The 105,043-nt window shown below is 40.5% G+C and overlaps 1 protein-coding gene across 2 annotated transcripts; it reads right to left on the bottom strand.

The window, feature by feature from the left end:
- Positions 1-30,150: 30,150 nt before the first annotated feature.
- Positions 30,151-91,255, bottom strand: LOC136882015 (zinc finger protein OZF). 2 transcript variants are annotated; one of them, XM_067154508.2, is made up of 6 exons: positions 90,726-91,255; positions 62,919-63,028; positions 56,355-56,429; positions 51,631-51,726; positions 48,586-48,668; positions 30,151-32,517 (listed from the first exon to the last, which is right to left on the bottom strand). In XM_067154508.2, the coding sequence occupies exons 2-6, from the start codon at positions 62,994-62,996 to the stop codon at positions 31,803-31,805; spliced, it is 1,047 nt and encodes a 348-aa protein (XP_067010609.2). In that variant the 5' UTR covers positions 62,997-63,028; positions 90,726-91,255; the 3' UTR covers positions 30,151-31,802. The 2 variants fall into 2 exon arrangements, with proteins under 2 accessions (XP_067010609.2, XP_067010608.2); XM_067154507.2 differs by having other exon boundaries at positions 62,919-63,025.
- Between the last annotated feature and the right edge of the window lie 13,788 nt (positions 91,256-105,043).

Raw genomic sequence — 105,043 nt, 5'->3', positions numbered from 1 at the left:
TGACTCACAGTTTGTTGTCCCTGGAAGTGTGGAACCTGTTCACTACCAGACCACTGCTACTGTGACAGTCTTGCTCTGCGACTCACAGTTTGTTGTCCCTGGAAGTGTGGAACCACTTCGCTACCTGTCCACTGCTACTGTCACAGTCTTGCTCTGCGACTCACAGTTTGCTGTACCGGGAAGTGTGGAACCACTTCGCTATCTGTCCACTGCTACTGTGACAGTCTTGCTCTGCGAATCACAGTTTGTTGTCCCTGGAAGTGTGGAACCTCTTCGCTACCTGTCCACTGCTACTGTCACAGTCTTGCTCTGCGACTCACAGTTTGCTGTACCGGGAAGTGTGGAACCACTTCGCTATCTGTCCACTGCTACTGTGACAGTCTTGCTCTGCGAATCACAGTTTGTTGTCCCTGGAAGTGTGGAACCTCTTCGCTACCTGTCCACTGCTACTGTCACAGTCTTGCTCTGCGACTCACAGTTTGCTGCTACGAGAACTGTGGAGCCCCTTCGCTACCTGTCCACTGCTACTGTGACAGTCTTGCTCTGCGACTCACAGTTTGTTGTCCCTGGAAGTGTGGAACCTGTTCACTACCAGACCACTGCTACTGTGACAGTCTTGCTCTGCGACTCACAGTTTGTTGTCCCTGGAAGTGTGGAACCACTTCGCTACCTGTCCACTGCTACTGTGACAGTCTTGCTCTGCGACTCACAGTTTGTTGTCCCTGGAAGTGTGGAACCACTTCGCTACCGGTCCACTGCTACTGTCACAGTCTTGCTCTGCGACTCACAGTTTGCTGCTACGAGAACTGTGGAGCCCCTTCGCTACCTGTCCACTGCTACTGTCACAGTCTTGCTCTGCGACTCACAGTTTGTTGTCCCTGGAAGTGTGGAACCTGTTCACTACCAGACCACTGCTACTGTGACAGTCTTGCTCTGCGACTCACAGTTTGTTGTCCCTGGAAGTGTGGAACCACTTCGCTACCTGTCCACTGCTACTGTGACAGTCTTGCTCTGCGACTCACAGTTTGTTGTCCCTGGAAGTGTGGAACCACTTCGCTACCTGTCCACTGCTACTGTCACAGTCTTGCTCTGCGACTCACAGTTTGTTGTCCCTGGAAGTGTGGAACCACTTCGCTACCTGTCCACTGCTACTGTCACAGTCTTGCTCTGCGACTCACAGTTTGTTGTCCCTGGAAGTGTGGAACCACTTCGCTACCGGTCCACTGCTACTGTCACAGTCTTGCTCTGCGACTCACAGTTTGCTGCTACGAGAACTGTGGAGCCCCTTCGCTACCTGTCCACTGCTACTGTCACAGTCTTGCTCTGCGACTCACAGTTTGCTGCTACGAGAACTGTGGAGCCCCTTCGCTACCTGTCCACTGCTACTGTGACAGTCTTGCTCTGCGACTCACAGTTTGTTGTCCCTGGAAGTGTGGAACCACTTCGCTACCTGTCCACTGCTACTGTGACAGTCTTGCTCTGCGACTCACAGTTTGTTGTCCCTGGAAGTGTGGAACCTGTTCACTACCAGACCACTGCTACTGTGACAGTCTTGCTCTGCGACTCACAGTTTGCTCTACCGGGAATTGTGGAACCTGTTCACTGCTACTGTGACAGCCTTACTCTGCGACTCACAGTTTGCTGTCCCTAGAAGTGTGGAACCTCTTCACTGCTACTGTGACAGTCTTGCTCTGCAACTCACAGTTTGCTGTCCCTGGAAGTGTGGAACCTGTTCACTGCTACTGTGACAGTCTTGCTCTGCGACTCACAGTTTGCTCTACCGGGAATTGTGGAACCTGTTCACTGCTACTGTGACAGCCTTACTCTGCGACTCACAGTTTGCTGTCCCTAGAAGTGTGGAACCTCTTCACTGCTACTGTGACAGTCTTGCTCTGCAACTCACAGTTTGCTGTCCCTGGAAGTGTGGAACCTGTTCACTGCTACTGTGACAGTCTTGCTCTGCGACTCACAGTTTGCTCTACCGGGAATTGTGGAACCTCTTCACTGCTACTGTGACAGTCTTGCTCTGCAACTCACAGTTTGCTGTCCCTGGAAGTGTGGAACCACTTCGCTACCTGTCCACTGCTACTGTCACAGCCTTACTCTGCGACTCACAGTTTGCTGTCCCTGCAAGTGTGGAACCACTTCGCTACCTGTCCACTGCTACTGTCACAGCCTTACTCTGCGACTCACAGTTTGCTGTCCCTGGAAGTGTGGAACCTCTTCGCTGCCTGTCCACTGCTACTGTCACAGCCTTACTCTGCGACTCACAGTTTGCTGTACCGGGAAGTGTGGAACCACTTCGCTACCTGTCCACTGCTACTGTGACAGTCTTGCTCTGCAACTCACAGTTTGCTCTACCGGGAATTGTGGAACCTGTTCACTGCTACTGTGACAGCCTTGCTCTGCGACTCACAGTTTGCTCTACCGGGAATTGTGGAACCTGTTCACTGCTACTGTGACAGTCTTGCTCTGCGACTCACAGTTTGCTCTACCGGGAATTGTGGAACCTCTTCACTGCTACTGTGACAGTCTTGCTCTGCAACTCACAGTTTGCTGTCCCTGGAAGTGTGGAACCACTTCGCTACCTGTCCACTGCTACTGTCACAGCCTTACTCTGCGACTCACAGTTTGCTGTCCCTGGAAGTGTGGAACCACTTCGCTACCTGTCCACTGCTACTGTCACAGCCTTACTCTGCGACTCACAGTTTGCTGTCCCTGGAAGTGTGGAACCACTTCGCTACCTGTCCACTGCTACTGTCACAGCCTTACTCTGCGACTCACAGTTTGCTGTCCCTGGAAGTGTGGAACCACTTCGCTACCTGTCCACTGCTACTGTCACAGCCTTACTCTGCGACTCACAGTTTGCTGTACCGGGAAGTGTGGAACCACTTCGCTACCTGTCCACTGCTACTGTCACAGCCTTACTCTGCGACTCACAGTTTGCTGTCCCTGGAAGTGTGGAACCACTTCGCTACCTGTCCACTGCTACTGTCACAGCCTTACTCTGCGACTCACAGTTTGCTGTCCCTGGAAGTGTGGAACCACTTCGCTACCTGTCCACTGCTACTGTCACAGCCTTACTCTGCGACTCACAGTTTGCTGTCCCTGGAAGTGTGGAACCACTTCGCTACCTGTCCACTGCTACTGTCACAGCCTTACTCTGCGACTCACAGTTTGCTGTCCCTGGAAGTGTGGAACCACTTCGCTACCTGTCCACTGCTACTGTCACAGCCTTACTCTGCGACTCACAGTTTGCTGTCCCTGGAAGTGTGGAACCACTTCGCTACCTGTCCACTGCTACTGTCACAGTCTTGCTCTGCGACTCACAGTTTGCTGTCCCTAGAAGTGTGGAACCACTTCGCTACCTGTCCACTGCTACTGTCACAGCCTTACTCTGCGACTCACAGTTTGCTGTCCCTAGAAGTGTGGAACCACTTCGCTGCCTGTCCACTGCTACTGTGACAGTCTTGCTCTGCAACTCACAGTTTGCTCTACCGGGAATTGTGGAACCTGTTCACTGCTACTGTGACCGTCCGGCCACTTACTACTACCACCCAATGTTTTAATTCTTCCCCTGAATGTGGAGGCAAGCCTCTTAGACAATGACGCCGTCTCTCAGGTAGGAAGGAAATGTGCGGAGAAGGTGAGAGGGTTGGTGGGGGTGGCCTATCTCAGGAACTGTCCCGGCATTTGCCGTAGTGCCTCAGAATGGATAACCAAAGAAAAGCATTCTCAGGACAACCGACAGTGGGGATCAGCCCCTCTCCCTTTCTCGTGGTCACCCCTCCTCTGCTTGGTTGGTCGTTCGGTGTGCGGAGTCGTGCGCACTTTTCCTCTGCTCGCTAAGTCTGTCGGAGTGATGAGCCATTGCCACCCCTTCTCTGCTCGGTTGGTCGGTCGGAGTGCAGAGCCGTGGCCACATCTCCTCTGCTCGGTCGGTCGGAGTACAGAGCCGTGGCCACCTATCCTCTGCTCGGTTTGTCGGTCCGAGTGCAGAGCCGTGGCCACCCTTCCTCTGCTCGGTTGACGGGTCCGAGTACAAAGCCGTCGCCACCTATCCTCTGCTCGGTTGGCCGTTCGGAGTGCAGAGCCGTCGGATCAGCCGAAGCCCACTTTGCTACCGCCGACCACTTATTACATACATTTCTCAGATTATCATTGGATTTCAATAATCTAAAATTAATTGATAAAGATTTCGATCGAGGTTTATTTTATCTCCTATCTGATTTGCTTATGGATAATTTATTTGAAGCTTTGAAGAGTCCCCAAAGCTAATTTACGAGTACTTGCTTATTTTATTCGATATTGAATTGGCATTCAGCTATGATTGAATGATTCATAGCAGCGCCATCTCCGAATCTCTGAATCTTCTGGTCCTAGAATATTGAGCAATTCTTTCTTTCTTAATCTGCTTACCGTCCAGGGTTGGTTTTTCCCTTGGACTTGGCGAGAGATCTCACATCTACTGCCTCAAGGGCAGTGTCCTGGAGGGTGGGACTATTGGGTCAGGGATACAACTGGAAAGAATGACCAGTACCTCGCCCAGGCGGCCTCACGTGCTATGCTGAACAGGGGCCTTGTCGGGGGATGGGAAGATTGGAAGAGATAGACAAGGAAGATGGAAGGAAGCGGCCGTGGCCCTAAGTTAGTTACAATCCCGGCATTTGCCTGGAGGAGAACCACCTCGAGAATGGCTGATGAGGGAGTCGAACTCCCCTCTACTCAGCTGACCGCCCGAGACTGAGTGGACCCCGTTCCAGCCGTCGTACCACTTTTCAAATTTCGTGGCAGAGCCGGGAAGCGAAACCGGGCCTCCGGGGGTGGCAGCTAATCACACTAACCACTACATCACAGAGGCGGACTGAGTAATACTACTGTCAATAAATGGAAGTTCTTTCATGTTAATTTCATATCTGATTCTGACAGAACAAGATCTATACAGCGTGATTCAGTCATCCTTTCCAATGTAGTTTTATGCAACCCACAATATTCATTCCGTCCTGGAAACATCTGCCCTGCCGGTATGCTCAGACAACACAACCGGATATCTTGGTATTTACCGTGTCACCATGATAGGACTCTTATTTAACACTGGAAGACATGCGTGTGCCTCCTAGATCATATGAAACTGACACGTCGGCGAAACACTAAATTAATATTGTGAGCACAGTAAAGCTAATACTTGCTATAAGCTGGGCAGTGTGCCGTACGCAAACGTAGTGTAGTTGGTGGAGGAGCACGCTTGAATGTCAGGTGGGAGGTATGTTTATATGTTTTATATGCTTTTGGGCTTATGCCGTATCCAGAAAGTAAGGTGAAATTCTTTACGTTTCACAGATAACTGGCTCTGCGTCATCAGAAGGAAATCTCGACTATCCACGAGAAAGGTTTCTAAACATTGAGCATATGAATTTACAGTAGACGTTATAATAATAAATGGTACGTTCATTCGTGTCCGCCTCTGTGGTGTAGTGGTGACGTGATTAGCTGCAACCCCCGGAGGTCCGGGTTCGATTCCCGGCTCTGCCACGAAATTTGAAATGTGGTACGAGGGCTGGAACGGGGTGCACTCAGCCTCGGGAGGTCAAGTGAGTAGAGGTGGGTTCGATTCCCACCTCAGCCATCCTGGAAGTGGTTTTCCGTGGTTTCCCACTTCTCCTCCAGGCAAATGCCGGGATGGTATCTAACTTAAGGCCACGGCCGCTTCCTTCCCTCTTCCTTGCCTGCCCCATACAATCTTCCCATCCCTCCACGAGGCCCCTGTTCAGCATAGCAGGTGAGGTCGCCTGGGCGAACTACTGGTCATTCTTCCCAGTTGTATCCCCGACCCAAAGTCGGAATCTCCAGGACAATGCACTTGAGGCGGTAGAGGTGGGATGCCTCGCTGAGTCCGAGGGAAAAACCGACCCTGGAGGGTAAACAGATTACGAACGAACGAATGAACGTTCATTCGTCACCAGATGGCTCCCCGGACGCGGTACAGCGCTAGCGTTCGAAGCGAAAGCTGATGAAACCATCAGAATCAATTTAAGAGGGTCACATAACATGTGTACGTAACATGTGACGTAGACAGGTGTATGATATAGACACAAGCCTGGAAAGGAACATCTGGCGACGAGGAACGTACGAATTTGGAAAAAACCATGAAGAAATAACAATAGTGAAGGGACAGGGAATGGAACTACCTACGTAAATCCTTAATGGCTGGCAACCAGGTATTACATAATTGACAGCCAATGTCCCTGTTGAAATTGTTAGACTTTCTACGTATTTCCACAGCTTCCCGTATAATCCTGGACCTGTAGTGTCTAGTGTGGGTAAGAGCTCGAGCACCTTGGAGCATGACCTCATAACCCAACGATAAAGCGTGCTCCGCTATTGCCGATTTGTCTGGCTCGTTGAGAAGAATATTACGTTCATGTTCCTTGATACGAGTACCAATGACCGAATGATATGTCTATTTAATACGTACCGCACGCAATTTAATTTCATTACCCGCTTTCATGCAAATTGTGTGTGAATGAATATGTTTCTGGTTCTAAGAAAGGCCGATTAGTTAGCAGGTCGGACACATACCGACCGGAAATCATAGGAACACAACTTCCCTGACAATGTTTTATCATAGCAAATGCTCGATGTTAGCAGGTGAGGCCGCCTGGGCGATGAACTGGTCACCCCCGTCTCAAAGTCTCACGCTCCAGGGCACACTGCCCTTAAGAAGCGGTTCCCGAGCTGAGTCTGAGGGAAAAACCGGCCCTGGAGGGTAAACAGATTAAGAAAGGAAGAAATGCTCGATGCGATGCCGTTTCGGTTTATGCATAATCGGGCCCGGTGTCTAATAGATCGTCTTGCGCGTTGAAGCATTCCAGGTGTAATTGATCGGCAGGCATCCGTGAAGAGTTGCCGGAGCTGGTTGGGGTTTTCTGAAGTTCTTCAAATATCCCTGTACCGGGAGGTACACCTCAACGCCGCGCATTCAAAATTAGCGCCTAAATGAACTCCTCTATTGGTAAAACAGTGAAGCTGAAACTACACCAACTTGGAACTTTAATCAGAAGATGCCACCACTAAAATACTGAGTCATTTTGTTATTGTAAAGTTTACAAAACTGATTGAATTTCTCCTAGTTTTGTTTGCTATACATCAAGAAGTTTGGACATTTTTCCACAGATGACATTACCAAAAAACTATGATCACGCACCCTGGTGCAAGGTGCAAGAAGTTATAATTTAAAGAAGTTTTGTATTTCTAGGTTTTTGTAACTGAATGATGTTCATTTATTTTTGGGTTGGCAATATTTCCTTTTCCTTTCCGCCCGTTTTGAACCTGGCCAATGAAATGTTTCTGTAATTAATTTTCAACCTATCACAGGCTTCTTCTTCGATTCTGAGTGTAACTTTGAAATTGACCAATTAAATTGAGAGGGTGTGGCTGGTTTAGTCTTGAATGATCTCGAACCTTCCCTGAGGGTTTATAAACTGCGGCTTTTCACGTTTCTTGGCCAATCGATCGACGTCTATATGCTTGTGTGTGTGTGTGCTAAGCAGGAGGCGGGCGGTCTCTTTCATCGGCAGCTAGAACATCTACAATATATAACCATATAACCTTATTCTTTCTTACTACCTCCGCAGTTTAACCCGAGGGAAAGGTCCGAATCTTTAACTATGTAACCAACTTTTCTAAAATGTAAATCTTCTTTCGGCTAATGTAAAAACTTCGTAAACTCTTTAACTGTAAATCGGGGATAGAGAGTATATTACCCTCTCGAGCTCCCCTTCATCTTGGATTGAGGTAACTACGTTTTGTAACTTTTCTTCTGTAAGGTGTTAAAGTAATTTCTAACGAGTCACCTCAGTAGTTTGGGAATAGCCCGTGTTTCATCGGCCCAGAGCCCTGTAGTTTTCTAAGTTTTCATTATCTTGGAGCGCAGTACGCCTCCATTCATTTCGTGTTTCGGGCCATTTACTTAACCTGTTCTTTTCCGCAAAGGCCCTATAGGTTGGGTACGAGATAACCCTGTTTCAAATTGTAAGTTGGGCCATGGAAGGCCAGAGAGTAAAGTTTTTGAGGTTGCCTAGAGGAGGCTGAAAGAAACAGAGAGCCTGTTAGCTCTTTTTCAAGTTTTGTAATTGTAAAGAGTGCCTCTGGAAGGCTAGGTATTGTAATTTTAGGAGCAAGTGCTCTTGAATTACGTAGGTGCAGCCAATTGATTGTAAATCACAGAGTGAAGTTTCACGATGAAATAACGATCATGTACCTTCACTTGTGGTTTGGCAGCTTGTAGTCTTACCAAATCAGTAATCCTCCTGATATAGTTTATATTGCCGAAATAAGTAAATATGAAGGGGTTGGCTATATTTTGTTGTTTGTTGTTTTCGGTGGCAATATATTCAGCGCAACATCTTTGTTTGGAAAACTTGCATCCAAAAGGGTGCGATCTGTATGACCTGCCCAGGAATCACACAACAATAGACTCTTTTCATTTGTTACATGTTTGCCAAGGACTGAAGTTAGAAAACGTTTCATGTGTTCTTTAGTCATTTTTCCACTTTTGCTTGCCTTCACATGAATGTTTCCTGGACAGGTTGTTGCAAGTTTCTTTAAAATATTTGGACGGAAAGTGCCTTGTGTCTCTTGAAAACAGATAAAGCCACATCAATTGTTTAGCTGTGGGTAGATCTATGTATAGACTGCAACTCACTACCTGTAGTTTTCTCTCCTCTGTAGGATAGTGTTGATGCTGAAGACATTTCTGGTCACTGTTCCAAACATTACCTTTCTCCACACCCTCCTCTGTTATAAACATGTTCACTTCTTCCACAAACTGTTGTGCCTTCTGACGTATAATATTATCGTCTTCTATGTCCTTACGTGTGACAAATGTAGTAATATGCCTGGATGAAATGCCATATTCAGTCTTGAGATTGTCGATAAAGGATATGGAAGCTTTGAAATTGACCAAGCCAACCATTTTACCCCCTTCTAGTTCCCACACCTGCAGATGCCAATTGTGCACTGTAGATCCATATCTCCTTGCACCATCAAATTGCGATATTACATACTCTTTTATAGTTTGTAATTGCGAAGTCTGTTTCCTTTGAAACGAGCACCTGCTCCCCGTTTCCTAGACACATAATTTAGATTTAATGTGCAATTTGATTTACTTTTGATGCACTTACAGCGCTTCATTAGTTTGCTATAGGAACTGGAGCCACGATTGTAATAGTCCTCATGAATGTTCTCTGGTACGCTGTTATCAATATCTTTTAATACACTGAACCTCGTCTTTTTGTGTGGAGAAAGTTCGTTCTCACTTTGACTTGACTGTTCCTGTTGCTCTGCAGATGAATGTCTTGTACTGCTCGAGGAGCCACCTTCAGATTCAGGTTCCTCCTGTCCTTCAAAATCCGTATATCTATCCAGCGTAACGTCGTGTATTTCTGTGTCATCGCCATTATATTTCTGAATTATTATGTTATATAATATATCCACGAACTCCATATCCTCGGCCCCGATGTCATTTGCATATTCAGCACGTCTCAACGTGGTCCCTAATACTGTATTTGGACCACTTGCGTAGGATTAATTCTCTGCATGATATCACTGCACTGTACACATTTTGCAGAGTAACTCGCTTGTGGACACTGCAGCTGTACCACTCACGCAACTGGAGCACTGGTTAGTGCAGCAACAGTATGCCACCGTCTGGGGGCGTTAGCAGACAAGTGCGGAGTTTTACATTGAAACGAAGTACACCACTATTTTGTTTATGATTGCTTGTTATTCAAAGGTGTCCCTTGTCAGTGAGGATTGTCCGGACTCCAATAGTGCATGTTGTTGCGATTGACGTTCCCATTATTGTGGAAGTGCGATTCGTCCGAGAACAAGTATGCGATACGAATGCTGCATTATTGTCCAGCCTGACTAATTGCCACCGACATAACTCCATTCGAGGTTCGAAATCCCGCCCATGGAGCTCTTGGTGTAGTTGAAAATAGTATGGGTGAAATTTATGTTCATGCAGTATTTGCCAGACGGACGGCTGGCTGGTGTTCACCTTTCGTGCAATTGCCCTTGTACTGATGTGTGGATTATTACGAGCTTCCTCCAGAACATCCTCTTCTGTTTCACCCGATGTAATGAGCCTATCGTGGACTGGTGGCTGGTTGGAAATCTCGCCTGTTGTCCTTAGGCGTCTTTCAACACGGCAGAATGTCGTAGCAGCCGGGTGTCGCCTGTTGGGATACCATTCCCAGTACAGACGTGGTGCCCCGCACGCGTTTTGTCTTGCTTGCCCATAAATGAAGAGCATGTCAACGTATTCCTCGTGACAGCAGAGATTACAGTACATTCAGTATACGCAGGGCACAATATGAATAAGAGTGTCATTCTACTGTTTGAATGTGGCAAACGTGGGCCTGTGTTTATGTATTCAAACATCATCCGATGCAAAAATATTTAATCGATCCACGATTCGAACCGCCGCTGGCACATTCCGTCGATTGTTAGACAAACGCCCAACACATCCGCTAGCTACACTGCTGGTAGGAGGACGAGAGCGGAGTACACACGCCATCCGGTTCGATGTTTAAGACATTAATTACTGCACTGTTACCTAGTTTTATGCATTGATTTCCCCCCTTCGTCCGCCTCTGTGGTTTAGTAGTTAGTGTGATTAGCTGCCACCCCCGCAGGCCCGGGTTCGATTCCCGGTTCTGCCTCGAAATTTGAAAAGTGGTACGAGGGCTGGAACGGGGTTCACTCAGCCTCGGGAGGTCAACTGAGTAGAGGGAGGCTCTATTCCCTCCTCAGCCATACTGGAAGTGGTTTCTCGCGGTTTTTCACTTCTCCTCCTGGCAAATGCCGGGATGGTACCTAACTTAAGGCCACGGCCGCTTCCTTCCCTCTTCCTTGTCTATCCCTTAAAAACTTCCCAATCCCCCGCAAGGACTCTGTTCAGCATAGCAGCTGAGGCCCCTTGGGAGAGGTACTGGTCATCCTCCCCAGTTGTATCCCCCGACCCAGAGTGTAAAGCTCCAGGACACTGCCTCTGAGGCAGTTGAGGTGGGATCCCTCGCTGAGTCCGAGGGAAAAACCGACCCTGGAGGGTAAAGAAGATTCCCCTCTTTGTTACACCCGGTCACGGAACACGACGCATTAACATAGTTATTCTTCGTCTTCCTTAATTCATGGGGGTCTCTTTAAAACGTTCCGTTTAGCGTTGACCTCGAAGATCTTTTGCTACCATTTATTTTCTTTCATCCCCACCTAGTTATACCTGCTCCCTTAATAAAGTTGCAGGTCCTCCTTATTGGGTCTTTTCGGATGTTTCTTCTCTCTTCACCAGATAGTCCTAGTGTGGAGATTCTGATTCTTCCCAGTGCCTCACATTCAAAAAGTATGTATTCAGCTATTTCTTCCGCACCTTTACATTTCCTGTATGCATTGTCTGTTATTACTCCAATTGTATGTAGGTACTTTTTAAGATGGCAGTGTCCAGTCAACAATCCTACTATCCACCATAAGATATCACCACTGAAAAATTAAGTTATTGTTTTGTTGTGAAGTTTCCTAAACTGACTGAATTTCTCCTTGTTTTGTTTTGATATACATCAAGAAGTTTGAACATTTTTCTACAGATCACACCACTAAAAATTATGACCATGCACTCTGGTGCAAAGTGAGAACTTATAATTTAAAGAAGTTTTGTATTTCTAGGATTGGCAACACTTCCTGTTCTTTCCGCCAGTTTTGAATCTAGCCAAACACTAATTTTTGTAATTAATTTTCCACCGATCCCGCACTTCTTGTTCACTTTGTGTTAACCAATAAAAATTAAGCGGGTGTGTCCTAATTAGTCTCGAATGATCTCGAACATTCCCTGAGGGTTTATAAACTGCGGCTTTTCACCTTTCTTGGCCAATTGATCGTCATCTGTCTGAGTGTGTGTGTTTAAACAGGAGGCGGACGGCCTCTTTCATCGGCAGCAGAACATCTATATGGTAATGGCCACATAAATTACATCTTTCTTGTTGTAGCTAGCTCCGCAGCTTAATCCGAGGGAAAGGTCCGAATCCTTAGTTATGTAACCTACTTTTCTAAAATGTAACTTTCTTCCGGCTAATGTAAAAATTTCATAAAATCCTTAACCATAAACTGGGGATAGAGAATGATGTACCATCTCGAACTCCCCTTCATCTTGGTTTGAGGCGACTACGTTTTATAACTGTTTTTCTCCCTTTCCGTAATGCATTAATTGAACCTTTATTCGTGTCACCTCAGTAGCTTGGGATTAGCCCCTGTATCTCTGGGCCAAGAGCCCCGTTAGGATTTTATTCTTCATTATCTAGGAGTACAAGTGTACACCTCCATTCATTTTGTGTTCGGGCCGTTTATTTAACCTGTTCTTCTTCAAAAAGCCCTATAGGTTGGGTACTAGATACCCCTGTTTCAAATTATAGTTGGGCCATGGAAGGCCCGAGAGTGTAAAACTTTGATGATTGCCTTGAGTGGGCCGTAAGAAACTGAGAACCTGCTAACTCTTTTTCAAAGTTCTGTAATTGTGAAGGGTGCCTCTGGAAGGCTGGACATTGTAATTGAGGGAGCAAGTGCTCTTGAATTAGGGGATTTCTGCCCTTAACTAAAGGATTTCTTATTTTAATTGAAGTTCTGTGAACTGAATCCGGGATTTTTGACATCGTAAAATGGGGGCTTGAAGCCCAAAATTGTTAAAGTTCTGAATCTTGGAATTTCCTAGTCTTGTTTCAAGATTGCTTTGTACCTGATATATTGTTATGTTCACTCAGTGAAAAATATTGTTAAGTTTGTTTTTGGAAAAGAAATATAACCTTTTAAAAATTTTAACTCAACTTTAATATTGTAGATAGACCCATTCACCCTGGCACATTCTTTAACCTCTTTCTGCTCCACGGGTATCCCCGTAACAAATGGTAGCAGAGCGTGGTTGAATGGGTCTCAATTAAGCCCTTTTTGACTGCTAAACAAAGAATTCGCATCGAATTCTAAGAATTTTCTCAGTCGCTGGTATTGTTTTTTCTAAATTTTTTAATTTTCTATCATCATGTCTGGCCCTCGTGAAGTCCTCCATCCCGGGTACTTGCGCAAGGAGTAATTAATTTATGAATTACTTATTAGAAATGTTCAATCTGGAAGCACGGTTGCGGCAGATAGGCTAAACTTAAGGAATCCCTAGAATTACCAATTAGTATCCCAATTTTGGGAGAAAAGGAAATTGATGATGCTCTATCCACTATCACGGACAACACCACCGAGCTAGCGTCTGTAGTTAAGTAAGCGATCCATCTCCTAATCAGTTAAGAGAGTGCAGGCTAGACTGTTATATTTTTATAACAGGGTTAGCTATCTATTGTTTCTAAAATTAAAAGAAGAGGCTAGTAATTTAGTTGACCATCTATCAAAATGTCAAATAGGGTTAATCAATTGTTGACTGGGGCAGCTGCTCCCAAAACCGACCAAGCCCCTGTGATAAACATTGTGAGTGAGGAAGATTCTTCCAAGATGGTAGAAAGTAGAAAATCTGTAGGAACGCAACAAATATCTGCCCCATTGGAAACAGAGTCTGGTCATCCCAAAGAAATTCCACCTTTATTTTTGAATAAAGCGGTATCGGAAGCTTCTCAACCTCCTAGGCCGTCACCAATTATGTCACCCTGTTTTAGTAGTTTGCTCCGCCCACTGGCTATGTTACTTAGGGGAATTTCAAAATTTTCCGTAAAATCCACTAATGATGTTATTTCACTTCTCAGGTTCCTTGTAGAATTCCAAGATCATGCACTACCGTAGTATTTTCCCTTTCTCACTCTCGAATTCTTCAAATTGTGTACCCGTATTCTGTAGGTGTCCTCTCGGACAAAATAGGTAAAGCTATAGCTGATAGATCATCTATAGAAGATTTCCACGCCGACCTGTTGGCAAATTTCATTCCGACTAGGGCAATATCCTGTTTAATACAGGAGTACTATTTCAGAGTGCAGCGACTCGACGAAAATCTTGCAGACTTCATTCAAGATATCAAGTTTTATACCCGAGTGTTTGGTCTGCATTTTTCCGAGGACCAGATTGTGCAAAGTATTGTTGAAGGTATCTCTCCACCTTATAGATCCCATTTATGTTTTGAGTCTCGTCCCCAAACCTTGGCAGAATTAGAGGCTATGGCTGTCTCAGCCTAGGGAGTGCGGTATGCCGACACCTTAAGAAATGCGAAGGAACCCCTTCCGTCTTCTAATAATTTTCGGCCTTCACCTCGCCGAACTTTCACCATCCGTAAGTGCTACGCTTGTGGGTCTACGGAACATCTGCGTAACAAGTGCCCAGTGATAAAATTGAGTGGGAAAAAGAATGGAGAAGGGTCATCACAAGGATTTTCAAATGCGGCTCTTTTTCTCATCTAGCCAAAAATTGCCCTAATGCCAATAGCACCCCCTCCTGCTCAACTTCTGGTGCAACCTCCGGGAACTCTAATAATCGAAAATGACTCGGCTGAGTCGGCATGTTCATCTTCCCAAGGCTCAGCCCCTGTCAAACCCACCGAAAGCTTGGGTCAGTGTAAAAGCTCTTCTAATTTATGATTTGAAGATCCTAAGGAATGCCTCAGGATTGCGGCGGAGACCCCCACACTTGTACCATTTCTTAAATTTGAATTAAATAGTGAACCGGTCACTGCTCTATTAGACTCTGGGAGTGTTGGTTCTATTATTTCGGCTGAATGGTATTCCAAATTACAGACTGTTTGTAAAGTTCTGATTATTGTTCACCTTCGGTACAATACGTTTCGGCTAATTCCTCTCCATTAGAAATTTTAGGTTTCATCCTTGCCAAAATTCGTAAATTCACTTGGAAAATAAAGTTGTTTGTGGCTAAGCACTTGTCGTGCCCCGTAATATTGGGAACGGATTTCATGTCTTTTACTGGTCTGGTGCTCGACATTCAGAGCAAGTCGTGCACCTTCAAATTTTCTAATAATTTTAAAATTCCTTTGTTAAAATGTAACTCAGTGTCATGTTCATCTGTTTCGCCTACCCAGGATGAGATATTTTTTGACCTAAGACATCTACCTGAGGAGTAGGCTGAAAGTATTCGTAAGTTGTGTCAGTCGTTTCAGGATGTATTTTCCGATACCCTTGGTGTTACTGACCTTATTGAATACAAGATTGAGGTTACGGGCTCGATCCCGGTTAGATTTCCGCCTTATAGCCTGTCTCCACCTAAAATGAAGGCTCTTAAAGAGATCATCGATCAGATATTAAAGGATGGTATTATTCAACCCTCTTAGAAGGCGTATTTCGCCCATTTTTCTGCTACCGAAATCCTAAGGTGGCGTCAGGCCTGTGATTGACTATAGGGCTTTAAATAGGAAGGTGGTCTTACAATCTGTGCCTCTTCCCGACCTTCGTTCTTGTTTTTCGTGGTTTCGGAAAGCCAAGTTCTTCACCATCTTAGACCTTAATCAGGCGTACAACCAGATCCCTCTAGCTGAAGAATCGAAACATCCAACAGCTTTTGCCACGGATTGGAACTTGTATGAGTACAACCGCGTGTCTTTCGTGCTCCCCACGGGGGTAGCTGTGCTCACTAGACTGCTAGGTAGGGTCTTCTCCGACAACAAATTTGAATACTGGTATCACTATCCTGATTATGTCGTCGTATTTTCTGAGATCTTTGACGAACACCTAGATCATCTGAGGGAAGTACTCTATGGCCTTCGTAAAGCTGGGTTGACTATCAAATTATCCTAGGTATCGTTTGCTAAACCTTCTACGTCATTTGTAAGGCATATTTTGTCGCCCGATGGTGTTTCTATAGATCATTCCCGAACACAGGCCATCCGTGATTTCAAACCTCCTAAGGACATCAAAGGTATTGCCAGGTTCATCGGCATGGTGAATTTCTTCAGGAAATGTATTCCTAACTTCACTAACAGAGCGGCGCCCTTGAACTTACTTCGTAGGAAAGGCGTCAAGTTTGAGTGGGGACCGTCTCAACAAGCCGCCTTTCAAGACCTGAAATTAGCTATCTGCAACGCCCCTGTCCTTGCTATACCAGATTTATCGAAGAAATTCATCGTTCAAACTGACGCCTCATCATCGGCGGTGGCTGCTGTTCTTCTTCAGGAAACTGAACTCGGAAGGCGACCCATCGCCTATGCGTCTAGGACATTATCGGCCCAAGAGGCCAAATATTCTGTCTATGAACTTGAGGGTTTGGCTGTTTTATTTGCACTAGAGAAGTTCCGCCTCTATCTGGAACATGTCAAGTTCGACCTGGAAACAGATAATCAAGCTTTAAGTTGGGTCTTAGCTAGGCCGCGCCGTACAGGTCGTATAGCCCGCTGGGCCATCAGGATTTCTGCATTCCAGTTTGATGTAAGACATATCAGAGGATCTGAAAATGTTGTTGCGGATAGATTAAGCCGCATGTCTTCTCGTGATGTGGAGACCACCGAACAGGAAGATAGTTCTTCTATTCCTACGTCCTTTCCTTCGGGTTTTAATGCCGTTCTAACTGATGCCCCCATGTTGTTTAGGGACATTGGAAAATATCAACGCGAAGATCCTGTGCTGGCCTCTATTATTGAAACCTTTTCTTCTGGGGAACATGTCGTCCCTTATGTATTGAGGAAGGGGGTTTTGTGTTGCCCGTCGAGGCATGATCAAAAGATGAAAGTAGTGCTTCCATCTGTTCTTGTGCCTATGATCTTCAAGTACTATTATGGGACTCCATTAGGTGGATATTTAGGCATCTTCAAAACTCGGTAAAAGATCCAAGAGATGTTCATTTGGAAAGGTATGGACAGCGATATTCATGTATTGGTAAAAGCTTATAGATCTTGCTTGCTCAGTAAGCCCACCTTGTCCACTAAGCTTGGTCTATTATCTTCTCATCAAGCGTCGCGCCCCATGAAACATCTCTATATAGACTACGTCGGACTCTTCCCCAATCAAAGGGGAACGCCACCAAATTCATTCTAGTGTGTGTGGATGGTTTCACTAAATTTTCCTGGTTATTTCCGACTAAGCTGGCAACCACTCAGTCCACCATTTCTTGTTTAAATACCATATTGGCTTCTTTTGGTCCCTATCAGTATATAGTTTCTGATAATGCTAAAGCCTTTACATCCAACCACTTCCGTAAATTCTGTTTTGATCTGTCTATATCACATGTAACTACTTCGGCGTATTATCCTCAACCATCTCTGGCTGAGCGGGTCAATCGTAATCTTCGATCGGCTCTCATCGCATTTCATCATGAAGATCATTCCAGGTGGATACGTTTCTGCATTGGTTGGCCTTTGAATTAAATTAGGCGGTTCTTGAGTCCTATAAGTTTACTCCGGCTTCTTATGTTTAAATTTGTTCCTAATACGCCGCTCTCTAACCCTTGGTCAATCAATGTTATTTTACCAGAGACAATAGATCCCGATAATATTAGGGATTTATGGAAGAAGGCTAAGCACAACCTGAAGGTTTCTCATGAAAAGGTTAGGGAAAGATATGATCGTGGACGGAGGCCCACCAATTTACAAGTCGGAGATAATTCATGGTTAGGAATTTTGTTTCTGCGACCAAGCTTGCCCCCAGATTTCATGGGTCGTGCGTTTAGATTTTTTGGCTCCTGTTACATTGGTAAGCAATCCAGCAACAGAGAGGATCTTTAGAGCGCACCTCTCCCAGGTGAAACCTGTGTAATTTCATTGTTAACTTTGCCATAAACATTTAGCAGGAGTTTGAATTTTATACTTTTTTGAATTGAGCCCTTCTGCCCTATTGTTTTATTTACTTATGTATATGATGTATGTATGATCTTCCACTCTGGTTTTCCTGCTATCTATTCCTTGGTGGCCATTACCAACTCCCCGCCTCATGCATTTCTGCACTATTGGCACACACGCACCTTCCACGCCGCCACTCGTGTGGGGGTCTCCGCCGCAATCCTGAGGCATTCCGTAGGATCTTCAAATCATAAATTAGAAGAGCTTTTACACTGATCCAAGCTTTCGCTGGGTTTAACAGGGGCTGAGCCTTGGGAAGAGGAACATGCCGACTCAGCCGATGACACTAGTCACTTACAGTTCGTGGAGGATGCACCAGAAGTTGAGCAGAAGGGGGTGCTATTGGCATTAGGACAATTTTTGGCTAGATGAGAAAAAGAGCCACTCGTGTTACAGAGCTAAAGGCAGGCCCCAATTTCAAGTAGTTAGCGCCGTGGGCAAACAATATTTAGCAGCCCCCCCACCCCCGCCGCTCGTTGTTCTGTTCCTGTAAAAAAATAATTATTTACAAATTAAAGATTACAGTGCTCTCAAAACAGCACATTGTGCAAATAAAGTTAGTTCTCATAGTTAAATTGATCAAGCTAAATAAAGTCAAGAGCTGAATAAGAATCAGGCTGTTTTTATTTTTATTTAAAAATCCGTTGGTTCAGTTTGGTAGTTTGTGTGTACGTAAATAAGTAAAGTAAGACACATAAATTATCATTAATTTACTGTAATTTATTTAAAAATACAAGTTTTGTTTATAGGCTACTTGTATATAACACTGGCAAAGAAAGCAAAGCAAAGTTATCTCCGTCACAGGCCATGAAGGCCCTTGGAGGGGTGGAAGGTAAAGGCTTCCACTATCCGTAACCTTGGCACTTGATGAGGTAAAGTGGTTAGCTCTACGCCCGGCCGCCTTTTCCCCTAGGAATTAACCTGGTACTCGTTTCTGGTGTAGGCTGTGTGAACCTCAGGGCCATGTGCACCTCCAGAAGTGGAAACCTCGTTTCTTAAATTTTACGACTTCCTGACGGGGATTCGAACCCACGTCCTTCCGGGCGAACTAAGCACGCCCTTACCGCCTCGGCCAGGCAGCCCCTTGTATATAATACTACTTTAGATAAAAAAAATTTCCTTGATTTTTTCCTGGCAAACTCGTAGACAATTTCATCAAAGTTGGTTTTCAAAGTTAAATATTTTTCAGTGCACATAAGGAGTAATGAGTTTAACTTTTCATTAACAAGAGTTGCCCTCTTGGTATTTTTTACCCTCCTTAAAACTGAAAAACCTTTTTCTGCACTACAGTTGGTTATTGGTAAGGTCAAAAACATCCTAATTGCAATTTCAAGTTTGGGAAAAGTACTTGACAAATTGCCTTGTTTAATGTAAGAATACACTTTAGGCAAGTTTTGGAATCCCTCGATTTCAACATACATTTGAAAGTGTACACACTCATTTACAAAATCTTGACTGATGTCTTCAGGGTACAGCGAACTTTCAAAGCAGCGACCTTCACTTCTGATGATTCGGATGATCAAATCAGTAGTAGAGGCAACACCTGAAATCTGAAAGCTACGACTTCATATGCTTCTGTCCATTATTTTGAGGAAGATATTATTTCTGAAATTTGTTCTTGCATCTACATCTCCTTCAATCCCACTTGTTTCATCTGCAAATATGTCCCGTTTTCTTACTCTTTAGTAGCTTGGATCATCACATCCACCTATTTTCAAAGCACATTGCTCATATATGTCAAACTCGTCCCTTTTCGCGTTGTGGAATCCTTCCAGGGTTTTCATTCTTTTACTCCTCCCTCAAGATTAAGATTTTCATACTGCAAGTTTTTAGAACACTTGTCAACGCATTCTAAAATGTCATCCCACACAACTAACAGAAAAGTGGTCTCGAAATTCTGAAATTTAGTTTCAAGGTTTTGTGCCTCAAGTCTACAAGCAGGTTTTACACTGGAGTCTTCAGATAGCTGCCTCAACGATTGTCGTATTTCTTCATAACCTTTTAACAAAGCTGTGACAGCGTCTGCTCTTGCAGACCATCTGGTTTCTGACAAAGATTTTACCACTGGCATACCGTGTTTTGCCAAGAATTGCTTCAAAATATTCCAACTGTACGTTTACAAAGAAAAGTAATTATACAACTCCTGGACGAAGGCAAAGAAAACCACTATGGCAGTGCAACATTCTGCGGCAGCCGAACCAACAAGATTTAATGAATGTGCTGCACACGGTATGTATTCAGCAAGGGGACTTTGCTGCTTTATTCGGGCCTGAAGACCTGAGTAAGCTCCTGACATATTGGAAGCATTATGATAACATTCGCCCCTACAATTCTTGATGTTGATTTCGAAACTCTCAAAAACAGTCAACTACAGCTTTTTCTAGTCCATCAGATGTAGGCCCCTATGTGATATTTTAGGCAAGAGCTTAATGAATCGTTCTACAGGCTTTGGCTGTGAGGTACATATCGCAAAACAATAGCTAACTGGTCAGTGTGAGAGCAATTTGGCGTCGAATCTACGATGGAAGAGTAGTACCTAGCTCCTTTTACTTCATCAACTACAGTTTTAAGCACACAATACCCTATAACTTAAATAAATTCATTACATATTTGAGAAGACAGGTATGAGGTGTGCTCTTGACTTTTGTTACCATATTTTCCGATGTGCTGGGCAAGGAAAGGGTCATATTCACTGATCAACTCGGGGCATCCAAGATATAAACCATTTGAAGTTGATCCTAAATTCTCATTGTATCCTTGGAAAGGTAAACACCTAACTGCCAAAAATCGTACAACAGAAACTATACTTGAGATTGCACTTCGCCAGTAGTTTACCTCTTCTTCATACAGTGTAAACAGAATTTTTTTAACCTGCATTAACTGCTTTTGTCTAGTGATGTACGTAAGAACATTACGCCTGTGATCATGAGAATGTTCATGATGTTTCAGTAGTTCGTAGCTGTTCTTCCAGTCATTAAAACCGGTAGAAAAATGTGTTTTTTCATTGTCTGGTTGAAATAAACAGCTTTGAATAGAAAATACTTTCCCAGTTCACTGTGAATACAATAACCAAACTCTTAAAACAACGTCTCCCTTAGGAAAAGTACCCTTAAACATATTTTGAGGCAATGTTCTTTTACCGTCATTGTAAGTTCGCAGAGGTTTCAAAAAATCCACCATTACGTCTTGTTTTGGGCAATATTTAATAACACTACTGAATTTAACTCGGCATTCCAAGTAGCAGGATCGTCTATAGAAAATGAATTAGGTAAGGTTACCTCAGGTTGTGATTGTGAAATAGTTCCAAACGGCTGCTGGACAACTTCAGGCTCATCATTCAATTTAATATTAACACAGGGCTGATCAGTCTGTATATCTAGGCCTTCTAAGTCTTCTTGTGTAAAGTTAAATGGGACCGATGACGAAGCCGAAGGTTTTGTTAAATCAACTTGGCATGCCGATTCCGAGGTTGGAGTTAACGAGTCAAAATAAATAACTTTCCCATTTTAGGCACTTTCTTAAGTAGTTCAAGTTCATCACTCTGCCCTTTAGCAGCGCAATTTTTTTTTTGTATTCAGCACCACTTAACTTTTTACTCATGGTTAAATACTAAAAAACATGTAAGAATTACACGAGACAATAAGTTGGCTAGGTGAGATTATCAGGTTGGTGGTGAACGAATGTAAACAACAACACGCACACAAACTGTCACGAGCCAATGACAAACAGGGCAGTGGCTGTCTAGACTAACAGGGTTGTGTAGCCACCAACTACAATTGCCCACCCAGCACCCGCACGAGTTAAATAATGCCTTCTTATCGTTTGCAGTTATTTAATTTTTTCAGAAAATGTAAATATATAGATTAAATTCAGGTTTTAAAATTAGAATAGTTTAAAGTGTTTTATACAAGCTAATAAAATAATTGGAATAATTTGTGGTAAGTAAAAATAATTTGAGTGTAATGAATTTAAGACCTAATTCACGCAGGCCATAATTACTCGATCCGCCGGCCACCGCCCCTAAAAAACCTGGCGCCCTGGGCAAATGCCCTGTCCGCCCATTTGTAAATCGGGGCCTGGAAGGACACTAATTTCCACAGCTGAATAGCCTGTTCCAAAACGTTCCTTGGAAAAGGGGTTTTAAATCAGTAATACTGTCTCAGTTGTGTATGAATTTGTATACGATGATGCTGGATTAAGAAAACTAAAATAGTTGTATTTCTTGTAACATTTGCTTTCCATGTTGTAGTCTTAGTGTTGTTATAGTTGTTGTTGATGGGTAATTATGTTTTAACCTATGTTATTATAACTTGTAACGTTAAGCTAGTGGTAAGCTCAACCTATACTTTTGTATGCCATAGTATTGGAAATAATTAAGTTGTGTATGAAACTGAACATGATGCTGGATTTAGAATCTTAAACTAGTAGTATTATATGCAATATTTTTTTCCATGGAATTGCTTTTTGCACTTGAGTTGTTGTAGTTGCTGGGCGGTATGTTTTTAAATTGACTTTATTATCACCTTTAGTGTTAAGCTAGTAGTGAGTTCAATCTATAGTACTGAAATTCGTAGTGTTAACTACTGGAAATACTTAAGTTGTGTGCGAATTTTTATATGATGATGCTGGATTTAGAAGGGTAAACTAGTAGTAATTCTTGTAATATTTTCTTTCCATATATTTGCTTGTTGTACTCCTGTTGTTTGTTTGTTTTATGTTGTTGTTGTGTAATTATGCTAACTTTATATCTTATATTTTTTTTAGTTCCGTTTGGGCCTGCTATGGACCACGTGGTTCTTATATCTAGCAATTTTCTTCTTTGACCAGTACTCCTTCATTCTTGCACTGTGAATGTCTTTTCACTCCTGAGTCCATTTCACACCTCCTCCTGGACGTACTGTTTTTTCTGTTAGTGACTGGAGAGTTTGATGTTCTGATCAACGTTCTGTACCTATTCCTGTCATAAATTTCACTGGGAGCAATGTCCAATTCTTGAAGGTCTTTTCTGACGAGTCTTGCCCACTTGGCATTAGTCGCTTCCCCTCTAGGGATGGTGTGGAAGATTCTGGAGGTGAGCCTCTGATTGTCCATTCTCATGACATGACCGTAGAAGTAAAATCTCCTCTTCCTCATAGACGTTGTAATGCTCTTCAATTGTTGGTACAGTTCGTTGTTGTGCCTGATTCTGTACTTGCCTTCTTCTTTAATAGGGCCCATGATTTTTCTCATGATCTTCCTTTCCTTCAGCTCCAGTTTTCTAAGTTGCCCTTTTCTTACCATGTTTAGGCATTCTGAGGCGAATAGTACTGACAGTCTCACTACAGTAGTGTAATGCCTGATTTTGAGGTTAAGGGAGAGGGATTTGGATTTGTACATGCTCTTACATAGGTGGTAGGCATTTTCCAATTTGATGCATCTGTTGTTCATGGCCTGATCTTCATTCATGTTTGGGGTTATCCATTCTCCTAGGTATTTGAAGGAGTTAGTCCTTTGTACTGTTTTGTCCCCCAGTGGGATTGATTTGGGTGCATCTTTGATGTTGGTGATAAACTGTGTTTTGTTGATGGCGATCTTCAGCCCTACTTTAGCTGCTATGTGGTCGAGAGAGGATAGTTGATGGATAGCTTCCTTCACACTGGATGCCAGGAGTGTAAGGTCGTTTGCGAAGGCTAAACAGTTGACTGTTAACTTGTCTTTCTTGTAGCCTATTCTCAATCCAGAGCCATCCTTTAGCATTTTCGTCCACTCACGAATGACTTTTCGAGTAGGCAGTTAAAGAGGATTGGAGATAGGCCATCCCCTTGTCTAACACCTGTTTTGATCTCAAAGCTCTGGGACAGTTCCCCTCTGAATTTGATTCTGGCTGTAGTGTTGGTAAGAGTTGCTTTCACTAGATTCAAGGTTTTCTTATCTAGTCCCATTTCAGCAAGTGCCTGGAAGAGTGAGTGACTACTGAATCGTAGGCCTTCTGAAAGTCAACAAATGTTGCCACGTAGGGTGAGGCGCTTCGGTTTTTGTAAGTGATGATGGTTTCGAGGTTCAGGATTTGTTCGGCGCATGACCTTGACTTGCGAAACCCAGCCTGGTACTCTTCGATGCAGGAGTCTAGTTGAGCCTCTACTCTTGTGAGTAATACTTTGGAGAGTATCTTGTACATCACAGATACAAGGGAAATCCCTTTGTAGTTGTTGAGATCTGATTTGTCGCCTTTTTTGTGTAACGGGTGGTTGATAGCTGAACTCCAGTCGCTAGGTAACGTTTCTGTCACCCAGATATTAGATATGATTGGATTGACTCCTCATCAGAGCTCTGCTATGATTCCATCCTCGCCCGCTGCGTTGTTACATTTCAATTCTGAAATGGCTTTCTGGATCTCCCCCTTTGTTGGTGGGAGAGAGTCCGACTTAGTAACATTCTGAGGTTCGAAATGCAGTTTCTCCTTGGGTTCCCTTGAATTTAGAAGGTTGTTGAAATACTCTGCTAGAACTGTAGTGCACTCTTTATTTCTTAGAGATCACTGACTGACATAAATGTTAACCCACTTCGGCAAGAGCTAGAAACTTTAAATTAGGCATTGTCATAACTGTTAACGTGTAACCTACGGAAACATCCCAAAAAAATCAAATATTCAATTCCTACTACCCTCACCCAAACAAAACGGCGGACGCTGTGTTGTGGTGCCCAAAAATTCAAATTTGGCATAGTTCTAGCTCCTAGCCTGTAACCGATGGAGAAATTTCAAGAAGTTCAAATATTTAATATTTTACCGGATAAAAATATCGAAATATTAAGCCAAATGTAATGACGGTGCAGACTTTCGTTTTGAGCTGTTTTGAGGCTAAACGGTAGTTGTTATCAACAAACTGATTGTACCTTCGGCTCCTAAAATGACGAGATCCACAACTTTGTTCTTATAACATTTTTTTGCATCTCGTTCCCTTCTACCTTAGATTGAACTTCATTTTCCAGGTTTTTGTTCATTTTTCATATTTATTTTACTAATTCACACACTCATAAGACAAGAGGATTCACGAAATTCAGCAGCCTCCTTGGTACGATCAATGGCCATATGTAGACCGAATTTTTTCATTCTAGATGCCGTGAATGTATGGGAAAACGGAAGGAATATGTGGAAAAGCTATTCAAAATTCAGATTAATCCATGTTTCTTAAGCAATCTAAGGTGCAGCCAATATAGATACGACAAAACGTCAAAGAGCAAAACTTGTAGGTCACTTCATAGTCGATACGCCTGCCAAGTTTCAAGACTGTAGCTGTCTGATAAGTTGGCAAAATATTTTCAACTTGGGAAAAGCGTACGAAATTTGACACGGATCAAAAAGTTCACCTGTTTCCACTCCATTAATAGCCGAGATACGACAAAATGCCTAAAGACAAAAATGTAGGCGAATAAAAGGGTCGTCTGATGGCGCAATCCGTTCCTCGATACGACACACCGTTTGGCCGCAATAAATTTCCAAATGAAAGTCTGTACTGTTTAGCGTGCACATTGCTGTCTCTATTATATCAAACCGTACAGCTGACTCACTCACTGACTGACATTAAAGATTGACCACTTCCAAATGAGGTAGAAACTTGAAATTTGGCTTTAGAGAAGGAAGGTCCACCTTACAGGCCATATATAATCTTCTAAATGACATCGACCAAGCGCTGAGACATACAAAAGGCAAATTCAGAACCGTCTTCATCGACTACACAAAAGCCTTTGATTTGTTGAATGGGACAAAACTCGTAGCAAAAATGGAATCCATGATAAACGGAGGAAATGAAGTTATAACAGCCATAAGAAATATACTGACCTATAACAGAATACAAATAAAGGACGGAATAACAACTTCAAGAGAGATCCTGCAGACAAAAGGGGTACTATAGGGGGATCCCATCACACCTATCCTATTCAACATCGCCACCGCAGATATCGTGAAGATCTTAGAAAAATCGAATTCGTTATCTCTATATATGTGTGCAGACGACATGGTCATAGGTTCCTCAAACAGACTTGAATTGCAAGAAGCACTAAACGACTTACATAAGTGGGCAGCAGAAAATGACTTCAGTATAAATAGTAACAAAACAAAATACATGGTGTTCCGGAAAGGTGGAAGATTAGCAACAGAGGATAAAAATTACTTTAGGAGGGAAAGAACTGCAAACAGTAAACTACTATAAATATATAGGAATCACCCTACAAACAACACGCAATTCATTCAGGATACATCTAAAGGAAAAAGTAACAGCTGCTATAAGAGGAATATATGACATAAAGAACATAACCAGTATATCTCTCCAGACGGCTATGGTCTTATTTAATGCCAAAATATCGCCAATGCTGACCTACGGATTAGAATTGATATGGGAAAACCTGTCTTTTTCAGACCTAAACTCAATGGAGAAAGTAAAAGCCGGATATCTGAAAAGAGCACCCGGAGAGGCAAGAACAACACCTTCCAGGCTTGTTTACGAATTGGCAAGACAAACCTTCTACATCGAGGACTTACGTTACAAACTATTCCTGCCATCAATGGAGCAAGCGACAAAACTGATCCAGACAAGAGAGAAGAAGCGCGCAGAAATTCCTCTGGACTTCTATGGCACAGATGCAATGATCGACAGGAGCTGGGTAAAAAAAAAATCAAGAACTTAGGAATGTAATAACAAGATTGGCAATTCATGGTTTTCACCATTAAATTTGTAAGAACAAAAAGTTTCATGAACCAAAGAATGAATGTGTATGCGCACTGTGTAATAACCACTGCGACAAATACCAAATAACCATGTGTTCTAAACGAGAAAGATCGATAGTGGACTATAGCAAAGAGTAACTATACGCACAACTGTAAGCAATAGGTGCGAATTTTCCTTTTAAATTCATCTATGTACATTAGTATGCAATAATAATAATAATAATAATAATAATAATAATAATAATAATATCCACTAGCGTCTAACCTACGGAATATTTCCTAAAAGCTGAATTTTAAATTTTTGCTCCCTCCCCCAAAAGAACATGGTGAATGCCATGTTGAAGTGCCCCCGAATATTCAAATTGGGCAACATTCTAGCCTTTCGCTTGTAACTGACGGATAAATTACAAGATGTTAAAATATTTGATATTTCACCCTCTAAAAAAATTGAAATATTAAGCCAAATTTAATGAAGGTGTAGACTTTCGTTTCGATCAATTTCTTGGCTAGACGTTAATTGCTATCAACAAACGGACAGCAATACGTATGTATGTTAGGTATTAGGTATTCAGCCCGAAGGCTGGTTTGATCTTCCACAGCTATGCCAACAGCTGTCATAGATAAATTAGGCATCACTTTTGTCGTATTTGGACCCCTTCTACTTAGATTGAGCTGCATTTTCCCATTTTGGCTTTTTTTTTTCACTTTCCATACATTATTTTACTGATTCGAACACTCATAACAAAAATAGATGCACGAAATTCTGCAGCCTCCGTGGCATGATCATTGGTCATACGTAGACTGACTTTCATTATTCTAGCTGCATTGAAAATATGGTAAAACGGAAGGAATGTGTCGAAACACTACTGAAAATTCAGCCTAATCTATGATTGTTAAGCATTCTAAGGTGAAGCCGATGGAGATAAGAAAAAACGTGAAAGAAGCAAAATTGTAGGTCGTTTCATCGTCGATAGGCCTGCCAGGTTTCAAAACTGTAGCTGTCCGCTAAGTTGGCAAAATAATTTTTTAACTCGTCAAAAGCGTCTGAAATTTGACATCGATCGAAGCGTTCACCCCTTTCTATGGTATAAATAGCCGAGATACGACATAATGCCTTAAGATAGAAATGTAAACCACTAAATGGGTCGTCTGATGGCGCTATCCATTTCTCGATACGATGTACCGTTTGGCCGTGTTATTGTGTTTTCGTGGAGCAGAAAGAATTGAAAGAAGGTGCTGGGTGGAATGGTTCTATCTACTATATCAAAGATTAACTTAAAACTTTAAAAATTAAGGTATTGTTTCTTTGAAAAATCGCAAACTTAACAACAATGTATTATGTTAAATTACAGTTCTGATATAAAATTAGAAACCCAGAATAGGGAATTTAGGGAATTTAACACATCTGGTCTTCAAGTCCCTAATTTCCAACTTTACAATATCGCCAATTAGAATTTACATAAACAAGGAGAGAAATCTCCCAAAACAGTGCACCTTGCTCCAACCGGTAGAAATTTTACAGCCTTCCAGATGCACCCCTCAATGTTACAGTAAAATTAGCAATCTCAGAAAAGAGCTCACATGCTCTCCCACTTTAACTAAGGAGACTGCACGCCCAATTTCTTACAGCCCGCTCGAGGCAGCATTACACAAAATCTAACACTTTCCGGCCTCTCTCGGCCCTACCTAACATTTACAATTTGTACACAGGTGTATCTATTACCCAAACTACTGGGCCTTCGTGGAAGGAAGAACAGGTTAAATTGCTGGCCCAACCACAAAACGTATGGAGGCGTAAACTTGCGCTCCAAGAAAATTAAATATAAAACCCTAATTGGGCTCGTGGCCCGATGATACAGAGGCTAATCCCAAACTACTGAGGTGAGTAGAATGAACAAGTTACTTGGAAATTTACAGGAGAAAAACGGTTACAAAATCGTAGTCAACTCAAGATAAATTGAAGGGGAACTCGAGAGGGTAAAGCACTCTCTATCCCCGATATACAATTAAAGTCTTTATGAAATTTTTACATTAGCCAAGAGAAGGTTTACATTTTAGAAAACAGGAGGTTACATAGTTAGAAATTAGAACCTTCCCTTCGTGTAAGTCTGCGCAGGTAGCTACAGAGATATATGATTGGTGGCCATTACCTTCGCTGTTGCACTGACTGGCGAAGAATGAGGCACCCCGCCTCCTGTCTTAACACAGACACTCTTAGAAATATGGCGATCAAAAGAAAAAAAGCCGTCTTTTATATACCCGAGGGGACGGTTCGAGAGGGTTCTGGACAAAATCCGGACAAACCCTCTCATTTTTATTGGTAAATTCAAAAGGTACAAGAAACGTATTACTGGATGAAAAATAATTACAGAAAATTCATGATTGGCCAGATTCAAAAACTGGCGGAATGGGAAGGAAGTGTTGCAAACCTTGAAATAACAAAGTAAATGATCATTAATTTAGTTGAGAAAACATAAGAACACGAAACTTCTTTAAATCACTAATTCTTTTACCTTGCAGAGTGCATACACCTCGGTTTTTGTAATGACATCTATGGAGAAAAGTTCAAACTTCTTGACGTAAACCAAAATAAAACAAATCAATGCAGTCAGTTTAGGCAACTTCAACATAACACATTACTCAATAATCCAATGGTGACAATTTCTGGTCAATGTCCCAACTCCATGCCGTCGCTGTTTCACGTTTTGTTAGAGAGAGAGAACGTTCCTTAAGGCGCTTCTTTTAAAATTACGGGGTTGAGGTGTACCTCCCGGTACAGGCTGCAATACATTTCCAAATGAAAGTCTGCACTATTTAGTGTGCACATTGCCTAGCTCCATCTTATTTATATATATAAAACGCTATGGTTCACAGGCTGACATAAATGTTAACCCACTTCGGCATGAGCTACAAACTTGAAATTTGGCACTGGGATAGCTATTAGTGTGTTACCAATGGAAAAGTTCAAAAATTAAAATTTTCATGTATGCCCCTCCCCAAAACAAAATGGCGGATTCTGTTTTGCAATGCACTAAAAAATTCAAATTTGGCATAGTTCTAGCTCTCAGTCTGTAACCGATGAGAGAATTGCAAGAAGTTGAAATATTTAATATTTTACCACATAACAAAATCGGAAAATTAAGCCAAATGTTATGACGGTGCAGAAATTGATTTCGACTATTTTGTGGCTAAATGGTAGTTGCTATCAACAAACAAATTGCACTTTAGCAGCCTAGAATGAAGAGATTTACAACTTTGGTCCTATGACCTTTTGCCACACTGTAGACCTACCATATTTCCCGTGAACAAGCTTCCTGCATAATCAGCTCCAATTAAAATTTCAATAGTAGGATGACCAGTTCCAGTGTCAGAGACTACAATGCCTTTCTCTTTCAATTCTTGCAGGCAAGCACTTTGATTAACGCGAGGAATTGAACCACATATAGAAACTTGATGTAAGGCTTCAATCTCACATGAATAATTTCCTGTCATACTTATCACGTCGGGGTCACCAAATTAAATGTTGGGTTAGACACTCGCGCACTATCCGTGTCACAGATCCTTGCACCAACATTAATAACTACAGGACTTCATCTACATATGTGAACACAGTTCACAACACAGAATATACTCTCACACAAGGTTTAATTCTCCAGACATTTACAAACCACAATCACACCATTTTCCTCTTTACTCACTCCCAGAGTTCTCCATTTCCAAAGAGTACGTAACCAAGTTCAAGGAAGTAAACAACACAAAGAACGCATATTACTGGTTTCTCACACCTTTCGGCGTTCAGTCTACAGGCCTCTGTGAATTTACTAAATGTCATCATAATACTTTATTTGCAACTAGTGCTGTGGCCTGATTTAGTTCTATACCTCTTATCTTTAAATTGTTAGAAACTGAGTCTAACCATCGTCGACTTGGTCTCCCTCTACTTCCCTTACTCTCCATAACAGAGTCCATTATTATCCTAGGTAACCTATCCCCCTCCATTCGCCTCACATGACCCCACCACCGAAGTCAGTTTTTATGTACAGCTTCATCCATCGAGTTAATTCCTAATTTAGTGTTTATCTCCTCATTCTGATTACCCTCATGCCATTGTTCCCACCTGTTTGTACCAGCAATCATTCTCACTACTTCATGTCTGTTACCTCTAACTTATGAATAAGATATCCTGAGTCCACCCAGCTTTCGCTCCCGTAAAGCAAAGTTGGTCTGAAAACAGACCAATATATAGATTTTTTCTGGGAGCCGACTTCCTTCTTACAGAATACTGCTGATTGCAACTGCGAGCTCACTGCATTAGCTTTACTACACCTTGATTCAATCTCACTTAACATATTACCATCCTAGGAGAACACACAATCTATATACTTGAAATTATCTACCTGTTCTAGCTTTGTATCACCAATCTGACATTCAATTCTGTTGAATTTCTTACCTACTGACATCAGTTTAGTCTTTGAAAGGCTAATTTTCATACCATACTCATTACACCTATTTTCAAGTTTCAAGATATTAGACTGCAGGCTTTCGACACTATCTGCTATTAGGACCAAGTCGTCAGCAGAGGCCAGACTGCTTACTATATTTCCACCTAACTGAATCCCTCCCTGCCATTTTATACCTTTGAGCAGATGATCCATGTAAACTATGAATAGCAAAGGTGAAAGATTACAGCCTTGTCTAACTTCTGTTAAGTACCCTGAACCAGGAACTCATTCTACCATCAATTCTCACTGAAGCCCAATTGTCAACATAAATGCTTTTGATTGATTTTAATAATGTACCTTTAATTCCATAGTCCCACAGTATGGTGAACATCTTTTCACTCAGTATCCTACCATATGCTTTCTCTAGATCTAAGAAGCATAAACACAACTGCCTATTCCTCTCTTAAAATTTTTCAAAGCTTAATGAAATAATGTGATAGGGTAATACTTTTCAGTTCATTACAATTTGATATAATACTAGGCAAATTATAGAGGCAATGACTGGGTTGATTGCTTTAGGCAATACATTTAATAATATTTCAAACCTAAGAATTTACAACACCTAGTCAACAAAATGTAACTTACTATAAATAAAGTACACCAATATGAGACTGCGCAGTGCACACACGTGAGAAAGGAAAAGGTTACTGCTAACAGTGCATGCCTTTACTGCTGAAAGAAAACTGCACAACAGTAAGTTCATGTAGTAAAAAACATGTTTCTCCACAATATACAGTAGCAAAACCTCTCTTCTATCAACTCTGATACTCGAGGGAAGGGCCTCTTAATTCTTGTGAGATACTTGATGCCTCTCCAATTGAGACCTTTCGGGGAAATCCTTACCACAAACTGTACAACGATAAGACCTCGCATTCATGTGTCGTGATACATGCCTGGTTAAATTTCCCTTTTCCGCAAAGCCAGCACCGCACACATCACAATAATAAGGCTTTTCTTTACTGTGTATTAAACAATGTTTGATCAAATTTCCCCTTTCCCTAAAACCTGCACCGCAGATATCACACTTATAAGACTTTTCTTTACTATGTTGAGAATAATGTCTAAGAAGGCTACTCTTATGTCTTAACCCTTTACCACAAATATTGCAAGAAAATTTGCAGCCCTCTTTGTGTGTGATTTGATGATCCTGTAATATTGATAGCTTTAGGAATGTCTTTCCACATGTAGTACATTTGTGTGGTCTATTCCCTAAGTGACTTCGCAAGTGAACATTTAAACTGCCTTTGTGAGTAAATACTCCATTACATAAGCTACAACGAAATGTCTTCTTGCTTTTATGAGTAAACCCATGTTCTCTTAGCTCTTCCTTATCCTTGCAGGCATAACCACAAATTTGACATATATCAGGTTTGGCATCTTTGTGTGTAATCACGTGTGTTGAAAAATGAGCGATCAGACTGTTTTGCTCATGAAACATCCTAGGACAATCTTCAAATGGATACAGTGCCAGTTGGTCTGGTGAGATAGGATCCTCCACACTGAAACACAAGAGTAACTATTATAAGACATTTTAAAATCTATACTCAGAAATTGGCATTCAAAGGCAGTTAAAGCTGACAAGATTTAATTAGTACTCTTCACTTCTTTCCCTTCTTAGAAATGGCCATACGTTATCCACACCTCATAAGAGAAGAATTTATATCATTTACTGAATATTTATCACAACTGTAATAAGTTGTGATAATAATAATAATAATCGTATGGCCTCAGCTACCGTGTGCAGACATTTCAATTTCACGCCATCTGGCTGTCTGCTCGTCATTTTCAACGTTCCGTTTTACTCTAAGCCCACTAGATGGCAGACCGAGTAAACCGAAACTCATTTGGGCGTCTATGGCTGAGATTTAATGAATTTTGTCAGGTAAACACCAAATGTGTCACCCGAGATCTTTTACATGCCGACATCGTACGACATGGAGTGTCGAATGGACTTTTTTCTGCCCTTCAAAAATCCAACTACCTCTGCCGGGTTTGAACCCTCTATCTTGGGATCCGGAGGTCTACACTCTACCACTGATCCACAGAGGCAGCTTATAAGTTGTGATGATCTTGACTTGAATATTCACACAAATACCATTTGGTAAGAAGCCCATGGTCTTATGGACGAGAGAATAACAAATTTTCTTCAGAAATAAAGTGAGGCTCTTCCATTCAGGAAATGCAGTCACTGATCAGTTCACAGATTGGCACAGTTTGGTGAGCAATACTTAAGATAGAGTGGCTACAGATTAGCAGAATTTGGTGAGCATTACACACCATTAAATGATTCAAGATAGACTGGCTACAGACTGGCAAAGTTTGGTGAGCATTACTTAAGACAGAGTAGCTCAGATTGGCATTATTGAAAATAGAGTGGCTTCAGATTGGCACAGTTTGGTGAGCATTACTTAAGATAGACTGGCTACAGATTGGCAGAGATTGGTAAGCATTACTTAAGATAGAGTGGCTACAGTTCAACAGAGTTTGGTGAGCAGTGGCTAATATCTCGCAAACTTCGGTGAGCATTACTTAAGATAGAGTGGCTACAGATTGGCAGAGTTGATGAGTAGTACTCTCCACTAAATGTTTGAAGACAGAGTGGCTAGAGACTGGCAGAGTTTGGTGAGCATTTCTCACTTCCATATGGCTTAAAATAGAGTGGGTACAGATTGGAAGAGTTTATTGAGCATTTACTTATGACAGAGTGGGTACAGACTGGGAGAGTTTGGTGAGCATTACTCACTTCTAAATGGCTTAAGAAAGAGTGGCTACAGACTGGCAGAGTTTGGTGAACATTACTTAAGATAGAGTGGCTACAGATTGGTAGAGAGGGGTGAGCATTACTCACCCCTAAATTACTTAATAGATAGTGGCTAGAGACTGGCAGAGTTGGTGAGCATTACTTAAGATACAGTGGCTACAGACTGGCACAGTTTGGTGAGCATTACTTAAGATGGACTGGCTACAGACTGGCACAGTTTGGTGAGCATTACTCATCATTACATGGCTTAAGATATACTGGCTACATCTGGCATGGTTTTGGTGAGCTTTAAATCAGATAGAGTGGCTATGGACTGGCAGAGTTTGTTGAGTATTTCTTAAGAAAAAAGTGGCTACACACTTGCAGAGTTTGGTGAGCATTACTTAAGATACAGTGGCTACAGACTGGCACAGTTTGGTGAGCATTACTTAAGATAGAGTGGCTACAGACTGGCACAGTTTGGTGAGCATTACTTAAGATAGAGTGGCTACAGACTGGCACAGTTTGGTGAGCATTACTTAAGATACAGTGGCTACAGACTGGCACAGTTTGGTGAGCATTACTTAAGATACAGTGGCTACAGACTGGCACAGTTTGGTGAGCATTACTTAAGATACAGTGGCTACAGACTGGCACAGTTTGGTGAGCATTACTTAAGATAGAGTGGCTACAGACTGGCACAGTTTGGTGAGCATTACTTAAGATACAGTGGCTACAGACTGGCACAGTTTGGTGAGCATTACTTAAGATACAGTGGCTACAGACTGGCACAGTTTGGTGAGCATTTCTGAAGACAGACTGGCTACACACTTGCAGAGTTTGGTGAGCATTACTTAAGATACAGTGGCTAAAGACTGGCAGAGGTTGGTAAGCATTACTTAAGATAGACTGGGCTAAACTGTGCAAATTCTGGAAACAGCAATCTGAGTGAGAGGCAAAGAAATACTGCCCCCCCATCATCTAGTCTTCTCATTGTTAAAGAAGTCTGCGCATCCACCCAGCCATGCCAATTTGTCCTGATATAGATCATATAAAACAATGAAACTGATAGAAGGAGCAACAATGGGATCACCTCTGTCACTTGTGGCGGCAAACATTTTTATGGAACACTGAGTCTGCTGCATAAACTATAGAGCCACTGAAACCTAAATGCTTCCATCATTATGTAGATATGTTATTTTTGGTCTGGCCACATGGAAGAGGAACATTAAATGAATTTTTGGAGCACTTATATTCCATTAACAGAAAGATCAAGTTCACAGTGGAAATAGAAAATGATGGTATGTTGATGTGTTAGTGTACAAGAAAAAAGATGGTTTGCTAGGCCATGCAATATACACGAAACCTACACATTCTGACAGATATCTTCAAAAGTTCTCACACCACCATTCCTACCAAAAAGCAGCTCTCCTTCAAACGTTATTTACTAGGGTGAATAACACTGCAGACTCTGATAACCACTCGAGTGCATTAAGAGAACTGACAACATTCATGAAGAAAAACAGCTATACTTCAGGAGACATAGCATGAGCTGTGAAGAGCAAGGAACCTAACAGGGATAGTACAAGCCAGGGCTACATAAAAAGGTATTATAACTGACAGAATTGGGTGCATTTTTAGGAAGTACAATATAATTACAGTTTTCACTACAGACCAGAAGCTCAAATCCCTGTTTCAACCAGTCAAAGAAACACTTCACTTGAAACACTGGGCATCTATGATGTTCCATGCGGTTGTGGTTGCTCATATATTAGCATGACAAAAAGGCTTGTTAGCACCATGCTGACAGATCACATCAGATCCATCAAGAATGTTACTCCTTCATATGCCACAGAATGTGCTATAAGCCAATGTGCCATAGCAGAACACTTCTACAATACAGACCATCAAATTCTCTTTGACCAGGAGAGGGTCATCACACCTGTAAAAGACTTCTATGGTCGAGTTGTGAGAGAAGCCATACAGATAGAACTGGGCCCAAAGAACTTCAAGTTATCAAATACATGGAGACCTTCACTCCATAAATACATGCATACCACCACCACAGCACAGCACAGCACCATGATGCCTGAGTCAAGTTACTGTGGGGGGTCTGGGGGGGGGGGTAGTATGGCCGTGACCTCCATGTTCTCTTAAGATTTTCTATGATCACTGTCAGAAACAGACCTTCCATGCCCTGATGATGGCAATGTAATTTGGGAGAAAGCTCAGCTTTGTTTTAGTAATCAATAACTGGCTTTCATCTAGATAATCATATTTATTTATTTATTTTATTAATATGAGCCAAGAAAACCTACGTTCATTAAAGTGTCTTTTCATTTGTGAGTCTTAAATGACTGTAGAGTTCAATGCAAGAGGTGCATAATTTGTTACAAATTATCATAACTTCTTCCTCTGACTGAGCCAATGTAGAACTAATAACACACAAGATGTTCAAGTTCTTGCATTTAGTCTGCTCAAATTAAAACATTTCTCATTTATCCTTTAAGTTTTTTTTTTTAAATTCATGGGAGGGAGATAATTTTTGATGAGGTGAATGACTCTGCCCATGTACTGTACAGGGAAAACAATGTGGGAGTAATCGTGCAATCCTGGACAACATCAGTATTGTCTTGATTTATGAATTTCATTTTCCGTATTGACAAAGATTTGTAATTTTAATTTTTAATTTTAACACAACGCTTAGAAATTTGTAAGTTTTTAAGATAAGTTTTTACTGAAAATTATGAAACAATATATCATAAGGTCTTTCAGAGGTATAAGATAGAAATGGAAATGTGATTCTGATATAGCTGAGGATGACCTATGAAGGGTCGAAACCGGTCCTAGATTGTAATACTTTGCAAGAAAATAAATGTATTGATTAGGTGGAATTTTTCTTTCCTTTTAAGAAGAACATCAGTATTGACATGACTGTAGAAAATTAAGAACTTCCAGAAAGCTTCCTGCTTTACTGAATCAAATGGCATGATGACATCAAAAGAGGCAATACAGAGAGGTATATTTTGTTCTCTCTATTTCTCCTAGAGGGTCTGAAACATACTGGCTTTTTGAAAGTATTTCCACCATCGAGGGTTGGACAAAATTTGTGCAATAAATTTTTCCATGCAGGATAGTTATACCGCGAACATGGACTATCATTCTGGAAGCAGATAAAAGCTAGCAAAAACGCTTAATACTTCCCGAGCAAGATGTATTAAATTATGAACAGTGAAACTGTTCCTGAGATCATCAAACAAGGCTTATGAGTGGTGAGGGTTAACTTCAGTCGTGCCCGAGTTTATAAAACCGCAGGCAACGGCTGAGAGATAGTGAAAGATCCTGAGAGTCAGGCGTCTGTTGCAATGGAATAGAAGTGGGAATCCGACATGAGTCATGGTCAGCTGGCTAGGACAGTTCAATCCAGTATTGGTCAACAAAACCATTGGAGTGGGAACTCTCACTGTAAGTAGTGTAGCATCCTATTTCACGGACGTTTATTGAGACAAGAATGCTTTAAACAATCAATGGACATGTATAAATGTGTCCCACATTTATTTCACAAGCAAGGGACTCCTCAAAAACAAGTATCAACAGCTATCAATATTAACAGGAATTATACAGGAAGAAATGCAAAAATGGCTGAGTGAACTGGATATATTACGAGTTAACAATGAAGAGATCACAAAAGAGAGAAAGAGCAGATTCTAAAGTGTTATAAAAAAAAAGTGTGGAATGGGTTTGTTCATTAGGAAATGGCAGCACGCAAATAAAGAAATTATTTGGATCTGTCGATTTTAGGGACCCAACTGTTAGATGTATTATCATTTTAAATCCCAACCCACGGGATTTTGTAATGAATGTGGGTGCATTTACAAGTATTAATATAGTAGGTGGTATCCTGTGAACGGCATGTTTTTTTTGCTAGGGGCTTTATGTCGCACCGACACAGATAGGTCTTATGGCGACGAAGGGATAGGAAAGGCCTAGGAGTTGGAAGGAAGCGGCCGTGGCCTTAATTAAGGTACAGCCCCAGCATTTGCCTAGTGTGAAGATGGGAAACCACGGAAAACCATCTTCAGGGCTGCCGATAGTGGGATTCGAACCTACTATCTCCCGGATGCAACGGCATGTTTTAAGACAATCTCAGCTTGTCTCGTATTCTTAGACAGGGTAAGCTTTTGACAGTACAGGAATCTGCCACCTGGAAGCTGCTATTGAAAATGCAATCCAGATGCCTTCTCTTGGTGACTCAGCCAGTTTTTCATTTTTTTTCATGTATAAACAAATGTTCATGAATCCCATGACAAACACCACCACATGGATCCACTTTAGAGGCAAACAGACCAAATTCATTAACCCTTAATATCACACAGTGGGCCAGGCCCAACAATGAAATCATCCAGCACAGATCCTACGCAATTGTTTTTAAGTGTAACTCTTTTTTTTTTCAGGTTACACGCACACACATGAATCACAGATACAGTAAGCTACTGCCATCTGTTGACAACAAACTGGAACTCTATATTGCTCTAATATCTTTGAACTCAGGCTTTGTGGAGGGTTCTTTAAAGACCTGTAAACAATCATTGTTTAGCAACATGACATCATTGGAATAATAACAGTAAGTTATTTATTAAATAGACCACCTAATCAATACTTGTCTATTTAATAAATAACTTACTGTTATTATTCCAATCAAGTATCATCAATATGGACCAAAAATGATATTTATTACATGTAATATAACATCATTTGAGGAGGATGAGAAATAATTACTGAGACCTTTAGGTGAAAGTAATATTGATTTGAGCGATAGTGAGAGCGATTCTGAATGAAGTGGTCATGAAGATATGGCAGAATTAGATCCTGTTAAAGAATTTGGTGATGAAGACTCCAATAAAGAGGAAATTATACAAATAAGACAATGCTGGTATCACTTGATTCTTTTCAGGACAGATGAGCACTATCAATTGAAAACCACTATCGACTAGTTGGACGGTAGTCTCTTCGAACTATCGGCTGAACAGTCAAATGTTTTCAGCCAAAAGTATTCATTGCATATCACAAGCAGTCAGGCATTTCAGGACAACTTCACACTTCCACTCAGTAGATATTCTAAATTTAAAAATATAATTGTACAAACTGTTTCTGAAAGTCTGAAGCGAAAGCATTTCACTGATTGAAAATAATATTATTCTAAGCTTCTAATCAATATCTTATAAATATCTGCTCACAGAAATCCCCTGTAGCAGCTGCGAGGAGGTCATGCATGATCCTGATTCAGATCTATGTAGAGAGAGGTTCCAGATGATGTAAAACCAAACAGAGTGAAACACCTGGAAGTTGGGCAGAAGACTAGGCCTATTGTAAAAAAATGTATTTAATAAGTTTTTAGAAACGTATCCCAACTGTATAGAGCCTCTGTGGCTCAGGCAGCAGTGCACCGGCCTCTCACCACTGGGTTCTGTGGTACAAATACCAGTCACTCCATGTGAGATTTGTGCCGGACAAAGTGAGGTGGGACAGGTTTTTTTCACATACTCCAGTTTTCCCTGTTATATTTCATTCCACCAATACTCTATAATATCATTTCATTTCATCTGTCATTCATTAATCATTGTCCCAGAGGAGTGCAACAGGCTTCGGCAGCCGGCACAATTTCTATCCTCAGCGCTAGATAGGGGCTTCATTTCTGACCCGGTTGAATGACTGGAAACAGGCTGTGGATTTTCATTATTTTCATCCCGACTGTATAAATGATGATATTGCAAAATTAACATCCGAGTTCACTGGTATGTCTGGTAAAAAAATTATTCACCACCGGTCATATTACCAGACCGCATGTGATAAGTGGTTCAAATGTATAGTGTGACGCATTTGTAATTTATTTAGGAAAGGATTCTAGTGATGCAATAACAGCAAATCTTCTGATCTGTAGGGAATTGAGCCTCTTGCATTCGGATTAATGGAATAAGTGTCACGTACGTACGCCTACTTGTTATTTCGTAGCCAATGTATTTTATAGCAAAGATATGTATTTTTGCCATCTATATCGGCTACATCCTTCAATTTTCATTTTTGTCATATTTATGTAAGGAGCACAAAGACTTTGCAGAGTGATATGAAACGTTTGTTTATGCCTGCTTGACTATTTTTTTTTCTTCTGCCTCCTGTACCATTTTCTTATGTTCTTCTTCCAGCTGTTGCTTTTTATTCTTTCTTATTAGGTTTTTGTATTCCTTTCATTATCGTTGGTATTCTTTGGTGGTTGCACTTGCCATTTGTTCTCTGGTTTTATGTAGTGTTTTCAGTGTCACTTTTCTTTGTTCATAGCATTCTCTGTTGAACCATGGTCTCGCCTTCCTATTTGTATCTTGTGTGGTGGCCCCATTTATTATAGTTGATTTCAGCCATATAGCGGCCTCATCAATATTTCCTGCTCTTATTGCTCTTTCAACCTTATCTTTTTCTTTTATTTTCACTTTCATTTTTTCCATGTCCAAAATCTTCCCAAATGTTATATTTCGTCTTTCTTCTAATTCGTTAGTTCTGCCATTTTCTATATTTAATTGTACTGGAATGTGTTTACGGATGACTGCTTCTTCATTTTTCACTGTGATAGCAGGGTATTTTGTTCTAAAGCCATTTGTGATTATTAGGACTATTGTGCTAGCTCCGATATGCCCTATGTATGTCCTGTCCTCCTGTCTGCTGTGTATTGTAAAGCCTTCATTTGTTAGATATTCCAATACTTCTTTGCACTTTCTATCTTGCCTATTTATTGCAAAATTCAGATCTCCCCCAATGATTATCTTATTCATACTTCTACTATGATCCAAGACCATCCCTACTTTGTGTCTCATGTCTGTCACGGTATGATCTGGGTTAAAACAGACTGCTACTATAACTCCAATTCTTGTCCTGACAACCAGCATGTTTTCTTCTCTTAATAGTAGTTTGAAGGGGGCTAGTTGTGGTTTCATGATGCATAGCACACCGCCCGCTGGTCTTCCTCTTCTCACACACTGTATCGCATAGGCATGAAAATGGTAAAATTCTGGAATGTTCAGTTCTGTGTCCTCTTTTACCATTGTCTCTGTGAGTACTCCAATGTCATAATCAGCCATGGCATTTCTCGGGAGCAGGCTCAAGACTCCCCTCAGGCCCTCCACATTCCATGTTATTATATTGGTTCCTGGTTGCTGGGCCTCTGAACTTCCAGGGTTGCCGAAAGGGCCGACACATTACATCTTCTGGCCAGACGTTTCCATTGTAGACTGTTTCTAGCTCTTGCATTGGAATGCAAAAGGACCCATGTTCGCAGCCGAGAAGTCCACTCCACTCCACATTAGGAGATCCTAGGTTCATATTCCATTCACTGACAGCGGATACTGTATCCTAAATGTAGTTTTTCATGGGATTTTCTACATTCATAACTGGCAAATGTCACAACAGTACTGTGCCTTGGGTGCAGACCCCAATCCCAGACTTATATAATCACACTATCATGGAACTCACAGTTACACAGATTAAAATCCAATTTACACACTCATCCATACACGGGGATAATAAATAGAGAGATGCCTTTAATATGAACCAACATACGAATGGCCTTTCTTGGTGCTAACTGGACAGTGAAAGATGAAAATGAGGCACTATTTCTGAGCAATAATATGTAAAACTTTTTGTAGTGCACAACCGGAATATATATGAGAAAACTACTGTATTTTCTAGATTATTATTGTAGTTATGCCGTAATTAAAATAAACAAATATATTATGAAACAATAAACAACAATAGGTCTACAACAGCCTAGACAGCACACATACAACCTTCTTTGGTTCACAGAGGCAAATCACTTTAGGTTGACATTAAAGAAAATAAGTTTAACAAGGTTCTTGCCTTTAAGGCGTTTTCTTTCTTCAGACAGAATCATACCAGCCTTCGAGAAAATTCTCTCCGATGGAACCAACATTGCAGGTATACATAAATACTCTAGAGCAAGTTTATATAGTCTATTTTTCCTCGAAAACAGTCCAGGGAACTTTCTCCAATTTTCGTACAGTTTCTCCGTGTACTGGCGGAGTATGACAGTGGTGGAACTTACAGGGTTTGATCTTTGTTTCAGACTACAAACTCTATTGTCAAGGAAACCCCAAATTTCATTACTGTGGTCATCCTGAGATACAGTACCTGTATGTGCTTCAGTCACACAGTTGTCACTTGATTCTTCTTCATCCTCTTTGCAAAGCATGGATCGGACTGTTTTCTCATTATGGACTGATGGGCCACCTCAAAATTTGTAACTACTCCAAATGCCACCTTCTGGAGTCTAGGATCCAGTAAAGTAGCACTGGCAATGATTACATTCTTTTCAACAGATCCAAATCTGTTTGGATACCTTGAATAGCTTGTCTTTTAATGAACTTCCAACAGTTGTGTTAGTCCTCTTACCTCGAAGGCTAATTTGAATACCTCTAACCAATGGAATGATTTTTGACACTGTTGGGTACTTCTCTCCAGAACCTCATATTCATATTAACCTTTTGAACTCCATTAACCTTAGCGTACGCCTCCTGCTCCACTCCAAATTAATCTCTGCACTATGAACAGCTACAGGATGTGAACAATGCAAAAGAATCTAACACAAAATATAAGTATGTTACATGAATATATTTACAATTACGCACACAAAATACATTAATCCTTGTAGCTTTTCACTGTGTGGTACTTTTCAAAACAGTTTTCTGGGTGGAGACCGGGTTTTCACAAACATGTTTTGCAGGAGTAAACTGTTTCCTTTCTACTGTTGGTCTCATCGGCAATTTGCTTGAATAACTCATCACTAAATATAAGTTGAAAAAATCCGTCAGGTGTTGAGGGATTGTTTCTACCTGATGCTTTGCATCCACAAATTGTTTCACTCAATGAGAATGCAGGTAAATCAGGATCGCCAGCTTTCCACTCGCACCACGGTTATGGAGGAGCATCACCACCTCCAGTTTCATTATCACTATAACTTTGTTCACTTTCACTTACATTATTCACTAATAAATCATCCAAGTACGCTGTTGGTTCATCATCGTTACTATCACTGTCCGCTACCTGTTCTAAAATATGCAGTTCCGTGAGTGAAGACGAAGCAGAAGCCATGTTTACATTCAAACATCATCTGTGAACTTGCATAAACATTCGAGAATAACAGAGCTTAAAAAGTTACTAGAATTCCCGCAAACTATTGTAAATAGGAAAACATGTTCTCTCAGAGACCGTTAGATAGCTCTACAATACCAGAACACAGCACAGTCGTCATACGAGCGCTGAAAGTTCGAGATATTGTCATGTCGAGTGGAGCTCGACATTGGAGCGCAAGTCTAATATTTTAATGTTGAACCGCACTCGACATAGGAGTGCAAAAGGATAAGGTGAATTATCTTAAAATCTGAATTTTAAGTTCAACTTGCCATTGGTTGACAGTTAAGGGCTCTTGACTTTTAGGTAGAGATATAAAAGTAGCTGAAAGAGGCTGCTTGATTTCCTTCAATCATTGAAGCATTGTAAGTGTAGAATTCCATCTGGTACATACATCTTGCTTTACTATGAGTTGTTTAAAACCCATCTGACTTTGTATTAACCTGAGTTTATCTGCAGCAACACCACTTGACTTGAAATGCACGGCAATGTTTACTAATTCTACACATTTAGCTACAGCATCATTTAACATGGTATATTCTTTACAGCAGCTTTTATGATCGCTCCACTATCAGTCACCTGTAATGTGCCAGTCGTCGAAAACTAGTTTCAAAACATCTGATAAGTATTGTGCTGTGTGACTCTGGGACAGTTCTTTCATAGCAAGCACACATGACTATAAATGATCTCTTTCTCTATCGAAATAGTGGCCAGTCACAGTGAGAAGTGATATGCTATTCAAAGAAGACCATACGTCTGTAGTCATTGATACGTAAAGAGCTGCAATTAACTCATTCTGTAATTCAGTGCGGGTCGAGTTGTATAAGCTTGGTAGAATTGTAGAGGTAAGGCATTTCTGATTTGGAAGAGTTCAAGTTCATGAATTAATTCTTTGAAACCACAATCTTCGACAATTGACAAGGGCTGCATATCTCTGGCAAATATTTTAACCACTAATAAGTCAATTTTTTCAATTCTAGCATCCAAAATATCATTAGTTTTGGAACTATGGTAGAGATGCAACTGGCGAGTAGGCTTTGTTCTAGGGTTTTGATGTAGCTGTGGAACGTTTTCTTTGGCAGTGCTGGTGGATGAACATGCTAAGATGGTGGGCGTGGATTCTGTCTCATTTCCAGATAAATGTATTATTTTGTTAGGAATTGCAAATGGATCGCATTCCACCCAAACTAAATGGTCTGCTTTAATGGTCCCTGATGTTTTATAGAAACATTTGAATTCTTTTTTTATACAGGAAACACAAAGCAAAAGTTGAACTTATTTTCTAAAAATAATCCCATATTTCAGACATTTTAGAACTCATTTTTCCTACTACAGAATAACAAACTGCATAATAACATGAATTTAGCCAACCAGGCAAGAAACATCACGTTTAGATATCAGAACCTGAAAATTAAAATAGCGACTGTGATCCTTCATACTTGTACTTTAGCAATGTTTACAAGCAATGCATGTGACAAGAAATTTATTTGTATAGATAGTGCTGAAAACCCCCGATAGCTATCGGAGATATATGATGTGACCATAAACCAATAGTTCTATTCACTTCTGCATTGCTGATGGGAGAGCGACTGAATTTAGTCGACCTGTTTTGTGCTGATTGGACAGTGAAACATGGAGAGATCCGTGATGGGGCGACAGAATTCAGTCGACTTGTTTTGTGCTGACTGGAGAGCAAAATATGGAGACATCCATGACGGGGACTGCAACTGAATTCAGTCGACTACTTTTATATGATAGTTACGATAGTTTAAACTATTGACTAGTTCAACAGTTATCAGTCGAGAGCGCCCATCTCTACTTTTCAGTTATTCATGACTGATGAGTTATCAACAGAAATTGAGCAAAAATCTAAAAACATTTTACAATATTTCAGTATTGGGTAACATTCATAAAATATTTAGCAGAAAATAACATGGCATGGACAATTCTTTCAAACCAGACTAAAGACTGATACTCATATATTAACAACAACAGCTAGCAAAGTAAATTATGAGAAGGTGATGGGACCACATGGCCATGGGAGAAAGAATTCAGAAGGGGAACATCTCCTAAACTTCTGCGTAAGGAACTGTTTGGTAGTAAAAAACAGATGGTTTAAAAAAACAGTCAGTCACAAGATTATCCAAAACAGCTGGGATGGAAAGAGCAAGACGGTCATTGACTATGTCGTTACAGATAAAGAAAGAAGTAGACATGTGACCGATGTCTAGGTGATTCCATGTCAGAACCTCAATAGCGACCACCAGTAGTTAGTAGCAGATCTGAAAGAAAAAATGTACCAAAGATAACAACCACGAAATTACCTAACATTAAAGTGTGAGAACTACAACAGATTGGAAAGAAGACCAACTATTAGGACTGTATAAGAGGACAACTGCCTATAGAGAAGTGGAGAGTGGTGAGAGAGAGTGGACAAGATTTAAAAATACCTTGATAAAAGAAGCAGTAGAGGCTTATGGGAGGACAAGGACGAGAGTAAGGGAAAAAGAGACACCCTGGTGGAATGAAAGAGTAAGATACTAACAAATGGAAAGGAACACAGCACAAAAAGATCAAGATAGAGAGAAACCCAAGCCAGAAAAGGTAAGGGATGGGGAGAAGATCAGGGACCTTGAGCAAGTTTACCAGGACAAGAAACTGAGAGTTAAAAATGTGGTAGAAGAGGGGAAGATAAAGCACTGGGAGAATGGGAGAACTTTACTTATGAAATAGAGAAAGACCGCAGAGGATATCTGAAACTATTGTTCCGAGTGATCAAAAACAAAAGGAATTCAGTTGAAACCATCAAAGCAATTGAGGACCCCAATGGAAACCTGGCCAGGGAAGAAGAGGGCATCAGAAAGGTTCTGAGGAATCATTTTCATCACCTATTGAACAGGGCAGAAGCAGATCAGAAAACAAACGAACCAGCTGTTGAAACCTACACAGAAGAACCTCCCATTATATGGGCAGAAACAGAAGCAGCCCTTAAGAAGATGCCACAAGGAAAATCTCCAAGAATTGATGAAGTCAGCACAGACACGTTTAAAGCACCAGGAGTCCAGCCTTTTACAGCCGCTAGACAGGGTGCTCAATGCAGTTTGGAAAGGTGACAAGATACCTACTGATTGGAGCAATGGATGTCATTATCTCCTATGTTTAAGAAGGAAATCACCAAAAATGGTCCAACGACCGGGGAATAACACTCCTTTCTCATGGGCTTAAGATTCTTGAGAAAGTCTTGAAGAGCATATTGTGAGTCATTTTAGAGAACTACAGCTACAATAGGAACAGTATGTCTTCAGGCCTAACAGGTCCACAACAGACCTAATCTTCAGTATCTGGATGTTAATGGAGAAATATTGGAAAAACAGAAAGATCTGTTCATGGTTTTCCTTGATATTAAGAAAGGAATATGACAACATTGCAAGAGAGAAAATACTGGAAAGCCTGAGTAAAGGGAATGTGCCAGAAGGATTGGTGAGGAAAGTTCTGATGCTGTATGAGAATTGTACCAGCTGTATGTGACTGGGTGATGCACATTCATCCTGGTTCCAGACCAAATGTGGAGTCCAGCAAGGCAATGCTTACAGTACTGTTCATCACCATCACGGTTACATAATGAAGAACATCAAGAAAACCTCAGGTGAACTGAATGGAGTGGCTGTTTATATGATGTTATGGTCTGGGGAGAAACTGAGGAACAAGTGCAGTTGAGATTCAATGAACGAGGAGTTCACTCTCAAGGTAAGCAAACCCAAAACACCAGCAATGGCAATAAACAGACAGCGACGACCAGCAAACATCATGTTAGGAAATCATCCACTGGAAAGCGTGGAAAACTTTACATATCTCAAAACACACTAGCCACAAAAGTGTAGGTAAATGGGGAACAGAAGAGCTCTGACTTTTACCAGCAAGTTCGAACACTCCTCTGGGATCCCAAAATACCAACAAAACTGGTAAGGTTCAATCAGTACTTCATACCAATCTTAACTCTTATATGCTCAGCGAGCCGATCTATCGGCTCTGTGTTCGGATGGCTGTATTAGTACCTTAATGGACTCCCAGATGTCAGGAAAAGACAACAATAATAGCTTTTGGATTTAGTTTACACTTTTCTCAAGATAGAGACACTAAGCTCATCTGTTTCGAACAAATGAAGTTATCAAACCGTGTATGTTTACCGCATGGTGAGTTGAAGTGTGCTGCTTGCAAGTACAGTCTCCTTTAAGCTTCAAAATACGTGTTTTCCTTCATATTATTGTTTCCATTTTAATAGTAGTTTATTGTTTATTATATTTTGTTTATATTTAACATTTATCAGTGTTCTCAAGTGAACTTTAGTTTAACATTTCATGTTATTAGATTTCCGTGCTGTGTTTTGAATTATTTAGATACTTTTAGACTATGACAGTGACTTTATAGCCGATAATGATTTGGATTTTAGTCCGACTCATTGGCTGAATGGTCAGCATTGAGGCTTTGGATTCAAAGGGCCCATGTTTGATTCGTGGCCAGGTCGGGGATTTTAATCGCCTTTCATTAATTCTTCTGACCAGGGGACTGGGTGTTTGTGTTTGTCCCAACACTTTCCTATTCACATTCACACAACACACTACACTACAAACCACCACAGAATGACATGATAGTGATTACATCCCTCCATATAGGGATGGCTTTAGCAAGGGCATCCGGCCATAAAACAGAGCCAAATTCACGTGTGCAACACAGTTTGCACCCACGACCCCAAAGGTGTGGGAAAAGCTCTAGATAAAGAAGAAGAGTGATTTTGATTTTACAGGTACTGATGATAGGAGAATGTTTTCCAAAACATAAATGCTGACTCCGGAAGATACGTGTACAATTCTTTACGTCAGGTGCTGTATGTAACTCATGACAAAAAATACAAAAAATAAAATTATATCATCTTATACAGAATTAAATGCTCTTATTTTCAGAATGAATGAACAACATCACTAAAGAACAGATTACTTTTTTAGTATTTGAAAACCAATTTTAATTTTTTGTAATTTATTTTCTAATTTTCAATTTTTTTGGTAATAAAATATGCCATGAATAATTTAGGGATATTTTTTTCCTAAAACTATATTGAATAGTGTAGTATTGTGATTTTTTTTTTTCAATTTTGTATGTGGGGATTTCTTTACATGGCAACTTTTTACTTTTTAACATGCATAATCATGAAAAATGGTCTGAGTGTTTTGGGCTTGACCGGTGAAAATAGCCTGAGAGCAAGAGGGTTAACCTATGTTATCAAAACCTGCACCTTCACTAAGAAGGACTCGTCAAGGTCACAGGCATCTGAGATGAAGTTCCTGAGGTCCACAATTAAAAAACCAAACTGGACAAGTTAAGGAATGACACGGTTAGAAAGGAAGCTGGGATTGAGACAGATCGGGTCAGCATGTCCAGATTGAGGTAGTTCTGGCATGTAAGGAGGATGGACAGCTTATGTAAACTTGGAGAGACATGGAGCAGAAACACGGATGGTGGGAAAACCAAGAACCCACTCGACTGACATCATAAAGTTGGACATTGCAAATTGATATACTTGAACAACACATTTCATGTTGAGCAAGGTTAGGGGTTTAAGCTAAACTGTACTCACTTATTGTCTCCTTTAAAATGTGGGACCAGTTGATTAAATGCGTGTTCATCTATTAATACTTCATCCTTAGCGTCTGAAGAAGGCTACGAGTAAGAAAAGAAGAAAGTGAATTAAAAAAGGCAAGAAGAATAAATAACAAACAACTGACAAAATAAATTTCATATTTACACAACAAAAGTATAATTAAATTACCTTCAAATGTGGAAATATAAGTAACAGAAAGAAACAAATAATGTTTGTAAATACAATGACAGGGTGAAACACATCACTTGCTGCTCGCTCTTCACTCCTGTGTACCTAGCTCATTACTTACACTTCAAAGATCATCAAGCAGACACATGCAATGGTCTTTCCTTAAGTTCAGTTTACAAATAATCAGTGAAATGTGTTTGACTCTAGAGGATTCTACATGAACTGTCATGACATGAAATTCACAACATGTTTTAATATGATTCTCCAGACAGCTTAAGACATGATCAGAATATTAAAATTCTAAAATTCTTTTAGTAACAACCACCTACTCAATACAATATAATACACTCATTGAATTATAAAATAATCATGAGGTGTCTTAAAAAATGGCTTAAATAACGGAACATGTTTCGTTCGGCATTGCGAACGTCATCAGCCGTTAGTACAAAGACTAAGGTCAGGGCCCTGAACTTAGGTGATTAAAATTGTTAAAAGAATAACAATGTCGTAATAAAAAGTAATATGAAAACATTAGACTTAATTAGTAACAGTATGTACAGATCAACAGCAAGAATTTATGGTGAAATACATTGAACGATGGCAGTCTGTGGAGTTAAAAACAATCATGGGGTTGTTAAAGTAAAAAACAAAAATAGATATTGTAGACAATTAAAATATACGTCAATGTGTGAAGCGTGGATTAATTATTGACGTTGGAGTTCTTACAATTGTGCGAAAACAAAAGTTGAATTAGAGTTAATTGAACAGTACGAGTCAAATAGAACCAGTCAAAAGGCGCATGACGACGTAACCAAGGATGATATGACGTGATCACCGGTAATTGCAAATTCTGTAGGAGAGAGAATCACAATGCCAGAAGGAAATACAAGTTGAACTAGTCCACATTCACGTGCTAGCATAAAATTAAAAACGTATACAATGTAAAACATCAATGATGAACTCATTAAGGAGTAACTGTGATCTTGAATAAGGGAGAGTTCAGGCAATCCGTAGATGAATGAAGCAGATTATGGCACAATTGGAGTTTGAAATCTGGAATGAAAGAAAAGGCAGATTCTATTCCAATCATACTTCACCCCCATAATAACATATGGCCTAGAAACCTGCACAACAACCCAACAAGTGGATAGCAAACTACAAGCCGCAGAAATGAAGTTCCTACGAACTATGGTACAGAAGACAAAAAGGGACAGGGTAAGGAATGAAAGAATAAGAGAGAAAGCTGGTGTGTACCCATTCCTGAATGAAAAAGTGACAAGGGCCCGTTTGAAATGGTTTGGCCATGTCAAACGAATGGACGATGGAAGGACAGCAAAACAATGGCTACACACAGTCGTGGTCGGAAAATGACCAGTAGGAAGACCTAGGAAGAGATGGCTGGACCAAGTGAAAGAGGACGTAGGAACAAGAGGAGTCAGCTGGGATGTCGTCTTGAGGGAAGAGTGGTACATGGACAGACAGAAGTGGAGAGAGCTCGTAAACCACGCCCGGGCAACTGGAATGGAAAACTGATGATGATGATGATGATGATGAGTAAAACGCTACCAGTCCTTATTTATCAGCTCTGTCATGTTACAATATTGTTGAAAGCACTTCAAACTAGTGTGGAGGTCCAAGTGAATCAGCAGCTGGGGGATCACGAGGCAAGGATCTAAAAGTGTTGTTCATATTGAGAATAAATTTTCATCCTCAACTCATTGATCAAGATTGGGACAATGAGACAGAAACGAATTGTGGACTTCAAGACGGCCTATTATTCCGTGGACCGCAAGGCACTTGCAAAAATTTTTAGGGAGTCCAAAGTCATTGATAAATCCTAGCTTTGATGCAACAGACTCTCACAGATTGTATTCAGAGTTAAGTTCTTGAGTAAGCTGTTGGCAACATTCAGTCTCTCCCTACTCCTGTTCAATTGTGTTCTGGAGAAGGTAATCAGAGAATGGACAATATAGTTGTAAACAAATGATATCCAAAGTGGAGTAAGAGTAGGCTGAAAACCACTGGTATCACATTGGATTGCTTGGTCTTTACTAATGATGTAGTGATCCTTGTAGGCAACCTCCCAACAGCAGCAAAACAAATAGAAGTACTACAACACATAGCTGCTGAGACCAACCTGAGGACCTTGTTTGAAAAGATGATTTACCAGTACCATGGACTCAGCTAAAACGGAACCTGTCCACAAGATGTACAGAAGTATCCTGAGGATACCTGTGTACGATCCATACTCTCAATGGCAATGAAAAAGAATCACTAGGAGAAAGAGCAAAGAGGATGGAGGTGCCATGATACCTACAGGTCAGGATCAATCTCTTTCCTGGCAAAACTGAGCTAGTAGTCAGACCAGAGACACCAGCTGATCCCACAATTGAGAGAAAGGAAAGGAAGTCTCCCAGGAAAGTGTTGGAGGACTTTACATTCCATTTGAGATCCAATACGGAATTGCATCAGATGGGTGATGGGTGTAGAGAAAACTTACTGTTCAGAAAAAAAAAAAAAAAAAAAAAAAAAAAAAAAATATTGAAAATTCATCCCCACTGGCTTAAAGGAAGGAAGAATAAGCTCACAACACATAAAAATCTTCAGGAAGATGCACAGGAGAATCCCGAGACAGATACTGTTAATCCTCTTGGAAGAAGAGAAGCCTGACGTTGAAGAACCTTTGTCTACAATAAAAGAAAACTGAACGCCTCTCAAATAAAAAATAGCTGGTAGTTTGTGTAGCCATAGCCCACAGCTGGCTGAACTGATGTAATAATAATAATAATAATAATAATAATAATAATAATAATAATAATAATAATAATAATAATAATAATAATAATAATTTACCTTGAATGCATTTTCCTGTGCTGGTGCAAGTTCAGTTAACTCCGATTTCATTTCTTCCTTCAAATGTTTGATTTCTGATGCAATATCAACATTTTCCTGTGGAAAAGAAAATACATTAGGCATACTCTTCCAACACATCTCACAAACCAGTCACTAACAATAAGCATGGCAATTCATAACATCCCAATATTAGAGTCAATTTAAAACATTCCTTAATGTTTAAAAAAAATTCTGCATGTACACTATCCTTAAAATATATATTTCTACCTCAGTGCAATTATTTCAAACCATGTTTACTAATCAATGACCTCTTGGATAAATAATAACATAAAATGATTATTTTAGATTCTATGAAACATTGTGGGAAGAGATTTAGGTTGTGTTTCATCTAGTGCACTGCCCTCCAATTATGCAGATTTTGTCATATTATTTAAATATTAATTCAGATTCTGATGGTGGATTTAAAAATCATTGCTAATAATAATTATTTAAGTTCAGGTTGAATGAAATTTTAATGGTCATGAGTGATAAATGATGTTAGAATTTGTCATGTAGAATATGTTATGCGTGCTCAATTATAGTGTAAATTTTGTCTGGAAAATGGCAATCCTGCAGGATATTTATTGCATTTTGGAAGCACGTGTCACAGTTTACAATGGAATCGTAGGTAAATGTGGAGCACGTGTTGAGATATATTTCAATGTTTAACGAATAATAATAATTTATCGACACTCAATGACCACGTGTCCAATGATAATTTAAAGCACGATGAGCACCATTATTGTTCTACCAAATCTTCTGAATAAAATTTTGCATTTTTGAAGAGATCGCCATTGCAAGGTCAAGATAATGTTCAATTAAGTGATCATTCTAATTCTATCATGAGTCACATCAATTGTTGATCACGTTTGAAATTAAAAGAAGGTCATCTGCCTATTCCATTAAACCTTCTTTTTATGATAATAATCGTAAATAAAAATAAGCCTAGGATCCGAGTGTAAATTTGTATATAAAGTCCAAGTATTCTATGTGTGCGTGGTTGTGTGAAGTAGTTGTTGATAATTTTGAAGTGCTATTTTTTGAAATGTGGTTCATAAACTGACCACGTGTTCAGCACAGTGGACCAGATTATTCAAGCGTTGTCTGTGATTTTGTGCATTTATTTGAGATTGCCATTGAATAATTTTAATGCAAAGCTTTGTGACAGATTTAATTACATAATAACACGATTTTTTTTTTTTTTTTTTTGCTAGGGGCTTTACGTCGCACCGACACAGATAGGTCTTATGGCGATGATGGGATGGGAAAGGCCAAGGAGTTGGAAGGAAGCGGCCGTGGCCTTAAGTAAGGTACAGCCCCAGCATTTGCCTGGTGTGAAAATGGGAAACCACGGAAAACCATTTTCAGGGCTGCCGATAGTGGGATTCGAACCTACTATCTCCCGGATGCAAGCTCACAGCCGCGATAACACGATTTTGTGCAAGTGAACAAAATCATAAAATTTTCTAAAGATTAAACATAAGCAACTTTGTAAAATAAATGAAGGAAATGTTAGGTTAAATATACTAGTGATTATTTAGTTCATGTAACGACATGATTAATTTCAATTAATTCATTCAATGATTTTTCAAGAAAGAGTTATGTTAAATGTCATTAGTGATTATTAAGTCATGTAACGAAAATATTAACTTCAAATAAGTCATTTAATAATTTCTCAAGAGTATAAAAAATTCAGATAATTAAGTCAATAATCTCCACACGTATTTTCAAAAAATTATCATTGACGATGATGATGCTTGTTGTTCAAAGGGGCCTAACATCTAAGGTCATCAGCCTGAAATTATCATTAATTAAGAGAGAAAGTACTTTTGTAAAATATTATGCAGATCAATTTTAAAGGGATACCATGGTTATCTGGAGCCTCCGTGGCTCCGATGGCAGCACGTCGGCCTCTCGCTGCTGGATACTGTGGTTCAAATCCCGGTGACTCCATGTGAGATTTGTGCTGGACAAAGCGGAGGCGGGACAGGTTTTTCTCCGGGTACTCCGGTTTTCCCTGTCATCTTTTATTCCAACAACACTCTCCTTTCTCATTTCATAGAATTTATCAGTCATTAATAAATCACTTTGGGAGGGGCGACCCCATCGTACCAATAGCCTATATCTGCTTCATTCATCACATCCATGACCCGGTCAATGCCTGAAAAACAGGTTGTAGGTTTTCATTTTCACCATGGTTGTCCACCAGTCAGTTTAAGTGAACATCTAATGTTTCTGTTTTGTTTAAAGCGATACAAGTGAAATCAAGCTAAAAATGTAGTTGACATTCAGTATGATTTAGGATGAAGTTCATCCACTATAATTTCATTCTGCATAGCCAATGGAAGGCTAATTTCTTTTTATTTACAGAAATGCCGGTATGACAACGATGTTCCAGGTATAAGAATTAATTTTGTAAACTTACTCAACGATCCTAACTTCACGAGGGTCAAGAATGACTTCAGCAAGAATCATGTTGTTTGTTAATTTCATTATTATTTGTGCATATTTATAATAAATGTCAAGCCTATTTTCAAATTGTTCTTTTTCTTGCATTGTCATCAACCCATGTCCTTTAAATGCCGCCTAAAATAGGACAGCTTGCAAATGAATGGTCCACCTTGGGATCTCTTGTATGCTGGCTGAGCTTGACTGGGAAATAGGGGGCAATATCTAGCCCACAAAAACTATTGCTGAATGTTTATTAATAATTTTAGTATTTTCTAGATTGTCCAAGTAAATATTTAATAATGCTATTTGTTTTATGTCCCACTAACTACTTTTACGGTCTTCGAAGATGCTGAGGTGCCGGAATTTAGTCCCACAGGAGTTCTTTTACGTGCCAGTAAATCTACCGACATGAGGCTGTCGTATTTGAGCACCTTCAAATACCACCGGACTGAGCCAGGATCGAACCTGCCAAGTTGGGGTTAGAAGGACAGCGCCTTAACCTTCTGAGCCACTCAGCCTGGCCAAGTAAATGTTAGCCAGAATGACAGATGCAGGGGAAGCCACAGGTAATCCATCTTGTGATAAATAGTGTTATTGAAAGAAAAGGTAATAATTATCTAAAACAAATTTGAGAAGATTAATGAAACTATTCATTTCTACTTTTCTTAATTTGCTATAAGTGTTTAGATTATCTTCCGTGATTTGGATGTGGACATTCTTGGTTACTGGTATGTTTGAATATGTATTTGTTATATCATATGAGTGAATGGAAAAACTCGTTTCTAATTTAATGTTCCTTGTTCTGTTACAGAAATCAATTGCATTTTGCACACAGATTTTTGAAACATGAAAATAATGTTTACTTACTGACCTATCGGTTATGCTTTCTTTCCTTTTGACCACATATTCTCATTACAAGATATTATTGAGTGTTTTCACTTTAAAAAGGAAAAAATTTAATGTATCCCCCTAATCAATACATAATTCCATCATTTGAAGGAGTAATAAAATTCAAACATGTTTCGACTCTTTTGAGCCATCTTCAGTGAAATAAGAGGGGTTAAAGTTATTTACATAATACAAGCTAAAAATGTGCTAAAAACATTATGAAGCAACAAATGAAAAACAAAACATTCATGACGGAAATAGAAAACAATACAATATAGTGCCAGTAAAAGATAGCCCAACTTAAGTAATAATAATGTTATTTGCTTTATGTCCCACTAACTACTTTTATGGTTTTTGGAGACGCCGAGGTGCCAGAATTCAGTCTCGCAGGAGTCCTTTTATGTACCAGTAAATCTACTGACACGAGGCTGATGTATGTGAGCACCTTCAAATAACCACTGGACTGAGCTAGGGTCGAACCTGCCAAGTTTTTCTCTACATTTCAATATTGGATTAAAGACTTTCAATTTTTTTTCTGGTGAACATTTCACATAAGAATCTATTTCAATGAATCACAAGAGTTTAATAGACTCTGTAATTAGGTGTACAGTGTTAAGTTTTTCATTCATCTGGTCAATGTTTTATTTGGGTCAGATTAGTTTTTCTAAGTGAACATTTGTTTTAGAGTAACGAACAAATAGTATGGATTTTTTCATGTGCAATGTATGATGGTTTTAAAGTATGTTTCTTACTCTTGTATCAATATATTTTATCAAGTGTAATAGCTGAGCAATTCTTAAAATACAAGGACAAACATTCATCAGTACATGTGCAAATTGCTTGAACAAGACGCAACTCTAACTTATTATTAGTTTCAGCAAATCTGGCCTCAAAGTGGGACAGAATAACATTGGTGTCAATATGGAACAGCGAACATGAGATTTCCTGCAGCGAGCGGCCACTATCTACCAAGTGCTTGGAGCTGCAAGACTCCTTGGGGCATTATTTATTTACTACCTCCCAACACTTGGCATGTAGATGTTGACTCTATGGTCTACTTTAAACAATGCCAGATTTATATTAATGCAAAAATATATTACAGTCATGGGACCTTCAGTTTTGTGTAGAATTCAAACAAGGAGATAGCTGTCAAATTTCAGCCAGCCTGGTAAGAAGTCAAATACACATTTAGTTCCTTATAGAACTAGGCTGTTTCATTCTATCACAAACATGTCACCGTGTTTTGTAAACATGGTTGAGAGATTCTTTTGTCACTGACATGTGCTTAACAAGTAAGAAAATGTGTGCTCTGTTTTGAGAATGACAGACAGCACACTAATACCTACCAAGGGACAAGGTATGTCCTCTTCTTCCCCACTTGCTTCACATTTTAAGGTTATGTTACAGGAGAGATCGTGAGTCTAAAAGAAAAGATACAAATCAGTCTGTCATATCACACTACAACACCACCTCTTTTAAGGTTTCTTTACATAGACCTGAACACACTCTCAGGAATTATGGAAATCAATATTGAAATGCATAGTTCCATCCAGAATCAGAGGATAACAGCAAATCATCTTCTCCTTTAAACTAGGAACAGTTTTATGCTATTATGATTTAATACACCTTAGAATTTTCCATTATAAATGGAAAGATGTGCACAATGTTCCATGTCATTCAAACTGTATCAAGAGATGGTGGATGTTATTCATGAACATTTAAAAATGGGAAGGCAAGACACAGGTCAATCAGTATCAGCTCAGTCATTAAGAACACGCAGGCAGACACCAAGGAACTAAGTAGTCATTGGGAATAAAATACGGCAAAAGACACAAAAATTTCCATGCCCAACTATACAGGTCCATCACATAATGAATGTAGGAAATTAATTTAGTTTCATCGCAATCAGTAATCTTCATCTGAGCTAACTTACCACCAGCAGATCTGACACCTGAGAAAAGAATTGACAAACCAAACTGAGCAGTGATTTGCTTATTATCCCAGTACCGGTTTCGCTTTAGCGATCCTCACCTGGGCTGTTCGGGAGATAGATTTAGGAATTATAAAAATATATTGTAGGTTGATAATAATAATAATAATAATAATAATAATAATAATAATAATAATAATAATAATAATAATAATAAATGTATTGAGATAGTGAATCGTATATCAGTATATTAAGTATTAATTTGGTGCATGAACTTGTGGCATTGTGCCATGGCTGTTGTGTTAGTTCCTGTTAATGTTTGTTTCAAGGACAGTCGGCAGACTCGATGGTCACCCAACCGGGTACTAGCCATGCCCAATGTCGCCTCACTGTGAATTTGTCAGTGTAAGCACCAGAGGGCCCTGTCGTTGTTATTTGCGCAATTTAATTTATTGCGTGTGCGAGCTGTTAGCAGCACTATAAATTTTGAAACTAATTTGTGGCATCGTAATTGGCAGTTTTGTGCGTGACCCGCCTCGGTGTCCAGTTGTTTCCAGTGCTTCTGTTATTATGGATATTGTTTTGATTTACTTGTGGAATTTGTGGTAGGTGGTTGAGGTTTAGGGCAGGTTGTTGCGGTTTAACTCTGTTTGTGTGGTTGTTGCAAGGCTAGAAGGCTTATTTGGAAGTGAAGATTTTCATGGTTCTTGTTCTATTCTTGGTGGGGGTGGTGCTTGGTGGGGGCGGTTACTTGGGGGTGGGATGGTTTTGCGTGGTTGGTGGTTGTAGTGACCTGGTTTGGGTTGTCATTAGGTTTAGTAATAATAGCTGGAGGAGTGTTGTTGCGTCTGGAATGGGTGGAGTGGAAGAAGTGGTCATAGGTCCCGGGTTCGGTGTCATGGATGGTAGGGTCGGTTGGCTGAGTAGTGTGGGTGGTTGTGTGGTTGTCTGTAGGTGTCTAGATCGTCTGTAGTGTGCCTTAATTGAGCTCTTGATGAATGGGCAGCCAGGGAATGAGGCGGCGTGACTGCCTTGGCAGTTGGCGCACCTCGCCTGGGCCCGTGGCACCTTACAATCTGTGTGGCGGTGAGGACCACCACACCTATTGCATCGAGTGGCTTTAGAGCAGGCACTGACTACGTGGTTTAGTTCCAGGCAATTAAAGCACTGTGTAATGAGGGTTGGATGTGAAGGAGTCTGGGTTCGGTGCTGGGGTGGTGCTGTATGACCTGGTTTTCTACGTCTGTTGACAAACTAGAAGACAATTCAAGATATACAACCTCTACACAGTAACTTGGAGAAGAGACGACCTTCATATCACATGCTATAACATAATGTAAATTAAAATAATCTTTAAATTGATAACATCAACTGTAAGGAGAAAAACATTCCTTTCCAAAACTATACAATGTACACGGGTTAGGAGGTGAGGGACCAGCGAGTGGAGAACTGTGCAATCACAAAGAGCAAGTGCGTTCGTACAGACAAACTGAACTGATAGATAGTACAACTACTTTAACCCTTTTGCTCTCAGCCTATATGCAGGGGTTTACTCAAAGAAGCTCAAACAAATTTCTGTGATTTTCCAACCACATTACAAAAAATAAACAGACAAACAGTTTAACACGTATTAAAATGAAACAAATAACACTAATAACGGAAACTGTGAGTATTTCAGAAATTAATATACCTTGAACGTATTATTACTGGTGAAGCCAAAAAAATTTATAAACTATGAAAATAAATTTAAAAAATTAATTATGGTTTTCAATGACAGAAAGATCAGACACTATTGCATCTTTCTTCTTTACTCTTAGACCTGAAAGAAAGAACATTTAGTTCTGAATAATTTGATATCAATATGACAGATTATAATATCAATATGATGTGTGTCCTGCAATTCACTCATGAAGCATGGCACAAAGTTATTCACTGTACACATAACTGTCATCGATGTCAGGTCCTCGCAGTTCAATGCACGGTGAGCAGCTGCGACTGTGTCACTTCCCACATAGCGGGAATAACTTTCGGGAAAGGGAGGTCATTATTACTGTCTAAATCATCTGAAAATTCAAGGATATCGGCCTCATTCGGCCTTCGATATGGCCTATCCATTATGATAAAAAGATGATGCAAGCATGTGCAACAACGGAGTATTGAGAAGGTGTAAAATTATAGTTCACGAACTACAGCGAACATAGGATATACCACAGACATGAAATAAACTCTAAACTAAACTGATAGCAAGATCAAATTGTTGTAGGCTATTCATAAGCCAACCAAAACAGATCCACGCACTAACAATTTTGAATAACCACAACATAAACATTCACGGTCAACAGATTTCATTTGTACGAAATAAAAATATTTTGTAGGGCTGGTGGATATATCTGTAGAGTAAAACGCAAATTCAACGCTTTAAGTTACTGTCATGATCAACTGTTACCATTTAACAGCCATGCAAATGATCAGAATCCCTAAATAGGACAGAGCCAATGTATTGGCGCCGCGAGCGTTCTCGCCATAACCTCCGCGCCGATAGATTGGCGCGGTGAGTGTGAAAAGGCTAATAACAGTTCGAACTAAACGTGACAGAAATTAGGACCATTAGGCAGTACCAAATGACTGACACAAGCACCACAAAGAAGTTTTGTGAGAGTAAAGAGAGACTGAAATAACTGAATTTAGCATAAATACCAGTTAAGGCAATAGCAACTGGCAGTCAAATGAATTTTGCAAAAAATTGACAAAATATGTATAGGTACAGAATATGTATATGTATAGAAGTGGAATAAGATATAAGGCTTTCTGCAGACGATGATGTAATGTATAGAGTAATAAATAAATTAAAAGATTGTGAGCAACTGCAAAAAGACCTCAATGTTGTGAGATGGACAGCAGGTAATGGTACGATGATAAATGGAGTTAAAAGTTATGTTGTGAGTTTCACAAATAGGAAAAGACCTCTCAGTTTTAATTCCTGTGTTGATGGAAGTGAAAGTTCATTATGGGGATCACTGTAAGTACCAAGGTGTTAATACAAGGAAAGATCTTCATTGGGGTAATCACATAAACGTGATTGCACATGGCTATGAGGGTACTTAGGAGTTGTAGTTAGGATGTAAAATAGAGGACCCCCACTAGAATATGGTTCCAGTGTATGGGACCCTCACCAAGATTACTTGGTATAAGAATTGGAAAAATCCAAAGGAAAGCAGCTCGATTTGTTCTGGGTGATTTCTGACAAAAGTGTAGCGTTACAAAAATGTTACAAAGTTTGGGCTGGGAAGACCTGGGAGAAAGAAGACGAGCTGCTCGACTAAGTGGTATGTTCTGAGTTGTTGGTGGAGAGATGGCGTGAAATGACATTAGTAGACGAATAAGTTTGAGTTGTGTCCTTAAAAGTAGGAACGATCACAATATGAAGATAAAGTTGGAATTCAAGAGGACAAATTGGGGCAAGTATTCATTTATGGGTAGGGGAGTTAGAAAAGGCTAGGAAACAACAGATAGGGAATCTGCCAGCTGGGCAACTGCTCTAAATGCAGATCAGTATTGATTGATTGACTTTCGGGCAGAAAAAAGTTACAGAAATCATATTCCAGAAATCATCAATAGCCAAGGGGAGTGTGAATGTGAGGATTTTCAGAAGGCATAAATATTTAGTCAGCAGTATTATGACAGATTATCGCTCTGTTTGATTCCTTTAAAGCAAGCATTAAAAATTAGTGTCATTTGTATTTTATGACTTCCCTTTTAATAAGTCGCTACCTTGCAAGCTCTTGTTCTTGTATTTGTTACAAGTGTGTGTATCCGCACTCTTGGCCTATCTCTCGACTCCTGCATGTACTACTGCAGGTCTCTTTGTTGTCCCAGCTTGACAATGAATTGGCCTTCAGTTACTGTTTTCTCATGAGATGGATAAGGAAGTAGGCCGAGGCATTACGGATTATTACAGATTCCAGAAAAAGGGGAGAAGTCTCTCCTCTTTCTGGAAATTGGTCTATAGTTAAAATATTATTTGGAACGGATATATTTTAATCCTTTCCCTTTCACTTTCAAACAAAGCAGTTAAACGTCACGCCTGGGAGTGCACAGTGCTTTAACTCCCATAAAGCAAAGTTGGTCTGAAAACAGACCAATGTAGAGATAGTTTCATCCACAAGCTGACTTCCTTCCTACAGAATACTGTTGATAGGAACTGTGAACTAGTCGCTCTGCCGCACCTTGATTCAGTCTCGCTTTCTATACTACCCTTCTGAGAGAACACACATCCTAAAATAATCTACCTGTTTCAGCTTTGTACCCCCAATCCGATATTCAATTCTCTTGGATTTCTTATTAACTGACATCAATTTAGTCTTGGAAAGACTAATTTTCATACCATACTCATTGCACCTATTGTCAAGCTCCACGCTTTCGTCACAATCTGCCATTAAGACCAAGTCGTCAGCATAGGCCAAACTACTGGATGGTCCTGCATTTTCAACGTTGATTTGAATTATCTCTCTGGCTGGGTCATGGCAAGGTTAAGTTAAATTTTCTTATTTCGTTGTGAACTTGTGGTGTAATTAATAATGAATTTTCATTGAGTGAAACCAGTCCAAGTTGAAACTGTAGTGCAATTAGGGCTATTTTGCGAGCTAGCCCAGTACAGCCCATTACAGTATAAAACTGGAAACAGGTAGATCATTTTAAGTATTCAGGATGTATGTCCTCCCAGGATGATAGCGAGACTAAATCCAGATGCACCAAGGGTAATGCTATGAGCTCGCAGTTGCGACCAAGGGTATTCTGTTATAAAGAAGCCAGCTACAAGGGGAAACTATCTTTACACCAGTCCGTTTACAGACCGAGTTTTTTCTTTACAGGAGTGAAGGTTGGGCGCACTCAGGATACCTTATTCATAAGTTATAAGAAACATGATAGTGAAAATGATCGCCGGTACACACACGTGAAAACAATGGCAGGAGGGTACTTTGAATGAGGAGATCAAACCTAAGTTAGGAATGAACTCGATTGACAAAACTGTACATATAAACCGGCAACAGTGGTGGAGTCATATGAGGTGAATGGAGGTGGATAGGTTACCAAGGAGAATAATGGACTCATTCATGAAGGGTAAGAGAAGTAGAGGGAGACAAAGACAATGATGGTTAGACTCAGTTTCTAATGATATAGGGATAAGAGGTATAGAACTAAGCGAGGTCACAGAGCTACAGTATAATCCCAATTTTGCATAAACCTGCATTTAATGGAAGAATTTTCAAGACCCAAAATTTATTCCATAAGAGCAATGTAATTTTATATTCGATTTAAGATAATACACATTAGGGCAGAACCCGCATTTAGTGTAAGAATATATTAAAATTCTCAAGTATTTATTTCTATTCGTTATGGTTATGGGACAGTAAGAACCTATGAAAAAGATGACATAAGGTTGCTAAGGATGATTCAAGGCAGAAGAGGAACTGCTCTAGTTCAGTACAAGAGAACCTCATTGCAATGGCAGTATTCCTATATTCATCTGGTCTGGTTACAGTGACAATCCTTTCACTGATTCATCCATTATTGTGGGCATGTTTGGGCATGAGTTTTTCCATTATCAATATTCATACCCTGAACTCCAGCATTTATACTGAATGTGATCGATCATATTGTGTATCAATTCCTCGCTACATTCTAAGGTGCTGTTGACATCAACTCTGGCAGAACAGGATTTCTGCAATAAGTACACTGACAGAGTTGTTGGAAATGAGATTATTAAATAACAATGTGTTTACTGTACGTCACTGACCTTACAAAATTATTCCATCACAATGTTCGAGAAAAGTACCCCAATTTTTGGTTTCTAGATCCAGTCACCATAGATTAGTAAAGTTAGACTAAGAATAGATAGCAATGAACTCATACTTTTCTAAGAAATTAGACACAAGTTTTCAACTCTAATCACTATAAAGTTATCTGGAATGATACTTACAAATGAAGTGTTTGTTGTTCCGTCAAGCCAGACTGGCTCGTCTTTGATCTCTATATTCAGGTTCATTTCACACATCATACGAATGATTCAGAGGTTCTAAATTACTTCTACTGAAACATAAGCCACAAAGCATATTATTATTATTGTTTGGATCACCTAATCAGGCAAGCAAACACACCTGTGACTGTTGGTACATGATCACAGCCACAGAACTACTAGTTTTACATGGAATCCAATCCAAACTGACATAAGACTTCATTTCAAAAATTGCACATTTATTGTCAAGATCAAACTGCAAACCTTATCTATCACCCCCATACACCCAGGTCTATAGACTGGTTTGATGCAGATCTGTTTGTTTCTCTAGTAAAATATTATGATCCTGTTTATCTTTTATAAACGAATATTCAGAAATCAAATAAGTTAGTTACAATTTATGAAATAATGCAAAAAAGGGAATGCTGAAGAAAACCAAAGGAAATTTTAAAATGCACTTCAGTTTGAACTGTGCCCTTTGGTAACGTTGGTCGGGAATCATTCATGGAATCACTGGCAGAGTTGTACCACTCTGCAGATATTCCCCACACTTTCCCTCAAGACAATCTGCAGGTCCTGAACTCTGGGTCTTAATAATCCCAAAAGTTGCACTCACTGTTTGTGCTTTGGTTTGGACAAGGCCTTGGTCAATATATCAGGTGGCATGTTTCCAGGTGCAACATGCTCCAAATTCATGGCTCCAAACTGAACAATTTATCAAACAGAGTGATAGCGAACATCTCTGTGCTTTGTTCGTGCATAAAATAGGATTTGTGGCTAGTTTCTGAGCAATGAAATTGTCATTATGCAATGTCATCTTCTTAACATCAGGTGCTCCAAACTCTTTCAAAAATGTCGAAGATGGATGAGTTCTTTGGTGGCATCACTGAGTGCCATGTATTCTCCCTCAAAAGTTGACACAGCTACCATGTGTTATTTTCCAGAATTGAATGTAACAGGACTGTACCTGTAAATGAACGTCTGTTATCAATCGACCCTGCAAAATCTGCATCCACGTAGCCCACTACTGATCTCTTTGCAAAACTAACTGATGCCCGAGTCCACGATGCCTTTTAAATAGTGCAAAATCGTGCTTGCCGCCATCCAGTGAGACTTTCTAAAGGAATTGTTGTACTGGCTGAGGCAACTAACTGTATGTCCTATGTCAGGACGTGTAGCTATTTAAAGATAGAGTGGACATCTGATGAGTTTGTGGTAGGGTGGTTTGTCACCATCTGAACTGGCCCACACATCAGCCTTGGTGGGCTCCATTCCAGCGATGGTAGGCATGGATACAGGATTGCATTCTAACATGCTGAAATGTTGCAGGACATCCTCTATGATTCAATATAATCTTGTCATTGTGTATCCCCATACAATGCTTCACTTCACCAAGATTCCACAAATCAAAGGCCTCACTTAAACGATTCTCCAATTTAATAACTTTTCAGGGTTCTGTTACATCACCAAATCATCAATGTTAGATGGTTAGATCCTCATCTTGGTTCTTCACACGTATACACATAGGACTCTCTTTGTCATCTGACTACATAACTGTTGATCAAGGTGACAGTGCAAAGCTTGACCAGCCTGCTTCAAGCCATATGAAGCCTTCTTCATGTAGCAGACGAAGTCCCCCTGTTTCAGTCTTTGCAAGGTGGCCTTGCTTCACAGACAAATTTTTGACCATGATTCCTCTTTCTAACAATGTACTTCAGTACTTCTTTCATCTTATTAAGCAACTCCATAACTACATCCTCATCTAAGATACCAATGAGATAGGTTGTAGTGATGTCATACTGATGAATATTCATCTGTTCTGTGCTGCATAAGCAGTGGTCAAATGAACTGAATCCAATCAAGCAACCGGGGCAAAAGTTTCATGATAGTTCTTCCTGAAATGTTTGAAGTATCTTTTTGCAATAATCTGGGCTTTTCTTTTCCAAAAGTCTGTCCTTTCCATACTTATTTCGCAGAATGAAATGACTTTCAATCACATTCTTGGCTATGGAAAATACCATGTCCCACGTCTTGTTTCTCAGTATTGACTTGACTTCATTTGCAAACGCTTCTAGCTATTCATGTGATTGTGCACTGGACAAAGCCTGTAATATAAGGGCCTCAGTCAGATATTCAAAGTCTGCCTTCTCTTCATCATCATGATTTATGGGTGCTGTGTCATCACGATCAAAATGGGTCTTCCTGGTCATCTGTTGTAAATGTTGTGTCTTTTTTCCAGTCAGCATCATGGTGGTTTCTCTGCAAGGAAACCAAAGAAAATACTTTTGGCCGGAATCTTCTGCTATAAATTTGTCTTGTTGGTCTAGGATTTCGGCATCTACATCTTGTCCTTCAGAGCAACTGGGTTTATTTTCCATTCAGCGGAATGGATGGTTCTTGAGAAGTCATTTCCCCTGGCTTGCAATCTCTGCATTCATTGCTTGACTGCATAGGCAACATCCCCAGGAACATCATATCTCCTGACATTAGGATCTTAGCCTTGCTTGGAATCCACACCCTGTACCGCTTTGTTTCTGCGCTATATCCTACGAAGACTCATGGAGCGAGGCTCAAGCTTACTTCTCTCTGGTGACCTGTCCATGATGAACACTTCGCGTCTGAACAGTTTGAAGTTAGTCACATCGTGCGGCTTACAATGACAAAGCTCATACTGCCTCCGAGGACGTCAGCTAATAACACTGTTATGCTATAGAGGCGGACACTCAACACTGAAATCAACATACAAACACAAAACAGCTCAAAATACTCAGACGTAATGAAAATATTAAGCAATCAAGAACATCTGGAAGAGTCAATTGGGAAAGTAGCGAAAGGCATAGTGCAGAATACCTGTTAGACTAAGAATTGTTCACATTTAATTTTGCCATGGGTAAAACCATACTGTGTTTACTGTGTATGCTTGGAACTACCTTCTCTGCTTTTAAAAATTTCAGATGAAGAAGCAAACAAACAAACAAACAAACAAATTAATGCACATATCTTGTTGTTGTTGTTGTTTCATGATAGGGGCTTTGGTTATCATGGTCAACAGCTCCATGCATTCAGTGTTGTCTGATAACCTTGTAAATGTGGTAAAGGTACCAAAGGTAATCAGGAAGAGGATTGGGGAGGAAGCGCACAATGTACATATGCTTCTCACACAGTTATGAGAACTTTTTCATTCGGAAATCTACCATATAGAAGTATAGAGGGCCATGATTAATACGATGACTTGATTATAGGCTCCTCATATATGGATCTTATTTCATGATATTTTTCTTCTGCTTTCTCGATTTCTGTGTTTGCTCTTAAATATGCATTTTACTTTTAGTGATGACCATAGTGGTTTAGTTTGCGACACTAACCTCATTGCGTATATCGGTTACTGTGCTTAGTTTTTATTATACTCAATTTACAGTGGCTATTTTGCTCCTCATACTGAAACGGTGTTTTTAAAGGGTTTTTTAGTGTTGCTTTTTAAAATCTATCCAGCGACTTCCATCTTTCACCAGTGAGATATGAAGAGTGCTAATAACAACTGTCAAAATTCTTCGGATGGTAAACAGAGTTGCAGATTATGTGAAAAATCATATTAATTGATAAATATACATATTAGCAAGGCACACCCAGAAGAGCATAGGCAGATATTAACTAAACGTTACATAGCTAAAGATAGTGCTAATGATGACTTAGCCGACATAGAGATTAATACATAAACTACTTCTACGAATACTGCCGCGCAGTCGAATAGCTCCATTGATTTAATGAAAGGCTAGAATGCATAAAGTAATAACAGACCAAACACCAGAGCAAATAGAATATATTATCTTAGATGATTGCTCTTTTTTTTCCCACTTCAATCAATTCACTATCTAGAACACAGCACCTGGCAGTGAAATACCTTAACCTAGGACACCAAAAAGTAATCAGTAATTATGGTTTCACTCGCTTTGAAAGCTGTAATCCTGCAAGAAGATCTAAAAGGGAGAAAGAGAAGAAAAGACAGAAATATGCATAAGACGTAGCATAGTATAATTATTATCTCCTTCTTCTCTTCCTGATACATTTCTGCTTATGCAGGTCATTCATATAATTATTATAACAGGAAAAAATTATATGACCATACTGTGTTTGCTGTGTATGCTTGGAACAAGATACTACAGTAACTTCCCTGCTTTTTAAAATTTCAGGCAAAGAAACAAACAAAGAAATGAATGCGCCTTTAAATGATGTCGAGGGATATTTCTCAGAATTATTGGCCCTACTAATAATATGACATCTTTGGACTCCTCTTTTCATACAAACAATAGCATAGTTAATACACTGGTGCTATTGGAAGAGGGCATTAACAGAGCCCTTTCTGGTATTCATATGGACACTTCTCCTAGCCCTGATAAAATTTTAGTGAGAGTTTTACAGTATTTAAAAGCAGGAAAATTCAACACATTATTAGGGTCTGCGATGATCAGTTTTGGAGTGGTTTCTACAGAATTTTAAAAGGGAAGAACTATTCTTATATTTGAGGGTGGTGACCCACTTGATTTAAAGAAAACTGGAGGCAGATAACATTTCCTAAGTTATTAGAAGAATAATTGAACGTGTGTTAGGTAAGACGCTTTGTAGTCTCAAACTTTTCTTGCCATCAGAGGGGTTTTGTCTCTTCTCCAGGAACACACAAACACTTTGCTGATTAATGGCTACCACGGAATGGCTAAGGAAAAAAACAGGACTGTTGCGTGGCATTCTTAGATGTAACAAAAGCTTTCGATTCAGTAGGACACGAACTACTAGCAGATCTTTAGCTTCCTGTGATATGCCTGAGAATTCAAGAATTTTAATTGTGAAATTACTAATTGACAACCGTATCCAAATCAAAGTAGGTCCTAACAAAATAAAGACAATCACATTAAATAGGGGAGTTATGCAGGGCAGCCCTCTGTCGCCATATCTTTTCAACCTACGAATAGTCGGAATTATTAAGGAGCTTACTGACCATGAGATTCCTGATGTATATGGGTTTTCTGTAGTGGATGGATTAAGTAAGCTATCTTGTCTTGCTTTTGCGGATGACCGAGCTCTGATAGGAGATAATAAAACCAGCATAAGCTATCTCATTCAACTTGTGAAAGGCTCTTTGGCATCCATTAGTCTAGAAACAAACCCAGCAAAGAGTAAATTAATTTGTCTCAAAAACTGTAATCTAGTACCAACCAATATTACCACTGAGGATGGTTCTATTATACATTACTTGACAAATACTGACAAATGCATCAGATATCTTGGTGTTAACTTTAGTGATGAAACTGTCTTTGATGAACCTGTGGTCATAAGGACCTGAATATAAACATCAACCAATTATACAGTTCACCTTTGCTGAAACATGATCAGAAACTCTCCATCATTAATCAGTGTATTTGGCCAAGTCTCATCTATCCCCTGCAGTGTGCACCATTAGTAATGATTAAATATAGCTTTCTAGAAGATGTAGATAAGTTACTGAGAGGAGCTGTGAAAGAAATCATTGGGCTTCCTCACGACAGTCCAGATAGCATGATATATGCTCCAAGAATCTGTCGTGGACTGGGCCTTGTGGAAGCTAAATTGGAGGCTACCTTACAACACTTCAACATCTCTAACCATCTACTTCGAGTCAAAGATGCCCAGCTCCACTCTGTTGGAAACTTTCAGAGTGAGAGGAAATCTGCCTTTGGTATTTCAAATATCAATGAAGCAGATAACAACTGGACTGGCAGGTGATTAAGAACAGTCTTAAGGAAGAAAGCCTTTCATGGATAGGCTTCTCACTGTTTAAGAGGAAGGGACATCTCAGTATATGCTGACCTACTCTAAGCCAAATTTTGGATCAAAAATCATAATGGTTTATTGTCTTTAGAGTGGACAAACGCCCTTAAACTGTCGTCCATCATCTTGATGGTTCGAACAGTCCCTGGAAGGTGCACAAGTAGTAGCTGCTGCCGTCATCCTCACTGTGGCGAGAATGAAACTTTACGACACGTGCTTGGTATCTGTCCCAACTGCACAGCTCTAGCTTATAATGAAGGGAAATGAAGTGGCAAGTTTATGAACATGTTCACTGCGTGTCCCCTTTAAATTTGGATCATAAGCATTTCTATTGTGTGTTCTTAACGGCTAACATTATTTCATTGAGAGTGCAGAGCAAAGTTTTATTTATAAATAGCAGTGTTCTCAGTCGAAAAGTGGTTTGACCAGTTTTGGGGAGTGTGCAGACTGTTGAATATTCCAGCCTGGTGATCGCTAAAAACGTGTTAGTCACGTGACCCGCCAGGAAATTTTCAACTTTGCTCCTGCATGTAGAGGCGCATGTCAAAGCTCGTTCGGAGCCCAGTAATTTCTGGAAATAATTGCAGTCTATCACAGAACACCATGACAACCAATTATGTGTCAGGAAAATGCCACACCTCCACAGGTGAGGAAATATAAGCTCGGCTAAAAATGCATAAAATCTCTCTTTAATTCTGATTCCGTATTGCTGCAGATTTTTGTGAGCTTCGAACTTAAGTATGTTCATCAAGCTATTTATTCGATGTGGTCATACTAATGCTGTTTGTGTCAGTTTCAGCTGCCATCGGAACTTCAAGAAATAAAAAGGACGTTTACAATTCACAATAACCGACTACGCCAGGAGGAGCAAATTATTCACGTATGGAAATGGACTTTGCTGTCATCATGCCATGCTAAATGTAGGCACATTCTAATTGAGGGAGGAAGCGACCAGGATGACCTCCGACATGTGAGCAGATTCAACCACCTGGGAAGTGATCTAGTCTCACCCAAATTTAAGTACATTTTTGTAACATTATAACTGTGCATCTATGTAGAAGTAGTATGTGCCTCCTCATTTGCATTAGTATTTCTATGAGATCAGTGCAATTTTGCAATATTTTCTTACTTCATTCTTCTGGTGTCATGGTAGTGTTGGTACAGTGAGTGTGAAATAATTATTTGGATTCTATTAGTGTAATTTGCAATTGAATGTCTTCCGAGATTATTTCTAATTCCCAGGCAACTGCTTAAACATAATATTTAAAGGTAATGGACCTCTCGGATAAAATGTAATTTAACTGAACCCATTCCAGATTTATAATAAAGAATTTATTGCGGCCGAATGGCCATAATGATACATGTATGTCATATTCTTTTTAGAATTTGACCTACACAGTAATACAGCATATTTCCTACTTCTGGGCAGTCATGTCACTCCTTGCTATATTCCACTATTGACCTGGTTCGGTTTGAGCACATGGTTATGTGGTAAGTTCTGCATGTATTGTTACATAGTTCACACATGCAATTTTCATCTGGATCATGAAACACTTTTCAGGAGCAAGTCTTATGGTGGAAACCATGAACCGTAAGCCTGGTCATGACTAGCCTCATTTCACACAGACGTTGCGTCCATCTTCTGTCTAGCATTGCATTTGTTGTGTAGAATTCCATCGGTAAATCCCGCTTTTTATGCTGTAGAACTTGGAGCAGCTTGTTGTAACTTTCCGTAGTCGGTAGTGGTAGAATTATCCGTAGATCCTCTATTAAGAACGTTTCTCTTGCAAGCTCGTACACCAGTCTGGATTTGATTGTCTTTGATACACCAAGGGCTCTTTTGAGAAATCTGGATTTTGTCTATTCTATCTCTTCCAATTGCCAGTAGGCCCTTTCGACAACCATGGAAATACAAAGGCCCATTCCGGATTTATGAACTCGTGTGGGACAGATTTTTGTTGTCTTATATGATAAATTTCAGTGTGCAATTCATCTTATGCATTTCTGGGAATTTGTGCAGGATAGTGTCACCGAATGCAATGTTAAAATCAAATTAATGGTAGAACGGGGGTACGCTGTTGCTTCACGTCCGTAGGTTTAACCTCAAAGTGCCCTACACGTGACCCCTGGGTGGTGCTAAGAAAGCAACAACATTGGCAGCCAGACAATCCTTGGGATCTCCTGGCTTAAAACATATCACAATGGCAAGACTTCATGGAAACGGTCCTTATAAGGACCAACAACAACAACAATATAGGAGACTAGGTCGAAGTATTCAAATAATGCAGATCAACATAGAAGGGCTAAGCAGATCAAAGTGTCAGTTTTTATCGAGATTATCTCTGGAAAACAATATTGATGTGATTGCTTTGCAGGAAACTCACGTAGCAAACGAAGACCAATTGCGTACCAGAGGTAAAATACCAGGTTATGAACTTCTAGGTGCAACATTCCATCATGCTTATGGAAGTGCAACATATATACGAAATACAGTAGAGAATGCTTCCCTGATCTCTACAAGCACAAGAGATGATGTCCATTCCATTGTAATCAAGATAGATGTTACAGTCATCAATATCTATAAACCTCCTGCTACCATCTGGCCAGCACATGTCATTCAACCATACCCTCACCCAACTGTCTATCTAGGTGACTTTAACAGTCACCATGAGCAATGGGGATATTCTGTGACTGATTCCAACGGAGACGCTTTGACTTCGTGGGCTGAGGAGCACAATTTCTTCTTTATGACTCTAAAGATCGGCGTACTTTCAGATCAGCTGCTTGGAATAGAGAGTATAATCCTGATTTATGCTATGTGTCTACTGACTGCAATACTGTTCCTCTACCAACCATGCGAAGAGTTCTCCCTGATTTTCCCCATAGCCAACATCGACCAGTTGTAGTGGAAATTGGAATTAAAGTTCCAATAGTATCCTCAATTCCTCATCCACGCTGGAACTTTCAGAGAGCAAATTGGATTGGCTATGCTGAACACCTTGATAAGTGCCTAGGATGGATTCCACCTGTAAAAGACAACTATGAGAGATTTATTGGTGCTATAAAAAGCACAGCAAAGAAGTTTATACCTAGAGGCTACCGAAAGGAATATATCCCTGGTTGGAATGAAAACAGTGATATTCTCTACCAAGAGTTCCTTACAACTGGTGACCCATGCATAGCAGATGAATTAATCCACAGTCTGGATGCTGCCCGCAGGCAGAAATGGACAGAAACAGTTGTAAACCTTGACTTCAAACGCTCAAGTCGAAAAGCATGGTCCATTCTAAGAAAGCTAGGAGAGGGGTGTCGGATAGATCGAATTAGTTCTCCAGTAACTCCGGATATGGTTGCAGCACAGATTGTGAACAATTCACAAGCTCCAGAAGATCGGGATCATACTACACGGATAAAACGTGAACTGAAAACATTGAGGGCAACCATTCCAGAAGAGAGTACTTATTCCAAACCATTCACTCCACAAGATATATCAAATGCCTTACAAGGTATGAAGTCAGGCAAAGCCCCTGGGTTTGATGGCATTCACCCTGAATTTCTGTTACACTGTGGAAAATATGCTAGAATATGGCTTGCTAAATTCTGCTCTGACATCCTGCAGAGAGGGTCTATCCCTCGGCTTATGAAACGGACGAAGATCATTGCTATCCTAAAACCAGGAAAATCTAATGATCAACCCAAAAATTACCGCCCAATTGCTCTTCTGAGCATAGTATACAAACTTCTGGAAAGGCTAATCTATAACAGAATTAGTTCCGTCATTTTTCAAAATTTGCCTGTTGAACAAGCAGGGTTCCAACCAAACCGCAGCTGTACAGATCAGGTTTTATCACTAACAACATTTATTGAGGCAGGCTTTCAAAAACAACTGAAAACCTCTGTGGCATTTATTGATTTGACTGCAGCTTATGACACTGTGTGGAAACAAGGACTTATCTGCAAACTATTACGTGTTTTGCCATGTAAAAAGATTGCACGACTTATTGATAGCATGCTCACCAAGAGGAAGTTTCGTGTAATACTGGGAAATGGCACTAGCAGTGAGAAAACTCTAAACAATGGCCTTCCCCAAGGTTCTGTATTAGCTCCTCTGCTTTTCAACCTGTACATAGCTGATATACCTGAAACTAGCTCTAGGAAATTCGGACATGCTGATGATTGGGCTCTGGCAGTACAAGATAAATTCATGGAAAACACTGAAGAAACACTGACGGCTGATCTTACCACCTTGGGACAGTACTTTCGCAAATGGAGATTACAACTGAATCCAAATAAAAGTGAAGTTACATGTTTTCACCTTAGCAACAAAATGGCCAATAGTGAACTGAAGGTTCAGTTTGAGAACACTTGTCTTGCCCACAACAGATATCCACAATATCTAGGGATTACTCTTGACAGAACTCTGTCCTTCAAGAAACATCTTCAGAATACGGCTGCTAAGTTACGATCAAGAAACAACATCTTACAGAAGCTGTGTGGAACCACCTGGGGATCATTAGCATCTACCCTACGGTCTTCAGCTCTTGGTCTTGTATACTCTACTGCAGAATACTGCTCATCAATATGGCTGAACAGCAGTCACACGAAATTAATTGACACTCAGCTGAATCACACTATGCGTATGATATCAGGGACAATTAGATCTACTCCCACTTTCTGGCTACCTGTTCTATCCCATATTCCACCACCTCACCTCCGCCGAGAAAATGCTCTCCTACGAGATTATAAGAAAATAACTAACAACAGTCAGTTGCCAATCCATGGCGACATGAATGATGTTCTTATTAACAGGCTAAAATCAAGACGCCCACCTGTTAGAACAGCCAGAAACCTAGCAGACGCTAACTTTAATCTGCTTCAGGCCTGGAAGCAAGTATGGATATCCAGTGCTCCATCAGAATATCACTATCTACCATGGCTGAAAAACAAACCAGAGGGTTTTGATCTTCCACGGAAGACCTGGACAACTATCAACAGGATTCGCACTGGCCATGGCAGATGTGGCGACTCCCTCCATAAATGGGGAATACTTAATTCGGCAGCATGCAGTTGTGGTGCTGTGAAGCAAACAGTTCGGCACATTGTGGAGCAGTGTCCTCTCACTGCCTACCAGGGAAACCCAAGAGACTTTTTTCTGCTCTCACCCTTGTGTGTTGAATATGTAAATAATTTGAACCTGTAAATACTTAAAATTGTAAATATTATTTATTATTATTGTATCTATAATGTGATGTGTTAGCCATACGCTAAATAAATGGTAGAACTGAAAGTCACCAATAATAATAATAAATTTTAAGGCTGGGTTAAACTAAAGATTAATTATGATAAGTGATAAATAATTGCCACCGTTCCCTATGGGAATCAACATCTATATCATCTGATGGCCAAGCAGGCATCAATTTTTGATAAGGAGACAAAGTCTCTCATAGTGCATTGGCACTGCCGGTGGCTACAATTAGCCTACGCAGTGGCCTCCACGGTATGCACCAGCCAGCGTCTTGGTAGGTGTGCTAGGTACCAACTGATGAGCCCAGCCTAGCACACGGGGTGAAACGCTGGCAAACAGGAATGAGTTAGCTGGAAAATTTATAATGTCCAATAATGGACCATTTTTATTGGTATTAGAGTGGGATGTGTCAGACCCTACCCACTGATGCTGGGGTGTATGCAGGTGAACTTATCAGAAGCCTATTTATGAGGCACAGTCTGATAACTGCATACGGGAGATAAAACTCCACAATGGGTAGGGTCTGACACATCCCACTCTGACGAGTCTAGTGTCAGACCTAAGACGAAATGCTGGTTAATAGAGCAAACGCCTGAAAAGCCATACATCTAATTTTGATCTGATTTTTGAAATGCTCTATTGGTGGAAAAATATCTAATTCCCTCCATGGGAATTTAGAATTTCCATTTGGAATTGCTAGGCGGGCATTAATTCCATTGTGGAATTTTATCTCCCGTATGCAGTTATCAGACTGTGCCTCATAAATAGGCTTCTGATAAGTTCACCTGCATACACCCCAGCATCAGTGGGTAGGGTCTGACACATCCCACTCTGACGAGTCTAGTGTCAGACCTAAGACGAAATGCTGGTTAATAGAGCAAACGCCTGAAAAGCCTTACATATAATTTTGATCTGATTTTTGATATGCTCTATTGGTGGAAAAATATCTAATTCCCTCCATGGGAATTTAGAATTTCCATATGGAATTTCCGTTGACCAGAAAGAGGTGAAGAAGGTGCTGGGTGGAATGGGTCTATCTACTATATCAAAGACTAAGTTAAAACTTTAACATAGGTTATATTACTTTTCCAATCATAAACTTAACAAATTTTTCACTTAATGAAATAACAGGGTTACAGGTTCAAATAGCAATCTTGAAACAAGAATTGGAAAACCCAAGATTCGAGAATTTAACAGATTTGGGCTTCAAGTCCCTAATTTCCAACTTTACAATATCGCCAATTAGTGTTTACATAGACAAGGGGAAATCTCCCAAAACAAGACCACTTTGCTCCAACCGATACAAATTTACAGCCTTCCAGAGGCACCCCTCAATATTACAGTTGAATTAGAAATTATAGAAAAGTGCTTACATGCTCTCCCACTTTGACCAAGGAGACTGTGCTCCTATTTTCTCACAGTCCACTTAAGGCAAAATTACTCCAAAAATTCTTACAAACTTCTGACTTCTCTAGGCCCAACCCTACAATTAAACAATTTTGTACACAGGGGTAACTAGTACCCAAACTACTGGGCCTTCGTGGAAGAGGAAAACAGGTTAGATTACTGCAGCGACCACAAAATGAATGGAGGCGTACACTTCCGCTCCTAAAAAATTAAATATAAAACCCTAATTGGACTCTTGGCCTGGTGATGCAGAGGCTAATCCCAAGCTACTGAGCTGACTAGAATGAAGGTTACTTAAAATATTCACAGAAAAGAGAAACAGTTACAAAATCGTAGTCACCCCGAACTAAGTTGATGGGGGAACTCGAGAGGGTAACGCACTCTCTACCCCAGATTTACAGGTTAAGATGAGATTTTACATTAGCCGAAAGAAAATTTACATTTTAGAAAGCAGGAGGTTACATAGTTAGAAATTAGAACCTTCCCCTCGTGTAAGTCTGTGCAGGTAGCTACAGAAAAAATAGAATGGTGGCCATTACCTTGGCTGATGAACTGCCTGGTGAAGAGTGAGGTGCCCCACCTCCTGTTTTAACATACACACTCAGAAATTCGGCAATAAAAAGACAAGGTAGCCTGATTAGCTGCAGTGTATATACCTGAGGGGATGGTTCCAGAGGGTTCTGGACTAAATCTGGACACATCCTCTCAATTTTATTGGTTAAGCCAGTAACCTACAAGAAGCCAGAGATTGGCTGAAAAATATTTACAGAAAATTAATGATTGGCCAGATTCAAAAACTGGCGGAATGAGAAAGAAGTGTTGTAAACAATGAAATAATGAATTAAATGAAGGTTAAGTTAGTTGAGAAAACATAATAACACAAAACTTCTCTAAATCTTTAATTCTTTTACCTTGCACCAGAGTGCATTACTTCAGTACCTTGTAATGACATCTATGGAGAGAAGTTTAAACTTTTTGACGAAAATCAAAACAATTAAATCCAGTCATGTTAGGCAACTTCACAATAACCAATTACTCCATAATTCAATGGTGACATCTCCTGGTCAATGTCCCATCTTCACGCCGTAGCTGTTTCAAGATTTGAATGAGAGATAGCATTCTTTAAGGCGCTTCCTTTAAATGTGTGGAGTTGAGGTGTACCTCTCGGTACAGATTCCCCCCCCCCCCCAAAGGTCCTTCCTTGTGGTGATACAGCAGCAATACGAAAGAAGAAATTCTTTACATTGAAATTTTATAGAGCTGTAAGTCCTTTTGGAAAACACGATTTGAAGTCTTCTTGTGATCGTAGAATTTTATGATATGCCGATTCAGACTGACGGCAAGACCGGCCGCCGCTGCCGATACCCAGGTGATGTTGCCCGCACCCCCAAGTACATTCAGATACACCTTTCCCGCTACTATAAGAGAGGTAGTCGTCGTGATGTTCGCCGCAGATTAGATGTATAAGAGCACTAGGAAAGCTTTGCAATATGTAAAAATGGTTGCCCGGACACCCCTGTTACGGTGAGGGATGAAAAGAGGGGTAAAAACTGGTCTAGAAGACAGCAAGGCGCGACCTTCACACCAGTTGTTACCAAGCAGCGAGATTGAAAGCAAGTTAAGATGTCAGTGTGGTCTAAATGTGAATATCGCGCAATTATCCGCTACAATTTGGCTCGTGGATTAAATGTTGATCAGTGCCTGGAGAAAATGATTCCTGTGCTGGGGAAAGACTGTCCACATCGGACGACAATTTTCCGCTGTTACAAAGAGTTCTTTTTTTGCTAGTTGCTTTATGTCACACCGACACAGATAGGTCTTGTGGCGACGATAGGACAGGGAAGGGCTAGGAGTGGGAAGGAAGTGGCCGTGGCCTTACTTAAGGTACAGCCCCAGCATTTGCCTGTTGTGAAAATGGGAAACCATGGAAAACCATTTTCAGGGTTGCCGACAGTGGAGTTCGAACCTACTATCTCCCGAATACTGGATACTGGCCGCACTTAAGCGAGTGCAGCTATCGAGCATGGTACAAAGAGTTCTAGAGGGGCTAGTTTGGGGTTGAAGACGATCCTAGTTCTCGGCGACCGTCTGAATCAGTGACTGATGAAAACATTGAAGCTGTGAGGAAAATGTTGCAGCAAGAGAGGCGGTTGACATATCGGCAGGTAGAAGACACCCTCCACATCCCTGCATCAGCTATTCATTCAATTCTACATGACCATCTCCATGTTAGAAAGGGTTGTTCCCTTTGGGTGCCCCATTCACTTTCAGCGGAACAAACGGCACATCGAGTGAAATGGTGCCGAAAATTGCTAAAACAGTTTGAAAATAAGAGTTCGCGTAACGTCAATAGCATCGTTACAGGTGATGAAACTTGGCTTTATTATTACGATGTCCCAACAAAATCCCAGAACAAGGTGTGGCTGTTTGAAGATGAGGGTACTTCTCTGACTGTGCGAAAGTCAAGGTCAGTGAAGAAAAGGATTATAGCAGTATTCTTCACTGAACGGGGCATCCTGACTCGGGTTGTGCCACGAACACAAAGGACAGTTAATGCGAAGTGGTACAGTGAGGCTACCTCAGGTCATCCAGGCTCTCAAGCAGCTCCGTCCAAGGTCACGGCTCAACACTTGGCTCTTCCATCACGACAATGCTCCAGCACATCGTGCTAATGTAACAATGGATTTTCTTGCCAGATCAGGTTTGACAGTGCTGATCATCCTCCATACAGTCCTGATCTTACCCCCATGTGACTTCGCACTCTTCCCAGAAGCGAAGACGTTTTGCATCCGACGAGGAGTTTCTGGCAGCATGGGATCAAGAGTGTGAAAATGTAACCAAAGAAAAGTGGCAGGGTTGGTTCAGTGATTGGTTTCGACGTATGGAGAAGTGCATTGAGTGTGGTGGATATTATTTTGAAAAAGTCTAAAGTGTTCACTCACATTGCAAAACATTCCTAGTGCCTTTGTACATGTGCAGTCCCCAGATGAGTTGGCGGTAGAGTTACCGCAACTCAGCTCTTGCCGGAAGGATGGAGCTCCTGCGCGCCGTTCAGAAGCAGGCCTCACTAGAGTGGAGTGGGCCCATACCCCACTCCGGTATCGCTCGCCAGATGTTGAGACACGGCCGCTGACAGCTGAGAGGGTACCGAAACAATAATATCTGGGCGACAGAGATTGTTTTGCTGGAGCATGCGAGTACAATATTTATTTGTTGGAGGTAGACGGACTGGCGGCATTGATTGATAGAGTGTGTTAGCAATCCGAGGATCAAGGAGACGGGGCTTAGTAATAGCCACCAGGCACTAACAGGAAATTTCTCGGAGGGGAAGAGTTTACAAGAGTACACATAATGCCTACTAATAATAACATTACATAATTTTTAAGCAGTACGGCGCTTCTTAAAAGGAAAGATAACCTTCGACTCCTGCCAATGTTTAGTGGCGAATATAAAACCACCCTGAATTTACACAGGTTTCACCTGAGATTGAAAAAACCCTAAATATCCTCTCCGTGGCTGGGTTACTGACCAATAATGTAACCGGTGATAGAAAATCTACAATGAAGCATGGCCCATGGAATCTGGGGACAAGCTTGCCTGCAGGAACAAAAATTTAACCATGACTTGATCTCCAACTTTCAGATTGGTGGGCCTCTGTACAGGATCACATCCTCATCTAACATATTCGTGGGACACTTTTAGGTTGCTTTCAGCCTTCTTCTATAGATCTTCAATATTCTTGGGATCTATTGTCTCTGGTAATATGTCGTTAAGTGACCAAAGATTAGAGAGCGGCGTGTTAGGAACAAACAAACCTGAGAGATGCTGGAGTGAACTTGTGTGACTCATGAACCGCCGACTTTAGAGCAAATGCAGGGACGTATCCCACCTGGAATGAAATTAAAGCAGATCTACGATTACGATTGACCCGCTCAGCCAGAGATGGCTGAGGGTAATTAGCAGAAGTTGTTACGTGTGAGAAGACAGGTCAAAACAAAATTTACGGAATAAGTTAGATGTGAAGGCCTTAGCATTATCAGAAACTATGTATTGACAAGGAACAAAAGAAGCAAAAATAGTATTCAAACAAGAAATAGTAGACTGAGCGGTAGCCAGCTTAGTCAGAAACAACCAAGAAAATCTCGTGAAACCACCTAAACACACCAGAATAAATTTATTTCCGATCCCCTTCGATTGTGGGAGAGGTCCGACGTAGTCTATATATGGACGTTCCATGGGGTGAAACGCTTGATGAGATGACAATAGATCTAGCTTAGTGGACAAGGTGGGCTTATTAAGCAAGCAATATTTACACGCTTTTGCCATTTCTCTAATTTCACTGTCCATACCTTTCCAAATGAACGTCTCTCGGATCTTTTCCCGAGTTTTGAAGATGCCCAAATGCCCCCTCAATGGGTTCTCATCATAGTACTTGAAGATCATAGGCACAAGCACAGCTGGAGCTACTACTTTCATCTTTCGATCGTATCTAGAAGGGCAACACAAAACCCCGTTTCTCAACAAATAAGGGACCACATGTTCCCCAGAAGAAAGGGTTTCCGTAACAGGAGCCAGCAAAGCATCTTCACGTTGATATTTCTCAATATCCCGAAATAACATAGGGGCATCAGTTAGAATGGCATTAATACCGAAACGTGTGGACATGGGAGGAGAAGAACTACCTTCCTGTTCGGCGGTCTCCACTTCACGAGAAAACATGCGGCTTAGTCCATCCGCAACTACATTTTCAGACCCTCTAATATGCCTCATATCAAATTGGAAGGCAGAAATCCTAATGGCCAAGAGGGATATACGACCAGTACGATGCGGCCTAGCTAATACCCAACTTAAGGCTTGGTTGTCCGCTTCTAGGTCAAATTTGACATGTTCCAGATAAAGACGGAACTTCTCTAGAGCAAACAAAACTGCCAAACCCTCAAGTTCATAGATGGAATATTTGGCCTCTTGAGCCGATAAGGTCCTTGAAGCTTAAGCGATGGGTCGCCTTCTGAGTTCCGTTTCCTGAAGAAGGACAGCAGCAACCACCGATGACGAGGCGTCTTTTTGCACAATGAATTTCTTTGAGAAGTCTGGCATAGCTAATACAGGGGCGTTCCAAAGAGCTAATTTCAGATCATCAAAAGCGGCTTGCTGAGATGGCCCCCATTTAAATTTGACGCCTTTCCTACGGAGTAAGTTCAAGGGCGCCACCCTGCTAACGAAGTTAGGAATAAATTCCCTGAATAAATTCACCATGTCTATAAACCTCGCAATGCCTTTGATGTCCTTAGGCAGTTTGAATTCAGGGATAGCCTCTGCTCTAGTATGATGGATGGAAACACCATCGGGCGACACAATATGCCCTAAGAATGACATAGAAGGCTTAGCAAAAGCTACCTTGGATAACTTCACAGTCAACCCAGCCTTAAGAAGGCGATTGAGTACTTCTTTTATATACTTGGTGTTCTTCAAAGGTCTCAGAAAATACGACATCATCGAGGTAGTGGTACAGGTATTCAAATTTGATGTCCGAGAAGACCCTATCTAGCAGTCTAGTAAAAACAGCTGCCCCCGTGGGGATCCAGAAAGGCACGCGGTTGTATATATACAAGTTCCAATCCGTGCCAAAAGCTGTTAGATGTTTCGATTTTTCAGCTAGAGGTATCTGGTTGCACGCCTGAATAAGATCCAGGATGGTAAAGAACTTGACTTTCCGAAACCATGATAAACAAGAGTGACGATCAGGAAGGGGCACAGATTGTAACACCACCTTACGGTTCAAAGCCCTGTAATCAATTACAGGCCTGAAGCCACCTTGCGGTTTCGGCACAAGAAAAATTGGCGACGAATATGCTGACTTAGAAGGTCGAATTATTCCATCCTTTAACATCTGATCGATTATTTCCTTAAAAGCCTTCATTTTCGGTGGGGACAGTCGATAAGGCGGAAACCTACCTGGAATCGAATCCGTAACCTCAATCTTATATTTGATGAAGTCAGTGACACCCAGAGTATCGGAAAATACCAGAGGAAAGGACTGACACAACTTAAGAATACTTTGAGCCTTCTCTTCAGGAAGAGGTCTAAGATCTAACATCATCTTATCCTCGGTAGGCGAAACAGATGAACGACACAGAATTACACTTCCAAAGGGGAATATTACAATTATTAGAAATATTGAAAGCGTCTGACTTGCTCTGAATGTCAAACACCAGACCAGTATAAGACATGAAATCGGCCCCCAATATTAGAGGGCAAGAAAATGTTCAGCGACAAATAACTTCACCTTCCAAGTAACCTTCGAAATACGAATTTTAGCAAAAATGAAACCTAACATTTCTAATGGAGAAGAGTTAGCCGAAACACATTTAACAGAAGATGAACTATATCTGGAAACTTACAGTTTTTAATTTAGAGAATCACTCAGCCAAAATAATGGAAATCACACTACCTCAGACTATCAGGGCAGTGACAGGTTCACAGTTCACTTCAATTTTAAGGAATGGCACAAATGAGGGGGTCTCTGCTGCAATATTGAGGCTTTCACTGGGGCCATCAAATGATAAATTAGTAGAAACTTTACCAGAATCTTCACTGGGTTTAACAGGGGCTGAGCCTCGGGAAGGCTAACATACTGACCCAGCCGATGACACTAGTCACTTTCTATTATCAGAGTTCACGGAGGTTACACCAGAATTTGAACAGGAGGGGGTGCTATTGACAATAATGCAATTATTGGCGAGGTGAGCAAATGAGCCGCATTTAAACAACCTTGAGATGAGCCTGCTCCATTCTTCGTCCCACTAGATTTTGTCAATGGGTATTTATTTCGAAGATGTTCCGTTGAACCACAAGCATAACATTTGCGGGTGGTGAAAGTTCGGCGAGCTGGAGGCCGATTACTGTTAGAAGACGGAGGGGCCTCCTTCGCAACACGTAGGGTGTTGGCATACCTTATTCTGCTCATAGAGCCATAGCCTCTAATTCATAAAAGTTTGAGGACGAGATGCAAAACATAGGTAAGACCTATAGGGTCGAGAGATGCCTTCGACAATAGTTTGCACTATTTGGTCTTCAGAAAAATGGAGTGTGAACACCCTGGTGTAAAATTTTATGTCTTGGACAAAGTCAGCGAGATTCTCATCCGATCGCTGTACTCTGATATAAAACTTCGACATTGCTCTAGCCAGAATAAAGTTTCCGAAGAGGTGGGCGTGGAAGTCTTCTGTGGATGAACGATCAGCTATGGCTTTAAATGTTTTGTCCGAGAGGACGCCTACGGTATATGGATACATGATTTGAAGTATCTGAGAATGCGATACCAAAAACCTCATAAAACAGATTCATTAGTTGAGATGACTGAAAATTTTGAAATGCCCTTCAGCAACATAGCCAATGGATGAGGCAAACTACTGAAACCAGGTGAAATAATAGGGGACGGCATAGAAGGTTGAGAGGTCTCTAACACAGCATTATTTAAAAAGAAAGGTGGAATTTGTCTAGGATGATCAGACTCAGTTTCCAATAGGGCTGATGTTTGTTGAGTGGCCACAGATTTCCTACGTTCAGTACATTTACTAAGATCTTCCTCAGTTGCCAAGTGCATCGAAGGGACTTGGTCGGTTTTGGGAGCAGCTGCCCTAGTCAACAATTGAGTAACTCTATTTGACATATCTGATAGATGTTCAACCAGATTACTAGCCTAATTAGCATGATCTCCTTTTAATATGCGAGAAAATAGGTCCCTAGCCCTGTTATAAAAATGAAGCAGTCTAGCCTGTACTCTCTTAAGCTGGCTAGCTGATGGATCGCTTACTTCAAAAAACTAACTACAGACGCTAGTTCCGTAGTATTGTCCGTGATGGTAGATAGAGCCTCATCAATTTATTTTTTCCCAAAGAAAAATAGGCAGTTCTAGGGATTCTTTAAGTTTGGCAATATCTGTCACAACCGTGCCTCCAGACTGGGACTTTCTAATTAGTAACTCATAGATCAATTCCTACTTGCGCAAGTACCCGGGAGCGAGGACTTTGCGAGGACAGACATGTCAAAAGAGAAGTTAATAATTTAGACAAATTCCCAACCATCGAGAAAATTCTTAGAGTTCGACGCAAATCCTATTTTTAGCCTTCAAAAAGGGCTTAATCTAGACCCATTCAACCATGCTCTGCTACCACTTGTTACCGTGGTTTGTGGATCGCAGAGAGGTGAAAGAAGGTGTGGACCTGAATGGGTCTATATACGATATCAAAAAATAAATTCAAACTTTAAAATAAAGGTTATATTTATTTTCCAATCACAAACTTAACAAATTTTTCACTTAGTGATATAACAGGGTTACAGGTACAAATAGCAATCTTGAAACAAGAATTGCAAAACCCAAGATTCGAAAATTTAACAGATTTTGGCTTCAAGTCCCTAATTTCTAACTTTACTATATCGCCAATTAGCGTTCACATAGACAAGACCACTTTGCACCAACCGATACAAATTTACAGCCTTCCCGATGCACCCCTCAATACTACAGTTGAATTAGAAATCACAGAAAAGAGCTTACATGCTCTCCCACTTTAACAAAGGAGACTGTGCTCCAAATTTCTTACAGCCCACTTAAGGCAACATTGCCCCCAAAATTCTTACAAATTCCTGGCCTCTCTAGGCCTAACCTACAATTTTACAATTTTGTACACAGGGGTAACTAGTACCCAAACTACTGGGCCTTCGTGGAAGAGAATAACAGGTTAGATTACTGCAGCGACCGCAAAATGAACGGAGGCGTACACTTGCACTCCTAGAAAATTAAATATAAAACCCTAATTGGGCTCTCGGCCCGATGAAGCAGAGGCTAATCCCAAGCTACTCAGGTGGCCAGAATGAAGGTTACTTAAACGAGTTACAGAAAAGAGAAACAGTTACAAAATCGCAGTCACCTCGAACTAGGTTGAAAACTGAGGTAATGCACTCTGGTGCAAGGTAGAATGATAAGTGATTTAAGGAAGTTTTGTGTTTATAGGTTTTCACAACTAAACAAACATTCATTTATTTCAATATCTCAAGGTTTGCAACACTTCCTTCACATTCCGTCAGCTTTTGAATCTGGCCAATCAGAAATTTTCTGTAATTATATTTCAGTCAATAATAGGCTTCTTGTATCTTTTGGATTATCCAACAAAAATGAGACGGTGTCCGGGTTTAGTCCAGAGCCTTCTCGAACCATGTCCTCGGGTATATAAGCTGCGGCTTTTCAAGCTACCCTGCCCTATTGATCATCGACTTGCTGAGTGTGTGTGTGTTAAGACAGGAGGCGCCTCATTCTGCGGCAGGCAGAACAGCAGCCCAGGTAATGGCCATCAATTTTATATCTCTGTAGCTATCTCCGCAGTCTTACCCGAGGGGAACATTCTAATTTCTAACTCTGTAACCATCCATTTCTTAAAAAAGTAAACTAATCCTTGCTAATGTAAAACTCCATAAAAGTCTTTAACTGTAAATCGGGGACAGAGAGTGCGTTACCCTCTCAAGTTCCTTCAATTTATCTTGAGGTGACTACGATTTTGTAACTGTCTCTCTCTTTCTGTAAAGCATTAATTAACCGTCCTTCTATTCACCTCAGTAGCTCAGGATTAGCCTCTTATCATCAATCCACGAGCCCAAGTAGGGTTTGAAAATTTTGGTTTTCAAGGAGCGCAAGTATACGCCTCCATAAATTTTGAGTTTGGGCTAGTAACGTTAAACTGTTCTTCCTTTTCACGAAGGCCCAGTAGTATGGGTACTATATACCCCTGTATTAACTAAATTGTACGTGATGGATTGTGCCTAGAGAGGCCAGAGATAGTAAGGTTTGTGTAGTTTGAATGGATTTCGGAGGTCAGTCTCCTTGGTAAAATCTGGGAGAGCATATTAGCCTTTGGTGATATCTGTGTAATAATGAGAGGCACCATTGGAAGGCCTTAAATTGTAACGGTGGGAGCAAGTGCTATGGACAATTTGGGTTTTGGGGAGATTTCTCTCCTTGTCAATTTAACTAAACGCGACTTTGGCAACGTTGTCAAATTGTAATTTGAAGCTTGCAGCTCAGGACTTGTAAATTTGGGGCTTGAAGCCCAAAGCTGTTAAATTCCCTATTCTTGGGTTTTTTATGCTGGTATCAAAATGGTCATGGTACCTGATACATTGGTTTTCATTCACTAAGTGAAGAATTTTGTTAAGTTTTGAGATCTGAAAAGAAATATAATCTTCATTTAAAGTTTTAAATTGATTTTTAATATTGTAGTTAGATCCATTTAAGCCCACACCTTCTTTCACCTCTCTCTGTACCACGCTAATCTCTGCAACGGTATTAATCCTGCTATTTTCTCTAAAAAGTGATTGCCAATAATCAATCACGTCACTGATTGTTGAACGCAACGATTTGCCAGATACTGTCATCTGACTATTCCATTGATAAGATTATGATAAAAATCGGAACCTAAAATTAAATTCTAGAATTCGTCTGGGAGCTGACTTCCTTCTTACAGAATACTGTTGATTGCAACTGCGAGCTCATTGTATTAGCTTTACTACACCTTGATTCAATCCCACTTCGTCCTGGGAGAACACACAAACTAAATACCGGTACTTGAAATTATCGACCTGTCCTAGCTTTGTATCACCAATCTGATATTCAATTCTGTTGAATTTCTTACCTACTGACACCAATTTTCAAGCTCCAAGATATTACACTGCAGGCTTTCGACACAATCTGCCATTAAGACCAAGTTGTCAGCATAGGCCAGAGGGCTTACTACATTTCCACCTAACGGAATCCCTCCCTGCCATTTTATACCTTTCAGCAGATGATCCATGTAAAATACGAACAGCAAAGTTGAATGATTACAGCATTGTATAACCACCGTAATTATCCTGAACCAGAAACTCATTCTACCATCAATTCTCACTGAAGCCCAATTGTCAACATAAATGCCTTTGATTGATTTTAACAATCTACCTTTAATTCCACAGTCCCCCAGTATGGCAAACATCCTTTCCCTCGCCACCCTGTCATATGCTTTTTCTACACCTACGAAACACAACTGCCTATTCCACTGGTAGCATTTTTCAATTACCTGGCACATACTGAAAGCCCCTCTGTGGTCTGAAACCACACTGGTTTTCATCCAACTTCCTCTCAACTACTAGATCGCGCCCTCCCTTCCAAGATGCCACTGAACACTTTGCCTGGTATACTAATCAATGAGATGCCTTGATAATGTTGCAATCCTTCCTGTTCCCTTGCTTTTGTCCAATCTGAAGTTACGTTACCAACACTCCATGCTAATCTTTCTACTCTATGAAGCAATTTCACACCTGCCTTCCCACTACACTTCACCATTTCAGGTCTAATTTCATCTATTCCTGCTGCTTTATGACAATAGAGTTTATTTACCATCCTTTCCACTTCCTCAAGCGTAATTTCACCAACATCATTTTCCTCCTCCCCCATGAGCTTGGTTGTTCACAACACTACCGGAAAATACTTCCTTTTATGTTAGGATGTTCAAAATATTCCCTCCACCCCTCCAGTACCTCCCTGGGATCTATTATGAGTTCACCTGAATTACTCAAAACCTTGTTCATTTCCTTCTTGCCTCCCTTCCGAAGATTCTTTATTACTGTCCAGAAATGTTTCCCTGCTGCATGACCTAGCCTTTCCAGTTTATTACCAAAATCTTCCCTCGACTTCTTTTTTGATTCGACAACTATATGTTTTGCTCTGTTTCTTTCATCTATGTACAAATCCCTGTCTGCCTTAGGCCTTGTTTGGAGCCATTTCTGATAAGCCTTCTTTTTACGTTTACAGGCTGCTCTCACTTCATCATTCTACCAAGATGTTCGCCTTTTCCCATATTTACACACAGTCGTTCCTAGTCACTCCCTTGCTGTTTCTACTACAGCATCCCTGTATGCCCCCCATTCTCTTTCTACATCCTGAACCTGATTACTGTCTACTGCTCGAAACTTTTCACTAACCATATCCATGTACTTCTAACTTCCTCATCCTGGAGATTTTCTACCCTCATTCGTTTGCAGACAGATTTCACTTTCTCTATCCTAGGCCTAGAGATACTTAGTTCACTACAGATCAGATAGCCGTCTGTATCACCAAAAAATCCCCGGAAAACTCGTACATTCCTAACAGATTTTCTGAATTCAAAGCCGGTTAAGATATAGTCTATTATGGATCTGGTACCCCTAGCCTCCCATGCATAGTGGTGAATAGTCTTATGCTTGAAGAATGTATTCATAACTGCTAAACCCATACAAGCACAGAAGTCCAGCAAACGCTTCTCATTCCCATTAGCTTCCATATCCTCCCCGCTTTTACCAATCACCCTTTTGTATCTTTCAGTTCTATTTCCAACTCTCATATTGAAATCGCCCATTAGCACTATTCTATCCTTGCTGTTGACCCTGACCACGTTGTCACTCAATGCTTCATAAAACTTGTCTACTTGATCCTCATCTGCACCCTCACATTGTGAATACACTGAGACAATTCTCATCCTAATTCCTCTAACTGCCAAATCTACCCACATCATTTGCTCATTTACATGCCTAACAGAAACTATGTAGCGTGCAATGGTAGTCCTGATAAACAGCCCTACCCCATACTCTGTCTTTCCCTTTCTAACACCTGTCAAGTACACTTCATAAACTCCTAACTTACCTCTTCCTCGTTATCTCCCCTTACCCTAAAATTACTTACTCCTAGCACATCCAGATGCATCCTCTTTGGTGACTAAGCCAGTTCTACTTTCCTTCTTCTATAAGCCCCATTAATATTGATAGCTCCCCATTGAATTCCATTTTGTTCGCCAAGTTGTTTCGAAGGAGTCCCTCGCCTGTCAAATGGGAGTGGTAGTCCATTACTCCCATAGGTCTGAAGCTTGATTAAAATTTTCTGAACTTGGTAAATTCATGAAGCCGGATGCTACCCTAATTACACATAGTCCAAGTGAGGATCTCCCCTCTAACAGGTTTTGGACCACTGGTGGATTGTATAGTCCTAGCCGCCTGAGCACAAGGAGGGCCATGACTCAGAATATGTCCGAGATGCCCATTCCCATTCCATAGCAACTGGTATCCCGACTGTCAGGACCACCCCCTAGGCCACCCAGCCCATGGTTCACGAACTAGGACATGACTACAGTAACCCACACTATGATGTCTTATGAGAAGAAAATGCAAAAAAGACCTCAAGATACTTTGTACAATTTTGTTTATTTTTGTTTAAAGGAGTGCTAATAGCAATAAATGTCAAACCTTGTTTTTAAATTGTTTGTTTTTCCATTGTCGTCACTCGTCCTATTAAATGCCCCTAAAAATAAGTGATGCCAGTTGACGAATGGTCCACCTCTGGGACTCTTGCTCACCGGCTGAGCCTACCCGGGAAATAGGGGGTAGTATCTGTCCCAAGGGAGCACTGCACAGTTCTAGCTTCAGCATGAAGAGAAATGAAGTGGCCAGTTTACGAACAAGTTCACTGTGTGTCTTCTACGGGGTTGAATAGAAGAGCCGACATCACTGCCATTGATCCAAATAAGCACACTGCTTTAGTGCAGGATCGCTGAAAGAGACCTTCAGCAGGCGATTGAGGCTGACATATTTATGAAACATGTCTCCCACATTACATCTAACTTGAGCATTGGTCACTTAGAGGGTTGTATTTGATAGCAGGGGAGGTACTACAAAATACACCTGGAATATCTTAAAACGGTAAGGTATCCCCAGGAATACACTCAACAACATCATAATAGGTACTCTACATCACCATCTTTATGTTTCAGAATCTAGGCCACTTTGTGTGATAATCCGCTATGAATGTGTTGCATTCCATAAAATCCAATAAGTTTTTTATTTGTGCATACAAATAGTTTTTATTTTTTTCCAAGTCATAACATTACGTCTACTAGCAGGACCCTTGTGATGACACATGTTCTTGTAAATATATATATTGTTATAACTAAACTAACTAAATCTAAACATATGGCATACAAAAACAAATGGAAAATAATGTTTTATTGGTATACAAGGAAAATATTGTATATTGTCTTCACCTCCCAGAGGCCTTCTAGGATTTTACCATGACTCTGAAGTCATGTTCACAACAGAGGCGAACAACTAACAAATCTAAAGCTGACTGATGTTGAATTTGAAGTCTATATCACAAGAAAATATAAACTTACCAAACCAAACTATAGAACTCAAAAAGAGTACTATAACTTTGCGAGGAACTAAGAACTTGACCTACGAGTAAGCAAAGAGCCTGTTAATCGCAATCATCCACTGCAACACACTCGAACGTCAGCTTAGGGTGATGTGTAGACAAAGACTGGGCAGGTAGGAATGGGAGACGAGGCAGACCCTCACCACACGTGTGGCTGATTCTCATGCCGGACATTTGCTAAATAATGGGACTTTGAAATTCAGTGAAGCATGCAAACAGGCATTCCAACATTTACAGATCATGAACTTACTTAGTGCCAGAAGTGTCTGAGGCCAGGTGCAGGTCTTTCTATCTGACCTCCGCATCTGGGTGTGAAATGACGATAATGAGGTAGAAATATTTTGAAGCCCAGTGTTAGCACAACGACTACTCTTGTCCAATAAGAGCATGGGGTCTGCTCGAGGCTTAACGTTCCTGTCCAACAGATGAATCACCATTTAAAGTTAAAAACTTCATCATTGTTCCATATTGAACTGAGAATCACATTACTAAAAAGAAAGTATAGAGGTTCCACCTTTTCAATACACTAGTATTGAGATGAATCACCATCAATGGCATCATATGCCCTAACTCTATCTATGAACAGTGCAGAGGATTTTCAGGTTTATCGCACGCAATATAGTGTTCAGAAATTGTAAACAACCAGCCAACATTCTGATGATAAAAATGTTTTCCTTCAACAGGCCTCGAATCCACTAACCATGGTATCAGATCATGGGAACTTGATGCCTTAACAATCATTGCCATCAGGCAGGATACCTAGCATTTACACTATCACAACAATTCTCTGTATAATAAAATTTAGAATCTAATACAAACTCGGATACACATTGCTACACTACAAATCGAAACTGCCCACACTCCATAGCCAAAAGCGTAATTGTTTAAAAAGAAATATTACGTGAGAACATTTTTGTTATTGCTTCACCAGAAAATTTTACAGCTAGCACAAATTATGAAGAATTCAGGAACAGTTTCGGTAGATTCCTCATTGATAAAGCTTATTTTTCACTTAAAGAACATTTGGAAAGAAAATAAGACATTTACTCACCAGAACGAGTTTGATTGTGTGGTCGGCAGTCCTGATGACGGTCTGTGGTTTCCAATTTTCAAACCAGGCAAAGGCAACGGCCGCTCCCTTCCCACTCTTAGCCCTTTCCTATCCCAACATCACCACAACACCTATCTGTGTCGGTGTGACGTACAACAACTATTTAAAAAAAAAAAACCTTTACTCCACCTAGCTATGTACGAATAGACAATTTACTCAAAATAGTTCCGTTCATAACAGTTTATATTTGTTCACTTAATACCATTAAATACTGGTTAATATTTAGTGTAGATAGACCTAGTCTGAGAGGACTGAAAACAGAAATACAGGCAGTTGTACAGATTACAGACTACTTGAGCATAATTTACTTCTTGCGTTAATTAGTTCCTTGTTGAGGTCTAGAAGATTGGTAATGGTAAATGTTTGAAACTGAAATTTTATCGACAGCACTGTATGTTAAATGTTGTGGACAATGTTAAACATCGCAATTTCTTAATGAAGAAATTCTTACAGAAATAACAACGGAGTAAAACTGTAAAATATACACCAACAGGATATCAAAACAACAAACCTAGCACTTCGAAACCGAAACGGATATAGTGAAAAAATTTTGATTTCTTCTTCTTCTTGGTTAGTTGTTGGACATCGTCGTAAGACGCTACGTCCAGTCACTGGTTTGCCGGTTAATTAATGTCTGGGATAGGTGCCAACATTAGAAGAAAGTAGTACACTACGAGAGAGTAGGGTTAGCTATGTAATGAAGCTAATTGCAGCAGGTAATGATGAAACTTAGGAAAATACCAATGATATATAGGCTAAACTTCTTCACGTCTGTGTGGTCTGTCACGACGTCTTACTACAAACGAACAAGACCGGACCACAAATAAGGGTTAGTATGTACAAGTCCGTACCTAGAGGAAAGGAAAAGGTTACAAATGGATGTTACCTGTAACTAAAAAATTGATGATTAAGTCTACAACGTGAAAAGTCGGTTAGAACACTAAACACGAAACGTTTAACGGCAGTTGGTAACTCGCATGAACAAAGCTTACCTATGAATTCACGACGGTGATGTTCATATGTCTGACAGTGAAAAAAGATGGGAGTTACAGTACTGACTGCTCGGCCACATGGACATAAGGTACTTTCAAGAAGAGTAAGGCGATAGAGATGTGCAGGCGTACAGATATGATTTAGGCGGAGTCGGATGAGTGTAGAATGCTCCTACAATTCTATTGCAATAGCCGTATGTTTTACTTGGAAGGAGTGGAGTGTCCCAATAGAAGAAGAATCTCATCCTGTAATGACTTTATCCGATGCTTCACTTGGACATTTTGTCCCATATGTTCCATTAACTCTTCAAATTTCTTAGAGACGTTGCGACATTTGTCTGTAGAAGTAACATTGGAATTACAGTGTAAAGCCGTGACAGAGGGAGATGCTGATAGTTGTGCGTGGGAATCCGAAGGTTGCCCTTGGGGACTTGACTTCCGTGATGTAGATGCAGGCTCGTTAGGAGTAGCAGGTATCAAACGCACTACTGGAGTGCCAGAATGTTCTGGAACCGTCTTCGGATTACTTATCAAATTCAGATATAATGCCCTGTCATAACCTGGTTTAGCGGGTGGGCGGGGAGTGTTACTAACCACCATAGTAAATTTACGCTTTCGAGGGAGAGTTTCTTCCGATTGGGAAGGTCTATTGGGTAAAAGAGGGAAATGTTGTGGCATCAGAAGGGGATTGGATATGGACTGTAATGGGGCAAAATAGTTTTTCACTTCTAAATATGATTTGTTTTCAACACTCATAATGCGTTTAATTTCTTTCTGTTGTTTGTGGATTTCACAATGTTCTGCTCCTGCAGGATGATTTCCGGCACAACTAGCGCATTTAACTAGTTGGTGAGTGCAATCTTCGGTAGAGTGAGTAAGGGAACATTTTCCACATCTCGGCTCCCTGGAACGACAATTAGTAGCGGTATGTCCATACCGCTGACATCGTTTGCATAATAAAGGAGAGAATATAAAGGCCTGAACCTCTAAAATGACTTTAAAAATGGACACACTTTTCGGAAGTTGTTGACTTTCGAATACAATCTTCACAGTACCTGTAGGGATAAATTCAGTTTTTCCCTCTTTGGATGAACGTCTATTTAGACGTTGTACTTTCACTACAGGATATGGTGAGTCTAAATAGGTGAGAATGTCGGATTCGGAAATAGTAGTGTCTACTCCCCGTACTACCCCTATTCGATGAATATTCGAGGATGGAATAAAAGCTGTCAATTTCTTTTCTTTAAGAATGGGATGAGAAAGAAAGGCGTTTGCAGCCTTACGAGACATGAAAGTAACTTGGATCCTATTTCTTCCCTTCCTATGGATGGCCTTGACGTCACCAATTTGCCTCTCGTAGAAAATTCGACCCAGAGTCATAGGGTGAATATGTCCTATTTTATTTTGAGATTCGGTCGATTCGACAAATACTATGTAGGGGCCAAGATGAGTGTTAGAATATGTAGATACAGGAACGTGCTGGCGCTGATCCATGTCACGTATTGTATCTTGAGAACTGTCTCGTTGGGTATCAGTATTACTAGCGTCCATGTGTAAGTCCTCACTCACGGCATCATTACCAATATCAGGAGGTCTTCCTAAAGGGCCACCGCCACTATCTACAGACATAGTACTCCGAAAGGGGATTACACTATACTAGCACCGAGACAAACACAAGAGAAAAATTACTAGGATACAAACACAAACATAAAACACTCTACTTATCTACAGACGTGAAAAAGCCGCTGCACCAGTGACCGGAGAGAGACGTGTGCACTGCACAACAGCCGAACACCGAATGAATATTTTTTGATGCCTGTTCCGGCAGTCTTCGTTTGTAAGAACCACCGCCGTCTCGATCCTCTAATACTGCCTGCTCTGTGCCGCTAGTTTAACACAGGAAGGCGCGACTACCAATATTTCTCCAAGTCGCCGTAAGAGTGCAGCAGTAAACGCACAATCTTCGCCGTCAGTGTGGGTGTAACACTGTGTTGTTGGTGCATGAATGTGTGTGAAAACCTGAGTTATTTCGTACAATGAGTAAGCGTGTCTTGTCACTTCCGTTCGTACAAGAGATATTTTGTATAGAACTGTGAAATGAATGAATCATGTTATGCTTATAGATATTTCAAAAGTGACTTTAAGGTGTTGGTACTTATTTCTTTCCGTTTGTGCAAGGTATATTTTTCGTAGAACTGAAACTTCAGATTATTTCCCCGAAATATTCAACTGTTCTGTACCATTTTTGCCAATCTCGGCAAGGTGGCTCGCAGCCAGAAAAGATACGACTCCGTGAAATACCGTCCAGAAGGGAATTAAGAGAAAAGCGTCTGCCGGCTTTATTTAGGCAAGGATCTAATAAAGGAAATTATTGGATATCCTCAGATTACTCTCGCATCTGTGCCTTTACACCTTATTACAGAAGGTGATGGAGCCTCCGCAGCTCAGGCGGCAGCACGCCGGCCTCTCACCGCTGGGTTCTGTGGTTCAAATCCCGGTCACTCCATGTGCTGGACAAAGCGGAGGCGGGACAGGTTTTTCTCCGCATACTCCGGTTTTCCCTGTCATATTTCATTTCAGCAACACTCTCCAATATCATTTCATTTCATCTGTCATTCATTAATCGTTGTCCCGGAGGAGTGCGACAGGCTTCGGCAGCCGGTACAATTCCTATCCTCGCTGCTAGAAGGGGCTTCATTCATTCCATTCCTGACTCGGTCGAATGACTGGAAACAGGCTGCGGATTTTTTCAGAAGGTGGTTAAAGCCGTGGAGGATAGTGGATTCTTTGTGATAAGAATTGTAACGGGCAATCACAAAACAAACGTGTTCATGTTTAGACATTTTGGACAACCTCAGATATCCAGACGATAATATTACAATCAAACTAGAAACAGGAAATCAAATCCTAATTTGCGGGTACTAGGTTCGTGTTGTTGAACAGAGGATGGAGTGTGACATTTGTGTCAGCAACATCTCACTGCCTAGAACTTCGACACCGCTAAATGGAACTTATTATGCATCACGACAGAGGAGGAGTTCGATACCCGAAACACTGTTTTGTTGCTCTGGTGAAATATCTGCAGGAGATCGTTTAAGCTGCTGTGCCCTATTGTCGAAGTTCTTCAAACGTACGAGCGTAATACGAGGAGTTGCGACATCTTCCCTTTCAGAATACCGGGCGAGTTGGCCGTGCTGTTAGGAGCGCGCAGCTGTGAGCTTGCATCCGGGAGATAGTGGGATCGAATCCCACTGTCGGCAGCCCTGAAGATGATTTTCCGCGGTTTCCCATTTTCACACCAGGCAAATGCTGGGACTGTACCTTAACTAAGGGCACGGCCGCTTCCTTCCCATTCCTAGGCCTTTCCTATCCCATCGACGCCATAAGACCTATTTTTGTCGGTGCGACGTAAAACAAATAACAAGAATTTTTTTCAGAATGTGTTTTGTTACAGTTTGAGGTCAAAGAACATCAGCAAACAGTTAGTGATATTATCCTAACCAAGTTCGTAAGACATCTACTATTTGATATTGCGCTAGCAAGAACACAAAAATTACGGTACCACTCCAAGCTTTCGTCCAGGAAAATCTTTAAATTGTACACGAAGTGGCCAACTGCGACTTCATACAGGTAATATTGCCGATATTTAATATTACTGATGTAATTTACGAGTTACAGTGAACATATGACCATACTGCATAGTGTTTCGTAGGCTGTCGTCATTAGAATAAGTTTAGAACATTGTGCGTCTATGTCTACCATCTAGCGGAGAATTTTGTCGCAGCGCAGTCGCAAAAAAAACTCGCATAGAGGAGGCAGTATAGAAGGATCGAGACGGCGGTGGTAAGAACATACCCCGGTATAATTCACTTCTTCTTCTACCGCTTGATATTTGATTGGGCTCGTATTTAACTAACACCCAGTTCCCATACTTTATGAATGAAACACTTCACAACACTCTTAACCACTTATTTATGATGAATAATAAACACGTTATCTCACATTTTTTAAAGGTGGTAAAACTGTAAACTTCTTGGTTATTACCACGTAGGGATCGCACCTTAGTATATGGAAGTAATGCAACTGTTCCGAAAGTACTTTAACACAATGATCTCTAGGGTTGCGTTCACAAAATACTACTCCGAGTAGAGTTAGAGTATCGCGGAGTAACTAGTAAGGTTAATTCTGAGCAACGGTATTTCGTGAATGCTTTGGAGTGAATACGGAGTAACAGCATATAGCTGATCAATTAAGGAAGGTTATTTGTTTTACCATAACCTTGTTTGCGAGGAATTTAATGAATAATTTTCAGGTGAGTTTATTAATAGCAGTGTGCTGTACGAGTTATTACTACTTTCCTCACCGAAATGTGATCTAAAACACTATCCGTTATTCTTTATCTTGCAGGAAGAATCTGATGATGATGCATTAGTGAACGAAAAGCCAATTAGAATAACTGGATATGTAGAATATGTTGTCCACAGCTACGATGAAATCGAATTTAAACAACATTTTCGATTGCCGAGATCAGCATTCGAACACCTTCTGATAGTCATTGGTCCTAAACTTTCTAAATACAAAATCGCTGAACGATGAAGACCATTGCAAGATCCACGAAAGCAACTTCTGGCTGTAATTTGGATCTTAGCAACGCCTGATTCCTACAGATCTGTTAGGGAAAAGTTTGACATGGCCAAGTCAACTCCTTCCGTTTGTTTTGTGAGAGTTATAAATGCATTGTGCAGTATTTTTCATAATATAATTAAATGGCCGCAGGGTAGTGAGATTCAGGAATCATGTGAAGCCTTCCATAAATTATGAAACATAACTAATGGCATAGGGGTTATTGATGGCCCATACATTCCCATTAAAGCCCCCCTGAAGTTTATGTGAATACGAAATGTTTTCACGCAGTAACACTACCGGTACAAGGAATCTGTGACTCAAGTTTGAAGTTCATCGACTGTTTTGTGGAATACCCGAGCTCAGGCAGTGATGTACGAATTCTTCGAAATTCTGACATTTACGCAGATATTCTTTCGAATAATAATCAATTCTTTCCAAATGGTGAATTCTTATTGGGTGACAAATCGTATCCTGTATTGAATCGGCTCATTCCACCGTATATTGATAGAGGTAACCTCAATAGAAATGAACGAAATTTCAACCTGGTACTTTCCAAAACTAGGCAAGTGATAGAAAGAGCATTCGCCCTGCTGAAATGTAAATTCAGAAAGTTAAAATGTTTGGACATGAATAGAACAGATTTCATTCCTGCAACAGTTCTAGCCGCTTGCGTCTTGCACAACATCTGTATTGACCACGACCCTTTGGTAGAAAAGTACATACGAGATGGACAGGAACGAAATGGTTAGATCGAAATTGAAGATGATGACCGTTGTCTTCAGGATAAACGAGATGGGAATGAAAAGAGACGAGATTTAGCCCAGCAGCTTTATTTTCATTGAGCAATTTCGTTTGGCAAAATATTTCAACTCTAGTTCGAACACTACAATTTTTAGTTTACTTCCTTCTCTACTTATTAACGGACATGAACTTTAGTTAATAAATGACGCCAAATAAACACACACAAGAAAGAAACATGAATAACTAAGAAAATAATTTGTTGCAAATTAACTTTATTCCAAAAATTAAATTAAATTAAAATATTAAAAATTTTCGATTAATTTTTCCATTTTTTCACCGAAAACCCGTATGGCATCTTCCTGCACCTCGATTAATTCCTTGTGCCTTCTTTCATTTCCTTTCTCCCTTTCAGCACTTAATTGTGAAAAGTGTCAAAGTACTAAATCTAATTTCGCCTTCTTTTTGGGAGGCTCCTTGGACGTCTTATTGAGTATTGGATAGTCAGTAATATCCATATTTTCATCTTCGCCACTGGAATCTAAAACTTCGACATTTTGATCACCAGACAAATTAATGTTAGCACCCCTGCTTGAAGAAGCCAATGCCACAGGAACGACATTGGGTTTCTTCCCAAATAATTCGACTGCGTGGATTTCATATTGTCCACTTTAGCATGGTACCTCTTCTTTAACTTTTTGAATTTAAATTCACACTGTTTTGGTGAGAAATTCAACCCTTCTGACATTAACTGAGGGGCAATTTTATTCCATACGACATCATTTCGCACAGCAGAGGACGCGAACGATTCAATGTTATTGCTGTATCCATCTAACAGTAATAAGACCGCATTGTGTGACCAACGACTTTGATCTCCTTTAAGGTCTTCAGTTACTTCAAACGAATTCTCATTCACAAGGACATCTAAAATAAACAAAGTTACATATACGTTTACAAAATAAACCTTACGAATAGGAGAAATCAGCTGATCATTCATAACATGGGTGTTCTTATAAAAAATGTAATCATGTTATTTCCACCGATTATGAAATTGGTACCTACTTTCCCTGTTTTGGATGCAAATATCTCCTTCTTCATTCAGAACATAACGTCCTTCTTCGTCAACAACTAGATAATAATTGGAATTGGAATTCATTTCCATGTCAGTATTCGTACTTGTGTTTTAAAGATTAAGTTGTTCACCGCCACCAATGAATCCATTACTGCGCATGTCGAATTAAATCTACCTACCTATTTACGCAGAGTAAAAAGAGTATACTCTGAGTTAACTCGGATGGATTTTCTGAACACCTTGTAGAGTTACCTAACTCTTTGCTTTTGTGAACGGATAGAGTGAAATCCGAGTTTACTCGGAGTTGGAGAGTAGTATTTTGTGAACGCAACCTAGTAGGAGTGAAAATCTACATCGTATGGGTATAAGGGGAATAGACCTAGGAGTAAGCACGTGGACACAAGGTACTATATCTTCACGCCGAAGTGACCCATCTTGGCGTCTTGCTACTATGGCATACTTGACCGGGTCTGCAATTGCGAAGGACATAGAATATAATTCAACTACTAAAGAAGCTATTATTGAGGATGGGGTAACACAAATCAGAGGGATATAATGTAGATATTGCTCAATGTGTATGTGAAAAGTACCAAGAACGTGTGTTATTACGAATGACGTGTTACCTACTGAATTTTGATCTTGCTAACAAAAGAACAATGCACCATAACACGTGTGATAGAGTCGACAAATGACAGTAGCAGTGCGAACAAGGGTCTCAGTAGCTGTAATAGTTGTATATCAAACAAAACCGAAACAAATCTTAAATAGGCATAGTAGACAGTGAGAAGTAAGATTTTTTAAATGACATATCTATTAATGAAAACGTTAAACGGATTGAAATTCTTATAGCATGATTTTCGTATCATATTAGAAATCTGTTTAATATGTACAGTATATTACCTCCGCTGTCGGGTTGTAAACAAAACAATCAACACTTGTTGGAAGCGGTAGTCGTAAACGTATTAGACTTGTAAGTAACCGTGTTCGAGCCTGAATATATAACAGACACTGTAGAATGAGGTGATTTGCATCCGCCTCATTTGAACCACACTGACATGTCGGTTGATTGACAATGTTGAAACGATGTTTATACATGGGCGTAAGCACATGGTTGAAAAGTTGTATAATAAGCGGGTTCGGCCGCCTCATCCCGCGGGAAATTAGAATTTTGGCGGGAAATTTGAATTCTGGCGGGAAATTTGAATTTTGGCGGGAGATTTGAATTTTGGCGGGAGATTTGAATTTGTAAACAAAGCCACGTGCTTTTTGACAGCTGTCATCGACAACAACGCATCGCTAACCTCACTGCTGCCATCTTGACGGGCCTAAACCTCAGTAGTGCCAACTTAACCTAACTAGCGTGAGGTAAACAAAGCCACGTGTTTTTTGACAGCCACGTGCTTTTTGACAGACAACAACGCATCGCTAACCTCAGTACTGCCATCTTGACGGGCCTAAACCTCAGTAATACCAACTTAACCTAACCAGCGCGTGGTAAACAAAGCCACGTGCTTTTTGACAGCCACGTGCTTTTTTGACAGCTGTCATCCGCCATCTTTAAACTACAGAGCATTGTCCTGCCCTCATTATCGTAGTAGATGAAAATTCGTCACCTGTCATCGGCAGTGCTGCCATCTTGGCGGGCCTAAACCTTAGTGCTACCAACTTAACCTCACTAGCGTGAGATAAACAAATCCACGTGCAGCTGTCATCCGCAATCTTTAATCTATAGAGCCCAGTGCTGCACTCTTTAGCTACTTACCTTTGAAATGTGGTACGTCACAGCTGTCATCCGCCATCTTACATCGCAAACCTCACTGCTGCACTCTTTAGTTTGAACTGTGGTGGCGGCAAATACCACGTGCTCTTGTTTGGAAACAAAGCCACGTGCAGCTGTCATCCGCCATCTTTAATCTAGAGAGCACCGTGCTGCCCTCTTTAGCTACTTACCTTTGAAATGTGGTACGCCACAGCTGTCATCCGCCATCTTGCATCGCAAACCTCACTGCTGCACTCTTTAGTTTGAAATGTGGTGGCGGCAAATTCCACGTGCTCTTGTTTGGAAACAAAGCCACGTGCAGCTGTCATCCGCCATCTTTCATCCAGAAAGCAACGTGCTGCCCTCTTTAGATACTTACCTTTGAAATGTGGTACGTCACAGCTGTCATCCGCCATCTTGCATCGCAAACCTCAGTGCTGCACTCTTTAGCTAGATACCTTTGAAATGTAGTGGCGGCAAATTCCACGTGCTCTCGTTTGGAAACAAAGCCACGTGCAGCTATCATCCGCCATCTTTAATCTAGAGAGCACCGTGCTGCCCTCTATGTGGTGGTGGTAAATTTTACGTGCTCTTGTTTGGAAACAAACCCATGTGCTTTTCTGACAGCTGTCAACCGCCAGAGAGCACCGTGCTGCCCTCTTTGTGCCGGTGACAAATTCCACGTGCTTTTTGACAGCTGTCATCCGCCATCTTGCATCACAAACCTCAGCGCTGTACTCTTTAGCTAGATACCTTTGAAATGTGGTGGCGGCAAATTCCACGTGCTCTTGTTTAGTAAACAAAGCCACGTGCTATTTTGACAGCTGTCGTCCGCCATCTTTAATCAATAGAGCACTGTGCTGCGGGTAATTTCGTCAGCTGTCATCCGCCATCTTTAATCCACAGAGCACCGTGCTGCTCTCTGTAGTAGCGGGTAATTTGAAAAGTTCTGTTAGTTGTCATCCGCCATCTTTAATCAAGAGAGCACCGTGTTGCAATCTTTAGCTAGATACCTTTGAACTGTGGTGGCGGCAAATTCCACTTGCTCTTGTTTAGTAAACAAAGTCACGCGCTTTTTGTCGGCTGTCATTCGCCATCTTACATCGCAAACCTCAGTGCTACACTCTTTAGTTGAAAAATGGTGGCGGATAATTTAAAAAGAAAAATTCTACAGCAGCCATCTCTCGACGCTAATTGCACAAGATGGTGGCTATACATGACTCCTTAAAGGTGCTTATGCGAGATGATCGCTATACATAGTTTCTTATGAGACGCCCTTGGGATGCTTGCGCAAGATGGCTGTTATACAAGGCTCCTTATGAGACACCCTAGGGATGCTTGCGCAAGATGGTGGTTGCTCTTATGAGGCGGCTTAAGGATCCTTGCACAAGATGGCTAGAGACTCCCTAAGGATGCTTGCGCAAGATGGCGGACGCAAGATGGCGGTTATACATAGCTCCTTATGAGAGAGCCAGTACTCGATACAACATGTGATCAGAACATTGATTGATGTGTTCAGAACACAAAATAAGTAATCAAGGCTAGAATCGAACACTGTACTCGATGTCGTTAACTTCAACATTTGAACAAAACATTGTTTGGTGTGTTCAGAACACTACATAAGTAGAATCGAACGCTGTACAACATGTTAGGGGATACCTTTGTTCTAAGAAGATCAGATTGAAACATAACAAGACTAGAATTGAACACTGCACTCGATGTCGTTAACCTTAACATGTGAACAGAACATTGATTGATGTGTTCAGATCACTAAACAAGCAGAACCGAACACTGGACAACATGTTAGGGGATACCTTTGTTCTGAGAAAATTAGATTGAAACATAACAAGAATAGAATCGAACACTGCACTCGATGTCGTTAACCTTAACATTGATTGATGTGTTCAGATCACTAAACAAGTAGAACCGAACACTGTACAACATGTTAGGGGATACCTTTGTTCTAAGAAGGTCAGATTGAAACATAACAAGACTAGAATTGAACACTGCACTCGATACAACATGTGATCAGAACATTGATTGATGTGTTCAGATCACTAAACAAGTAGAACCGAACACTGTACAACATGTTAGGGGATACCTTTTTTCTAAGAAAATTAGATTGAAACATAACAAGACTAGAATCGAACACTGCACTTGATGTCGTTAACCTTAACATGTGATCCGATACAACATGTTAGGGGATACCTTTGTTCTAAGAAAATTAGATTGAAGCATAGCAAGACTAGAATAGAACACTGTAAGAACAATGTTTGATGTGTTCAGAGCAAAAGTACAACTTCAATGATTTACGTAGTGTAAAACACACACTGTGCACATATCGCATAGCTATCTCGCCTATCACTTGCCTAGTATGAACATCAAAAACACACTGTGCACTTATCGCATAGCTAACTCGGCAACACTTCAAATGATTTGCTTAGTACGAAAATAAAAAATCTATACCGCGTAGCTAACTCGTTCATCGCACTGCTAAGACGCTTAGTAATTGCAAATACACTGATATATGTCATACGAAAATCAAGAAAGCACACTGCGTAGCCAACTCGCTCGGGTCACTCGCTTAGTAATTGCAACACGACTAGAACACTGATACACACACGGATAAGAATGTTGCGAGATACTACATACTTACATGTTAAAAAATAGGGGGTGAAAGATCATAAATTATATGTACACATGTTGTCTCCTCCAAGTTGTAAGACGAAATAGACGCAGTACTGCGAGTTTCCGCTCTAGCTGGCGAACGGAAGTAGCATGATATCTCAGCAAAAATAAAAAATAAATACGCGTGAGCTTGCATACATGCAAGTCAGACACAATGATGGATACCGCGATTCAAATCCTGGCAACTTATGCCGTCAGGAAGGGCATCCGGCGAGCATCTAGCTGTAAATCCCCGATTCTCATGTTAGAAAGAGCAACTTGTTGTAAAACATTCTTAATCCCAGTTCTTTGACGTCAGGAAGGGCAACCGGTCGAAAACAATAGTGTATGATGTAAGAGGCTAGATACTGCTAGTTTTGCGTCAGGAAGGGCAACTAGTCTTAAAACAAATTCTTCTGATTTAAAATCTTAGTTTTGCGTCAGGAAGGGCATCTGGCTGTAAAACAATAGTTCATTATACAGCGATTTAAAATCTAAGAAGAGCATCTAGCTGTAAATCCCCGATTCTCGTGTTAGAAGTTGTAAAACAGATTCTTAATCCTTGTTCCTTGACGTCAGGAAGGGCAACCGGTCGAAAACAATAGTGTATGATGTAAGAGGTTAGATACTGATAGTTTTGCGTCAGGAAGGGCATCCGGTTGTAAAACAATAGTTCACGATACAGCGATTTAAAATCTAAGTAGTGCATCTAGCTGTAAATCCCCGATTCTCGTGTTAGAAGTTGTAAAACAGATTCTTAATCCGAGTTCTTTGACGTCAGGAAGGGTAACCTGTCGAAAACAATAGCGTATGCTGTAAGAGGCTAGATACTTCTACTTTTGCGTCAGGAAGGGCAACTAGTCTTAAAACAAATTCTTGCGATTTAAAATCTTAGTTTTGCGTCAGGAAGGGCATCCGGCTGTAAAACAATAGTTCGTGATACAGCGATTTAAAATCTAAGAAATGCATCGAGCTGTAAATCCCCGATTCTCGTGTTAGAAGTTGCAAAACAGATTCTTAATCCGAGTTCTTTGACGTCAGGAAGGGCAACCGGTTGAAAACAATAGTGTATGATGTAAGAGGCTAGATACTGCCAGCTTTGCGTCAGGAAGGGTAACTAGTCTTAAAACAAATTCTTGCGATTTAAAAATCTTAGTTTTGCGTCAGGAAGGGCATCCAGCTGTAAAACAATAGTTAGTGATACAGTGATTTAAAATCTAAGAAGAGCATCTAGCTGTAAATCCCCGATTCTCGTGTTAGAAGTTGTTAAACAGATTCTTAATCCGAGTTCTTTGACGTCAGGAAGGGCAACCGGTCGAAAACAATAGCGTATGATGTAAGAGGCTAGATACTTCCAGTTTTGCGTCAGGAAGGGCAACTAGTCTTAAAACAAATTCTTGCGATTTAAAATCTTAGTTTTGCGTCAGGAAGGGCATCCGGCTGTAAAACAATAGTTCACGATACAGCGATTAAAATCTAAGAAGTGCATCTACCTGTAAAACGGCGATTCTCGTGTTAGAAGTTGTAAAACAGATTCTTAATCCGAGTTCTTTGACGTCAGGAAGAGCAACCGGTTGAAAACAATAGTGTATGATGTAAGAGGCTAGATACTGCCAGCTTTGCGTCAGGAAGGGTAACTAGACTTAAAACAAATTCTTGCGATTTAAAATCTTAGTATTGCGTCAGGAAGGGCATCCAGCTGTAAAACAATTGTTAGTGATACAGCGATTTAAAATCTAAGAAGTGCATCTAGCTGTAAAACCCCTATTCTCGTGTTAAAAAGAGCATCTAGTTGTAAAAGAGATTCTTAATCCAAGTTCTTTGACGTCAGGCAGGGCAACCGGTCGTAAACAATAGTGTATGATGTAAGAGGCTAGATACTGCCAGTTTTGCGTCAGGAAGGGCAACTAGTCTTAAAACAAATTCTTGCGATTTAAAATCTTAGTTTTGCGTCAGGAAGGGCATCCGGCTGTAAAACAATAATTCACGATACAGCGATTAAAATCTAAGAAGTGCATCTACCTCTAAAACCGCGATTCTCGTGTTAGAAGTTGTAAAAGAGATTCTTAATCCAAGTTCTTTGACGTCAGGAAGGGCAACCGGTCGAAAACAATAGCGTATGATGTAAGAGGCTAGATACTGCCAGTTTTGCATCAGGAAGGGCAACTAGTCTTAAAAACAAATTCTTGCGATTTAAAATCTTAGTTTTGCGTCAGGAAGGGCATCCGGCTGTAAAACAATAGTTCGTGATACAGCGATTTAAAATCTAAGAAGTGCATCTAGCAGTAAAACCCGTGTTCAGGGTGATTCATTTGTCGGATGGGGGTGATCCTTCTGTTGCATATTACATTCTCAGGTAGTTTCGAGGGCGTGTAAAGAGCCAGCATTAAGTAAGGGCTGTTGA

This window comes from Anabrus simplex, chromosome 10, assembly GCF_040414725.1.
Source record: "Anabrus simplex isolate iqAnaSimp1 chromosome 10, ASM4041472v1, whole genome shotgun sequence".
Taxonomy (NCBI): Eukaryota; Metazoa; Arthropoda; class Insecta; order Orthoptera; family Tettigoniidae; genus Anabrus; species Anabrus simplex.
Note: the sequence above shows the minus strand (reverse complement) of the source record. Positions and strands in the feature narration are given on the sequence as shown.

Excerpts from the sequence above, each read along its gene's own strand:
- LOC136882015 (XM_067154508.2), bottom strand. The coding sequence starts at position 62,996 with ATGATGTGTGAAATGAACCTGAATATAGAGATCAAAGACGAGCCAGTC. Across the intron at positions 56,430-62,918 it reads GAACAACAAACACTTCATTT|ACTCACGATCTCTCCTGTAA; the intron begins GTAAGTATCATT and ends CTTTTCTTTTAG. Across the intron at positions 48,669-51,630 it reads CACAGGAAAATGCATTCAAG|CCTTCTTCAGACGCTAAGGA; the intron begins GTAAATTATTAT and ends TCTTACTCGTAG.